We start from the raw sequence: 124,894 nt of genomic DNA on the forward strand, positions 1-124,894 counted from the left end.
CTAGATGGTATCTTTGTCCAGAGGTTGCCTCACATATTTACCCTTAATTAATAATAAAAAATAATAATAACTTGGCTTTGAAGAACAGGGCAGATGATCTTTCTTCAGCTGTTTTGCTGGGTACATTCTATGAAGGGAAGGGAATTGTGGGTGGAATGGGAAAAGTAAGATGTGAAGGGGGTCCACTTAATGAGATAGCTCCTTTAACTTTTTCCGCTCTTTCTCAACTTGTTTTGAATCATGGAGCCCCTAAAAAAACCTTCTATCTCTTCCCTTTCTCCCCTCCTCTTAATCCCCAACTCAGTCCTCAAATCTGACATTTTCGCTGGCTTGTGCAGATCTGAAGTTCCCAAAGAGCAGGGATGCCTAACTGGGGAAGCTCTGAGAGCCATCATTAGTGACCATCTGGTCCTGGATCTCAAATAATAGTAATCCTGCATGCATTGGCTCAATCTGCACAGCTTTCTCCTTTTCCCCATCTCACTGCCCCCTTTATTTACCTACCACAGATTGGGCTCCAAATCTGGGAACTTTCTCTTTGTAACTGTTCATGGGTTGTAAATTTGATCTTCTTGGCTGCTTGTCTATTTGCTTTATTGTTGGTGTGTGTGTGTGTGTGTGTGTGTGTGTGTGTGTGTGTGTGTGTTGGTGAATATGTTTACAGGGAAGTTCCTGGGGCTGCCCCCTGGTGCTTGTGAATGTATACCCAGGAACAAGTGAGGGTACCAATTCTTGGATATAGCTTATGTATATTGAGCTTTAAATATCTGTTCACATTTGTATATTTGAGTATTTGGACATATTTGTATCAACTTTTATGTTAGCCAAGAAGAACAGCCTGCCAAGGGAAGCAAATGTTTCCTACTTAAGGATTTCTATGATGATATAATTCCCCAAGTGAATGAAAGAGGAGGCAATGCTATACACGGATTATAAATTCACACCATACCCTTTCTGGATTATTTAAGAAGACAGGCAGGGTGTCACGGGCCCTAACTATTTGTGTATATCTTTCTCTACATAAAAGTATTAAAAAGTATCCTTTATAACTCCATTGGTATATAGTATATTCATTTTTTTTCGTCTGATTTTATGACACATGAAAACATGTTGAGAGTCCTTAACAGGATGGTGGCTCCCTGGTCCTGTGCCTGATGTACCCAGTGGGTGTCCACATGGCGCTGGGACACAGCTGAGGGGGAGGCTGTGGTGAAGGGGCCCAAGGCTTGTCCCAGCAAAGCTCCACAGCTACAGCATTCCATTTCCAACTATTGCGAGCTTAAGAATTTCTCATATAAAATCTATGGCTGACATTTCTTATTTACCAGCAGGAATAAGATATTGTATTGTAAGAAGCATGGTTCATGTAGTCATTCGGACTCAGAAGTGAATTCCAACTCTGCGCTTCATATGCTTTTGCCACTAACAAGGTCCACAATCCAGTGTCTGCAATTTCCACATCGAAAAAAGAGCTCTAAAAATCACAAAATGTCCCCCTCACCCCCTCAGAATTCTTTTGGTAAAATACTTGGTGTGACCCAATGAGGCTAGTTATACTGTTCATTTATCCCAGTTAATGTGATCAATAAAGTTAGGACTTCTCCATGCACTGTGTCTTTTTTTTTCTAATATAATATGATATTACTTAAAGTTTCAAAAAGAGGCAATGAGCCCAGACTAGAATACACCCCCACCAACTCTAGCAGTGCAGGGCCCTATGTGTCCTTGAGATGACCCTGCAGAGTGAGTGAAGGCAAGCATGCCGGAACTCTGAACCGTAATCCTGCAGCTAAGCCAAAGCAATATTCCATGTGGGCTGTCCTGAGTTTCCCATCCAGGTCCCAGCAGAGCTGATGAGAACTGGCTAAGCAGCTTTTCCCAATAAGCAAACTTGGGCCATCGCAGAGTAAAATAAATCTCCCAGCTCGGCTATCGAGGGGAGAAGATGGAATCCTGCTGCTGACAATGGGGCTCATTGGGACAGCCAGGCAAAAGGCAAGCAAGAGAGCCAGCCAAGTGTCCTTTGTTTGGGGTAACAAAATGCTTGCATTACATGGGATAGCATATATATACACGTGTGTGTGTGTGTGTGTGTGTGTGTGTCTAGTTGAAGACCCCTCAGTGCCAATGCCTACCCTGCCATTTACAATGCTTGAATAGACGGAGGTATTAGTGTTCATATTGGAACTAAACAGGCCCAGGAGAGAGAGAGAGAGAGAGAGAGAGAGAGAGAGAGAGAGAGAGAGAGAGAGAGAGAGAGAACAAGAGATCCTAGCTTTAAGGAGAGAGCCCAGGACCTGAAAGATCTCCCCCTGGAATTTCCCTCCATGGTGAGTGATGTGCTTTATCTCTTTCTTCCTGATAATAGGAAGCTGAAACTCAGCCAAAAGTAGAGCCTCTCCAGGTCTCTGAGTTTTGGAATCCCGACCAGCATGTGACACGGGAAGGGGCTGATGGGTTTAAATGTGGAGAAAACAACTGCCACACTGTCATCTGCGAGGCCCGAGAAGGGCTGGTCTCCCTCGGGGAGCTGGCAGAGGGCATCGCTGAGGCTGGCATACACGCACACGCACTAGCAGTCCTTGCAGGCAGTGGCTGTAAGCCAGGAGGTTCTGCAGACCTCATCCAATGGAAAGAGAAACAAGTGGGGCTTTAAAGGGCAGGTGAATCTATTGCTAAATTTCGTTTTCCTTCATCCCACCTGGAAAATCATTGATGTTCATGGGAATGTCTTTGAGTGCCAGGAAGAGTAGGTAATACTGCCATCGAAGCCCTAGAATTTCTTTGCTCAGTAGCTGGGACCATGTGAAGAGGTTCCCTTCAGGATGTTTGAGCATGAACAGTTTACACAGTTCAAGAGAAAACTGAGCCCCTCTTACTTAGCCCCCTCATTTCTATGAGCTCTAACCATCCTTGGTCTCACTTAGATTATAAGAGAACTTAAAAATCCAAGAAGAGCTTGAAAGAGACTTTTTAAAGGCCATTATTTTGTCCTTAGGTTCTGAGAAGGAGCAAGGGGATGGGAAGAGGACCCGCCATTGAGAGTAAATTGGAAGAGAAATGCTAGTCATGACTGTTTGCTTCTCCAAGGCTATAGCTTATGCCTTTTTAGTTATGTATTGAGCTATAATTCACATACTGTAAAATTCACCATTTTCAAGTGTACAATTCAGTGGGTTTTAGTACATTCACATTTAGTACTCACCGTCACCACCATCTAATTCCAGAGCATTTCACTCTGCCCCTAAAGAAAACCTGCAGCAATTGGCAGTCATGTTGGGTTGTTTGTACGTAGGCCTGCCTCCGGTATTCCACATTACTCACTCACTCACTTATTCATTCATTCATTCATTCATTCAACAGACACTGATTAAGCACGGACCAAGCTCCAGGCATGGGACAATTTAGCCCTGCCCTTTGCAGCAGAGGTAGGTACCCAGCCACAAAATGTTGAACATTACCTTAGGGAGCACAGTGTCTTTTAGGGTCACAGTAAAGTCTACAGGTGTGGGCCTGTGGCAGTGAGGGCGGTCATTTATTAGTGGCTGGTGAGGGCTGTGAGGGAGGACTTGTGATTGACAGCAAGTATACAGAGGGGTTACACGTGTGCAGGAAGCTTTGCTGAGGTTTCCTTTTAATGGTCTACCTCCTTGAAGGAGTGAACCAAACCTGCACATTCCCAGACACCTAGGCCTCTGGCCGCTCATCTGCATTTCCTGCTCAGTCTCTGTCTGGCTGCAAAGCTTCTCTCCATCTTCGACAATTTCCATTTTCTTTCACTTAGTTCTCTTTTGCATGCCTTTTCCCAATTATTTCCCCATATAAATCCCTTTTACTTTTATCGTGTTTTTTTTTCACTTTCCTTCCTTTTTACAAGTCTTTCCCCTCACATCCACAGTGGGTTAGAGGTAAGAATGTCTCCTCTCCACACACACTCACATTCAGAGGAAGTGCAAGCGTGGTGGTCTCCCCTTTCCTGCCATGCCATCCTATCTAATAAAAGAGAAACATGGTAATTAGCCATACCTCCACTACCCTTCCCATTGGCTAATTAGGGCAATATGCAAATTAACTGCCAGCCAAGATGGCGGCCGGCAGCCAGGAAGCTTGAAGCGAACAGGAGGCTTGCTTGCTTCAGTGACGGAGGAAGCCAACGTTCCCCGCCTGCCGCTGCTGGCCTCTGAGCTTGCAGTTTGAAACATTGTTACAAATATAGAATCTAAACAAACTCCAGAAACCTGCTTTCAGCCAGCTGGGATCTCAGAGCTGGAGTTGAAACAGTGTTTTGATTATAGAACCCAAACAAACCAGATACCTGCTTTCAGCAGCTGAGGCCTCAGAGCTGGAGCCAAGCCTCAGAGCTAAAGCTAGCCCAGAATAAAAAAAAAAAAAGAAGAAATAAAAGGAGCAGTTGGGAGCTTCAGTCATCCACCAGCCTGAAAACAGCCCTCAGCCCCTCACTCAGACTGGCCAGGCACCCCAGTGGGGATCCCCACCCTGAAGGGGGTGTGACCAGCTTCAAACAGCCATCAACCCTTCACCCAGGCTGGCCAGGCACCCAAGCGGGACCCCCACCCTGATCCAGGACACCCTTCAGGGCAAACCAGCCAGCCCCCACCCATGCACCAGGCCTCTATCCCATATAGTAAAAGGGTAATATGCCTCCCAGCACCGGGATCAGCAGAGCAGCGAGGTCTCCTGGCACTGGGATCAGCGTGACAGGGGGGAGCTCCCCAACGCCCTGATCACCCTGCGGCTCTGTGTGTGACAGGGTGCGGCGCCCCAACCCCCTGATCGGCCCTGCTCTGTGTGTGACAGGGTATGGCACCCCAACCTCCCCCCCCCCACGGGCCCTGCTCTGTGTGTGACAGGGTAGAGCCATAACGTCCCCATTGGCCCTGACCTGAGTGTGACAGGGTGCGGCGTCCCAACCCCCTTATCTGCCCTACTCTGTGAGTTGACAGGGGGGAGCTCCTCAACCCCCTGATGGGCCCTGCTCTGTGAGTGACGGGGGCAGCACCCAAACCCCCTGATTGGCCCTGCTCTGTGCATGACAGGGGGTAGTGCCACAACCTCCCCATTGGCCCTGCCTTGAGTGTGACAGGGGGCGGTGCCCCAACCCCCCAATCGGCCCTACCCTGAGCGTGACTGAGGGTGGCATTGCAACCTCCCGATCCACCCTCACCCTGCTCTGTTCATGACAGGGGGCGGCGCCCCAACTCCCCAATTGGCTCTGCTCTGAGCCTGACCAGGGGCTGCACCTAGGGATTGGGCCTGCCCTCTGCCACCCGGGAGCAGGTCTAAGCCAGCAGGTCGTTATCTCCCGAGGGGTCCCAGACTGCGAGAGGGCATAGGCCGGGCTGAGAGTGCCCGAGTGCACAAATTTTTGTGCACCAGGCCTCTAGTCCTATATAATAAAGAGGTAATATGCAAATTGACCACCACGCCCTTGCACAAGATGGCCGCCACAGATGGCCAGCAGGGGAGGGCAGTTAGGGGCAACCAGGCCAGCATGGGAGGGCAGTTGGGAACAACTGGACCAGCAGGAAAGGGCAGTTGGGGGCAATTGGGCCAGCAGGGGAGGACAGTTGGGGATGACCAGGCCTGCAGGGTAGGGAGGGCAATTGTGGGGGGGGGACCAGGCCTGCAGAGGATGGCAGTTAGGGGCCACCAGGTTGGCAGGGGAGGGCAGTTAGAAATGACCGGGCTGGCAGGGGAGGGCAGTTGGGAGGGACCAAGCCTGCAGGGGAGGGCAGTTAGGGGCTACCAGGCTGGCAGGGGAAGGCAGTTAGGGGTGACCTGTGGGATTGGGCCTAAACCGGCAGTCGGACATCCCCCGAGGGGTCTCATATTGGAGAGGGTGCCGGCTGGGCTGAGGGACACCCCCACCCCCCACCCCCCGTGCATAAATTTGTGCACCGGGCCTCTAGTCATTTACAATTACACCAATGTAAAACAATATTACAATAAGCTCTTACTGTGAACCAGGACTGTACTAAACTCGTATTTACTCCTTTGTCTTACCTACTCCTCACAACAATCCAATAAGGTCTGTGCTGCTAGGGTCTCTATCTAGTTTACGAATTGGAACCCCAGCCTTTGAGTTTGTTATCATATTTGTTTAGCATCATAAGCGAGGAAATGGTAGAAAGTCACCCAAAGCCTGCTCTGTTTGAGGAGCCGAAGGTGTGATTTCGTAATTCCCCTGCTTACTTTCTGGGTTTCTATGTGTCCTGCGACCCACCTCCCACCGGAGGCAGCTCCCTCTGGCTTCCTGAAGGGAGCCTGCAGTGCAGTTAGCTTCTTTTCAGCATTAGAGCCGGAGGATGCCTGGCAGGGGCTCAGCCCCAGCTCCATGGGGCATTGTAACTGCTGGTACCAGGGCAATAAAATCTTAACGGTCTCCAGAAAAGACGCTGTAAATTCTTCTGAGTCCCACTTTGGGTGTAAAGGTTCACGCCTCCCCCCTCCTCTTTCTTCTCCACCCCCACTCCCGGGAACTCCCCCGGGTTCCATGAAAGGGGCCATGCATTAAAACAAGGCGCAGAAACCCCAGCAGCCTCCAGCTGCAGCCAGGGTTGTGTTTTGTATAAGAAACCTCCTTTAAAAAAAAAAACCACCCAAAAACTTAGGAATCAACTTTGTTTTGTATCATAGACACGTAGCTTATGCTTTGGGAAGCAGCATAGAGAGGAAAAAAAGAAGCGCAGAGGAAAAGGCTCACAGAGGACAACAGAAGACAAATGAAGAATAGCCCAAGCATGGAAGAATGATCCGAAGAACGTTTTGTGGAAACGACACCCAAGGGGCTCTGGGATTTTTTCCTCCCTGGATTATTTTAATATTTGTACCTGGACCCTGACACAGCAGCTGTGGTCTTTCTGAAGAGTTCATTGGGCTGTTTGGGACTGAGCTGGGAAATAGGTAACAGCAGAGGCCTGAGGGGGAATGAAAGCTCATTTCTTCCTCAGGGAGCAAGAGAACAGATCTCTGGAGCAGCTGGGGGCTGAGGCAGGTAGAGCAACAAAGGGTCCCTTTCAGAGTCTCTTTCTGCCCCGGCCTAACACCTGACTGGCTCCCATCTAGAGAAAGTGTGGACGTGGGACAGCGACCCAGGGAAGTGACCACTGGGACAGGCAGCGTGGTGCAGCCTAAACCCAGCATCACACCAGCAAAGTTGCTTTGACTCATGTCCCCCCCGAGGAGTAGCAGTCCGAGGGCTGAGGGCTGAGCTCAGACCCCGATTCTATATGCTTGATGTCAAGGGCCGTGAAAGCCAGGGGCCTGGGCTTGCTAAGCACAGCAAAGGGGTTTTATGTGAATCGTGTGATAAAACCCAAAATGTATTTGTCCAAATCCTGCTTCTCTTGCAGGCTCTAAACCCCTGTGCGTTTCACAGGAAATTAAATCTGTGCTTGCCAGATTCCTTTACCCTGACTTCATTGAAGGGAAGCTAGGTTCGAGTTGGCTAATGTACTGCTAGGATTTGTTTCTGTAATGAACTTCTGATGCTTTTGTGATCAAGACTGAAGTACAGCAGCAGGGCCAGCAGCCGCGAGGCCTAACCTTCCCCGGCCAGGTGAAGAGTGTGTGTGCGTGTGTGCACACGCGCGTGCATGCACACACAGGGGCACATGTATGCACACACACAGGGATGTATGTGCCGGTAAAGGAGAGGTATTGGGGGTGGACAATTTGCATTACAACTGTGTGCTGAACCCCTCGTCTCAAATCGGAGCCAAATGTTTAAAGACACTTTGGGGGTTGACTTGTTCTTCTAATTTCAGATGTCATTTTGGGAGGAATGTGCCTTTCTTTAAAAATTTCAGGCTTCAGGCTTCTTTCCCAAGTCAGACAAGACTTCCTCTCCAAAAAGTCTGAGGCCTTAATGGAGATTACATGTGTGTTTTCTGCTCTACTTAGCAAAGAGAAGTTTTTCTATATTCTCCTGTCTTTCCTCGAGGAGAAGAAATGCATCTTAGGCATTTCTGTCTCTCCAAGTCTATAGCAGAGTGCCTGGCATCCAGTAGGTGCTCAGCTATTGTGTGTGGAAGGGACGTTGAAATCTTTAAGGAGCACTTTAGCCACCCCTTGTGCCTCCTCTCAGTATCTTCTCTCCAAAGCCCCAGGCTTCTCTGTTTTCTTTTTCCTAAGACTTTTGTAAAATTACCTTTATGCAGATGGCTTCCAAAGTCCTAGCCCCTCCAGCCTACCTCCCTCCATCTCCACCTTCTGGCTCCTTGGGGGCCTTTTAGTGGGAGGAAAGTGGGAGGGAGAAGATTCCCTGCTCGTATTTCAAACAGCATGGCTAGAACTGCTCTTCTGTGACCCTTTCCTGCCACGGCTTCCCTCTTTGCACACGTCTAGAGCAGGAGCCTCAGGCTTCTCTGCTGCTCTTGTCTGGTGACGGAGTGGGGCAGTGCCGTCTGCTCAAGTCCCAGGGGGAAATGGGGCTGGGGGCACCCCTGGGCATTGGGACCTGGGGAGGGGCTGGGCATGGAGGAGAGAAGGCATCTGAGGTGGTAAGGTTTGAGATGCTGTCTGGGGGGGGTCGGGGGGGGGTGCTTTGCAAATAATGCTGCTGTACACGGCGTTTTGGTTACTGGTGAGAGTCCCATGGTTTGGTTGGACACTCCAGGCCCCTAAATGCCTTTCCTCCCAATCCCACACTCACAACAGCATGAGACATATTTGTCTCGGTTCCTGTATAGAGAGCTGAGTCCAACCTCTTTCTTGACCACAAACTGCTTGACCCTAAGAAGCTTCTTGCTTGCCAAGCCTCCAGCCTCCGGCCACTAACTTCCCCCAGCGGTTCTCTAAGCACTTCAGCCCAGTTCAGAATCACCAGGAGGCTTGTCAAAACATAGGATGCTGAGTCCCACCCCCAGAGTTTCTGTGCTGTAGTTCTGGGGTGAGGCCTGAGATTTTGCATTTGTTACAAGCTCTCAGGTGATCTGATGCTGGGCATGGGGGTGAAGGGGCGGGTATGGAGAGGGGAGTGCAAATCAGACCAACAGGCCCACTGGCTCATTCTTCAGATCACTCACCCATGGTCTCTCTCCAAGTGCATAAGGGCTGCCATTGATTGAACTTGATTTCTGCTTAGCTTTTTAGGTGCTTTATCTCATTCAACCCTCACAACAGCCCTGTGAAGTCGCTCCTGTTAAAATTCCCGATTTTGAAGAGGAAGAAACTGAGGCACAGAGAGGGTACCAGCTCAGCCGATGGAAGTGGGAGGCTGTTTCAGAGCTGGGCGGTGCTGACTCTGCCGCCTGTGCATTTAATCACCCTGCCGCGCTGCCCTAAGGGCCCAAGAATTTCCCCCCACGTGGATGTCTTCTACCTTAGAAGCAGGGGGCTTTGCAAACAAGGTGCCCTTTCATTCTAAAACCCCCGCCTCAATTTCTCTTTGCTGCTGGCTAAGTGCAGCAGGAGAAAACACACATTTAATCTCCATTAAGGCCTTCAGACTTTTTGGAGAGGAAGTCTAGTCTGACTTGGGAAAGCAGCCTGAAGTACTGACATTTTTAAAGAAAGGCAGTTTTATTGCCTCCAATAGCATATGGCAATGCAAATGCGTGACTAACAGAGCATTTCCAAGAATTCCTCTTGGCCTTTTAAAATAAATAAATATGGCTCATTTGCATAAAACAACTGTATTCAAGAGCAGGGCCTGATTACTCGAGCTCTGGTTAAAAATACATTTCGATGTTGGGGCTGATTTTTTAGAGGCTTGATATGGATTAATAACCCAGGTTTTCAAACATGCAGCCTTTCAGACCATCCCATCAAAAAGTTGCTTTCCATTTGCTTCTAGATTCAGGTCTCAGTGTTTCAAGAGAGCTCTTTGGCAAACCCCACAAACATGTAACTGTTATGTGAAGGCAAAATATGACGCACACTGGGCAGGGCTAGGATTCGACTGTAAATAAAAATAGCTCAAACATATTGGTGCTTCGCCTCAGCAAGGGTTCTGACACTTACTGGGGGCTTGTGGAAGTTACAGACTTCCAGAGACCCTACTATATGGTGTGTCAGGAGGGAGTCTGGGAATCTGCAACATAGCTAATCTCGCATTTTATTTAGTTCTTTTCTTTTTTTTTAACCCATTTCCACGTGCCCTCCCTCTCCCCCCGCCCCCTCGCCTTTGCGATTCACCCTTGGAGAAGCACTGCCAGGTTGTGGGAGGCAATGCGGACCTGGGAGGTTCTCAGACACTCCTGTGGTTCCAACCTGCTCATTAGACTTGCTGGCAGCTCTCTTAAACACACCAACTCGTGGGCTCCACGCAAGACCAATTAAGGCAGAAATTTTAGGACTGGATATTGACATGAACAAACAAGCAAACAAAACAAAACACTCCCTGGGTGATTCTAACATGGGGGTGAGGGGTGAGGGGGTGCGGGACAGTATTGAAAACCACAGAGATACTCTGATTTGGAGCAACACTGTTAAGGGTGCATTTGGCTGAGGGTAAAACGGAAAAGTGGGGGACAGGATATGCTCCGTGGGTGGAGGGGTGTGTATCTTTTCCAGATTAGAATAAACTCCTGTAATGAAAGACCCTAACTTAGGAAACAGGTGCTGCCCAGGTAGAAAACCTCAGCGGGTCCCTCCTGTGCCTCCATTCATTCTACCCGCACCCTGTGGTGCAGGGCCCCTGCCCAGGGCCGCCTCAAGGCCGGCCTCAGGTGCCTTGGGCAGGGCCTGCTGCTCTTTGGCCAGGCCCTGCCCGCACTTGGCCCTCAGGCCTGGGCTGCTCTCAGGCTGCTCAAGTCTGGCAGCCACACAAACCCCTGCAGCCGCTGGTTTCTGAATATATCCCTTCAGCTTCAGCCCAGGGGCTCTGGCTTTTCTGTTTGTTTTCTTTTTTCTTTCTTATTTAAGAAGCTCAAGAGAACTTAAAAGCAGACCCTTGAAGGCTAAGCATTTCTAATCACATAAGGTGTCTCCGCAGGGCCCGGGCTGAAGAGGGCTGTGTGGGGGCTTTCATCTTTCTGTGTATCCCCTTCCTTCTTCAAACAATCTTTCCGGGCTCTTATCCACCCAGCTTCTTTGCTGGATGCCCACCCCCATCAAGTCCATGTTGGGGGCCCAGAGGGAGAGGGAGCAGAGGGGGTTGGCCCAGGGCCTGAGGGGGAAGGGAGGAAGCAGTGGGCTCCCATGCTGGGCCGGAGGAGACTGTGTGAGAAAGCCCCTCTCCATCTGCAGCCCTGCCCGGTGGGAGTCAATTAATTCTGAATAACCTAAACCGACAGAGGTATTTGCATTCACAACCTGACTGATGACCGTATAAAATTGATTTATGAATTAAAGTGCTTCCCCTCCCTTTATCCTGATTCAGGCTGTAATTGATTATACGTGCTGCAGCGAAATTAAATAAAAGAAAATTAAAAAGAAAAGAAAAAGGAAAGTGAAAAAAAGAGAGGCCCTTGCTTGGCGGTCCAGCATTCTCAGGGCTCCCCAGGATTAGCCTTTCTATTCATCACTTATCATTTTTTATTTAAAAAGTTACTTCCCCCCTTTGTCTTCATCCCTCCTGCCACCCCTCCCCCTCTGCTATCGCCAGTATACTCCTTCCGACCTCCCCCCATTTGCTGATTCTTTGGGATGTAAGGGGCCAGTTACCCTTGTGTTCCCTGGACAGGGTGGAAGAGAAGCAAAGAGGGGCTTCTTCTAGGTGGCACTGACTGTACCCACAAACATTTTGAAGAGCTAAGGTGTCTTTTCTCATTGCCCCCCACTCCACATGCACACAATCAAAAGTTCCTCAAAGGAAGTTTTCTCATAAATATGTTCTCAGTAAGGAAAACATTAATGACAAACTTTTTAAAAAAAAATCCTCACCGGAGGAGATTGATTTTAGAGAGGAAGGGAGAGAGAGAGAGAGAGAGAGAAAGAGAAACATCAGTTGGTTGGCTCCTTTACACACTGACTGGGGACCAAACCCACAACCTAGGTATGTGCCCTGACCAGGAATGAAACCTGCAACCTTTCTGGTATACCAGACAACACTTCAACCAGCTGAGCCACCTGGCCAGGGCAATGATAAACTTTTTAATGGCTCATTCCTCTCAGCAGAAATTCACCAAAGAATAAAGTTTTTAGAAAAAAAGGGAATACATCTCTAATTGTGAAATTCCAAGCTCTTACAAAGAGGACAATTGCAATTTGCAATAATACAGAATAATACTGTAAACATAAGTGACTCCGGTCATATAGTGATGGCTCCTAGAGGTGGTACCTGTGAGAATATGGCTACACGTTTTTGTGTTTGTTTTTAAATCAAGTTACTGTGCCGGTTAAGTGACTAAATCTTTTTCTTAGGGGAGCTGAATTCAAGTAATCTACACAACATGAGAACGGGCTTTGGAAACAGTTAAATCAAGACTCTGACATTATTAGTTAAGTGTCCTTGTGCAAGTCACTTAAGCTTTCTTGCTTTCCTTGATTCCTATCCTATATAATAAAAGGCTAATATGCAAATCGACCGAATGGCAGAATGACCAGGTGCTATGATGTGCACTGACCATCAGGGGCAGACACTCAATGCAGGAGCTGCCCCTTGGTGGTCAGTGTGCTCCCACAGCAGTGTTAAGGATGTCTGACTGACGGCTTAGGCCCACTGCCCATGGGGAGCGGGGCCTAAGCCATCAGTCGGATATCCCCCAAGGGCTCCCGGACTGTGAGAGGGTGCAGCCCAGGCTGAGGAGCCCTCCTCCACCACCCCCCCGCCCCAGTGCATGAATTTCGTGCACCAGGCCTCTAGTTTTAGAAATAACTGCCTAAACTGAGCCATGTATGCAAATCCCCATGTATGGCAGACACTGTGCAAACACTCATGCCTACTTCCTTGCTTAGGCTGCTTATGAGACAAGGCAGCACTGACTCAAGAGTTTTCTGATAGTAAGATAATCTGTAGCTTTCTCCCAATGCAAACCCAGTGTTACTATTTGAACAGCAAACAGAGAACTGGTTTTCATCACCAACCAGGTCTTGAGAGCAGGCTACCTTCTTTACCTCTGTATCCTCGGAGATCCTAGCTTACACAACACATTGTAATTAAACCATGGCACTCAATTCACCCTCACTGCTTCTTTACCTCCCCGTTTCCCCACAGGACTGCCAAGACTCCATCCCACTTCCTGCTATGTCTTTTCCTGCCTCAATTGCTGTCTCAAAAAACCCACCTCCCACTGTCCTGCTTTTATTGTTCTGACGGGTACAGTAGCGACTCCCTTCTAACACATTAATGTGCAGTTTTAGGGGTGATCCCATATTAAGTGCTATTGGCCACATCTCACAGACAATTAAACAAAGTGGGGAGAGGTGGCCTGGGCCCAGCAGGAAGGAGCCACTCTGCTGACACCCAGGATGATGCTCGCATTCCCCAACGGAGGAGCTCTCCCGGGTGTGCAGTCTGAACTCCCAAAGAGTCACCACAAAACAAACACCACCCCACCCCCCACCCCAACACACATACACCCCACTCCGAAAGCTGAACTCTCTTCAGGGAATTTCAAGAGGTTAGTTATCTGAGGAAGACATTTCTAATACACAACCTGGAAAGGAAGCTTTTAAGGAGTTTGGAACCTTCCTTCTCACCACCTCATGAGCCAAAGTGCCGCCACCTTGAGGTGGGGCCGGTGTCAGAGCTTCTGAATATATGATCCCATCAATCCCTTTGGAAATGCAATGAGGAGGGGGAAATGCTCACACTGATTTAGCCTTTTTTTGCCTGGAAGGATGGGCGACCAAAAAGCCTGAGAGCAGGTGGTGGGAGTCAGCTGGTGAGTACAGAAGCACCAAGGTGTAGGGGAGAGGAAGTGGCTGAGGGGAGCCTGTGGTGACAGGCCAACACGGCAACTCTGCTAGCAGAAGCCCCACACCCACAGGGGGAAAACCCCAGATACATTTTAAATGTTTATAGAAGTCAAGACGGTGATAGTCAATTAACATAGAGAAGGAACTAATGGAAGAAATCTAAAGTGGACAGTGCTAATTCATAAGAACCTCTCTTTTTTTGTTGTTTTATTACTGAAATAAAGAACTCAATGGCTGTTTCCTTGAGGCTGATGCAGAGTTTAAACACACAGGTGGATCAGTGGTGAGAGAGGGGTGTTAAGAATGGTAGCTAGCTAGCTGGGGATTGGCTTTGGAAGACGAAAGCAGCCTGTCTGTGGCATGTGGCTGAAAGTGGCATCTCCAAGTGACTTCTAGGAGAGCAATCCCATTCCAAGGCCGGAGGATGGAGCCCCTCACTGAAACTGCGTCTCCTTCATAATGGAGATAACTTAGAGCCCATCTTGCCCTCGCCTAGGACCAGCCAGCAAGCAATTTGGAGACAACTGTGAGTTTAACCTCTGCCATGGTAAGCGTGGAGGAAGACCCAAAACAGTTGTGAGGCATCAGTCACCAGAGCCTTGGAGCCAGCTAGTCAACAAGCCAGACGGGGAAGTGTGGGGACAGAGAATTCTAGGCTTGCTTCTGCTGCTCAACTTCAAAATGAGAAAAACCTGCACACCAATGTTTATAGCAGCTTTATTCAAACCGACTAAAACTTGGAAGCAACCAAGGTGTCAGTCAGTAGGTGAATGGATAAATTGTGGTGCATCCAGACAATAGATAATTATTCAGTGATAAATATAAATGAGCTATCAAGCCACAAAAAGACAATGGATGAACTGTAAATGAAGTGAAAGAAGGCACTATGAAGACACTACATTCTGCACAATTCCAACTACATGACATTCAGGAAAAGGCAAAACTATTGATAGAGTGAAAATAACAGTGATTGCCCCATGTGGAGGGGAGGAGGGATGGAAGAAGGGATGAATAGGTGGAGCACAGGGATTTTTCAGAAGAAACTATTCTCTTTGAGGCTGTCATTGTAGATGACTTTCATTATTCATTTGTCAAAAACACAGGATAGATAACAGAAAGAGTGGATCTCGATATACATTATGGACTTTCATTAATAAGTACTAGTATGTATAAATACTAAATGCCCAGTGCACGACATTCATGCACTGGGGAGGAGGGGTGTCCCTCAGCCCAGCCTGCACCCTCTCCAATCTGGGACCTCTCGGGGGATGTCCCTGCATGATCGGGCCTAAACCAGCAGTTGGACATCCCTCTCACAATATGGGACTGCTGGCTCCTAACCACTAGCCTGCCTGCCTGCCTGATTGTCCCTAACCACTTCTGCCTGCCAACCTGATCACACTCTAACCACTCCCCTGCCAGCCTGATTGACACCTAACTGCTCCCCTGCCAGCCTGATGGACCCCAACTGCCCTCCCATTCAGGCCTGGTCACCCCCAACTGCCCTCCCCTATAGGCCTGGTCCCCCCCAACTGCCCTTCCCTGCCAGCCTGGCAGCCCCTAACTGCCCTCCCCTGCTGGCCTGTTCACCCACAACTGCCCTCCCCTGCTGGCCTGATCACCCACAACTGCCCTCCCCTGCTGGCCTGATCACCCACAACTGCCCTCCCCTGCTGGCCTGATCACCCACAACTGCCCTCCCCTGCCGGCCATCTTGTGGTGGCCATTTTGTGATGATGTGGGGCGGCCATCTTGTGATGACATGAGGGCGCAAGGGCCACCTAGGCTTGTTTTAGTATAGATTGGCTCATTGGTTGTAAGAAATGCATCATACCAATACAAAATGCTAATGATAGGAAAAACTGTGGAGGAAGGAGGAGAGGAAATTGGGGAGTTTATGGGAACTCTGTGCCTTCCATTCATGTTTTGTCATTTTTTACTTTTAGCTGCTTGTTAGGAAGAACCTACATAAATGCCTATTTATTTTATCAATCTTAATGGCAGGCAGAAATGACTTCTGAAGATGATAACAACTTGCTGATAAACAGAAATAAATACAGCCTGAAATAGTAATACTGTGGGGCCGGAGTGGCTCATTGCAAGGGGGCCAAAGCAAGCTCACAACTGTCCCCTGGGTGTGACTCTACTTTCACTAGCAGAATCTGACCCTCCTTAAACAGTGACTTCCTCCGAGCTTTCAAAGACAAAGAGAATGAAAGGTCAAAAACTCATGCTTATGGTAAAGAGAGAAATCTGCAGAGCATGGGCGGAGAGTTGTTGAAACCACAAAAATGAGATCCTGGAGTCTGTTTCATCATAATAGCTCAATCAAACATTACTGGCCAGTCCCTCAACCGCATCAATGCTTTCCTTTGAACATTTTCACTTCTGCTGTTGCATGGGTTTGTGTTCAATTCCCAGAGCAGATGTTTCTCCTGGATTCTTCTCTACAGAAATTACAGAGACTGCCTCTTCTCTGGTTGAGAGAAAACCCAGTCTTACTGCTGGTCTGTAACTTCAGCATCTTCCGAAATCCTAGGCCATCCTCCTCTTACAGTCCCACCTCTATACAGGGGCTCACACTAGACTCCAGCTCTCATCCCTGCTGCCATCTGGGCGCCTGCCCTCACCTAAGATTGTCTTTCTACATCCAGACTCTGGTTTAGTCCAGACCAGGTTTTCTCCTATTTTTGCTGTAACACCTTGTCTATTTGGCCCAGTATCCCAATCATTTTAGTGCTCTTGTATGCAGCCACCATAATTCAAGGAAATATGCCATTTATGTATTATAACACCCCCTAATTTTGCTCAACAAATGTGTCTGACCTACAAAATAAGACTGCAGAATTTGCAAAGAAAAAGAATAACTCTTTCCCTTGCAACCTTGTTCTGAAGCTAAGATGTGTGTCAGTTACAAGAAGAGAAGAGTTCCAAGCCAAGATAATAAACAAGGGCTTGGCGGTGAGGTACTGTCTATATATGTAGGTGCCAAGAGAATTCAAAGAAGGCAATAGATATCTGTGGGAAAGGCTTGTCAGTAAAAACTTTTGGGAAAAACTAATGTGTAAGATCTAACTAAAAGATTGTTTGGTGTAATGTATGCACTTTCCTTGATTTAGCAAAGTGATGAAAAATAATCCTGGCTTGAATCTTCAGGAAAAGATAGGATCAAATAGGAAAACCAACCCCCAAAAAAAACAACACAAGGAAAAATTAAAGAAAGTAATAGCAAAAAAAAAAAAAAATCATCAACCATCTATTTTTTTAGTTGAGTTATTCAGTGTACTTTCTCCACTTTATCTGATCATGAAGCTTAAACCAGTTGATTTCAGAACATCTCCTATGTTATCTTTTCCTTTTCCTTTTATCTTGCCTTCAGATCTGGTGCTGTTGGAATAGGAAATTAATAGGATAAAAGATAAAAATGGGATGACCTGAAGGGAAATTGCTAAACAAATATGAGAGTCTCAAAATGAAAAATTGTAAGTAGTGTAGAGTTCAGGGCAGACTTGAAGAAGTTAGGGGGAGGAAGAGAGAAGAAGGACCATATAAGGTTAAAAGATACGTCACCCGCAGCTATGCAAATGTACAGACCATCACTGAACTGGATGCTTGGCCAATGATCTCTGAGAAACAACCATATACTCAGAGCACTGTTTATGTCATTAATAGTCTCTCTTTGGAAAGGAGGACAATACTTCATAGAATATTGTGATGATCGGATAATTGATGCATAGAAAACATTTAGAATACTGCCTGGCATATGGTAAGTAATTATTCATATGTGACAAATACACACAAAAAGTAAAAAAAGCAAACAAAGACCCAGTCACTCTTCATAGTCGGTTATTATATATTTTTAAGTAACCACATATTTGTTCTTTCCAAAATAAATGATATCTAGGATGGAAATGAGACAGGTTAAATGAATGTTAGTCTGGGTTTAATAGTAAACCTATGTTTCTGTTCATATGAGGAAATAAACCTTACTAATTACATTAAAATGACCTTTGCATAATATTAAGACATCCAAAACAGGCAAGTGTTCAGCCTATTTAAAAATACTATAGCTTTTTCTGATTAAAGAATAGGTTAACGGGATAAGCCAACATCACTAAGAAGAGGGGTTTGTTCCATTACAAGGACCGTCTTCCAACCTTGGAATCAATGTTCCAAACCTTCTGGAAGAGTTGGTTGACCAGTTCCTTGGGTTCTTTGGTGGCCCCCACTCGTCCTTGAGCCACGCCAAGGCCTCTCTGCTCAATTTGGATGGATGTCTGCACCATATAATGGACCCTGCTGGTCTAGCCACATGCAGGTAGACACAGGGAGAAACAAGACTTCCTTGATGCGCTCCTCCAAGGCTGTGCATTCGGGGGAGGAAAGAGCAGCGGTGGGAAAACTCTGCCATCCTGACAACTTGGAGAGAAACGTGCCCGGGACTGACTCTTTAAAGTCTGCTCATTTAGTTCTGTGAAACTGAAAAGTAGGGACACACATCTACCTCTTAGCTGCCTGAATGATGCCTCTTCTTATCCCTGCCGGCTCTCAGCATCTGTCACGCTGACAGACTGTGTTCTGAGGATAGCCCTCTAGTCCTCCGTTTCCCGTGGTCACCTTAGAGAGGGAGACCCTTATCATATCTAACTCTGAATCTTCTTATAAAAAGGCACGTTTTACTTCTCCAAAATGACTTTTTCTCAAAGTCCAGGAACTTTGTTTATCTGATTTCCTAAGATATTTCCCCGGAGTCTGGAGGCAAATCCTCTGTAAAATGGGGCTGGAAACAGAGCAGCAAACCAGAGAGTAGGGTCAACTTGCTGCAGGAAGAAAACACATCTCCACAGAAGGTCAAGAGGATTTGAGGTGAAATGCGCTGTTTGGGAAAAGGAGTCTGCTAAGAAAAATGTGCTAAAAACAGATTCCTACGATCAAAAAGCCAAAATTAATTTTGAAAGCTGTTTTGTGTGTGGAAAGCTGAATGCTTATGCAAATAATATATTTGAAATGAAGAACAAACGCAGAAAGGCAAGGCCAATAATACAAGACAAGAAAAAATAAAAGTCAAAACCATATGTCTGTAGGTATGTGATAAGTGAATCCGGTTTTAAAAAACAACTTGGAATTTTTAAAAGTCATTTCAATGGTTACAACTTCATGTGATAGTCACAGAGAGCTAACTTCTTTATTTTTGTTTTGAATGCCTTTACTATTAAAGACTACATTCTAGAAAGGTAAGAATGTTTAGAATATAAAGATCCTTGGAAGCTCATTTACCAGGGGTCTGTGGTGAATCATTTTTGAAGGTGTGATGATGGTGTATCTTTTCCAATTTTCTATTTGGCTTAAACAGTTCTAGCACATAAACATCATCATTAATGGAAGGGGGGGGGGATAAATGACCCCTATTAAAAAGAACATGAGACTGCTCAATAAGTAAGATTTTATCATAACATTTAAAATTTCATTTCAATTCTGAGGATGAACGTGATTAAAAAGTTGGCCACTTTTGATTCTGAAGTGGGCCTTTGTAGCTGTTTTTTGAACTCCCGGAATAAAGAGGGTTGATTTGTGATGGAATCTCTGGAGCCTGCGGTCATATATTACAATATGTTGTAAATCCAGAGAGTACAATATAGATTTCACAGGGGGCCCCGGGGTTAATTGAAATTCCATCTGCTTCTTCTCTGCAGCAAACTTAGTATCCTGGGGTATTAGCTCAGGATAAGATATGGGATTTACAATTTTTTATTTTTATTTTTAGGCTAAAGTAGAAGTTTGCCTAAATCTGCTCCTTCCTACTTTCTACCTCCTACCTTCAATTTGAAAAAAGTTGACAAGACAGCCTTTATTTTCCCCGAGAGCCCCCCTTCTTTCCAGGGCATGCCGGGCAATGCCACGTATTCTCAGGCTCCCAATGGCCCCCATTACTGTCAATTAGTTACGGAATGCTACAGGGATTCATGCCTGACAGCTCGGTAAAGGCAGGAGAAATGGGCTCAGTAGGGAGTGAGGGGCCTGATTCTTTTTTGTGCACAAGAAATACCTTTCTCAGCAAGGCTCTTAATGGCTGTCCCCTCTTTCTTTCCCTCTGCCCAAGCGCTATGCCCCCATGATCCCAAAACACATCACATACACATGTTCACACACTGAGGTGTTTGTGTGAATATTGCACAGGACTGTGAGAACTCTCAGAGCTGGGGGCTCTGACATGTCTTTAGAACCTCTGAAAATTACAGAGCTTTTCCAATGTATATCTTTGCTATAATCTGAGTCCTAACTCCCCCTCTTCAGAAGGTTTCTTGTTCCCAGGTGACTCGTGGCCTCTGTGTTTTCCTTCTGCAGCTCTCCCTCCAAGGAACAAATGCACCCTCTTGGGCCACCGGCCCGGGAGGAGCCCGCTGCACTGTACTGGCTGTGGCCGAGGCAGTGGATTATGGTTCCCATCCCCTACCACTCCCGTGTCCTCCTGCCTTCTTCTCTACCCTTCGCCTTGCTCTACTCTACTTTCCCACAGCTCGCCATCTTCCTTCTTCTGTCCCTGCCTAGATCATTCCACTTACTCTGGAGACCTGAGGCCAGGGATTTTGTTTTACTAATTTTTGTTCTTTCTCTCCCCTTCCTCCCTACCCCAAATATTTCTCATAACAGGACAAAGAGGCTTTGTTTGGTTCACCAACATGTCAGCATTTCATAGACCAACAGCTGCCACAAGTAGGAGCTCACTAATATTTGCTGAGAATGGATGCACGGGTAAAGAAACATTGAAGGTCACTGGTGGTTTTTAGGGGTAAGTTCTCGAGAAGCCAGCATCACACCAAAATGGTTTGCCTGTTCCTGGTCTTTGCTCTTTTATATGAGTACCAGTGTCTCTGTCTCTCTGTCTCTCTGTCTCTCTCTCTCTCTCTCTCTCTCTCTCTCTCTCTCTCTCATTCAAAATGAAGATATACTTAGGAAAAGCCTAATAGAAAATAGCAGATGCTCATAGCTATACCAAACACAATGCTTAAAACGATTACATTTCTCCTGATTGCGTTTGAGAAAGATGACACAGTCAAGACAAAGGAAGATGGTGCTCTAAAGGAAAACAGCCTTTGGAGCAATTCCAGTTCCCTGCAGCCTGGGTCACAGGGTTCTGGAAGCCTGGGCCACAGAGTTCCTGGCCGTCCCTCCCCTGGAGCCTGGGTTACAGAGCTCTGGTCCTGGAGCCTGGCCTTGGGACATGTTGAGAGGAGTCACAACGGCAGTAGCAGGAAGACACTCCAGCCTGTCAACTCCAGCAATCTGTAGACAGGCAGAGAGAGAAGGTCCAGAAAGAGGGCAATGTGACCACAACAAGTGAGGGCTACAGGATGGATGTAAACCTCAGAGCAATTTCCAAGTAAGTCTTCAGGCATCTCTTTCAGAGATCTTACACTTGGGCATTATTGGGCAGACACTGCCCAGAGCAGGGCTCAGGTCTACAAAGGCAGGTACCTTATATTGTCAACCCATCACCACTCATATTGCTTTAAGATTGCTGCAGATTCAACAAGCTTCACATTCAAGCCACTTGAGGTGAATTTGCATTGATGTCTGCTCACCAAATCTGCTTTATTTCAGTGCTTTATAAACTTTAATGTGAGAGTGAATTAACTGGCAAGATCATGAAAATGAGAAGGAAATGACTGTGAGGTGTGTCCTGAGATTTTACATTTCTAACAAGCTGCCAGGTGGTGCCCTGTTGCTGGTCCACTGACATTGAGACACAAGATAGTACTTCACAACAAGAAATGGAGAGCTTTGTAAAGATGGACTGATGCTAACCTGAACTAAAGAAGCAAAGTCTCAGGAATAAAGATTTTGTTTTCTCAGACAAGGAAAAAATGTGTATTTGTATCTATGATTCTCATATCTTTCCCTGATGGTAAATGAGTGTAGAAGGTGCTCAGAAATAGTAAATTAACTCATGATTGAGATATACTAAAGCTGTCTGCCCAGTGTAAACTTCAACTAGCACTTGAATCAGAATGTTTTGTGTGTTTTTTTTTGTTTTTTTTTTTGCTTTAAACAGTGGAGTTACTTCATCATGAAGAAAGAAATTAGCCATCTACACTAATAAAAGAGAAACATGCAAATTGGTGTCACTCCACTATGCCCACCAGCCAATCAGAGCAACTATGCAAATTAACCCAACAAAGATGGCAGTTAATTTGCATACACAGGCGTGGAGCAAAGACTGAAGGCTCCTGCTGGAGTGAAGGCTGAAGACGGAAGACTGAAGAGGCTTGGCTTCTCCGCTGCAGCCTGGGTCCCAGGTGCCGGCAGCCAGGGGAAGGAAGGCCTATTGCACGAATCTCTTTGTGCAACAGGCCTCCAGTTGTATGATAAATGAGGTTACTTGACATACAACTAGCTGTCTACCTTGCTTCTTTCCTACCTGCTAAAGAAAAAGCAAAATAAAAGAGAAGGTAAGGTATATATAGCTCCATTGATAGCCAATAAATAAGGTTTTGTTTGGAAAGAACTACAACAAAATATCCATACCTGAACATAGGTAATCTTACCCAAGGTGTCTGCTCTCATAAGCCATAGGCTTGGGACTCAATTTTAACTTATATTTAAATGCATAGAAAAGTCCAAATCTAAACATTAAGCAAAAACATACATAAAAATTAAACAATAATTTAAAATATATACTGTAATTTTACATATGAGATTTACAATATTTTATGTTTAGGCTAAAGTAGAAGTTTGCCACAGGTTTATGGAAGTTAAAGGGAATTTATGAAAAGAAGAGATTAATTTAGCTTGAGATGGTTGAGGAATGGTTTTCTAAAAGATAGGACTTACATTGGAATTTGAAGGAAGGTTAGAAGAGGTGAGAGCAAGAAGGATGAGTGCATCAGAAAGGACAAGACAATTGTGTGTTGATCCAAGAGAACAAAGTGTTTGGGATCTTATGAGCAGAACAGTTTGCTGGAGTGATTTATTTCTTTAAGGAAAATATGGTAGAGGGAGAAATAGAGGGGACAAAAAAATTGGGATCTAATTAAAAAAGGCCTTAAATGTTAGACTTTATTCTGTAAATTAGTAATCATAATAATCCTATCTAATAAAAGAAAAAAAGGGTAATTAACCATACCTCCGCTATGCTTCCCATTGGCTAATCAGCAAGATATGCAAATTAACTGCCAACAAAGATGGCGGCAGCCATGCAGCTGAAGCAAGCAGGTTTGCTTGGCCCAGTGATGGAGGAAGCCAAAGTTCCCTGCCTGCTGTGGTCGGCTCTAAGCTCCGAAAGCAACAAAGTTTCAATTATAGAAGCCAAACAAACCCCAGATACCTACTTTCAGCCAGCTGCGGCCTCAGAGCTAGGAGTGCCAGTGAAGGCAACAGAGTTTCAATTATAGAAGGTAAATAAATCCCAGAATTAAAAAAAAAAAAAGGAAAAAAAAGAGAGGCTGGGAGCTTCAGTCTCAGGCCAGCCTGAAAATGGCCCTCAGCCCCTCACCCAGACTGGCCAGGCACCCCAGTGGGGATCCCCACCCTAAAGAGGGTGTGGCCAGCCTAAAAACAGCCATCAGCCCCTCACCCAGGCTGGCCAGGCACCCCAGTGGGGATCCCCAGCCTGAAGGGGGTGTGGCCAGCTGCAAACAGCCATCAGCCCCTCACCCAGGCTGGCCGGCACCCCAGTGGGGACCCCCACCCTGAAGGGGGTGTGACCAGCTGCAAAAAGCCATCAGCCCCTCACCCAGGCTGGCCAGGCCCCCAAGCGGGACCCTGACCCTGATCCGGGACATCCTTCAGGGCAAACCAGCCGGCCCCCACCAGTGCACCAGGCCTCTATCCTATATAGTAAAAGGGTAATATGCAAACTGACCCTAACAGCAGAAAGACTGGGAATGACTGGTCACTATGACACACACTGACCACCAGGGGGCAGACACTCAATGCAGGAGCTGCCACTTGGTGGTCAATGCACTCCCACAGGGGGGAGCTCTGCTCAGCCACAAGCCAGGCTAATGGCTGCCAGTACAGCGGTGGTGGTGGGAGCATCTCCTGCCTCCTCAGCAGTGCTAAGGATGTCCGACTGCAGCTTAGGTCTGCTCCCCGCCGGCAAGTGGACATCTCCCAAGGGCTGCCGGGCTGCCGGGCTGCCAGAGGGATGTCTGATTGCCAGCTTAGGCCCAATCCCCCAGGGAGCAGGCCTAAGCCAGCAGGTGGTCATCCCCCGAGGGGTCCCAGACTGCGAGAGGGCACAGGCCGGGCTGAGGGACCCCCCACCCCCTGAGTACACAAGTTTTTGTGCACTGAGCCTCTAGTTAATAATAATGGGGGACCATTAAATGTTTTTAATAGAAGAGTACATTTAACAATAGTATTTGAATAGATTATTTTCAATCATCCAAAAGGATGATTTTAAAACATCCATTCTGAAATAAGAGCCAGAATTAGGATGTTGGCCAAGAAACTGAATATATGGAATAGAGAATTGAGCTAAAGCAGTGGTTCTCAACCTGTGGGTCGCAACCCCTTTGGCGGTCAAACGACCCTTTCACAGGGGTCGCCTAAGGCCATCCTGCATATCAGATATTTACATTATGATTCATAACAGTAGCAACATTACAGTTATGAAGTAGCAATGAAAATAATTTTATGGTTGGGTCACAACATGAGGAAATGTATTTAAAGGGCCAGAAAGTTGAGAACCACTGAGCTAAAGGAACCAGAGACTTCAATGACTGATGGGGTATTATAGTTAACTAGAGGCCCAGTCCACAGATTCGTGCACCAGGGGGGTCCCTCAGCGTAGCCTGTGGGAATCGGGCAGAAACTAGCAGTCCAACAATGCCTGCTGCTCCTGCTCATTCCAGCCCCGTTGTGCCTGCCACTGCCACAGCCCAGGAGGCTTGCTGCCACTCTGCTGCAGTCTCTGGGCTGCGGGGGCCAGCTGTGAGCCCTGTATCTGGTGTCTGGCACCCGTTGGACAGGAGAGTGGCGCTCCCACTGTGGGAGTGCACTGACCACCAGGGGGAAGTCCTGTGTTGAGAGTCTTCCCCCTGGTGATCAGTGTGTATCATAGCGACTGGTCAACCGGTTGTTTGGTTGTTTGGTCCTTTGGTCGCTTAGGCTTTTACATATATATAGATAATGGGCAGTGATTTTGAGGTTTGAAGTTAGTAGAATAGGTAATAAATAGTTTGGGGCAGGGGAATAAATCAATTTGAGATATTTTCAGTTTTAAGTAACAGTAGGACAAGTGGAAAATCCAATAAACAATTGGGAGTGGGACAGTATGATCCTGCTGAGAGATGGTCATAGCTGAAGCCTTGAGGGTGAAGACATCTCCAAGGAAGAACATGCAGAGACTGAATCCTGAGAAATGCTCATATGTGTACTCTGGATGGAGAAATAGCAATAGGAGAAGAAACAGTGGCACACAGAGTAGTAAAGAAGTGAGAGGAAGAGGAAGTGTCAGGACAGACGCAGTGGCCAGAGCATGAAACCCTGCAGAGAAACTAAGAGATTAGATTAAGAGAAGGCTCCAAGGCCACGGTGCCTTTCCCAGAGGAACAATACAGAGGGGAAGGGCGGAAAGGGGTTGAGAAGAGATTAAGGAGTGAGCAAGTCATAGCAAAGTTAGAATTTATGGTGGACTTCCCCTTAGATAAAATAAAAATGAGATGAAAACTGGAGGGAAAAGTATGAACAAGTGTGTTTGTTGATTTATTAAAGCAATGACATAGATTTATTTGTTTATTGGTTAAGGGGGAGAGATAAGGGGGAGAGAAAAATTGATGGTATCTAAAAATTGCAGAAAGATAGAAATTTGAGGTAGTAAAATCTCGAAGAATATAGGCCCTCTGATAAAGAGATGATGAGTCTTTTTTTTTAAAATTAAATCTTTATTGTTCAGATTATTACATTTGTTCCTCTTTTTTCCCCCCCCATAACTCCCCTCCTCCCAGTTCCCGACCCACCCTCTGCCCTCACTCCCCACTCACTGTCCTCATCCATAGGTGCACAATTTTTGTCCAGTCTCTTCCCGCATCTCCCACACCCCTTTCCCCCCCAAGAATAGTCAGTCCATTCCCTTTCTATGTCCCTCATTCTATTATAATCACCAGTTCATTCTGTTCATCAGATTATTTATTCACTTGATTCTTAGATTCACTTGTTGATAGATGCATATTTGTTGTTCATAATTTGTATCTTTACCTTTTTCTTCCTCTTCCTCTTCTTAAAGGATACCTTTCAGCATTTCATATAATCCTGCTTTGGTGGTGATGAACTCCTTTAGCTTTTCCTTATCTGTGAAGCTCTTTATCTGACCTTCAATTCTGAACGATAGCTTTGCTGGATAAAGTAATCTTGGTTGTAGGTTCTTGGTATTCATCACTTTGAATATTTCTTGCCACTCCCTTCTGGCCTGCAAAGTTTCTGTTGAGAAATCAGCTGACAGTCATATGGGTACTCCCTTGTAGGTAACTGAGTTTCTTTCTCTTGCTGTTTTTAAGATTCTCTCTTTGTCTTTTGCTCTTGGCATTTTAATGATGATGTGTCTTGGTGTGGTCCTCTTTGGGTTCCTTTTGTTTGGGGTTCTCCGCGCTTCTTGGACCTGTAAGTCCATTTCTTTCACCAGGTGGGGGAAGTTTTCTGTCATTATTTCTTCAAATAGGTTTTCAATATCTTGCTCTCTCTCATCTTCTGGCACCCCTATAATTCTGATGTTGGTACACTTGAAGCTGTCCCAGAGGCTCCTTACACTATCTTCGTATTTTCGGATTCTTTTTTCATTTTGCTTTTCTGGTTGGGTGTTTTTTGCTTCCTCGCATTTCAAATCTTTGCCTTGATTCTTGCGCTCCTCTGGTCTGCTGTTGGGAGTCTGTATAGTATTCATTATTTCAGTCCGTGTATGCTTAATTTCTAGTTGGTTCTTTATCATAACATCGAGAGTCTCATTAGATTTCTTGAGGATCTCACTACATTTATCAGCGGCTTCTAGACAGTTCTTAAGAGACCTTAAAAGTGTGGTTCTGAACTCAATATCCTCCATTGACAGTTTTGTCCTGTTTCTTTGTCTCCGCATTTTGTTATGCTTCCTTGGTGCACCCCCTAGTGGTCTTTGTTCGAAGTCTTATAGTTAAATCTTGATTGTTGTAGCTAATTCCAGGGAGGGTTTGACCTCCAGGCCAAGTGGCTATGAGAATCAGCTGTGTCAGCAGTGAGAGAACTTCTGTCCTCTAGGGAGGTGCTAATCTGGCGTTTGCCTGAGGCTATCTGGCAAATGCCTCTGTACAGGGCTTGGGCGGGGCGGGTCGCACAGGATCAACAGGGTGGGCCGGAGAGAGCAGTTATGGCGGCTCTCAGTCCTGTCCCCAGGGGCTCTGCCTCTCTGAGTCCCAGCAACGGCTGCAAACCTCGGAGAGAAAGCTGCACTCGCTCTGACCGAAGCCAGGCAGTCCCGCTTCTCCCGTTTGAGTCTGGGTCCCTAAAGACTCGCCTGTATCTGGAGCTCAGAGTCTGCGACTCCCTCCCTATTGAAAACGCCAACCACGCCCTCCGCCGCCAGCCGGCTCCACGCACTCCGCACCTCAGAATTTGACTTCAGCACTGCGCCTCCTCTGAGTGTCCGTATGCGTTTCTCTTTCCTCCTAGTTGTAGGACTTCCACTCAGCCAGCGTTCCTGTGGTTCTGGGTGATGTCCCTTCCGTTTTTTGGTTTCACTTTTGAAGTAGTTGTTCAAAGCAGCAAACTCCGGCGTTAACCTATGCCGCCATCTTGGTTCTTCCTCGGAAATTCTCGATGAGTCTTATAAATGGCAAATGAAACCTCCAAACAACCTTGCCTCTACATATCTGGAGGAAGAGGGATGCAGAGATGGATTATTCAGGCTCCTGCAGGTCCCATCACCTCAATAAACTAGTATGTGAGATTGTTTTCAAACCCTGGGTCAGGAGGTAAAGTGAAAGAATGGAGAAAGTTTGAACTGACCAATTGTGTTAGGAAATTGACCAAGGTGAATCAAAGCATTGCTAAACAACAGCTGTAATGAGCATGATTTGCCAAGTAAGCACAAACACACACTTCAAAACCAGACAGTGGGCATGACTTGAGAAATTGGAAGCAACACAACAGAATGGGGGAAACAAAGCACCAGAATGCAAGGTGTTGAAGGCAGTGCAGAAGCGGCTGGCCATCAAGTCCACGTGGTGTTGATAGGCCTCAATTGGCATGATCCAGACACTATAGCAAGAGGATGGTGATTAAGCATGATGAACAAGAGCAACCAAGAAACTATTTAAAAGCCACTGGTTGGAAATCACGCAAAGGAAAGGACCTTACAGAGCACCATACCCTCAAGGAGCTATAGGACACTTGGAGAGGAGACAAGCACATGCACCCTGGGAGCACATCCACACAGTGCCATAGAGATAGGCCTTTGAAAACCACGAAGAAGAGTTGGTGGGAGCAGAGCCAGCTGAGAAGCATCTAGGGTGGCAAAATGAGAGTCATTCCCTTGCCTAACTTCATCACATCCTTCAAATATTCACAGCCATGCCACAGAGCTGCACCTTTAAGAAAGCTATACTCATCTTCTTTCTATGTCCAGTATAGGGTACTTTGCTTAGCAGAGCATGATGTATTAAAAGGAAGAAATGAGACTTGTGAGGTAAAGAGAAGTCTGAAGTCCATTTCAAAAAAAAAATTATTTACTTATTTATTTTCCCCCCGTGTTATTGAGATGTAATTGACATGAGTCGACATAAGAAATACTCAAACCTACAGGAAATTTTTATAAGCTTATTTGAGCCAAGTTGACCACAATTGCTGGGAAGCAAAATCTCAACAGATTGAGAAAATGCTCCGGAAAATTGCAATTTACCACTTATTTTATATATTAGAATCAAAGGGGACGAAGTAAGGGGGCTAAATGCAATCCACTGGTGGTAGATTAAGGAGGCAGGAGAAAGCAAAGCAGGGAAACCTTTGGGATTGGATAAAAAGTAAAACAGATACACACTTCTTTTACACTGGTGGGTACAGGACAGTTAACAGTGAACATTTCAGCACATAGAGATGGTATGTGGGAGAACAAGATAACAATGAGGCATTCTGTGGTCTCTGCTCTGGTGGGAGATTGTACCGTGAGGGGTCTGGAAAATAGGGGATTACTCTGAAATTCCAAAGATATGTTATCTTAGATGCAAAAAGTCAATAGACAAGCTCAGTTAAAGATTGACCTTTGTCAAGGAAAATACTGGCCTAGGACATGACTACCAGCCATGAGTCTCTTGTAGTCAGGAAGTTTTAATTTCAAACCATCGTATGTGGTTACTTTTTGTCTCTGAGTTTATAAACCTGCCATGCAGGCCTCTCCTGAGCTTGTCAAGTTTAGTATGTGGCCCCTTTTTCATCTACACATGTAACACTGTATTAGTTTAAGGTGCACAACATAATGATTTGATATATGTATATGTTGCAAAATGATTAGCACAATAAGATTAGTTAACATCCATCACCTCACATAGTTGTAATTTTTTCCTTGTAATGAGAACTTTTAAGATCTACTCTCCTAGCAACTTTAAAATATACCCTACAGCACTGTTGACTGTAGTCACATGGAATGGTCGATGAGGAGGCAGCTGCCGGGAGCACATGAACCCTGGGAGCACATCCACACAGTGCAGTAGAGATAGGCCTTTGAAAACCACGAAGAAGAGTTGGTGGGAGCAGAGCCAGCTGAGAAGAAACAGCTCAGCCACTGACTGCCTGAGCAGCCTTTAGGAGCATTCCTAGGGGCTGCTTCTCCAGGGCCCCCTCACTCCTATGCCCACTCCTGGGTCTCCCTGACTTCAGAGAATGCTGTTCAGGTCATTCAAAACTGAGGAGAAATTCTGGCTCTGCTACTTGCCAGCTGTGTGACCTTGGGCAAGTTGCTTAAGACAACTGAGTCTCATTTCCCTCTCCAATGGGGTAATAATTCTTGTAAGAAAAATGCATGGCACTAAGCAATGGCTTGATGTTATATTCATTTTCAATTACTGTCTCATTTCTTGGTCATGAAAATGATAATTTCCTCCTTCCCATTTCTTTCATTCCGCCATATTGAATAGCAGAGAGCCTTCCCCTGGTCAGATGGATTTGGCTCAAATCATCATTTGCCTGCACTGGACTGTTATTGCCTAATGCCTGCCTTGTCACACACACACACACACACACACACACACACACACACACACACACACAATCCCCATTAAGCACTACTGAATCTGAATCTTGGAGAGGTGAGGCCTGGAATCTATGTTTTTAAAAGCTTCCATCCCTCATTAAGAACATTGTACCTATTCAGACTCATGTCTCCTATGAGAATACATAACAATATTGTTTGAAAATAGAGGAATTATTTTCTATCAGGCTATCTTCAGAGAATGCAGCTACCTCGGTGACAGCATAGGAACACATCTGAAAGGAATTTGTCCAGTTGGGGACTGGACATTGCACAGGAGCCCACCATCAAAAACAATATTCTTGTTTGTTTTTTGCGATACAGTAAAACAGTCTAGAGTCAGGCTTGGATTTGCTCCAATTATTTTTCTTTTGGGGGTTGAAAATAATCAAGGATCTCCCTCCACTTTACCTGTCACCTGTGATTCATGTCTTTCTAAAGAGTGAAGAATGGAGGCCTGCACTGAGGAGGAGAGGAGGGGTGCCTAACAGAGGAAGGAGGATTAGAGGCTGAGAGGGTGCTGGGAGAAGAGAGGCAGGGAGCAGGGGCGGGGACTGACTGTGAGCTGAATGCTCCATATGTTCAGTTCCGGCACGGTGGCATAAAATTCAGCAAATCGGCTCTGAGGAAATAATTTTGAGACATTTCTAATGTCTTACTTAGTGTCCTGCACCTTTAGTGTGTGTGTGTGTGTGTGTGTGTGTGTGTGTGTGTGTGTGTGTGGTGGGGGTGGGGTGGTTGTACACTCAGAGTTGAAAATAAAAAAGCTCTCTCTATTGACTCCTGAATGGCTGAGATAAAGAGAACCACATGGGACTCATTGTCAGAAGTGAGAGCTCAGAAGCTGGCCTCCTTTTCCCCCTTTATTGTGCTATTCTCTTCCTTCCCCCACCCCTCCAAGCCTCCAAACGTCCTCCCAGCCCCCACCCAACCCCATCTTTCCACCCCCTCCCCCACTACCCCAATAGTCCAAAGACCCTCTTTTCAAGCTCCTACTGCCTAGGCCTCCTCAGTTGGGCCCAAGACCTCCATTCAGAGTCACTGGTTTGGGTAAAATCCCTTATTCACCTCCTACACACACCCCTGCCCATCAGCTGAGCCTCAGTTCAGACCTCACAAAGCAGAACAAAACCAGCCCATAGAATTGATGGTTGCTGCTGGAGCAGCTCCCTCCTCCTTCCCCCAGGGGTTCCAGCCCAGGCAGCTTCTATTCTCCTTGGATCCCTCCCGCCCTGCCCCCAACTCCTGCTGGATCTCTGTAGCTAGCAACTGCACCCTGTTATTATTGTGCCCCCTATTATATTTATTCCCTTTCGGAGCTGATTTTTGTTGGAGGCAACCAACGCATTTTTTGACATTTTAGCGCTTCTGTCCGCTGCGGGGTGATGAAGGTAGTGGTTGCAGGGGCAACCCATGCTTCCAAGGTGCAGCAAGCAGCACAGAAACGAGGAAGGAGAGAACAAACCCCAAACAAGGGGACTGGAGAGGAGAGAGAAGACATTGTAACTTGTTAGTGACCCAATGCCAAAGAGGCAAGGGGAGGGCGACGCTAATGAGTGTGATGACAGTTGTATTTAGGAGAGCGGTATTTCCCCGCGGGGCTGCAAGGTGGCTAACTTTGTTACATTACAGCACTCAGCTAAACTTCCACTTTCACAAGTTTCCTAAATTTTTGGGAAATCAGAGAGAATGAGAAAGTGTGAAATCCTGGGAGACTCAAAAAGGGGTAACAACAAAAGGAGAGAGGAAAACAGGGAGAAAGAAATGAACACATTTTTGATGTTCTTCATGTAACACAATTGAAAGCACCCAATAGACTTGGCAAAGGTCTCTGTGCCTTTTTAAAATGTAAAGCTTAGGAAATGTGAGGTGAGTCCTAGAAACTGTAGTGATCAGTCAACTTACCAGATTCCTGCACATCCATTTCCATTAGGAATTTTGTGGTCATGAGTTAGAAGTGATGTCTGAAAGCATAGTTCCAATTAATGATGGTAGAGAGTGCTCAAATATCAATGCAGAGGAACCTGAGGGAATCACAGATAATTAATCTTCACTTGACCCCTCCTCCCCAGAGAGCAGCATTTTTATTCCAACTGTACGTATGAGGAAAGGAAGACAGACAGCATGGTGATCCGCTCAAAGCCCAAGGTAGAATGAGGGACCCAGAACATCTGGTGGCTGGACCCTGGGAAGCTCCTGGGAAAACCGCAGCCTTCTTCTTTCACTATCTGGTTTCTAGGGAAGAATGCATGTGATGAGGAAATCTGAACACAAAATTCCAACATATCCCTTTAGGAGGAGAGCCAGTCCAGCGCACACAAAGGGGACAGATTAGCTTGTGGGATTAGTCATCTCCAGACTTGGTTTTCTTTCCTTATAAGACAAAAAAAGGAATCTGTGAAAAGGCTACGTAGGGGGAGATGTTCCACGTCTTCTCTGACAGGGCTCTTCCACGTTTCTAAATAATGTGTTGTGTTCTTGGAAACACCCTTTCAAACTGCATAAAGCATTTACAGTTGTAGGTGGCACGCATTATACCCTCAGCTTTCAGATGGAGAAACAGGTTGAGAGAAATTGAATCTCTAATGCAAGGTTACTCAGAGCCCCTGTGGTAGGAGGAGGCCTAGAATGCAGCATTCCTAGGCTGAAATCCACCCACCTTCCTGTTATCCAATGTTATCCAACATGTCCTCCAACAGTATTTCCAAAGCTTATTCTTATTTTTATAGCCAAGCTTTCCCATCTCCCTCTTGTGCAAATGTAAAAAGGTGCCCATTGCACCTTTCATGGTCTCTCCTGAGAGAGCAATCTAACATTTCTCACAGGTTTTACTTCAGAATAAACCCTTCAACCTTTACTTTATTCTCCCATCTTACAATTTCTCCTCACACTAGGCTTGACTCACGTCTATCCGCAGGCAGAAGCAGGATACCTGCCCCAATGTCCCTTTCTCAGGATTACAGGTACCCCTACTGGTATTAGCACAAAAAATACTGCTCCATGATATTTGTATAGTGCTTCGTAGTATGTAAAAAGGTTTCATACGGCCTTTCAGTTGGATTTCACTACAGCCCCGAGGGTTTTACAGGTAAAGAAACGGAGTCAGGCTTAAAGAGGTTATGTGTCCAAAGTCACAAAGCTATGAAGGTGTGTGTGTGTGTGTGTGTGTGTGTGTGTGTGTGTGTGTGTGTTTGGGGGCAGGGAAGTGGGGAGTTGTGGGGAGAATATGAGAACCAGGTCTTCTAGGATTCAGGTGCAGAAAGTTTTAAGCTAGTGCTGGAGAGAGTGACTGGAGAATGAATTTTCTCTGTTAGACTAATGAAGTTAACATTGACAATACAATCTCTGGAAATAATTCAGCCTCAAGAAAATCTGTAGGTATTTCTCAAGTCTTACTAAGGAACCTAGGACCACTACTTAAAAGTCACAAAGACTGCAAAATATGGGGTATACTGTAATCTATTTTCATGCATGGACTTGAGATCTGGGTGACCTCGAAATGTTCTGCCACTTTGTGGGCATAATTTATTCAGCTAACATGTATAGTGTAGGGGTCGGAAACATCACCCGTTGTTAGAAAAGAGTGTGTCTTCAGTAGGTAAATGTTAGGTGAAGTGTTCTGAACTATTAACCAGGTCAGGTGGCCAATAGCATTGTTCACATCATCTATCACATCATCTATGTCTTTACTAATTTTTTGTCTAGGTCAGTGATGGCGAACCTTTTGAGCTCGGCGTGTCAGCATTTTGAAAAACCCTAACTTAACTCTGGTGCCGTGTCACGTATAGAAATTTTTTTATATTTGCAACCATAGTAAAACAAAGACTTATATTTTTGACATTTATTTTATATATATAAATGCCATTTAACAAAGAAAAATCAAACAAAACAATGAGTTCGTGTGTCACCTCTGACACGCATGTCATAGGTTCGCCATCACTGATCTAGGTCTATCAATGGCTGAGGAAAGGGTATTAAAACCTCCCCCGTGACTTTAGATCTCTCTTTAATTCTGTCCATTTTTGTTTTGTGTATTTTGAAGCTCTGTTATAAGGTCCATACTCACTTATTATTTTATGTCTTCCTCGTGAATAGACTCATTTATCATTATGAAATGTCCTTCTTTACCTGGAAATACTCTGTCTTTAAGTCTACTTTACCTGATATTAATATAGCCATTCCACAATTCTTATGCTTACTGCTTGATGGGTTATCTTTTTACCCAGTTACTTTCAACTTACATTATCCACTCAGAATCAAATGCAATGAAACTCCTGTTTACTTAAGAGCCTTTTGTGGATTTTAATAGTTTGAATAAAATATTAAAAGTATGACCATCTCTGGATGAATCAATAAGAAGAAATTTCTGAACTAAAAAGTTAAAATCAGGTGCAGATGGCCTAGTTGACAGAAGTGGCCAGTTCCCTTGACCCATGTTAAAACCTCATCATCTGAACTCTCCATTTCTTTCCCTCCCTCTTCTCATTCACACTTCCTCCTACTCTTCTCACACTTCTGGTGGCCAACTTTTTCTCTTTCTCTCCTGAAATTAAATATTAGCCATGATCTTCTCACCTTCACTCATGATCATTAAGTTTTCTTCAGTTGAACATCCCTGTCTCTCCTCTCCAACCAAAAGGCTCAAGCAGGAACTCCCATTGAGTTCTTTCTTCTCTTGGGACTTTCTCCTCAATGCTCCTTTGGTTTCCCTTTAAACCCCTTGGTTTGGTAACCTTTCTTGTATGCCTCTTGAAATAGCTCACATTTTTCATGCTTCTTTTTTCCTTGTCAAATCCCTCCATAAAACTACTTCTTTTTCTTCTTCTCCTAGTTTTTTCCTTCTTTCCAGCCACATCAACTCAACTAGATGTCTCACTGTTTATTCAGTTTTTTGTTTATGTCTAAATCAGACAGTCAACGCCTTGAGGCTGGGGATTCATTCTTAGAGTTCCATGCTTTGCAAAATGCCATCTGCACTTACCACACTCTATAAATAATAAATAATCAGACCAAAGAATCAGTAAACTAGTGCCAGATCACTGATTAGCATAAGTACTCAACACATTGAGAGAGTTGCTGCTGCTGCTGCTGTTGCTGACACAAAACCTTTTTCTCCAAGGAAAACAGCAATGAAAAAAAAAAAAAAACTTGGAAAAAATACTTGGTCACAATTCAATTTGGACGAGGTAGAGGACAAACTAACTGTGAGGGGAAGGCTCCCAGGGCTCTTCTCACCCTCTCTCTCCTTAACTGAATTCCCATGTGGACCGAGAGCTCTTTAGGTTCCTAGCCCTTGGCACAGTGCCTGACATTGAGTAGCCATGGAATAGACATAATCTTGAATTGTTGATCTGAATCTAAAGAATTAGGAGAACATTTAGTTCATTCCAGTGCCTAGCTATGGATTTCTTCTTGAGACAGAGCCTCACTCTTAACTAATTTTTAGACATATCCAATTGCTATAGGACCTGGATTAATATGTTTAACCATATTTGATATTCAGAACATAGAGAATTATGAGTGTGTGGGGGGCAATGGGGGATAGAGACACATATATAGTACTTTAATCAATAAAGAAACTAAAAAAAAAAGAAGGCAGATGGGGTACACCCCCCACACACACACACACACACTTAGAGTCATGAACCACATAATGATGTTTCGGTCAAGGACCAACTGTATATACAATGGTGGTCTCGTAAGATTATAGTGGAACTCAGTGACAACATAGCCATGGTAATATCATAGTGCAACACATTACTCATATGTTTGTGGCACTGCCAGTTGTATAAAAGTATAGCATATACTATTACAGTACAGTAGTAGTCCATACCAAATAGGTTTGTGTAAGTGCACGCTGTGATGTTTGCCCAACAACGAAATCACCTAATTACACATTTCTCAGAATGCACCTCTGTCATTGTGGCACATGATTGTGTGTGTAATTTTCATTATATATATATATATATATATATATATATATATATATATATATATATCTCAAATGAAAAAAACATACAACATATATGAAAATGAATAGTTCAATGAAAAGATTTGATCATTCAAGAGATATATCCTCAGCTACATAGAAAACACATTACAGAGGACTTGTACTGAGGGTCCCGGGGGGTGGGGGCTGAATTTTGTTTACTGACATTATATACTCCAGCTCTATGCCTAGGCATTTGCCTTCTAGCTTGCTCTAGAAGCACAGATGCTATATATTCTCATATGAGGAATGGAGTTGGAGTTCTCCAACCACTAAGTTGTAATGTTTAGGTGCTCTGGACATTGCTCTCCTTAACACTCACAACTAACGAGGCTGGGAACAGACATTCAGCACACATTTCCTAAGCTCCTTCTATAAAGCAGATTCTTCGTGAGTAAGATGTGGCCCCGGCCCTTTAGGAAGACTACAGCAGGGCCCTCAAGTCCTGCATAACTTGGAAGGTTCTTATAACGTAGCATTGCTTTGGGTAAAGTAGCTTTATCTTGGGAGATGAGATTGAGGCTGGCATAGTTAAAATACACTGTGCCCCTGGGTTTGCATTAAAGTAACATATTCCACATTGATCAAGGGCAGCATAAAAGTCAGCTGCTTACAGAACCTAAACTGAGGAACCAGAATAAAGATTGCTCTCTCCAGAATTCATTTGACCACACTAGGTGCCTCTAAAGTATCCCTAGCATTTCAGCTCATGGTCTGTGTATAGACGTGTGTGCTAGAGAGCGAGAAAGAATTTGAGTTGTGTGGAACCAGCAGTGTGAGAAGAAAAAGGCCCTGGTTTGTGTGTTTGCTGACTTCTGTGGTGTGAGTACTTCCACCATGGCTGATTTGAAGCTACCAGTGACTTAACAACCTGCTCAGACAGTTTCTGAATATTTTAAAAGTGACTGTCATCACCAGTGTAAGCTGACTCCAACATTCAGCTGCCTGGAACCTTCCTTTACCTTCCTTTGTTTCTTTCTCACTTACTATTTCTCTCTTCTCATAACTCCTCAGCCAGAAAGAGTAGGCTTTCTTTTCATCCCAATGGATCACGTTCTTATTCTATTATAGAAAGGTAGACTTGTTGGCTAGAGGCATCTTATAATTTATGATCCAAAACAGAACTTTTCTGAGAGTAAAAGGGAGAGCTCTCAATTATTCATCAGGACAACAGGAATAAATCAGGACTTTCCAAAGGACTGAAACGTATGATTACCACATGCATGACCTAGTCTTCATATCAGAAATTGTATTTTCTATAAAATATGGGATACACTCTATGACCTGAGTTTTCCATGCTTGCTTCTCAAAGAAATTTAGGAAATCTTTCTCATCCACGCCTGGTTCTTAACCCTGTTTTCTTGTTAAATAGGCCTCCAATATGGATGACTACAAGGAAACATCTAGTTATTTAATATTTTCTTACCTTTCTCTATTAATAAATATCCTTACAGGCCATTGAAAGGAGAGGTCTGTCTTTGAAGTCAGACTGGGATACACATTCAGGTCTGGAGTGTCAGTGTCAGTGGATTGGGGGACAGGCGGTACTGGACTTTAATGGGGTTACCAGCTCTTCCTGGTTCACCTGAAACTATCCTGATTTTAAACCTAGAATTCTGCATCCCAGGAACTCTCATGGTTCTGGGAAAACTGAGATGGTTGGTCAGCTTACAACCCAGCTGAACTGTTCAGAAGATCACACATCATGTAATAGTGCATTTCATCTGGATGGAGCTGCTGCCCTCAGGGCAGGGTGAGTGAATGTTAGAGGACAAATACCAAGCAATGTTTTCAGTTTTGCTTTGCTCTGTGACCCCTCTGTTCTACTTTATTCCCAACTATGCAGAGCCACCACCTGTTCAGTAGACACATCTAGATGACGAGTTGGTCTTGTAAGTCGTCTCAGTAATGCAATTAATTATAGGCACAACATAAGAATTGTGAAGATTAATCTGATATAATCCTTCTTCCCCCACATGAGCCCCCAACAAGATTCCTTAAAGAAAACCTCTGTAATCCCCTCACCAAGGGAAGCCTGCATCGCCAAAGGTGGACTTGATTTTCCTGGGACATCGCTTGGAATGTTCACTGCAATCAGGGGCAGAGGTTCAAGCAAGCTGTGCACTCCATCCACCTCCCAGCGACCAGCACGAAACTGTTCTCTCACAAAGGCTTTATTTACACTGGCTTAATAAGAAGCTCGTTCCTTAAAACATAGTGTGAGTTTAAGGCCAATGACAGGGGGTGGATGGCAAGTGCAGAACCAAACCTTCTACTCCCTGGGACGGTTCAGCTGGTGTCATCGCAGCACAGGTTTCTCTCTGCAGCCTGAGAGGTGCAACCCTGACAGGTAGGAAACGGCCCTAGAGGGGCCTGCTTGGTCTCAGGGACTCATTCCAACTCTGCCACCTCTGCCACAGCTGCCCCATTATACCAGGCAGAATAAATGACTCTTGCAGAGGCAGGCTTGAAATGACATCAACCTTTTTCCATCTGGAAAAAAATTGAAATCACCATCGTTTTGGTAGTTTTGTAGGGAGCAAAGGTTGTGACTTAAGAAGTTATGACTTGGAACTCAATTTAGGACAAAAGATGCCTTTTTCCATTTGCACCAGATGGTACATACACAGCACCTTCATTATTAGCTCTTCAACCACACACCTCTTTTTTAGGTTGGCAGGCCCTTTGGATTCTTCTTAAAACAATACATATTCAATGTGCTGGGTGGGATTAATGAGCTTCAGTTCTTCCTTTAATTCCACCCTGCCTCTCCCTGCTCATGAGTGAGTCATATTGGACACAGCAGTAGGCAGAACCAGGATTGGGAGCCACCACAGTACCTGGTACATAGCAGGGATAATGAATAAGACCTGGTGTTCTGGCCCTGGCCGTGTTGTTAACTAGCTGTGCGACCTCCGTGTCAGTTTACCTCTTTGGCTCTGTTTCCACAACTCCAAGAAGCCCCTGCATCTCTAAGAACCAATGCATTGTACGCTTCAGCAGCTTTTCCACCTTCTCCTGATTTCCTTGTGTTCCTCTCTGTCTCTCCCAGTGAGTAGGCTGATTGGATAGGCTGATGGGACGGCCCTGGCTGGGGATGAGGCGAGGATGGTGATTAAGATTGGCTAGGGGATGTGAGGGCGACCTGGCTGCGACAGCTGTCACCGCATTGATCGCCAGCGTTGATTCCGCTGATCTGGCTGGCTGGGCGGGTGTCCCCCTCCTCCCTCACCAATCCATGTGCGTCCCTCCCGAAGCTGCATGCTTGGTTGCTTGGTCGCTTGGTCGGCCGAAGAGGACGACCTTCCCCCCAGAGGAGAGGACCGGTCTTCGGTCAAGGGTATACGAGTAGCTGCGCTCCCCTGCTAGAACCTCCAAACAAGCTCTCAAGATTGGCTAGGAAAAACCACAGGTGTTTCCTTCCTCCCCTTTACTCAAGTCCTATTTTCAACAGGAGCCTCCCCAAGACACTAGATGACTTTGCCTTCTTCTGGAAACTGACTTCACAGGAGCCTCCCAGTCCTATTTCATCTCAGATTCTTCCTAACTCCCAGTCTATCATCTCCAACTTTGGGAGATGGTAGCTGACAGTGATGTCCTGGTAAATTGGGTCTCCAAAAACAAAGTCCGAATTGGTATCATTCATCTGTTTTCAGGGCAATTATGACTTTTGTGGCTGATTTCAATCTAACAGTGGTTTAACAACCTGCTTGAGAATTTCCTGAATAATTAACACTCTGTTCTCATGGGCTGGTATGAAGCAATGCCAGCACACCACTGGCCTATATAGACTATAAGTGGGAATCATACCTATTTCTTTCATTGGTCATGGTATCAACATAGCACAGTGCACACAGTAGGACCAAACGTGAAACCCTTGATGGACTGAGCCTCTTCATGTCTTGATCAGTACAATCTTCCTTACCTTCTACTATAGGCTGAAGAGTTGTATCCTTCTAAAATTCATACATTGAAGCCTAATCCCCAGTGTGATAGTATTTGCTGGTGGGGCATTAGGAAGGTGATTAGGTCTAAAGGTGATGTCCTCGTGATTAGGATTAGTGCCCTTTTAAAAGAGACCCCAGGAAGCTTTCTCACCCCTATCTTCCCTGTGAGGACACAGTGAGAAGATAGCCATCTGTGAACCAGAAAGGGGGCCCTGGCCAGACACCAAATCTGCTGGCACTTTGATCTTGGTCTCCAGTTCCTCCAGAGCTGTGAGAAATAAATTTATATTGCTTATAAGCCACCTAGTTTATGGTATTCTGTTATAGCAGCCTGAACAGACTAACACAGTCTTCATAATCTTTCTTGTGGAAAATAATAGCAATAATTTACCAACCTGGTCTTGGCCCCTGGCCCTAATTCATTCTATTTATTGTGATTTTTTTTTTAGGATAAAAATTAGTCCAGTTTTGTTGTTGTTGTTCCTTTCTTCTCCTGGTACTTTGATTGTTAATGCATACATATATACCCATGAAAAAAATGGATGCTTTCCCAGTTTGTATCTTAGAAAAGGAAAGGTTCTCCTAGAGCTAAATTTAAGCAGCCTGAACTCCATCTCACACTGGAGTCTTCTTGAGGTCCATGGCAGGTTGTGATTTATTCAAGGATTCCTTCTTGAAATCCCATCTCTGGAACTGACCATTAAGTCAAAAGAAAATTTTAGAAACCAACCTATAATCAGCAAATCAGATATTGATTGCAGAAAGCTTTAATAATTTAAGGACCCTCCACTGTTGGACTCTTGTTTTAGTTCATTTTGTTTAACTTTTGCTCTAACTTTGTTGTGCAAGCTCTCATTGAAGAGCTATGCCAGTTGTGGCTCTTGGACAAAGTGTTCCTTTTTTCCTGCAGAGATGTTTCATCGGGAGCCAGCCTTGACTTTTCTTTCAGCCATAATGTAAGCATGAAAATACTATGAAAATGAACAACAAAAATAAGGTTTTATGGCTTTCTCCAGCAATGTAGAAAGCCAGGAAAGGCAAGAACAGAATTCAATCATTCATCTTCCTTTCCTATTAACTTGATTTCAATTTCTCTTCCAGAAAAAATATTTGACAAATTTCTTCATTAGTGTGGAGTTGGAGAAAGTGCAATAATTTTGGCTCAGGTAGGTTCACACTGCTTTACCCTGGCAGTTCTGGCCCATGGAGCTTAATGTTGGGTTTATGATTCATACCGGGTTATATAGCAAAGACTTAATGAAGAAGGCAATAAGGTTGCTCAGTGGGGGTCCAAGATTGCAACAGCCAAAAGCAGACATCATAGGTCAAGGCAGAGGTGTGCTGGCAAAGTTGGGCAAGGACAAAACTGTATCCACTAATTATACTCATTCCCAGAAATACAATCCACTCTCCAAAGTGGAAAAATACAAGAAGGCCACTACAAATAGAGTGAGGTGTCAACAAATTAAAAGCAGTCATGATATTCACAGACTTCTGGGGTTAAAGTGTTAGGTGGTTATTACCAATCAGATTAGGGAGCAGTGGTGCATTCACACATTCCAAAGAGGACACAGCAGATAATTCTGAGAAGACATAGTCAGGGCCAGCCTGAATTATGTGATTTATCTTGGCTTCCCCTACTTCTGTTACTCTACCATTTATCTTGCTTCTCAAGTCTTATGACTCCCCACCCTTTCCAGGAGCTTTCTAACTCCACTCATTCATTGAGGCACTGGATTCTCATTAAAAATGCTTCCAGGAGAATGTTATATGGTGGATTTGATAATTTGGGACTCAGATTTAGATGTAAATACTGCCTTCCTATTGCTTTCTAGTCCAATAACATGCAAACTTGCCTGCATATTTAGAACTTGGGAAGCCTTTTAAAATATCAGTCCAGCCCGGTAGAGTGGCTCAGTTGGTTGAGCATCAGCCTGTGCACTGAAAGGTTGCTGGTTCCATTCAGGGCACATACCAGGGTTGTGGTTTGGATCTCTGGTTGGGGGACATATGGAAAGCAGCAGATGAATGTCTCTCTCTCTCTCTCTCTCTCTCTCTCTCTCTCTCTCTCTCTCTCTCTTCTCTGGTGCAGATTAAGAAATAAAATAGCCCAGCTAGTGTGGCTCAGTGGTTGAGCATTGACCTATGAAACAAGAGGACATGGTTTGATTCCTGCTCAGGGTACATGCCCAAGTTGTGGGCTCAATCCCCCTTAGGAGGCATGCAGGAGGCAGCTGGTCAATGATTCTCTCTCATCATTGATGTTTTTTTATCTCTCCCTCCCTTTCCCTTCATCTCTGAAATCAATTAAAAAATATTTTTAAAACTAAAATACAAAATAAAATTTTAATCCATTTTCCTCCCTCTTCACTATCCTCCAAAGAATCAGGGCAGTGGGAGGAAGGGGTGTTTGGATGGTGGGAGGCAGCCTGATGGCTGAGGAATAAAGTGAGGAAGATGCGGAGGCGATAGATGAAGGAGGCAGGTTTGGGATGGATTAGGGTTAGGATCCACATTTCTCACCCTCTGAGACAAGATTTTCAAACATAAAAATAGGGAAGCCAGAAAGATCCTGATGTGTTGGATTGAAATTAGAAGTATTGGTATGAACTTATAAATTTTAAATACATGTACATAGATACAGAGGTAGTTATAGATATATGTAGCAATAAACACAACAAGTGTGCAGATCTTGGCTTTTAAATAACTCCTCCATTAAAAGGAGCCAAGTCTTCTTAGAGGAATGGCTAGTTGTAGGGCTAGGTCAAGGAAAGAACAAGATGACCCCGAATCTTGTTGTAACAGAAAATAAATACTCAAAGAATGATAGGGACATGTCAATGGAGCACATAAGTCAGTTCAAAGGAGCTCTTACTGGCCAAGTTCAGGAAAACTTAAGAATCAAAATATTAATAAGAAAATTGGATGGAAACTCAATGAATATAAGAATCCATGAGTTCACACTGATATAAATAAATGTATAAATAAACAAATGAAGGAGAAGAGGATGACAACTCTTACAAGAGGATGACACCTGAGTGTGGAGGTTTGATGAAGGATAGTACATTGGTTTAATATTAGAATATCTCCCCACAAAATACTAATCAAATACAAGAGGGAAATGGTGACCTCATAGTGGACACCACCAATAGTGAACAGGTTAGTATAATATGGCCTCCTAATATGATGCATTGGGAAGAGCACAGCATCATTTCTCCAAATGTTCTGCCAAGAATGCAAGGAAACATGTTGCATCCAAGTCAAGTGTCTTCCTGATGAATGAGAGTCTGTGTTCTTTAAGGCGGGCAAGAACACAGAGTCAGGGAAAGAGGGGGAACTGCTTCAGAAAGAAGGAGAACAAGAAGGCAATGGGTGTTCCTGGAGAAGAATGAGGAAAAGAACATTGTTGGGCCAGTTGGAGAAATTTGAATGTCAGTGGGTTGGTGCTGTGTTGAGGTTGACTTTCAGACTGGGAAGGTGGTGTCATAGTACCACAGAATAGTGTTCTTGTTTTGTGGAAGTAGACATGTAGTATTTAGTTGTCATGGGTCAGGATGTCAAAAAAACAATGCTCTCTCTCTCTCTCTCAAATTAATTCATTTCTACAAATTAATCGATATATACAAACTAGAGGCCCGTTGCAGGAAGATTCCTGCAAGAATAGGGTTTCCTATGGCTGGAGTGAAGCAGAGAAGGGAGTGAAACCCGCTAAGGTGGGCTTCACTCCCGTCTCCGCCGTCCAGCTTGTTTCGCCCCCGCCTCCCTCCGCCGCCCAGCCCAGCTTGTTTTGTTCCCGCCTCCCTCCACCCCCTGGCCCGGCTTGTTTCACCCCGGCCTCCCTCCACCGCCCGGCTTGTTTTGCTCCCACCTCCGCCACCCGGCTTGTTTTGGGCCACCTGGCTTGCCATATTTGTTGGCGGTTAATTTGCATATCATGCTGATTAGCCAATGGGAGGCGTAGCAAAGGTACGGTCAATTACCATGTTTGGCTATTATTAGATAGGATATGTGTGCATATATGTGTGCATGTATGTGTGCCAGAGTTACTAGAATTAGGCTAAGTATATAGGGCCCTAGGAGAGTGATCCAAGAAATAAAATAGTAACTTCTAATATTATCCCCATCTTTACTCATCATTATTTGGATTAAACACACACAGACATCATGGACCCATTCTGCTCCCTCAGCGTCCCCTAAATACCCCTCTTTGGTTGTCATGTAAAATGTAAGTCTATGACCCTACACTATTGTTCATTTATACTGATATATATCTTTTGTTGTTGTTTTGTTTTTTTAAAAAAATATTTTATTGATTTTTGAAGAGAGGGAGAGGAATAGAGAGTTAGAAACATCGATGAGAGAGAAACATTGATCAGCTGCCTCATGCACACCTCCCACTGGGGATGTGCCCGCAACCAAGGTACATGCCCTTGACCAGAATCAAACCTGAGACCCTTGAGTCCACAGGCTGATGCTCTGTCCACTGAGCCAAACCGGTCAGGGCCTGATATATATCTTAAAGATCCTTCAAAGCCACAAGTAGCATTCATCCACCCAGCAAGTGTTTAATGAGCACCTACTAGGAGCGAGGCCCTACTCAGGTTCTTGGGACCCATCAGTTAACGAGGGGTAAGATCCCCTGCCCAGTGGTGCTCTACGTCAGGGTGATGATTTACGTGCATCATCCGTGACATTCACCACCTAGTTGTGACCACGTCACAGCAGTGTTGATATATAGTTTTTGTTCTGACTCAAAAAAAGGAAACTGTTCATATTGTGCCTGCAGGCAGAACCTTTCCACAACACCAGGAACCTGGAGAGGCTCTTTAATGACAACCAAGTTTCCTTCATGATCCGCATGTGCTGTAATTCTTCTCCTTTGGGCTCTGGGGGACACATGTGGCCTTCAAAACAGTCAAACCCGTCTGACTGAACAGAGCCACATACTCTGGGGTATCTGGTCTGGAAGTCATAATGCTATGTCTTCATTATTGCAGCTGCTAAGTATGAGGGCACGGAGGAGGTGCACACAAACCCTTACAAATACTTGGTTACTTCTGTCGTTACCTGAGTGTGACTCTGACAGGCCCTGCTAATGGGGCTTAACATGCTGTCGATTTAGGAGAGGCGGGACTTCGACACCTTGGCAGTGCCGAGATGCTCCCTCTTCTCTGGGTCAGCTTAGGTAGGACCCCCAGCCTTGGCCTTGCGCCTCGCCTAACCCCTGGCTGCCCTGTCATGACCCCAGCCTGACTCTGGCTGAGCCGGCCACTCCCATGTAAGAAATGCATGTTAAGGTGGTTGGGGCAGGGAAGAGGGGTGTTAGGTGAGAGACTGAGCTACAGGTTTCTCTTACCACAGTGTAGACATTGTGGTTTTGTTGGAATCACATTCAGGTTTATGGGCATTGGTTTTTATGAAAAACCCAGGGCCATTTGCCCAGGAGTGAAATGAGTTGACCCAGCTCAGCCACAAATGATACTTTGGCTAGAGATAAGCTCCTGTAGGGAAGGGGGAACCCCTCCCTCCTCTAACTGTGTTTTTGTTTATTTATTTTTTTAATTGATTCTTAGAGAGAGAGGAAGGGAGAGGAAGAAGGAGAGAGACACATCATTGTGAGACATTGATCAGCTGCCTCCTGCACACCTCCTACTGGGGATCGAGCCTGGAACCTGGGCATGTGCCCCGACTGGGAATCAAACTGGTGAGCTTCTGAGGCACAAGATGACGCCCAACCAACGGAGCCACATGGCCAGGGCTCCCTTTTCTAACTCTAAAGATGGTGTGATAAGGGAGGAAGAACACTGGAAACCTGGGTTCTGCTGCTGCTCTGCCAATTAGCTGTGTGACCGAAGCTCTGTGTCTGTTTCCTCATCTCTAAATGGGTGGGGTGGGGCAGCTGACCTCTCAAAGTCCTCCAACATTCCCCAATTCCATGCAGGCCTGTCTACATAATTTGTGGGGTTGGGTAGGAATGAAAATGCAGGGCCCCTTGTTAAAAATTCTTAAGAATTTCAAGACAGCCACAGCCGAACATTGAACCAAACATAGGGTCCTTCTAAGCACAAGCCCTACGCACCTTCCCAGGGAGTGTGCCCATGAAGCCGGCCTCAACTCCATGCATGTCCCATCACCACCCTTTGCTCATTACACCCAGTGGGGAATCTGTTAATGCAGCGGGGAGACATGGGCTTGCAGTCAGAAAGCCTTGCCCTTTAATCTTAGTCCTGTGCCCTGGTGTGTGATCTTGGGTCACTCGCTTACTGCTCCTTGCCTCAGTTTCCTTGTGTGTGGGAAGCAGGGACAGTCACACCCACCTGGCTGAGCCCCACAGCGTTACATTAAACCAGGCTCTTTCTGAAAGCGGTTTCATGGAGCCGTTGCTTTTTAAGGCAATGTTGTGTGCTGCTGGAGAGATGGACTCAAAACAGACTTTCTTTCTGCCAAAAAATGTCACGAGTGGTTTTTTACGGCAACGGCATCTGCGGTGCTCTGCTCTCTGGACCACACACTCTACGATTTAGGAAGTCATTCCGTTCCCAACTGTAATTTATCTCTTGGGCCTGTTACTTTTTTCACTCCGTTCCCCATCCTCCCACCCTTCCCCCTGCTATTCAGGACTGCATATGGGTTTTGAGAAAAACCATTTGCGTTTCACATTTATTTCATGGCTATCATTGGTCTTGTTTATTTTTAGTTCACATGGATCCACATGGGCAGCTTCCCCTGCTCTGGTGCAGCCAGAGATGACCTGGGTCTCTCTCGGCTCTAGTAAATATGCTGGTGGAGGTCAGTCCTTCCTATACAAGGTGGGGCAAAGGTAGATGCACAGTTGTTCATGTAATACAGTAATTAATAGATAATAATACAAATAACGTCTTTCGTGTACTCACAACTGTACACCTATTTTTGTCCCACCCTGTATTCCTTCCTTCCTTCACTCATCATTTTTTGAGCACTTACTATGTGCCGGCCATGTTGCAGGCACTGGGAATATAGAGATGAATCATGACCTTTGAGAAGTTCAAGATTAAGTGGGAGAGACAAATGAGTGGACTTAAAAAGCTTAAAATACAACATGGTAAATATTTTTATAAGGACTGTAGGGTGTGGGTGTGGGAAAAGTGACTCCTGTGAGTTCAGTTTCCACCTGGGTGAGCCAGAGAAGGGAACATTTGAGCTGGGTCTTGAAGAGTGAGTAGGAGTTTTCATGAAAAGACAGGGCCATCTGAAGGGAATTCTGGCACCTCACTGCTGCTGGGTCAGCCTTCATATTGTTTCTTGTCACTTCCCCGAAACGTGTGTCTCGGGACCATCCTCATGTTTTGCCAGCTTCACACACTGGATAGGCGGCAGCACACCATCTACCCCTTGTTCTGGTAGATGAGAACATCTGCGGGTGAGGTCCTTTCACTCTCCTCTGTGCCTGGGTTAGGTGATTCTTCACTCCTCCCCCTTTCCTTTCTTCTCTCTCAGAGGAGCAGGTCCTTTCTCCTTCCAAAGCCATCCCACCTCCTCTAAGACTAGCTTATATAGTTTTGTCTCTCATAGCTTCAAAATCTCCCACTTTCCAGTTCCGTTCCCTCTGTCAACAAACAAGATCCAGTCTCTTCCAGCCTAAAACCAACAAAACTTCTGGGAGCCCTGCGATGCCCTGGAGCTGTGGGTGCTGACCACCTTCCCAGGTACTGGCACAGGTGCTGAGGAAATGGGCTTCCAGGCATGACATGTTCAATTCTCCTTCACTCCTAACATTCCAGCAGTCAACCTCCTCTTTCCTTCCAACACATTAAATCTTATCTCTCAAAAGTCAACAGACCTGCAAACGAAGGAATCCACAGGCCCATCTCCAGCCCTCATTCTCACCCACTTCCGCATCATTAAAATCCTTGGAATGTCATTCTCTCTTGGCATTGTGCTTCCCACCCCTTCCCTCATTCCCTGGTTGCCTCCTTGCCTTCCCACCAGCCCTTCTTCTCTTCCCTTGTCCCAGATCCCACCCCTCAGTATCTACACTGCCCCCTGGCATCAGTTATATAACCAACTCCCATACCCATGATTGGGTTCTTCTGCTTCTCTAAGCCTCATTCATGAACGTCCAATGGTCTCTGTGATATATATATATATATATATACATATATATATATATATATACACACACATATATATATATTTAAATTTAATTTTGTTTTATTTCTTAAAGTATTACAAAGAGTATTACACATGTCTCCTTCCCCCCGCCCCTTGACATTCCCCCGGCCTCCTTTACCCCCCAGTGTCTTGTGTCCATTGATTATTCTTATATGCATGCATATAAGTCCTTCAGTTGATCTCTTACTCCCCCAACCCTCCCCAAGCTTCCCACTGTAGTTTGACAGTCTGTTCAATGCTGTCTGCCTTTGTATCTATTTTTGTTCATCAGTTTATAATGGTCTTTATTATCCATAAATGAGTGAGATCATGTGGTATTTTTCTTGGCTTCCCAGGGGCCGTCTCAGCCTCACAGGGGCTGTCGCAGCCTCACAGGGGCCGTTTCAACCTCACAGGGGCCGTTCCAGCCCCACAGGGGCCATCCCAGCCTCACCAGGGCCATCTCAACCTCACAGGGGCCATCTCAACCTCACAGGGGTCATCTCAACCTCACTGGGGCTGTCTAAACCTCACCAGGGCTGTTTCAACCTCACCGGGGCAGTTGCAGCCTCACAGGGGCCGTCTCAACCTCACAGGGGTTGTCTCAACCTCACCGGGGCCGTCTCAGCCTCACCGGGGCCGTCTCAGCCTCACGGGGGCTGTCCCAGCCTCACGGGGGCTGTCCCAGCCTCACGGGGGCTGTTTCAACCTCACTGTGGCCGTTTCAACCTCACCAGAGTCTTTTAAACCTCACCAGGGCTGTTTCAACCTCACTGGGGCTGTCACAGCCTCACTGGGGCTGTCGCAGCCTCACAGGGGCTGTTCCAGCCTCACAGGGGCTGTCTCAGCCTCACAGGGGCTGTCCCAGCCTCGCAGGGGCCGTCCCAACCTCACAGGGGCCATCTCAACCTCACTGTGACTGTCTCAACCTCACCGGGGCCGTCTCAACCTCACCGGGGCCATCTCAGCCTCACGGGGGCCGGCTCAGCCTCACGGGGGCCAGCTAAGCCTCACAGGGGCTGTCTCAGCAACACGAAGTTTGGCATTCTGTCTTTTGTTGGGCGGCTCCTTGCTGGACAAAATCTCCAGGCGTTCTTGCTGGCTGAATTTCTGGTATGCTTGCTTGGATTTTGTTTTCTACTAAGTGCACAGACTGCTTGTCTGCCGTCTCCCGGCATCCCATGTGAGACTGGATCTGGTGGACCTGTTTGTGCATTTGCTGGTACAGCTGTTCCATGTTGCCAGCCCAGCCAGGTCCGGTTTTGGCTTCCTCTGAACCTGATTCTGCTTCTTGGGTGTGTCCCTTATGGGTGGGAGGAGTTGAAATCTGCAGTTTGTTGGGTTAAGCTGCAAAAGCGCATGTGGTTCCTTTTGTGCCACTGGCACAGCTTGGGTTGTGATGTAAATTGAGTAGGGTGGGGTCTCAGGGAAGGCCGTCCCATCCCTTCCTGTAGGGGTCTGGGACCTCAGGATGCCACCTCAAACAAGCTCAGTGGATTTGAGAGTTTGTAACCCCTTCTGATTGAAAAACAACAACCGCTTCTTGAGTGTGTCCCTTATGGATGCGAGGAGTTGAAATCTGCAGTTTGTTGGGTTATGCTGTAAAAGCACTGGTGGTTCCTTTTGTGCCTCTGGCACAGCTTGGGCGGGGATGTAAATTGAATAGGGCGGGGTCTCAGGGAGTCACCAGGGCGGAGCAAACAGCAATGGCATCTCCGGCCTCTCCGGGACCTCCGCGTCCCTGAGTGCCAGCGGCGAGCAGCTCCGCGAGAAAGTCACTCTTGCTTTCCGACCCACTGCAAAGCCATCCCGCCTCTCCCCGTAGGGGTCTGGGACCTCAGAATCCCGCCCCAAACAAGCTCATTGGATTCGAGAGTTTTTAACCCCTTTCGATGGAAAAAAAACTGCGCATCCAGTTGCAGCCCGCCTGGCATGTGATTCTGTACCTCTGTTCTTGGAGCCTCTGCATATCCTACTCAGTCTCAATGCTCTTCTTTCTTTCCTTCCAGTTGTAGAATTTCCACTGGGCTAGCTTTCCCATGGTTCTGAATGATAGCTGTTTTGTCTTATAGTTGGTATTTTCAATGTTGTTCTGGGAGGCAGCATGCACAGGTCTGTGACTGATTTATATCTTATGTGGGATCATCTGTGATATTTTTATTGGTGTGGTTTGCTGACACCTCAGCTGCTGAGCTCATTACCTTCTTCCCCACATCTTGATGGTTTGGTGGGTGATACTGTCACCATCCCAGTTCCCAGAATCAGGATCTGAATGACATTATTTATTCCTACTCCTCTCTGTCCCTCAGCCCATTTCCAGTCAGGTACCAATTTCTGTATGATGTCATTTTGAAATGATTCCTGCTATCTTTGCTGTTATCAGAGCAACGGTTTCACCTTGCTGTTGAGCTATTGTGGTTGTCTGATAATGCGCCTCCATTCTTTTCCAACCTGGATAGGTTAATCTTTCTAAAGCTTCACTCTGATGGTGTCACAACCCTCTTCCATCCCGTATATAAATTCCCATTTGTCTCTGGATATTAACTAACTGTTTTTAAATCAACCTCTTATTTTTCTATTCAATTCAACAAATTCTTGTTTGATGTCTAGTATGTGCCAGCCACTTGATGAGGAGTTGCTGAAGTAAAAAGAGGAATGTTTGCCTTTAAGGAGTGAAGTCCAAGTTGAAGACAAGACCATTGGGATAAGACGGATTATGAGGAGATCTAGAATGCAGAAAAAAAGCAATAACACTCACAGAAGGAAGAAATCACATCAAGTGTGTGTTGCATGTGTGTGCACATGTGTGCATGTGTGTGTGTGTGTGTGTGTGTCTAGGGTTGTGAGTATTAGAGGTGGTGTTTGTGAAAGATTTTGACAGGAAGAAATGAAAATTGAATTTTCCAAGTGAAGACAACAATTTCAGCAACAGTGTAAAGATGGGAAAATCCTATGCACATTTGGGAAATAGTGAGTAAGCCAGGTTTGCTAAAGCATAGAAGTCTAGTGGGGCCTAGTCTAGTTTACGCTACTTGCTAAGCACGAAAATCCACATCTTCCTTTAGGAGATAGATATTAATTGATATAACCTAGCGCTTTGGCCTATCCTTCAATAAAAACATTTATTTGAGTGCTGTGTATATTTGTTGGGACACACACACACACACACACACGAGACCATGCTGAGCTGGTGAATGTGGATACACAGACCTCGCTCTTGAGGAACTCAGTCTATTGGGAGTAGGGAATAGCTGCAACTTTGTGTGGTGAACACTATTAGTACAAGTGAAGATGTGTGCGGTGCCTCTGGCAGCCGGGGGAGGGAAAGGAAATCAAGTTGGCAGGGATTGTAAGGAGAACTACATAGATAGGTAGCATTGGATTTAGGCTTTTAAGAACAAGTATGAGTCTGCCAATGAACAGGGGGAAAGTAGGGCGTTTTAGGTAAAGAAATAGGGAGAAAGGTGTGTGTGTGTGTGTGTGTGTGTGTGTGTGTAAATGTGTTCATAGGAAGGCAACTTGTCTCTTGGGCTGGAGCACTGCTTCTCAATTGGAGGTTATACTCTGGTGGTTCTTATTGGGGGTGATTTTGTCCCCCAAGGGACATTTGATAATGTCTCTAGACATTTCTTTATTGTCATGACCTGGGGAGCTCAACTAGTGGGTAGAAGCCAGGTGTGCTGCTAAATATTCTACACAGGACAGCCTCTTACAACAAAGAACTATTCCATTCAAAATGTCAATAGTGCTGAGGTTTAAAAACCCTGGGGTAGGTTATGGCAGTTCTGGAAAGAAGTGGCAGGAGATGAGGTTGGAAAGATTGATCAGCGTTAATTTGTGAAAGGTCTTAAAGGATATGTAATATAATGCATCATTCTAGAAAGGTATGAGTTTTATTTTTATCCATTTAATTGGTTTTCATTTAATAATAGAAATGGTACTCATTTATATTATAGTTTAATATAAAGTGATAATGCTCACAAATGATAAAAAAGCATTTTTTTTTTTTTACAAAATTCTATAACTAAAGCTTTGAGGTTATTTGAACAAAGATTTTCTTATGGAAAGGTATCCATTTGTATCTCCTCCCTGGTTACTACCTAGATTCCTCTGTCCCTGCCATTCTTCCCATTCCCCCTCCCCCCGTCACCCCTCTCCCCCTTCCACCTCTACCCAAGGCACTCAGCATTAGTCCCTGTGCCTGCCCGCTAAGCTGACCCAGGAAGTGCAAGGGCTGAGCTCTGGGTAGAGATGGACTGGTCCGTCTGAGACTGGAACCAGGAACTGGTCACTTGTCCAGAACTACAGCTAGGTACGGGTTCTCAGGGAAGGCTGGCTCTGGTCTAGGACGAACGTTGCATGTTTGTGAACAGAAGGCAGGGTTCATTTTTATTAGGCTACATTCATGTTGGAAAAGCTGAATTCATGTTATCGTCACCTACACTCCTGCATGATGAATCTCTGCCCCATCCCCAGAACTGGGTGTTAGATCCATGATGCTTAGGAGGTAGATAATTGCTTGGAAGTTACTTACAAACACAGGACCTCCTAAGTCTACTTTCAACCTTCCAAACGAAGGTATCTGCCCAGAAATCATTTCCAACACACAGGGAATGAAGAAGGTTATACAGCAGACCCTTCATTCTGACCAATGAAGACTATTACCAGACTACGAGTGGTTTTCAAAACCTGGAGTTCAGGGAACACTTCCAAATACTGGAACTTTTGATAGCACACCTAAAGGGATTAGTAGAATTCATCACCATACTGTGATGGTATTCATACATTCATTGAAGTTAAAAGAATATAACCTATGGGTCCAAAGAGAAAGGTCATAATTTAAGTTGGACAATTTTCCCAGCCTCTTACTGAGAAACGTATATGCTGAAGATTAGGATTGCTAGATAAAATACAGGATGCCTGGTTAATTTCTAATTTCAGAAAAATATTGAATTCTTTAGATAGAAGTATGTCCTATGCTAAATTCATTTATATGAAATTCAAATTTAACTGAGCACCTGTATTTTTTAATATATTATATTTCTAAATTTATTTCAGAGAAGAAGAGAGAGGGAGAGAGAGATAGAAACATCAATGATGAGAAAGAATCATTGATTGGTTGCCTCCTGCATGTCCCACACTGGGGATTGAGCCTGCAACCTGGGCATGTGCCTCAATGGGAATCGAACAGTGACCTCCTGGTTCATAGGTCTATGCTCAACTACTGAGCCACGCTGGCTGGGTGAGCACCTGTATTTTTCTTTGCTAAATCTGGCAGGCCTACCCCGAGAGAGTGCGAGGTGGGAATCTTCCATTTACTCAGTCAGTATCTTTCCCCCTGCTCATCTGGGGTGAGCAGCTTGCCTCTCTGGACATGACTGTTGTTAAGGACGCACCCAACATGGCCCTCGGCCCAAGACAACTACTTCAGCTAGTGCTCAGCTGAAGAAATCGTGATCTGCTTTAGTGCTGGAGGGGGGAAGAGATGGTCTGAAGTGGACTTGCTAATAGATATTGGTCTCTGATGTGGTACATTTTTAAAGTATTTTCTCCATTTGATACATATTCAACTGAACCTCTGAACTGTCCTAGGCACTTAGGATAGAATGAGGAACAAAATAGTTTCTTGTTAGGACAAGGAACTAAACACTCCTTTTCTCACGGTGCCTCGGTGCTTATGGGGGCAGCTTATGAATGCTAATGGGATTGACTTGAGTTAGATGTGACTCCATGTGTTGGCTTTGCTGCACTTGAGTACCTCGTAGCTATTTGAGTACATCTGCTTATTGCCCTGATCGTGTTTTCTTATACACTCCTGAGGCAAAATTATTGCTATGCCAGCATCTGCCTTAGTAGATTTTACGAGAACAGACAGCAATAAATACTGGTGTGAAAAAGAAAGCTTTTAGGAGCCCGATTCTCGGGAGAACGTTTTGCTTTTTTGGCATGTGCCCATGTATGTTTTTGTGAGTGGATCTGGGGGCACAGATGATGGGTCTCTTGAAAATGTTGGATGTACAGAGACCACCTCCTTTCTGAGTGAACCCTAATTTTTTTTTAAAAGATATATTTTTTTTTCTTGACCAGTTTAGTTGCAAAATCAAACACTTAAAAGATTCTAGTAAAAACTTTTGGGCAGAAAAGATGGCCGCTGCTCGGGGCTTGGTTCAGCAGCAGACACTGAAATGTGGCTTGGCTCCATCCCTTGGCATAGTACTATGGTGTTATGTTCCACTAGAGGCCTTGGTACCTTTCAGAAACTCGCCAAATCAGGCACAGACTTGCTGGCAGCCGCAGTAGAGGGATCTTACTGATCCATGCCCAGCTCTCAGGAGGTAACTGGCAAGAGAAAAGAAAGCAAAACAAGCAACCAAATCCCTATACACCTTATAAATTTGACTTGGAAATTTTGCCTCAAGGCTGTCAAAGAGTAGAAATAACTCTTCAATTTTCTCCAAGGCCAGTTTTCTACATTTGGTCTTCAATGTAGAAAAAATACTGTACATCCGATTATCTGAGTATCAACTTTATTTTATTTTATTTTTTAAAGTCTAGCCATTCCCAGGGTCGGGTGACTCTGCTCCCTGAAGATAAACTCGGGTTATGCCACTCCTGGCCCAAATTAGGCCTTCTTAGGTCCTGTGACATGCTTCCACTTCAGGGCCAAGCCTGAAATCATGTGCATCCACTGTGCCTGTGAGACATCTGTTTATCTGAATCTCCTCTTCCTGGGATAAGTAGATTGTCTCCATTCTGTCTGAGGCTGTGGAGCTGGGAATCCACCAGCGGGTTGGAATGTAGATTAGGTCCCTCTGGCTGGTTTGTAACTAAAGCCAGAAAAGAGCAATTTAGGGAGTAATATGGGTATAGCCTTTTACCGCCCTCTGGTGGAAAAGGCGGGCATTGAACAAGCCATAATGAAGACTGTATTTCCTGAGCAAATGCTGTTAAGGTGTAGGTACAGGGAATAATTACACGTAGGGTTATTCAGTTACACTAAAATGTGAATCTAAATGTTATAATAGAAAGATGTTAAATTAATAAAGTTTGAAAGATTTCCAACTGTATGAGAATCGGATTTCTCAGGCACAGGGAGCTTTAATTCCACCCCCTTGGGTTGCTGGGAACTCGTGTCTCATTTCTCTCTCTAAACTCTTCCTTTTCTTTAACCATAATTTTATGTAGCTAAAGATAATTATAATATTCTTTCAAGGGGTTATCTCTAAATATTTCTAAAAAGTGAAAATCAGCCAGAAATTTTTAATTTTAATATCCTTCAGATCTTAAACTGGGATTTATACCTCCACATTCAGATCAAAATCCAAACCAAAATTCACTTCAGGGATTAAAATAATACATGTTAGTCTTATATCTTTTTCTTAAGCCCTAAAAATGTTAAAAGTCTCAAAAAGTATTGTCATGCCAAAGAATGCATTTTTAATTAAAATCTATGACAGAATACTTTTTAGAATCAAGGAAATTTTTGGAGATTGTGCATGGATTACTCCCACATTATGCGTATAAGTTTGACTGACCTTTCAACTGTGTCCCAGTGACTTCCAGAGCTATCATGTTTTTTGAATTAAGAAATTCTTAATGCCAGCCTAGTACCTGGTTCTTATCAGGCTTTTTCATTCATGAATTAATTCATTTAGCATTTACTCAAGAAACACTAACTGAGCATCTGGGTGCCAGCAAGAGGAAGGAGGGCACTCCCTGCATGGTGGTGCGTGCAGACGGAGCACCACTGCTTCCGGAACAGGCAGACTGGCCAGTATCGCAAAAGAGCTAGAGATGAAGTGAGATGGGAGTTCAGAGACGGAAGAGGTTAGTTTCAGCTTTGGGGGGTGGGGGGGGGGGGAATGAGAGGCATCTGAAATGAGAATTAGATGACGAATTCTCATTTGGACATCACAATTATTCTACATTGCAGAAATCTAGAAATTTCTTCTAAAGGGATAATTTTTTTCTTAGGAAAATAAGTTGTAGACAGATAGTAAATGTCATAGAAATGACTTTCACCCATTCAGGAGACTTGTGAAAGTGAGAATAAGTGTTCAAATACTGTCAAGTTTTGATTGACATCTGCCTTCATGTGTGGAAAGATTTCTGCTCTTCTCCTTGAAACCCTCTTCTCTCTCCTGACCAAAAGCAATAAACAACAGAGGAGGAATAACCAGGTTATTCCTTCTCTCTGTCCCTAACTTTTCCTTCAGTCCAATGCTACTCATTTGATAAATAGCTATTGTGCCCTTATTATATGCCAGATACTCTGCTAGATATTGGAACACATGTGATAACAAACACATGTGATCCTTTTTCTGAAAAAGCTTTTATTGAATGGAGATAGCCAATTAAATAATAGAATAAAAACTCTTAATCCTATATAATAAAAGCATAACATGCAAATTGACCAAATGGCGGAATGACCAGTTGGCAGAGGGCAGGGCCAGTGAGCAGGCAGCACCAGGCCAGCCAAGGCACGTGCCAGCAGGCAGAGGGAGGGAATGGTGATGGGGGAGAGGGGGTGGCAACCAGCGGTGGCAGAGGGGTGATGGGGGGGGGTGGCACTGTCCCCTGATCACCTGCCCAATCGCCTCCCACAGAGGGAGGCCAGACTGCGGCTTAGGCCCACTCCCTCCTGACTGTGAGAGGACGCAGGTCGTGCTGAGGGACCCCCCCAACCCAGTGCACAAATTTTCGTGCACCAGGCCTCTAGTAAGATGTAAGTAATTATTTTAGAAGCTCTCTGATTCCCTATGCCTTGAGCTAGGTGTTAAAGACCTGAGCTTGTCACTTTTGGGAAGCTCTCCAGTGCACTCAGAAGCATCACTGCTACTTCTGGTAGCATAGTGGTAATCTGGTCTCATTAGGGCTTCAAGAAGCCTTTCATCACAGTCAGCCTCAGGTGAAGCATGATGTCACAGCATAGCATGGCTTCTCACATCCCATTTCCCATTAGAAAGGAGATCACTACTGTGTTCAAAGCTAAAGACAGGGCCAATCCCACCTCAGAATCCCATTTTGAGGGACCGTTTCCTAGGACTACTTCTCGCTCCAAGTATCATATCAGTCAGAGCTAAACACAATCATATTAAGTATCTCACCAGAGGAAAGTTAATATAAGGAATTGGTTAAACATATAGATGCTTAAGAACCGAAAAGCACACATGCAACACTGAAGGTAACACAGAGATAACTGCTGGGAGCAGTTCCATACAACCCCTGGTGCTGGGGAAACAAGGGACAGAGTTTGGGGTTATGAGAATTTAGACTTTTGGAGGAAGGGATCTGCAGAATTGGGACCCAGATCTTTGAGGGCGGAACACCATCCAGTTGCTGCTAGTACCTCTGAGGGATCAATTGGGTCTGCGAGTGTGTCAAAGAGTTAGAGACTAGACGCAGGGGTGGGCAAACTTTTTGACTCGAGGGCCACAATGGGTTTTTTGTTTTTTTTTTTTAATATATATTTTATTGATTTTTTACAGAGAGGAAGGGAGAGGGAGAGGGATAGAGAGTCAGAAACATCGATGAGAGAGAAACATCGATCAGCTGCCTCCTGCACACCCCCCACTGGGGATGTGCCCGCAACCAAGTTACATGCCCTTGACCGGAATCGAACCTGGGACCCTTCAGTCCGCAGGCCGACGCTCTGTCCACTGAGCCAAACCGGTCAGGGCCACAATGGGTTCTTAAACTGGACCGGAGGGCCGGAACAAAAGCACGGATGGAGTGTTTGTGTGAACTAATACATGTTAACACTGCTGCTGGTGAAGGAGCGGAGGGGAGAGCAAGAGAACCCTCCGCTCTTTCGGCTCCGCGGGCCGGATAGAACAGCCGAACAGGCCGGATTCGGCCTGCGGGCCGTAGTTTGCCCACGGCTGGACTAGAGCCAGCTGCCATGACCTGAGCTGAAGAGCTGTGGCATGGCAACACTGTCCTAATAAGGGAGCAAATGAGAAGGAACAAGTCCCCTCTCTCCTCTCCTGCCTTCGAACCTCCCTCTGGTGGTACATGTTGGTATAACTACCAGCTAGTGAAGACCATGTGGTATTACAGCCTGCCAGCCACAAAATCACCCAGTATAGAAGGGTGGGATTGAAGCTCAGAAGCCATAGCTGGATGGGCCAGAGGTATTTGTCTCTGAATATATTGGTACACACACACACACACACACACACACACACACACACTCCTAAGACTTTGGTACACACTATTTGGCCAAATATTTTTTTCTCATTACTGTAGCAATATATATTTATTTATTTCCTTTAAATAGAACATACAAATAAGCTCACAGAAGAAAAAAGATTCATCCTACTGCTGGAAAGATAATCGTTGTTAACATTTTCACTTAGATCCTTCGAGATTTTTTTCCTCAATGTACAGATATGTATTTTTTCATTATCCATACAGTTTTCTAAACTGCTTTAAAAAACGTTTTACTATATCACCAAAAATTGCTCACATCAATATATATTTACTTATTTACAACGTGTTCAAAACTGATCTTAGAATGTGTCTTATGAGCCTCCTCCGGGGGTCTGGGTAGGGGGCCTTAATGGGAGGGCCCTGTGTTCTACGATATACTCCTATCCACTGCAATTCTGCCTTTACTAGTTTTTTCACGGATTTGATTTCTATGTAAGATTTTGTGAGGAAAAAGGATTCTACTGCCAAAATATCAGAAAACAACGGATTCACTGTGTGAATATATCATTTTCCACTTTGATGGTAACAACAAAGGATCACTTTGTATCTAAAATTGTGTCTAAAGTCTAGTCCAGGGGTGGGCAAACTTTTTGACTCGAGGGCCACAATGCGTTCTTAAACTGGACCGGAGGGCCGGAACAAAAGCATGGATGGAGTGTTTGTGCGAACTAATATAAATTCAAAGTAAACATCATTACATAAAAGGGTACGGTCTTTGTTTTTTTTTTAGTTTTATTCATTTCAAACGGGCCAAATCCGGCCCGTTTGCCCACGGCTGGCTAGTAACATGGTGCAACATACTTTTCACTCTGTCTATTTGACAGTAGCTCAAAATTATTGTAACATATATTTCTTGAATTACTGATGAGATAGACAAGGTTTTGTATATTAATAGCCATTTGTGTCTGTGGCAATCTTTCTTTGCAGACCAGAACATTTTAAAGGGTGGCCCTAAAAACCTTACTTTCTCTTTAATGTATATAGATAGCCCTTGCCTCTTCCACATCCCCAGTTCAAGAAAGCTCTGATTTCAAATATCCACTGCTCAACAGGAAGCCCACCTCCCTGCTCTCCACTCTTGGTACTGATCACAAATCCTCCTTCACTGACAACACAGAGACTCCCTCACCTACCCCAACATATCCACATCTAAAGCTATCTTTATTTTTCTTCCTCACTCAGAGAAGAAAGGCTTTTCAAAATTTAAGTCAACCCCTCTACCTAAGCACTTGGTCCCCTCCCTGCTTATCTCCTCTGGGACCTGAATGGTGCCTGGCAAACAGCTGATGCTCCGTTTGTTGAAGAAATAATGGGTCTTGCTCCACCTATTCCGCCCCTTTATCTCTTTAGTATGTCCATCCCTGCTCACTCTCTTGGCTCTTTTCCCTTAGCCTATATGTGATCAAATAATTTCCTGTCTGTGATGGCTAGGCTCTAGTACCCAGTTATTCGGTTAAATTGGCATCTAGGTGTTACAGTAAAGGTATTCTGCAGATGTGCGTATCAGCTACAATCAGTTGACTTTACGTAAAGCAGATTATCAGGGTAACTTGGGTGAGCCTGATCTATTCAATTTGAAAAGTCTGAAAGAAAGAACCGAGGTTTCCCTGAAGTCAAGGAGGAGGAGGAAAAAATCCCACCTGTGAACAGCAGCTTCAGCTCCTGCCTGAGTTTCCAGCCTGCCCTTCCTCATGGGCTGCCCTATAGATTTCAGACTTGCCTATCCAGCCCCGACAATCATGTAAGCCAGTTTCTTTCAATAAGTCCCTTAAAACTGATATACATTATATATATATATCGAGAGAGAGGGAGAGAGAGACCAGTTCCTACTGGATCTGTTTGGTGGAACCCTGACTGATACACTATCCTTAAAATTAGAATAAAACAATACCCTGATTGATCCTGCATCTCACTGTTACCATATAAACTGTCTTCCCTTCTCACCTAAGCTTTTGCAATCACACTCTGAGCTATAGCCTCATTTATTCATCTGGTGAATTGGACATGTTCTTGTGAAAATCCCATGGGCAATCTCAAACTCAGTATATCAAAAGTTATCTCATTATCACTGCCTAAATCCACTCGTTTGAATGTTATCTCTCAAACTTAAGATAAAAATCTGGAAGTCAAACTAGATACCTAAATATCTAAATATCAGACATCTAAATAAGTCACACTGTCCATCTTCAGTGCCAATGTTTGCATTCAGGCCCTCATGATGTCTTGCCTCAGCTTTTGTAATAGACTACCTCACCTCCAGCCCCATCTTCTCTAAATCTGTTCTCCAGCGCACTCTTCCTCTGATGCAAGGTGATTGAAATTGCCCTGCCTCAGACTCGGTGACTCCTTTATCACCTACAGCAAGGGTTCCTCAACCCTGACCACCATCACAAGGTGCTTTAAAAAACACAGATTAGAATCCTACTCAGACCTAATGAATTCCAACTTTCAAAGTGGAAGCTGAATTGTAAAAGCTATCCAAGTAATTCTGATCAGCCAGGTTCTGGAGCCACCAGTCTTCAGGGTAAAATCCAAAATCTGCCCATGATCTGACACCCCACTCCCAACTTCACCCCTCAGCACACATCATGATCCAGCAATACTGATAAGAGTCTTCCAACCCATGTTGATGAACCCCTGTCTGCCAGGAATGTCCTTCTTCCCTTATCTGCCTGGGAAAACCCTATTCATCCTTCAAAAACTTTATTCAAACATCATCAAGCCTCTTATTCAACCAGTGACTATTGACAAACTTGTGAAATTGTATACATTAAATATGTATGGTTCTTTGTATATCAATTATACTTCCATAAAGCTGCTAAAATTTACTGAGGTCCTACTACATGCCAAGCTCTGAACAAAGCATCGAGACATAAAGATCAGTAAGCTGTATTGATAGTACTGCCTTCAGCAAACTCTCATGCTATTGGAGGAGACATACAAATATTCATATTAATACAATAACGTGAGGTAAATTTTGTGAGTGTCTGTGGTAGCTGAATAATGCCCTTCCCCAAATAATGTCCACATCCTAATCCCCAGAATCTCTGTTACTTAAAAAAAATTTTTTTAATTGATTTTTAGAGGGAGGGGAAGAGAGAGGGAGAGAGCAGAATCTATGAATATATTACTTTACATTGCAAAGCAGATTTTATAGATATTAAATTTAAGATTCGGAGATGGGAGATTATCCCATTATTTTGGTGGCTCAATGTAATCACTGGGGTCCTTTTAAGAGGGAGGTAGGCCTAGCCTCCACAGCGTGAGAGAGAGAATGGAGGGAGACTAGCAGATGTTATGCTACTGAGTTTGAAAATGGGGCATGGAGACATGAACCAAGACATGCAGGTGGTCTCTAGAAGTTGGACAAAGCAAGGAAGTGAATGCTCCACTAGAGCCCCCAGAGGGAACCAGCCCTGCCTGCTGATTTTAGTCCCCTGAGATTAATTTTGGACTTCCGACCTTCAGACATGTAATGATTGTATTAGTGTTTTAAGTGGCTAGTTTGTAGTAATTTGTTACAGCACCCACAGGAAGCTAATACAGAGGCCAACTGTAGTAGCACATAAAGGGGATATGGAGTGGGGAAGGAATGTTCTGGAAGAATTACTTGGAGGTGATGACACCGGAGCTGAGGAAGGGAGACTGCAGAAGTTAGTGTGTGCAAGGCACACAGGGAGCATGGGAAGTGTGTCAACAAGGCAATGCTACGTATATTAAACGTTAGAAGTAATACCAACAATATTAACTCTGATAGTTCATTTGTATGCCAGGCACTGCTCTAAGGCATTTATAACTCTGTGAAGTAGAGACTATTATTATCCTCACTTTCCTAGGGGGACACTAAGGTCTGGGGAGTTAAGTAATTTTCCTGACATCACAGAGCCAGCAAACCGGCAGAGCTTTAATTAGAGCCTTGGCAGTGTGTCTCCAAAACCCACGAACTGCCTCTCTAATACTCGACTGTGGGAGCCTTAACGACGTAAGTAAGGCGGCATCAGTGTGGTGGAAGATAAATGAACTATTAGAAAGATAATAACGAGGTGGGAACCAGCAGGGCTTGGAATATTGTCTAGTCTTACACGGAGGATGAAACTGATAGTCAGCCCACGTTCAAGCTCCTTTGATGTGATTCCGGTTTTGCTATCGCTCCAGATAGAGGAGCCTTGACTATCTCAAAGTAAATCACTCCAGTGTTACAACCTCTACTTTGCATAATCCTCTTTATCTCCTTGCTGCCTTTTCCCCTAATGTCTGAGGCGGAGTGCATACGCCAACTCAACTCTGGGCCTCAGTTTCCACATCTGTAAAATGCCTTCAAGTAGTAGTTCCAACCTTGGTTGTGCCTTAAAATCCCCTGTGGGTAAGCTTAAACCAAAGGCAGATTCCTCGCCCCATCTCCGAGATTCTGACTAATTCCGGGCCTGGGCTTTCCCCCAAACTCTCCCAGGTGATGCTGATGAGCGTCCAGGTTTCTACCTGGGTCCTTTCCAGCTCAGGGTTTGGGCCACGATTCCGCGAAGGCCCCGCCCCTCCCTCGCCCCGCCCCAGGCCCCGCCCTCTTCGTCCCCGATTGGTCTCAGCTCCCCGCCGAGATGGCTTTGCGGGTCCCGCCCCGCCCCCTCCACTCGCAGCCCCGCCCCCGCCCCTCGCAGTCCCGCCCCCGCCACTCGCAGCCCCGCCTCTCGCAGCCCCGCTCCCGCCTCGCAAGATGGCTGCAGTGCTGCGCCGCCCGGAGCCTTGGAACCGCGTGACCATCCCAAAAGCGGGGAGCCGCAGCGCAGTGACGGTACAGGACCCCGGCGGGGCCCTGGGTGAGTGAGGCCCCGAGTGGAGACCAGTCCGCAGGCAGCGGGCCGGCGGCCACGTGCGCGGGGGCGGGACTTCCTGAGCCAGCCGGGCGCCCGGAAGCGGCGCGGGGCCGGCCGGGGCAAGCCTGGGCTCCGAGTTTCCCAAGGAGGCTGGGGGGCCTGGGGCTGCACTGCGCCTGCCTGAGCCCACGCGCTGTGCCGAGGGGGCGGAGGGGGCGGAGAGGGCGGAGAGGGCGGACGCGCTTGGGAACCCCGTTTACCTCCCGTCAGTTTCCGGCTTTCGCTGGGAGCAGCGGGGGGAGCCCCGTAGGCACTCGGCTTACCCCGCGCTCTTTCCGGGCCTCTGCTTACTCATTTGTAAAATGGGGTTAGTCCTTCCTCCCTACCCATCACCGGTTGCTGGGATCATCTAATGATGCTGTTCTTTTATTTTGTAATATCCAACAAGTTACGGTGTATAATTAACAGCAGTTAATCTAGATTTCCCGAGGCAGTTTCAATTTCAAATGTTCCGCTCTATTATCACCCTGATTAACTATAGTCGTCATTATACACCCAGAAACTAGTACAGTGCCTGGCACACAGTAAGCATCAAGCAACGCATGCAAAAATGAATAACTGCATAATACTGTTCGATTAGGTTTAAAATTATGGTCACTGACTATATTTAGAATAGTATATAAACAAGCTTTTTTTTTTTACTACACATAAGTTTAAAATTTATCTGTCAAACAGCAGTATTTATACTAGTAGTTAAAAACAAACTTGGAAAAAGTACATGGCAGAATATATAATAGGCGATTAGTTTTAAAATGTCTTTTGTGTGTAAAAAAATGGGGGATTCAGAGAAGTATACAACATGTGCCCCACCTTCAAGGTACTAAAGGTTAAAGGTGTAAGTGTGCACCAAATGACTGCAAAGTACTCCTGTGAAAGATTATTAAAATCCTGGTAAAATGTGATGCAGATATACACACTTGTTTAACAGACATTCTCTTGATTTTTAGACCATATAATCTGTCACTGTTTTCCAACTGACATACTTAATCATTAATTACATCCTTAGAGTTAAGGCTGATTATGTATTTGTTTTTGGTTCCTTTAAAACAGCGATTTTCAATCAGTAGGCCACAAGAATTTTTTGTTGTTGTTAATTCTCACCGAGGATATATTTCCATTGATTTTTAGGGAGAGTGTAAGAGAGGGAAAGACAGAGAAACAGAGAAACACATTGATTGGTTGCCTCCTGCATGAGCCCTGACCAGGGCTGGGCAGGAGCCTGTAACCAAGGTACGTGCCCTTGACCGGTCCGCAGGGCAACACTCTGTCCACTGAGCCAAACTGGCTAGGGCCACAAAATTTTTTTAAACATGTAATACTTGACTATTTATGGACACTTACCTCTTTTCCCCTTAGATTGTCAAATAAAAAAAAATGACAACAGGCAACCCAACAATAGCTGTCTGGTGTGAATGAATCAAAATCATACCTATTTATTTGGTCAGTTCAGCAAAAAGTATATTTTTTGGTGTGCCACAGTAATTAGTTTATATGTGCCATGAGATGAAAAAGATTGAAAAAAATGCTGCTTTAAAACTGATAAGGAGCCCTGGCCAGGTAGCTCAGTTGGTTAGAGCATCATCCCAATACCCGAAGGTTGCAGTCAGGGCACATACAAGAATCAACCAATGAATGTATGAATGAGTGGAACAACAAATCAATGTTCTCTCTCCCTCTCCCCCCTGCCTTTCTCTTTAAAATCAATAATTAAAATATCTTAAAAAAATAAGGAAAGATGCTTCCTTCAGTGATTTTTATATAATACACTTAATGCAGAAATACATATTTAAGTCTTATTAAAATTCTCTGCTTTAGACCTTTGTATTGAAGCTGTACTTAAAGGATGCTGGCTTGTTACACTGTCACTGAAGAGCCAGACCTTAGATGCAGAAACAGATGTGCTATGTGCAGTCCTTTACAGCAATCACAACAGAATGGGCCGCCACAAGCCCCATTTGGCCCTCAAACAGGTAAGGAGGAAGCCTTGTGTTCGAGACTCAACATGTTTGCTTGATGAAGATGGAGCTCACACTGCTACTTAATATTTTGTTATTTACAGAAACTGAGTCTGAACTTACAGATTCATGCTCTCTGGTTAAGTTTCTATTCCCATTACTTAGGATAAAAAAGATGACGAGTTCTTCATCAAAGAACTGGGATCGCCCTCACCGGTTTGGCTCAGTGGATAGAGCGCCGGCCTGCAAACTGAAAGGTCCCAGGTTCGATTCCGGTCAAGGGCATGTACCTTGGTTGCGGGCACATCCCCAGTAGGAGATGTGCAGGAGGCAGCTGATCAATGTTTCTCTCTCATCGATGCTTCTAGCTCTCTATCTCTCTCCCTTCCTCTCTGTAAAAAGTCAATAAAATATATTAAAAAAAAAAAAAAGAACTGGGATCATGGCCTTTCCCTGAGTTTTCATGTCTGGGCAGCTTTATCTCCTTCTGAGTCTTTAATTCCAAAGCCAAGTGTATCTCAGATTGAACAGATTTCTCCTCTTGGAGTCCGAGTTGTGAATAATTCCTCAGTCAGAAAAAGGTGGTGCTCCATGTTCTCTGCTGCTTCCTTTTATGTAGCTGTGCCATCTAATCAAAACTGCCTCTGCTTCCGGCCCCTTTTAGTTCTGGCTGCATCTTTTTTTAGCCTTGTCAACTTTTAGTTGTCTTACTATCCTACTAATCTTTTCTCCACCCTGATACATTCTATAAAGCAAAGTAGATAGATCACCTACAACACAGCTTTGATTTTTAATGGTCCTCCATTGTCTCCTGAATAAAGACCAGACCTCATCGGCTGGCTTACAGGATCCTCCATGGTCTGTCCTATTCAGTTTTTCTAGCTCAGGCTTCTCTCTTGCCTTCATCTGTTTTACATCCCAGGCAACCTGAATTCTTCACGAGTCCTCACCGTGTTTGTTCCCTCACCCGAGCCTTTGCTTACCTGCTCCTGTATGTTTGGAAGGCCAAGTCCCCTCCATCTCAGCCTGTTAAAAGCCTTCTCATCCTCTAAGTTCCATTTCAAGTCTTCTCGCAGTAATCACTTCTTCCCAAGGGGTAACATGAGTGTTTATTATGGAGTTGCATCTTTCTGATTAGTGAAGTTGGACTCCTCCTCTTTTTGTGAGTCTTGGCTATTTGGGCTTCTCTTACGGCATTTAGCGTGCTCTGTGTTGCAGTATAGGCATTTGTGTACATGTTTTATGTCCCTACCATCCCTTAGAGTAGGGAGCATGTCTCATCATGCTGCTACAATTAGTATTACTCTTACTACTACTGCCTTATATATCTGCTTCACATAACAGTTTACAAAGAACTTTCATCTACTTTAAGATTTCTTTTTTTCTACCTTCAAAAGCTAGATACTGGAATTACCTTCACCCTAATGATCACCAAAGGAGAATAGAAAATAATCTTGATTCCTCTTCTGTGTGACAGTACTTTGAGTATATAAAGACTGTCTGCCCTGGCCAGTTTGGCTCAGTGGATAGAGCGTCAGCCTGCAGATTGAGGGGTCCCAGGTTTGATTCCGGTCAAGGGCACATGCCTCAGTTGAAGGCTCGATCCCTGTGCCTAGTACGGTGCATGCAGGAGGCAACCAGTTGATGTGTTTCTCTCATTGTTGATGCTTCTCTCTCTCCTCCCTTCCTCTCTGAAATCAATTTTAAAAATATATAGAATGTATATATACGTGTGTGTATAAATATATATATGTATGTATGTAAATATAACTGTTCTTATGTTTCTCCATGTTTTCTCTTCCTTGCTAACTTCTCAAGCCCCCTCCCCGCCTTTGTTTGAACCATAGCTCACTTACTGCTTCCCCAGATGCTTTATTATCTCGGTTTGCCAGTACTTCTCTCAAAGGATGGTGTCCATAATTAAAAAATGAAAAAGAGCTGACCCCAGAGAATTTAGGGATTGTTGCTGCCATTGTTCTGAAAACCATCCTGTTAAGAGAGAGTCCATAACTTTTTTTTTTAAATATATTTTATTGATTTTTTACAGAGAGGAAGGGAGAGAGAGATAGAGAGTTAGAAACATCGATGAGAGAGAAACATCGATCAGCTGCCTCCTGCACATCTCCCACTGGGGATATGCCCGCAACCCAGGTACATGCCCTTGGCCGGAATCGAACCTGGGACCTTTCAGTCCGCAGGCCGACGCTCTATCCACTGAGCCAAACCGGTTTCGGCAACTTTTTTTTTTTTTTAATTGATTTTTTACAGAGAGGAAGGGAGAGGGATAGAGAGTTAGAAACATCGATGAGAGAGAAACATCGATCAGCTGCCTCCTGCACACTGCCTACTGGGGATTTGTCCGCAACCAAGGTACATGCCCTTGACCGGAATCGAACCTGGGACCCCCCTAGTCCGCAGGCTGACGCTCTATCCACTGAGCCAAACCGGTTAGGGCGAGAGTCCATAACTTTGATTGGATTTTTAGGAGCATATACGTAGCTCTAGCGAGATACTATCTTTGCCAGTATCAGTGGCCATCCAGATCTTGACATCCTTCAGTCTGGATGCAGTCCCATGCATGCCCTTTGTGTGGTATTTCCTGAGGACCACAGAATTCTTGACACATTTTGTATGATGGATGGCTACTATTTTTCCTTTTTTTGATGAAAAATGCTATTGAATGCCTACTCGATGCTCAATACTGAGTACAGTGGTGGGTAAAATAGACAAAATATATTGTTCTCATGGAACTTATAGTTGAAAGGAGAAAGGCAATCAATCAAATGTCAGATGGTGATAAGTGCTATAAAGAAAAAAAGTGCTGAGGGGATTGCAATTTTAAATAAGGCATATCTTTTAATTTCAATATTTAATATATATATATATATATATATATATATATATATATACACACACACACTAACTTACTAGATTTTTAGCAAATAGAAATTGGTTAGTGTTTATTTCCCAGCATGCCTTGCACACAGTAGGTATTCAATATACATTTGTAAAATGAATAGACTGATCACTTTCCTCATTTCTGTGGCACTCACAGGCTACTGAAATTTAGTAGTTAATTACTATTTTGTCTTAATAGTTTTACTATTAGAAATCATGTTGCTACAGAAAAATTATAATCTTGAGAATAATCTTATACTTACTTTGGTCTACTTTATAGCATCATTCATAATAAATTCTTAGTTATAATCTGACTTGAGAAATTTGTTTCGCTGGATAAATTTTAGATTTTTAGCCAGAAGCAATTACTTTGAGTTACAGATTTCTTTACCCTTAAAAAAAAGGGGGGGCCGGGGGAATTCTGTGGTATTCAGTATATTTCCATACTTTGAAATTTTGGTTTTCTTTGCTTTGCTGGTCCCATCAGTGGCCTTGTCTGTATTATATGCATATGAATTTGAGCTGCTCTTCCCCTTTCAGGTTGAACAGTGTTTAAAACGTTTGAAAAACATGAATTTGGAGAGTTCAATTCAAGATCTGTCTGAGTTGTTTTCTTCCAAGTAAGTGGTCCAATTGCCTTGTGGTGAGAACTCTGTCTTGCTGTGATCTCCCTTTGGATTTTTTTCTGCTTGGTGTTGGAATATAACCAATTATACCTCAGTTATACAAATGTTTTAATTAGGGGTGCTGGTATTTGTGGTAATCTCCTTTTGTTGGCTTGTGGGAGGGACTGATGTCACTTGAAATCTGGGACATAAGATTATATTGAAACATCAGTGTCCATGAAATTCAGTGAGTCCTATTTGAGCATAACTAGCTCAAATTGAGCTTAAAGCAACCCTGTACTTGATTGAATAATTTCTATTTCCAATCTAGTTCTTTCATAAATGTAACTTACAAAATCCAAATTATTTTGGTTCTCTTTTCCAACTTTGTATATAAAAGTACTTTATATTTAATAATGAACGTAATATACTTTTCTATTTTTGTCAAGTGAAAATCAGCCTGTAGCTACCAAAGCATGTGTCATCCCCAGCCAACCAGTGGTGGAATTTGTGTTGATGAAGATTTTGGGAGCCTGCAAATTGTTACTTCGCTTGTTAGATTGTTGCTGCAAGACATTTCTGTATCCTTGAAGCAACTGAAATACCTATTTCTCAGTTGGAATTATTTGGATAAATTTAGTAGTATTTCCATTTGAAAGCTAGGGGGTCTGTAGGAGTTATAACCTATGGAATTCTTATAAATTTGCTTCTTGGCCTCCTTTCCCCAGGAATTGCCTCATACAGCCATTGCCAGAGACTGCCTCTCTCTCTCATATGTATTATCCTAAGGACGCTGACAGAAATTCTTATCTTAGAAACTAAACCTTAGAAACTCAGTTTAACAGTGAGAGCTCTAGCAGAGTGCACACTACTATATTTTTAAGTTTCCATGAGTTAAATGGAACATGTTTTAAGGCTTTAATTCATCAAAAAAAATTCTATTTCCAATCTAGTTCCTTCATAAATGTAACTTACAAAATCCAAATTACTTTGATTCTGTTTTCCAACTTTAATTTGAATCTCCAGCTTGACTGTGAAACACCTAGGTTTGCAAGAATTCATTATTTTAAACCTTGTGATGGTTGGGCTGGTGAGCAGGTTATGGTATGTATGTACACATCTTTGTAATCATTCGTTTTCTTTTTCATCTCTTTAACTCAGCCTAGGTTTCTCACTGGTTTTCATATTTTCCCAGGGGATGCTGAATTTGTGGGAGTTCTGTTTCATTTGATCAGAGTTTATGTGGGTGGATTTGGAAGCTAAGTGTTTTATGTCAAAAGATTAGGCTTTAAATCTGAAGGCAAGAGACCACCTCAACACTAAACAATTAAGCAAATGAAATCCTAGGATTAGCAACTAGAATAATAAAAAAAAAATCATTGCTGTGATCATACAGCAACTGGCCCATTTAAAGTGAAGGTCTTTCTGGGCAGGCTGTTTCACTCAATTCTTTTTGCCTCTAGGTTTATTATTTTTAATGGCATGACCTTCCTTATGAGCTCCGGATTCTTTTTCTCCATCTGAAACACCACTGCTTTTTGAAATACAGTTAGTTGATATAAGAATACTGGTAGTAGCTGCAAGGTAAAGAGACCTTCTCTTGCATCTCTGTATATTACTAGGGGCCCGGTGCACAAAATTTGTGCACTCGGGAAGGGGGGTCCCTCAGCCCGGCCTGCGCCCTCTCCCAGTCTGGGTGCCCTCGGGGGTATGTCCAACTGATGGCTTAGCAGGGAGCAGGCCTAGCTGGCAGTCGGACATCCTTAGCGCTGCTGCAGAGGTGGGAGAGACTCTGTGAGCCTGGCTTCTGGCTGAGTGGTGCATCCCCTTGTGGGAGTGCACTGACCACCAGGGGGCAGCTTCTGTGTTGAGTGTCTGCCCCCTGGTAGTCAGTGCACGTCATAGCGACTGGTTGTTCTGCCGTTAGGTTGATTTGCATATTAGCCTTTTATTATATAGGATGAAGCTTGATGGATAATTGGACTCGGAATCTGCCCCATATTTGTAAAGAAACCAGATTTGGCCTGCTGTAGACAATTGGGATTGTTATCTCTAATTTAAATTAAAACTAAAAAAACACAAAAATTGTCTTTGGAGATTAATAAAAAACTTGCTTTGCTGTCTCAACAAGGATATCTTAAATACTATTTTCAGTCATTCTGTTTTTCAACTTATTCTTAGAGGTAATAATGTTAAAATTACTAATCATATTATTTTCTATGTCAAACAATCATTCTTGTCTATAATGAAAATAACAAGTTTTTGTGATTACAACAATAAAACATGCTTATTTCAAGAAATTTTAAAATGTAGGAAAAAATGTAAAGAACCTGAAATTTACCTAAAATCTCACCACCTAGATAAAACCAAACTTAGGATTTTGGTGCATATCCTTTGAGACAGCTTTCTGTCTAGTACTTCATTTAGTTTTTTTTTTTTTTTAATACATTTTATTGATTTTTTACAGAGAGGACAGGAGAGGGATAGTTAGAAACATCGATGAGAGAGAAACATTGATCAGCTGCCTCCTGCACACCCCCTACTGGGGATGTGCCTGCAACCAAGGTACATGCTCTTGACTGGAATCGAACCTGGGACCCTTGAGTCCGCAGGCCGATGCTCTATCCACTGAGCCAAACCGGTTAGGGCTTCATTTAGTTTTAAATAACATTTTGTTTTGTGTGTGTGTGTTTTCTTTTTGTTTTTTTTTTGTTTTTTTTTATATTTTATTGATTTTTTACAGAGAGGAAGGGAGAGAGATAGAGAGTTAGAAACATGGATGAGAGAGAAACATCGATCAGCTGCCTCCTGCACATCTCCTACTGGGGATATGCCCGCAACCCAGGTACATGCCCTTGACCGGAATCGAACCTGGGACCCCTCAGTACGCAGGCCGACGCTCTATCCACTGAGCCAAACCGGTTTCGGCATGTGTGTGTTTTAAATAATTGATTTTTAAAATAAATTTTTATTGATTTCAGAAAGGAAGGGAGTGGGAGAGAGAGATAGAAACATCAATGATGAGAGAGAATCATTGATTGGCTGCCCCCTGCACATCCTCTACTGGGGATCAGGCCCACAACCCAGACATGTGCCCTGACTGGAATCAAACCTGGTACCCTTCAGTCTGCAGGCCGACTCTCTGTCCACTGAGCCAAACCAGCTAGGGCTTAAGTAACACTTGGGTTTTTCTATTAAGGCTAGACTAATCTGGCTATTTGCAAATATGTGCGATAGTGTTTTTTATCTTTAGTGGTAGGTTGATAGGCATTTATTTTCAGCTTTGAATTGTGGTAATTATGTAATGCAAATTGTAATTACTGGTTAATTCATGATCTCCTATTTCTTTCTCTAGGGTTCTCTATAAAGGTATTTTAAAAAGGCTGATTTCTTTATATGAGTCATTGTTTGGATTGCTTCAGGAGGTCTCAAGGATTCAACCTTTGCCTTACTTCAAAGATTTTACCTTTCCTTCTGATATTGTTGAATTTTTGGGACAGCCCTATTTAGAGGTCTTTAAGAAAAAAATGCCTACAGCTTTTGCAGCTAAGGGAGTAACTAAATTGCTAAATAAACTGTTCTCAACAAAAGAGCAATCACTGAGGTGCAGTGAAGAAACTTCACATAGGATTTCCAAAAAAGCTAATCAAATGAAGATCAATATACAGAATAATGTGGATCTTGGACAGCCAGTAAAGAATAAGAAAATCTTCAAAGGTAATATGCTTTGATATAGCACATACTTAAAAAAAAGTTGAAGTTACAATACATTCATGGGTTGTGTAGAAGATATCCCATTCCTTTTAATTTTAACACACACTGATTATCTTCAAAGAGGTATGGTAATACCTGTGTTTTCTAAGTTTGAACTTTTAAATTGTTTATTTCTGTCGTTTCATAGTTCTTTGCTTGTTTCCTCTACTTCTTTTGTAGTAGTTTGGTAAGAAATATTGTCATGCACTTAAGAATTTGTTGATTTGAAAATAGTATGCCTAAGTTTTTGTATTTGATCTTTCCATCTCCACAGCAAAGTCATCAGAATTTGATGTGAGGGCGTTCTGCAAACAGCTGAAACACAGAGCTATTCAGGTTTGGCTTAATTTATTATAGCTTGATTTCTGCTAATGTATACAGTAGATGCCACTTACCAAGGACAGAGATTAAATCTGTTTTTTATCCCTAGCTCTAAGCTTAGTACCATCTTAGTTCTCAGTCTGCTTATGAATGGAGGCACTCCAAGGGATTTTAGTGCATCGAGTTAATTCAGTTAATAAAGTGCCTTCAGAAACATTTTATTGAGTTTTGCTAGAACTTTAAAGTGACCCTAGGATCCATCGTAGGTGTGGATTATACTGTAGCTTAAGAGAATGGGCCTTGCAGTCAGAAATGGTTTGAGTCCTTTAGTTTGTACTAGCTGAGTGACCTTATGTAATTTTCTTGACTTGTTCATATCTCTGTTTTCTAATAGTATGTACTTCATGGGGTTATGCCATTTTAATGCAAGGAAAGTGTTCAGCATAGAGTCAGGAGTATGGTAGATACTTAATTGGTTCAGTGTCATTATTCTCCTCCTCATCATGAGGCTTCCATTTCTTCCTGTCCAGGTTCAAACTTTAACACGACTCCTCTTCTTAGTCAGTGTCCGTACATTCTTTTTGTTCTGGATCTAACTATGTTTGTCAGTGTCACCCTCTTTCATCTGATGACTACTTGACTTCTGTTACCCTTTGTCTTCTCAAAATTGTTTTTTTCTCGTTTGCTTCATGGATTATTTCTTACATTCTATTTAAGAATTCTGTCATTTCTAATGTTAGAGTGCTTTCTTGAACATTTATAAGGCTTTCAGTTTGCAGTTACATTATGTCCAATTCATGAGTTCCAGAGGGAGGAATAATAATAATAATAATAATAATAATGGCTAATACATACTTATATTGCATTTGCTCTTTGTCAGGTATTGTCCAAAATATTTTAACTCATACAATCCTCACAGAAGTCCTGTGAGATAGGTGCTATTATTAGTTTCCATAGTTCAGGTGAGAAAACTGAGATACATAGAGATCAAGAAATTTGCTCAGGCCACGTGGCAAATATGGGCAGAGCTGGGATTTGAATGCAGGCAGTTTGGTTTCATAATCTGTTCTTTAGCCTTTACACCAGCCTCCAAAATAGTAACAACTGTGGTTCTCTGTGATCCTGAAACTTCTGTAGTCCATCCACCTATTGCTAGGTTTTGAAGTTGGTTGGTCGGCATCCCTCTTATTCATGACTATCACTACCACATTTTTTAGCAATTAGCACTAATATGCTTAGTTTGCTTTCAGATAAGACTTATTTAACAAATCACCAACACAAAGCATTGGTAGGTTTCTCCTTTTCTATTTTCTACTGGTTTTTATATTCTTGAGGATAAGAAATTTGGAAGAAGGTAAGCTTTGATTGAAAGATGGAAGCAGACCTAATATGTTGCATAATTTCATAAATAGTATAAGTCAGCTGTGGGCAAACTATGGCCCGTGGGCCGGATCCAGCCCGTTTGAAATGAATAAAACTAAAAAAAAAAAAAAGACCGTACCCTTTTATGTAATGATGTTTACTTTGAATTTATATTAGTTCACACAAACACTCCATCCATGCTTTTGTTCCGGCCCTCCGGTCCAATTTAAGAACCCATTGTGGCCCTCGAGTCAAAAAGTTTGCCCACCCCTGGTATAAGTTGATAAAATTCAAACTTGACTTGATACAGAAAGGTGGATTGAAGAGACAAAGGTGCAACATCAAAAGATGGTTGAATTGAAATTGAAAATGGTACTTAGTTAAGCATTTTAACATATGTTCAGCAATCATCCCTGTCTTCATGTGTCTTCAGTAACATTTATAACCCGTCACTGAGGAGGGTGACTCAGGGTACATAAGGAAGTGAAGAACAAGTTGTGACAGTCCAGTAGTACAGAGGAAAGGGGCTCTTCAGTGATTTTTTCCCCCCCATCAGATAGGCTTTGACCAATATTTAATCATGTGGAGTTTTATTCTTATGTGTGGGTGAAAGATATATGTGTTAGAATATTTATATTGTTTCCTGTGTGCAACTGAATTCAGCTTGGATGGGATCTATTGTAGCTCAGAGGGGGACACATTTTGTGTTAGGGAAAGTGAATAAAAAATTAAGTTTTTTTAGGACAAAAGGAAGGTACAGTGAACTAACAAAGGTTTCTCTTTTTTTAAAAAGACTGATTTTCAGCCTGGCCAGCATGGCTGTTGGTTTAGCATCACCCTATGAACTAGGAGGTTTGATTCCCAGTCAGGGCACATCTCTGGGTTGCAGCTCAATTCCCGTGTCAGGCATGCAGAAGGCAGCCAATGGTTCTCTCTCATCATATTTCTATCTCTCTCCCTCCCTTCCTCTCTGAAATTAATAAAAATATATTTAAAAAGACGGATTTTCAAATTTTGATAGTCTGAGTCAGCTTGTCTCTTTTGTCATATGTTTACAATTCAGTAACAAATCACCTTTCCATATTTCAGAAGGCCAGCTTTGAGTTTAAATGTCCTCAATCCCAACTAAAGGCAACAAAACATTCTTCTCAGGAAGTGACAGGAACTCCCTGTGCCACAACTTTTGTGCAAAGATTCCAAGAGGCTGAGACTTTCATACAACTTTCTGAAGAAATCCAAATGGCGATTCTGTGGTGCAGGAGCAAAAAACTCAAGGCTCAGGCTTCCTTTCTGGGCAATAAACTTCTTAAAAGTAACCGCCTTAAACATGTGGAAGCTCAAGGTTATAGGTAGGTATATTACAAAAATTATGTTCCTTTTTTTTGTTGTCATTTAGGGCATAAGTATATATATTCAAGTCAGCTTTCTTTAAAATGGCATGTCCAGTAGCCCAAGGGGGGCTAAAAGTGGAATATACTTAATCTGTAATTTTATTTGCTGCTTTTGTTGGGCAAAGTTCTATCACTGGGAGGAGTAAACTTGGTTAATTGAATTTATTCATTTATACTTTTCACCGTTCCATCCATTCATTCAGAAGCATTAGGAATGTCTGGGGATACAACTGTATGTGAAACAGACTTAATCCTCACAGATGCTAGCTTTAGTAGAAATGATGGCCAGTCTTCCCACAGCTTCAGAGCAGCAGGATGAGTGAGTGAGAGCAGACGCAGAAGGTGCCTGCCTTCCACAAGGGCACACCCCACACCCTGAGGTCAGGGTCAGGTAATGTTCGTTTACAGGAGCTAGACTCTCCGTGTACTGATTTCTTACTTTCATAGAACTGCCCAAGGATAGCATCTTTGATTGTGAGCCAGTAAGTATTGCTTGAAATAATACATGAAATTAGACACTTTTTAGGGCTTTATTTATTTTTTTAAATATATATTTTATTGATTTTTTACAGAGAGGAAGGGAGAGAGATAGAGAGTTAGAAACATCGATGAGAGAGAAACATCGATCAGCTACCTCCTGCACATCTCCTATTGGGGATGTGCCCGCAACCCAGGTACATGCCCTTGACCGGAATCGAACCTGGGACCTTTCAGTCCGCAGGCCGAGGCTCTATCCACTGAGCCAAACCAGTTTCGGCAAGGGCTTTATTTTTATTGAAAAAAAATAATAGATGCTCATGGTAACAATATCAGCCACAAATGGCTATAAAGATCCTTATTCCCCCTTCACAGAGACAGTCCTTCTGACCAGGTTTTAATGTATCCTTCAAGCAATATTCTGTGCACCCACTATAATTTCTTATCTATAGTTAGACATATATCTATTCAGGACTTTATAATGGTTCCCATTTTGTCTAAAATTTGTTAAATTTTTAAATTTATGGAAAAAATATTCCCATTTTAGTAAAAAATTTGATACAGTAAGGGTTTTGTAACGAGTTTTGATTAAAGGATATGGGAGAAATTAAGTGTTCCTCAGGAATAAATTTCTGGAAGGGTTTTCACATTGGGATCCCCACAAGGCCTGTCCATCTAAAAGGGATCTCCTCAGGGTGGAAACAGCCATAAATGGAGAGAATTGTCCTGCTCAAGACTGGATTTAATGTCAGAGGTAAATGAGGAGCGATGATAATCATTAAAAGTTCATGAAAAGGATAACCAACTGGTGTTTATTTGGTTAAACCATTATTTTGTATTTCACAAATATATAGTGCTGTTTTGCTGTTTAAAAATGTAGAATATTTTAAATCTCCTTTGTGTCCACAGTAATTGTGGGGTAGGCAGTATTATCCCTATTGTATAGGTGAGGAAATGAAGGGTTTTGCTCAGGGTGTTGGAGATCTGCAAGTCAATTCAAATCCTCTGATTCTTCTGTTTTCATCCTTTCTATTTCTATTTTTTAAAAATATATTTTTATTGATTTCAGAGAGGAGAGGGAGAGAGAGATAGAAATATTAATGATGAGAGAGAATTATTGATTGCCTACCTCCTGCACACCCCCTACTGGGGATTGAGCTCACAACTCAGGCATGTGCCCTGACCAGGAATCGAACTCTGACCTGGTTCATGGGTCGATGCTCAACCACTGAGCAACACCGGCTGGGCTCTATTTCTGTTTCAACTGGGAAGTATATCTAGCCTCTCCCCACTTAAAAATCTCTGCTTCTATTAAGACAAGAAAAGTAGTTTGGAGACAGAGATCATGAATTACTAACATAATGGGCTCCCACAAAGTTCTATATGTTTAAAAAGGAAGAGGGGAGGATGGTTGGGCAGGAAGTACAGACCCATGCTAATCTTTTTGAAATCTGACTACGGCAAACAGTGAGGCAGTTAGCAAGGTACCAATGCACCTTGTGGCAGTGCATCCTATTCAGAAGCAAAACACCTAAATCAGCTATTTGAGTTCTGAGCTCCCAAACTTGAAGATGATAGAGATGAATCACAAATTGGGTAGCTCAAGGCTGTTAGTTCTGTGTGCCAGAAGCCCTGTCTTCTCATTCTTTATATAAACTCCTCCACTTTTATTCCTTTTTTCTTGTTAAATTCCTGCTACAACAGGAAGTTGTTTATCCAGAAATGGATGAATGCACCCTCACAGACTTTTTTCTATTTAAGATAATCCTTTCCCCAGTTCCACTTACGTATTTTCAGTGTATTTTATGTATTAATTACATTATGAACAGATTAGCAATTATCAGGAAAAAGCTCTGGCACTAAGTATGGAGGTATCTCACCACTAAGCTACCTTGCTAGGCAGTTGTAGGAGTTACTTTACTTTGGGACTATAATGGGGACACATTTGCCTACACCTTGAATGAGGGAAGTTGTGCTCTGAAAACACAGATTTGAGTTGAAGCTCCTATTTCCTTATTTTTCATCATGATTCTGGGGTTGTACACAAGAATGGGACTTAGATAAATTGTGTATTTTTCTGTTGCAAGTTGGTGAAAAGGAGACAAATTAAAAGTTTTTGAGAGTGTTTTCTCTGCCACTTAACAATCTCAAATTTTTCCTTTCTCTGTCCTTTAAAGTTTGCCCAAGAAACTAGAGTGCATAAAAACATCGATTTGCAACTGCCTTCTTCGTGGCTCAGATAGCAAAACTTCAAAGCATCATCCGAGACTAAGAAGATCACAGAATAAGATTTTACTGAGACAGAGAAAACCACAGAGAAAGTTGCAGCCGGCGCTTTTAAAGGAAACTCAGCAATCCCCTCAAGGGACTCAGAGTTCTACAGATATCAGTAAACGGAGACTCTCACACTGTGCAGTTCATAAAACTAATGTCTACGCTAACAGTAAGCAACTCTTGAGTAGCAGAGCTTCAAATCCTGTCATACAAACTAAGGAGAAACAAAATCATGAAAATCTTACAGGAAGCAATGAAAATGAAAGGGATTCATGGACAATGATGCAAATAAATAAACACAATACATCAGGAAACATTGAGACAGATGACATTGATGATATTTTTGCTTTAATGGGAGTTTAGATACTCATCTGTGAGACTTTTAAGTGATTAGCAAGCTAGTCCAGTATTCTGCTGTTTTAAGTGGAACTCCTGAAATCTGGAAAGATCTGAAAGCACCACTTGGACTCAAGAGATTTACTGCAACATTGATTAGCAGTTCATTTCAGTTCAGTAAACATTTATAGCTTTGTGTCATTTCATTGGCAGATGTTAGACTATTAAATAGTCCAATTTGCCAGGTGTTAGGATGAAAAATCTATATCCTGCCCTTGGAAAGCAGCTATCCTGACTGAATCTGGTAGATCCCTGAAAAATAGTAATTTTATAACTTACCTGGGAATAAAGACCCAAATACTTAGGTTTGCAAAAACCTACTCTGAGCCTTACAAAAAATGGGGAGTGGAGGTGGGGAGTAGCAAGGAAGCACCTGAAAGACCACTTTGGCCTTACTGGCTCCATTACAGATAAGTCCACTTCTGAACATCAAGGTTTGTAGCTTCTATGGTAGTGCTGTCCTGTTGATACATTAAAATTGATCATTAAAGGAACTCAAAAGTTTTGTCAACAATTGTATTACTAGGGCCAGGCGCAACCATTATTTCACTTTATTTGTTCACCTTTTCTCATAGAAGAGGATATTAAAATGCTTTTGGAATTTTCAAGTTTGTGGAATTATTTTGTTTTGTTTTATTTATGGGGTGTGTGTGTGTCTGATTCTGGAAAGGATATACTGTAACGTGACCCAGGGTTATACATGAAATACAACAGGATAAAACCAAGTAAAAGTAGGTGAGAAAGGTAAATGAGAAGATAGAATTAGGAGACACAAAATAGACCCGGATATGAGGCTAACCATGTATTTATAATTTGGGACTGTTGCTGTCATCCGACATTTGTATGTTGCTTGTTCAATTGTTCCAAGAGGGTAAATCTTACGTATTTTCAAGCAATGGTGTGAAGTTTGAGGTAATTTTTCAAATGTTAAGGCTTATTAGAAAGGTTAATAAGCTTCTCTTTGTTAAGTAGGTTGTTGCTTTAAGTTTTATGTTATACAGACATAAAAATCAAAGTGCTTTCGTATATACCGCATCCTTTTCCTCAGCCATCCTGTCATTTTCTTCTCTTTCCTTTCCCTTCTTTATCTGGCCTTGCTCGTTCTCTTTGTGCTTCTGCCCGTTTCCCCTTATCTGTACTAATGGTTTTCAAACTTTAGGCTGTTTGAGAATCACCTAGTGGGTGGTTTAAAAGCGCTGATTCCTAGTCCTTTCTGAAGAGATAAACAGCCACAAAATAAAGCCAGAAATTTGCAATTTTAACAAGGAGCCCGAAATGCAGTCAGATGAATATTGGTTTAGCTTCCTTTCCCAAAAGTTGAACACCCTGATTTAATGCACAGTTCTTAATCAATCTTGAGTGACTTTTCAGTTTCTATTTCTCCTAGCTTCCTACCAAGTGGTAGTAGCTACTAATGGCCTTAAAACATGGACAATAGCAGGATCTCATTCATGACAAGTCTAGAAATAGCCATCAGTTTCTAAGATTCGAAGACTTATGGGCCAGTCTTGCTTCTGCTTTTTTTTGCTCATGACCACTGAGCTCATGACCAGTTTCCTTGGGCTTAGGTTTCTTCATCTGAAGTAGCATTATTGTTCAAGAATCATTTACAGTTGATTATTCCTCATTGGAAAAACCAGAGTCAGTGAGTTGTCTAAGAAGGTAAAACTATAAAGACCTGAATAGACTATGAACCTAGCACTCTTTTCCATATTACTAATGTTCCTTGGAGTAAGTTTCATTATCTCCTTTTCTTATCTTGTGCCCCTTATAATTCTGAGAAAAATAGTAAAAGGCTTCATATGATAAAAGGGTCAAGTCTACAAAATGATAATTTATATATATTTAGAAGGAATGTAGTATTCTATATTAGTTAATTTTCCAAACAACTTAAATTCAAAAATGTTTAACGTTTTTAAAAGTAAAATCTAAAAACCATAACTTACCTAGTAAATTACGTTAGAAACTACTGTAGTGCCATAGTGAATACCAATTTAACCACTTCTGGTGGCATTAGAACAGTCAAGTCGTTTATAAAGATGGTGAGACTTCAAATCCTCTTGACCTTCTTCAGCTGCTGCCATGATAATCTGGAGTAGGACTAGACAACTGTACCTTGCCTCCTGCTCCAGGAACCTCTCACTTCCTGCCTCTTGGCTTCTGACAAGCTGCAGAAACTGCTTGGCCCTTGGTGTATAACTCGGAAGAGGTGTGGGTCACCCTCCCTCCTTCAAAAACAATTCAGAGGCATCCTATCTAATAAAAGAGAAACATGGTAATTGACATACAATCGCTACCCTTCCCATTGGCTAATCAGGGAGACATGCAAATTAACTGCCAGCCAAGATGGCGGCTGGCAGCCAGGCAGCTTGAAACTAACATGAGGCTTGCTTGCTTCAGTGACAGAGGACTCCAACGTTCCACGCCTGCCTTGCCGACCTCTGAACTTGCAGTTTGAAACATAGTTACAAATATAGAAGCTAAACAAAACCCCAGAAACCTGCTTTCAGCCCGCCGGGATCTCAGAGCTGGAGTTGATACAGTGTTTCGATAATAGAACCCAAACAAACCAGATACCTGCTTTCAGCAGCAGAGGCCTCAGAGCTGGAGCCAGAGCTAAAGCTGGCCCAGAATAAAAAGAAAAAAAGGAGCAGTTGAGAGCTTCAGTCACCCGCCAGCCTGAAAACAGCCCTCAGCCCCTCACCCAGACTGGCCAGGCACCCCAGTGGGGACCCCCACCCTGATCCAGGACACCCTTCAGGGCAAACCAGCCGGCACCCACCTGTGCACCAGGCCTCTACCCTATATAGTAAAAGGGTAATATGCCTCCCAGCACCGGGATCAGCGGAGCTGCGAGGCCTCCCGGCACTGGGATCAGCGTGACAGGGCAGCACCCAAACCCCCTGATCACCCTGCAGCTCTGTGTGTGACAGGGGGCGGGGCCACAACCTCCCTATCCGCCCTGCACTGTTTGTGACAGGGGAAGGCGCCCCAACCCCCTGATCAGCCCTGTTCTCTGTGCCTGATAGGGGGGAGCTCCCCAACCCCGATTGCCCTGCGGCTCTGTGTGTGACAGGGTGCGGCGCCCCAACCCCCCCCCCACCCCCCCCTCCACGGGCCCTGCTCTGTGTGTGACAGGGTAGAGACATAACCTCCCCAGCGGCCCTGCCCTGAGTGTGAGAGTGGCGGCGCCCCAGCCCTCTGATCGGCCCTGCTCTGTGGGTGATAGAGGGCGGCGCCCCAACCCCCTGATGGGCCCTGCTCTGTGCGTGACAGGGGGCAGCGCCCCAACCCCCTGATGGGCCCTGCTCTGTGCATGACAGAGGTAAGTGCCCCAACCCCAATTGGCCCTGCTCTGTGCATGACAGGGTGTGGCGCCCCAACTCCCCAATCGGCCCTGCTCTGAGCCCGACCAGGGGCTGCACCTAGGGATTGGGCCTGCCCTCTGCCACCTGGGAGCAGGCCTAAGCCAGCAGGTCGTTATCTCCCGAGGGGTCCCAGACTGCGAGAGGGCACAGGACAGGCTGAGGGACCCCCCTTTCCCCCCCGAGTGCACAAATTTTTGTGCACCGGGCCTCTAGTCTACACTAATAAAAGACAAAGATGCTAACTGACTGTACCTTTGCTACACCCGCCAGCCAATCAGAGCGACTAAATGCAAATTAACCCAACCAAGATGGCGGTTAATTTACATATACCAGCTGGGAGCGAAGACTGAAGACAACGTGGAAGCGAAGCGCTACAGAAGGGAGCAAAGTAGAGGCAGTGGAGACAGGAACAGAGCCAAGGTGGCAGAGGCAGGAGGTGGGAGGGAAACCAGCAGGGTGGCGGAGCGGGAGGGAAAACAAACAGCCGGGCGGCGGAGCGAGAGCGAAGCCCGCCTCAGCAGGTTTTGCTCCCTTCTCTGCTTCACTCCAGCTTCAGGAAGCCCTATTCTTGCAGGAATCTTCCTGCAACAGGCCTCTAGTGTTTCATAAGGCTCCTCAGAAAGTCAAGATCAAGCACTAGTGCTTATGTGGTATCCAACTCAATCCATCCTTGATTAGCTTTCCTTCCTTCTGTTTCATTTCTCCATTACCCCTGTTCCCTGGGATCCCTTCCTAAATAAACTGCATGCAAATCTGGGGCTATGCTTTGAGGAGAACCAAAGCTAAGACAAGCAGTAAAGTAACACGCAGATAGAAAGATGGTTTTATTGTCACCATATAATTTACTTTGCAAATGCCTATATACAAAGTCCCGCTCTCCCTCCCCTTTTTAAAAAATCTCTGCTGGTTAGGAAAGACCAGAGCTATCAACTATAAAACTGAAAATACATTCAGAATTGAATTTTCTAAAAAAGCCACAAAATTGTTTTACAGCCTTAATTTTTATCCCATGCTATTGCTATAACCTCCTAATATTCACCCTCACTTTGAAAAGCTAAGCCACTTACATGAATAGGTGAGTAGCATCTTAATAAAAATCTTTTCCATTAACTTTAGTTTAAAGTAAGGCTTTATCTTTCCATTCTGAATCTTAATATGTTTCTAAAAAGTCCTATTGACTTTGTTCTCACTCTCTGCAAATCAGTTTTCTCAGTTAAATGTGTGTTTTTTTGTCTTTCACTAGAGAAAGTGTTACTTCCTCCATGAGAAGATATTATCTGTGATGAATAGAACTGTATATTTTGCTGTATTGGGTTGGTTTCCCTTTACAAACATGCAGAATATGCAGATGTCATTTTCCCATATAATAAATGACACTTTAATCTTCATAGCTTGTGAGGTTCAAGTTATAAATGAAGCTCAGAGAAATGAAGTAATTAGCTCAAGGTCCAATGTGTAAAAAATAACAGAACTAGAACTTGAATTCTAGTCTTCTGATTCTGAATCCCATGTTCACCTGAAGGTGACTGATCCCAGCCTCAGTTTATTGGTTGTTTCTACATTGGACCCACTGAAATTTTATCAATAGTTTTTTGTTTTTTTAAATATTCAAATAAGGACTCAGAAAAAGATAAATTATAGGAATACATAGGATCATTTATCTTTACCCTACCTATCATAGCTTAATAGAAAAATTCCTTTTTTACCTATTCTATTTTAATATTTAAAAAATATATATCCTATATAATAAAAGGCTAATATGCAAATCGACCGAATACCAGAACAACTGGTCGCCATGACATGCACTGACCACCAAGGGGGCAGACACTCAATGCAGGAGCTGCCTTCTGGTGGTCAGTGCATTCCCACGGGGGGAGCGCCACTCAGCCAGAAGCTGGGCTCATGGCTGGTGAGCGCAGCGGTGGTAGCGGGAGCCTCTCCAGCCTCTGCGGCAGCGCTAAGGATGTCTGACTGCCGGCTGAGGCCTGCTCCCTGTGGGACATCCCCCGAGGGTTCTCGGACTGCAAGAGGGAGCATGCCAGGCTGAGGAATCCCCCCGCCCCCGAGTGAACAAATTTTGTGCACTGGGCCTCTGGTGTGTGTATGTGTGTGTGTGTATTACATCCTAATATGTCATATATATATATATATATATATACACACACACATATATAACCCTAATATGCAAATAGACCGAATGGTGGAACAACTGGTCACTATGATGTGCGCTGGCCACCAGGGGGTGTGCATGGAACAGGGCAGGCATTGGCCATGGCAGGATGGTGAAGCAGGTGAGCAGGGGTGCCAGACCAAAGTGGGACACCGGTTGCTGTCATTGGGGCGAGCCTCTGGTGGTTACTGAAAATTCTTTGCTCCCGCGCACCACGGTCCTGCCCAGCGCTCACACCTGCTGCTGGTGCCGGCCCCAATCACTCCACACTGTCAGCGGGTGCGAGTGGGGCCAGCGCCGTCAGTGCGTGGTAGTGGTGGTGGCAGGAGCAGGGCTGCCAACAGACAGGGGACCGGGGCCATGGCGGGAGGGGCCGAGCTGAGGCGCAGAGGATGGGCCGAGACTTGCCCCTGTGCCTACCGCAGCCTCTCAGCCCACAGTTCCTTTCAAGGTTCACGAATTTGTGCAGTGGGCCCCTAGTATATACATAATAGACATTTTTAAAAAGATGAACCCAATAAATAACATGGCAAACCTTTCTCTACACAGTAGTAAATAGATTTTCATCTTATGGACTTCTATATGTTGCTCTTGTTTGTCAGTTTGTTAAAATAGGAAAAACTGCTAGTATCTGTTCTAATGAACTGCATAATTCAATCATCTATAAACCCTTCTTCCCCCAGGCACAAATTCATTCTTGCTTTGAGAAGATGTAGGTTTTAAAGCTGAAATGAACCTCTGCAAATTGCAGATATGCAACATTTAAAACAATGTTGAAATGCTTGTGTTTAACTCCAGTTGGCATAAAAAACGTTGTCTTCAGCAAAGTTAGATGCCATTAATTAGTCTTAAGATTTCCTGTTATAGTTGCTATAAAGCATCTCAACAGATGGATTCCAGAATAGGTCATAGCACTGTGAAAAGAAAAGAAAAACCATTTTCTTCCTTACTTCAGAAGTAGTAACAGATCTGAATTCATCTAACTTAAAAAAAACTGTTTACAAACTGAGTTTCATGTATGAAAGAGAACATCTTAAATTGGCCTTTCCTCTTCCTGAGTCTCTAAATCTAGTGCGCCATACTATCTGCTCTATTACCTTCATGATTCTAAAAATTTCACCATTATCTACTATTTTGTTTTTTATTTGTCAAACTAAAAGTTGTTTCTGTTTTTCTATATGGAGAACAATTGACATATAACATTATATTAGTTTCAGATGTATAACATAAAGATTTAATATTTGTATATACTACAAAATGATCACAGTAAGTCTAGTTAACATCCGTCACTATACATAATTACAAAATTTATTTTCTTGTGATGAGGACTTTTAAGATCTGCTCTCAGTAACTTTGAAATATGCAATACAGTATTATTTATAGTCACCATGCTGTATATTACATCCAGGATTTATTTTACAACTGGAAGCTTGTACCTTTTGACCCCCTTCATTCATTTCTCCCACCAGCCATTCCCCTCCTCTGGCAACCACTAATCTCTTCACTTTATCTAGGAGCTTGATTTTTTTTTAAATTCCACATATAAAGGACATCATATGGTGTTTGTCTCGCTATTTCACTTAGCATGCCTTCAAGGTCCATCCATGTTGTCACAAACGGGCAAGATTTCATTCTTTTTTATGGCCAAAAAGTATCCCACTGTGTATTTAACCACTTCATCTTTATTCATCCTCTGACTGACACTTAGGTTGCTCCCAAATCCTGGCTATTGAAAAAATGTTGCAGTGAACATGGGGGTACATATATCTTTTTGAATGTTTTCATGTTCACTGGATAAATATCCAGAAGTGGAATTGCTAGAACAAATGGTGGTTCTATTTTTAAGTTTTTGAGGAACCTCCACACTATTTTTCATAATGGCAGTAAAAATTTACAATCCCACTAACAGTGCACAAGAGTTCCTTTTTCCACATCCTTGCCAACACTTACTTCAAGTCTATTTGATAACAGTCATTTTACCAGGCAGGAGTTGATATCTCACTGTGGTTTTGATTTGCATTTCCCTGAAGAATAGTGATGTTCAGCATCTTTTCATGTATTTGTTAGCCGTCTGTATGTCTTCTTCGGAAAAATGTCTCTTCAGATCCTCTGCCCATTTTTAAATTGTATTATCATCTTTTTTGCTATTGAGTTGTATGAGTTCTTTGTGCATTTTGGCATATTAATCCCTTATCAGATATATGATTTATAAATATTTTCTCCCAGTTAGGTAGCCTTTTCATTTTGTTGATGATCTCCTTTGCTTTGTAGCTTTTTAGTTTGATGTAGTCCTATAGTTTATTTTTTTTTAAATATATTTTACTGATTTTTTACAGAGAGGAAGGGAGAAGAAGAGGGATAGAGAGTTAGAAACATCGATGAGAGAGAAACATCGATTCAGCTGCTTCCTGCACACTCCCTACTGGGGATGTGCCCGCAACCAAGGTACATGCCCTTAACCGGAATCAAACCTGGGACCCTTCAATCTGCAGGCCGATGCTCTATCCACTGAGCCAAACCGGTCAGGGCCTATAGTTTATTTTTGTTTTTGGAATCAGATCCAACAAATTATCACCAAGACCAATGTCAAGGAACTTACTGCCTATGTTTTCTCCTAAGAGTTTACGGTTTTAGGTATTACATTCAAGTCTTTAATCTATTTTGAGTTAATTTTTGTGTATAGTATATAGTAGTTTAATTTCATTCTTTTGCATGTGGTTGTTCAGTTTTTCCAACACCATTTGTTGAAGAGATTGTCATTTCCCCGTTGTATATTCCTGGTTCTTTTGTTGTAAATTAACTGACCATTATGCATGGGCTTATTTCTAGACTCCCTATTCTGTTCTGTTGATCTTTGTGTCTGTTTTTATGCCAATACCATACTGTTTTAATTACTACAGCTTTATAATATAGTATGAAGTCAGGGAGCATAATGCCTCTAGCTTTGTTTTTCTTCCTCAAGATTGCTTTGGCTATTGAGGGTCTTTTGTGATTCTGTACAAATTTTAGAGCTGTTTGTTCTATTTCACTGAAAAATGCCACTGGAATATCTACCATTTTGCTTTTTATTTCCCAGACTAAACTGTTTGATATTTTATTCTTTTTATGACAAGATGTAATCACCTTGATAATTTAGACCTTTTCTCATGATTTTTAAACAACTATCATAACCATTATTGTATCTGTTATTTACCTGTCTTAGTATATCCATCCATATCCATTCATCTATGTGTCAGCATTAAAGTGACTAGTTGGTTCCTCAGGATATATGGACTTTTATGGAATACATTATGACTTTTATGGATATAGGTATGGCGTATACTTGTATATAAAATAGGTAAATTCTTTTCTCTTGCATTGCTAATTCCCTTCTTGATAAAGTACAGCATTTTGGACTTTTTGACCAAACCTGCCTGGTTCAGAATAGTCCATAATGATTCTTGGATTATAATTGGAGTTATACATATATAGTTTAAAGGGGAAATACAAGTTAGATAGTCCACACACTAACTATGACACCTTGAAATCGTTTGCAACATTTGTCAACTCATGATTTTCTTTGTCATTACAATCAGTTCTTATTTGCTTGGAATTTAACTACATAGAAAACCACAGAAGTGATCATACTGTGCCTATTTACATAGTTCTTCTATACCATTTATAACAATAGACTGATCCCAGTATCAATCTTTAGGAGCCTTTCACCATTTATACTTCTCCACTCAGCCGGGGCAGAGTTCAGACATGAAGGTTAGCTTTTGACTTTAGGCTTAAAGGCCAAACCTCTCTGGATTACATGTCTACTCACATTTCCACCTTTCTCCTAACTTATTTTATAATAATTATTCTGTGATGAGGCCAATATCCATCTGGAGAGATGAACTGGGATTTGGTCATGCTAGTAAAAGCAAGGATTATATTTAACTCTACTTTCTAAATTGGGTTTAGAAAACCATAGAGTACAGCCTGCCAATTTCCTTTATGTGGTCACCGTGGTATAGTGAACACTGACGTTCTTGAAAGTCAGCGGGCTCCCGTGTCTCAATTCTTGGACTTTAAGTGCTGTGTGGCTTCTATAGTGTCTTGGTCACCTATGGTGAGTAGTTCAGGGGCAGCAGTCATTCCAGGGTTATGCAGCAGTGAATGCTGGCATATCTAAAGAAGAGAACTTCTGCCCTGGCTGGTATGGCTCAGTTGGTTGGAATGTCATCCCGTACACCAAGAGGTGGCAGGTTTGATTCCCGGTCAGGGCACATTACGAGGTGTGGGTTCAATCCCAGGTTGGTGCCCATGTGGGAGCCAACTGATCCATGTTTCTGTCTCACATCAATGTTTCTCTCTCCTTCCCTTCCTCTCTCTAAAATCAAATTTTTTAAAAGTTAAAAAAAAAAGAAAGAAAAACAGAAGGGAATTCCCCTAAAAAGTACTAGGGAATCTGATATTCTGGGCTGTTGGCCTGACCCTACCATTTGCTGACTGACCTTTGACAAGGAAGGAAACTAACATCTATTATATTTTGTGTACTAGGTTACAATGCATTTTATTTGATACTTTAAACCACATTTTTACTAGTGAGAAAAGACTCAAAATGAAATAAATTGCTTTAAAATCTATAGCACAGAAATAGAGGAACCATGCAAAACTATGGCCTCACTCTAAGGCTTATGCTCTTTCTATTACAGTCAATACCTCTTTGAACTCAGTTCACTTCTCCGACTTGTAACTGTGAAATAGGAATGTTTACTCTGAGGATCAATTAAGTGTTTGAATGATCTAGTGTTATAACCTCCCCCACAACCATCAGTTTTCAGATAGTGCTAACTGTTCTTAAGTAGAGCCACAATCTTACTTAGTCTGGTGGCATAGAGCTCATAGCAGTGTGGGACTACTGCTTGATCATTCCCTTGTTTTAAACACTATAATTCTGTTAATGTAGCTCAAAAAAACTGTCAGTTTTTCCCTAGCCCCATTATGTTAATTCAAACTCAGCTTCCGATCAACTGAATTTTTTTTTAAAAAAATGCTATTAGGCATAATTTGCTCATCTTATGTTTATGTTGCCTTTTTAGCTGAAGAATCACTTCCTTACTATTAAACTAGAGGCCCGATGCACTAAATTTGTGCAAGAGTAGGCCTTCTTCCCCCGCCCCCCACCCAGCTGCCTGCACTCACTGGCTTTCCTCTGGCACCCAGGACCCAGGCTTCCCTCTGGCTACCAGCAAGCACCCTGGACCCGGGCTTCCCTTTGGCCGCTGGCAGGCACCCTGGACCCAGGCTTACCTTGCAGCCCCGGCTTCATCTTTATTATTATAGATAGTTTAAAAAAAACAGCTATTTTTCTATGATAATGCTCAGGGCTCTAAGAAGAATTAGGATTTCATTCCTGCCCCTAGGAGTTTCATTGTATATATGGAACATAGACAAATGAACTGGACAAATACTCAAAATTAAGTAAAGGGAGAAGAGTATTTTGTCGAAATGAATGAAGAAGGATTTTGACAGGCATGTTCATAATTACAAACAATTTAAATGTGATTTGCACTGGTAGGCAGTAGAATGACCACTTAAAGGACAGTTCCACATATAACTGTTACTTGGTTTCATTCTTTTCTTAAAGTAACTCCCAGTGTCTTTCACAAAGAAGTTAAGAGTATGATTTTCTTACTCAGAGGGGAGGGGACTGTGTCTCTACAACAGGACAGGTTAGTTACCTTGCCCACGGTATACACTGGAAGTACAAACTCATGTTTGATCGCTAAACCACATCTAATATCTCAAAACTGCCAGCTCAGGAAATAACCACTCCTTCTGCTACCAATACTTAATTCTAACTTATATGAAGCGTTTCTTCTTTACATATGGTCCTTTTAAAGGAATATTTTTATCCCTCATAGCCTAAGTGAGTTTTCTACCCTTTATATAAGTTGTTTTTCTTTGGAACTAAGAAAGGGATGGTAGTATCTTTATTGTAATGGTTGTTTAGCTGATTCTAAAAAGGAAAAAGTTTTGCTCAAGCTAGTTTTACTCAGTGGATACAGCATCAGCCCATGGACTGAAGGGTCCCAGGTTCAATTCCAGTCAAGAACACATGCCCGTGTTGCAGGCTCAGTCCCCTGTAGGGGGTGTGCAGGAGGCAGCCAATCAATGATTCCTTTCCATCACTGATGTTTCTATTTCTCCCTTCCTCTCTGAAATCAATAAAAATATATTAAAAATAATAATTAAAAAAAAAAAGAAGTAAAAAGTTTTTACTTCTGCTGTGGTATAGGGTTGAGCTAGGCTGAGGAAGAAAGAGAATGAAAATGCCTTACCAGGAAGATACAGCAAAATTTGCAGAAGGAAGAAATAAAGGGAAGGAAAAAATAAAAGCACTGATGGGCTGTACAATAAATCTTAGCTAAGTGCATAGTCTTCCAAACTTTCCTAATTTTAGTCAAAAGGCTGAGAAATGACAAGAAACATTGATTTAATACTAAAAGTTGATAGTATATAAAGCTATAAAAACAATGGAACTCTTACCTTACAGGAAACAACTGAGGAAAACATCCTTGTGTTTTAGTGTCAACAAATTTCTGGATCTCGAGCACCTGCTTTAAAAGATGTCCCTTAGAAGGTTTGTCAATTTTTGTTAACACCATCTGCAAAAAAACAAATGACTAAATGAGTTAATGTATGCAATTTATAAAGCATATACTATGTGCTTGCTGTTTAATTAATGGTGCTTTAACTACACAGGACTATACTACCTTTAATTGAAAATCAGTGAAAAGGACCCTGAAGCCATATTTGCAACTACCATAAACCAAATGTTTCACATCATCACTCTGTATCTGTGATCAAAGATATATGTTAGTATTATTGGGTTGGGTTGATTCATATAAAAATTGGCAATTTATAATCATTTTTGACATACAAAATGGTTCCATCTCACATGTAACCTAAAGAAAAAATTAGAAATCCAGCTATTTGTAGGTTGTATCCACTATTCCAAGTTTTATATAATTACATTCCAAGTAAGCCTAGAACTTACTAGGCTTACTAGTAAATAATAACATTGAATAATTTACTTATTCAAAGACAATTACATACTAGAGGTAAGGCCAAGGCATGGCTGATTATAAAATCAATTAAAAAGTAAAACCTTGATCTATCAGATTTCCTTGGGGAGTTTCTATAAAATTAAATTTCCTGACTCATCATTCATACTTTTCAATTATAAAAATGTAAATTGGCAGAGGGAGCGAGAAGCAAAAAGTGTGTGGTTTCTAATGACCTGTGAAACTTGCCAAATGGGAGTCTTTCCTTATAAAGGCAAATGCTGATATTTAAAAGGAAACATAATTCCTCTAGTACAAACTCTTTTTCAAAAAGGAAAGTTATATTTCTTTAAAGTTAAAACTGAAGAAAATGTATGATTTCATAAACTGATACCTATGATACCAAATCAGGAATATTATCACTTAAAAAAACCAAGTTTGGCATTACTTAGGCATTTTTACTTTGTAGATTAAGTTTATCAACCCTACGGCTCCTCAAAACTGTAGGTTATCACTAATGTTTCAAAGGCTTTGCAAACCTGAAGAATTCCGTAACTATAACAATACAAAAAAGTTGCTGACTACTAATGGTTTGACTTGCATTACACTCCAGTATTACATTTTAGTAGTTGTCTCACTTTTCTTTAAGACCAAATTTTAGCCAATGGGTTCTTCACTTTTCCTTAGGAACTTTAAGAAATCCTGTGTTCTTTAAGAATACAGTATAAAAATCCTACTGTGTGTGCTGGAGCCTGCTATTTCCTTGTAATGGTTCTTAAATTCCAAATTAGTTTAACAAATTTTCAGTTGCAGTTTTATTTACATACTGTTAAGTACTATCTGCCAAGCTGCTGTTAAAAGAGCTGCTAACATTTTGGACAAATATTCACATTGCCATTAAAATACAAAACAAAAACAACATCATAAAGAAAAGCACCTAGGAGCACTAAATAAACAGCTTTAAAAAACTACTTTGACTATACTTTTGAAAACTTAAACAGCTGAGAAAAGGAAAAGAGAATAAAAGTAGTACAGGATTTATTTTATTAAAGGCTAACAATGGTAAAGATTATACAAAAGGCACTCCTTTATCTCTTGAAGAGGTAAAACTTACTTATTCATTAAAAAGACACACGCACGCACACACACACACACACACACACACACACACACAACCAGTATGTATTTTTAATTGTAACCAAGATTCAAAAGAAATACTTACTACATAAGGTAATGCAAACTCTTCACACATTTCTATGGCAATATTGTCTGCTTTCTGAATTCCGACAACACTATCCACTAACAAAAATGTTCTCAGCAAACTGTAAGAATGCAGAAATAAAGATTAATGGCAATATAAAATTCATTCCTTCCTCCCTCCCCGCCCCTCAAGCTATAGTAATAAATTTTCCTTTGATTGATTTTCAATCCAAATTTAAAAACTTTTTTAGGCAAAAGGAATTTTCAGTTCACCAGGTCCATCCTACAGTCCAATAGTTAACTAAATATTAATTTATTTCAGTAGCATGTATTGCACATGACTCTATACTTGGAATTGGATACAAAGGTGAGTAAGCCCCTTCCTCTAAAAAACTGAACTCTAGTGAAAGAAAGAGACATGTATAAATACCTTGTATAAATATCTCATATTAATTTCTATGTAAAACCACAAGAAAGATACTTAACACTTCTTTATACTTCAAAAGTTTAACATAAATTTTCCTATATATGTACAAAGCTTGAAATACTTGCCCACCTAGGAAGACCATAAAAGGTAACATTTGCACAGGATGTGATGTCAGGAGTACTTTAAGGACAATTAGAATTTACAAAATCTGTTTATATTTAGTAAATACCACATTAACCAACAATTTTCATTTTCAAAATTAGCCATCTAAGAGCTTGGTATAAAAACATTAGTAAACTCTGCTGAAGTACCCTTTGTAGTCTCAATTTAGAAAAACACTTGAACTTCAGATTAAGCTAACCTACAGGAAAAAAACAAAGCATGCAGTAAATACCTTGGTTGTAAATGTTGTGTTGCAGAATATTATGAGAATAAAATGGACTTTCTAAAAGTCATTTGATAAAACTGAAGTGGTCATCACGTGTAGAATGCTCTATTACCAAAAATATGCTTTTGGTTTAAATGTATAACTATTATAAAGCATTTTCCCCCTTACTTCTTTCGTTCTTTTAGATAGGTCTCTACCATATAAACAAAATCTTCAGGTGCTCGATAGCCATAACCTGGCATGTCCACCAATGTAAAATATTTTCCAACTTTGAAAAAATCCATTTTCTTTGTGTGCCCCTGATAAAATAGAAAAAAGTGAAAACTTTCTTCAACTATGTTCAGTATATATTTTATACCTCAAAATATTTTCTATTCAATCATATTTATTAACATGTATAAATATTCTGTATATAATCCCAGCTATGCTGATAAACAGGAAAAGAAGGTAAAGCTCTGGCTGGTGTGGTTAGAGCATCAGCCTACCCACTGGAAGGTCACAGGTTCAATTCCAAGGTCAAGGGTGCATACTTTTGTTGTAGGTCTGATCCCTGTGCAACCAATCGATGTTTCTCTCTCTCTCTTACTCCCCCTTCCCTTCCACACTCTCTAGGATTGATGAAAAAAATATCCTCACTTCTTGGGTAAGGATTAAAAAAAATAAAACTAAAAAGATAGAAGTGGCTGGAGATATGCTTAGATACTACTTCCCTCCAATTCATAATTTTAAGATAATATATATGACTTAAGAAGAACTTTAGATTCCATATTAGAAATATGTAGGCAAAATATTTTGGAGTCTTTCCTATTTCATTAGTTCTCAGTAAAAAAGTTAACCTGGTGTGAGTGTACTAGTCAATATTCTCTGATGAGTAATATATCTCAAATAAATGAATTTGGCACAGGTTAAATTAAATATTGTTAGTCATACAACCATAAAACCTAGATGTAAAACTTGATAGTTTATTATGCCTACACTAGAGGCCCGGTACACGAAATTCGTGCACTCAGAGGGGGGGGTCTCTCAGCCCAGCCTACACCCTCTCGCAGTCTGGGAGCCCTCGGAGTATGTTCAACTGACGGCTTAGGCCCGCTCCATCAGTCGGACATCCTTAGCACTGCCGCGGAGGTGGGAGGGGCTCCTGCCACTGCAGCTGAGCTCGCCAGCTGTGAGCCAAGCTTCTGGCTGAGCGGCGCTCACCCTGTGGGAGCGCAATGACCACCAGGGTGCAGCTCCTGCAATTGAGTGTCTGCCCCCTGGTGGTCAGTGCACGTCATAGCGACCTGTCATTCTGCTGTTTGGTCAATTTGCATGTTAGCCTTTTAATATATAGGATGGTCTTTGATTACCTCCCACCCACCCACCCACCATCAGGGCCAGGGAGGGACTGCGGGAGGGCTCCAGGGCATGTCTGGCCCGTCTCGCTTGGTCCCGATTGGCCGGACCCCAGCAGCAAGCTAACCTACTGGTTGGAGCATCTGCCCCCTGGTGGTCAGTGCACGTCATAGTGAGTGGTTGAGCGGCCTTAGCATATCATTAGCATATTACACTCTGATTGGTTGAATGGCTGACCAGCCGGCTGGACACTTAGCATATTAGGCTTTTATTATATAGGATTACCGCTTCCTTAAAATCAACATGTTTTGCATGTTTCATTGGATGGGTTTAAGTGCTTTCATTAAACCATTTTTTAAAAAGCATGTACAACACTATTAAACATCTGTGAAACTAATATTTATGTCATGATAAGTGGATTATTCAAGATTTTATCTCTATGGACATTTATTAATCAGAAAAGGAAAGATTAAGATAAATAAGCAGTCAACTGTTTGGAACTTAGAACAAATATTTTCAGAAGAAAGGTGTTATAAATGGTGCTTAAGTTCCCAGTCACTATGTATCAGTAAGAAAATGATTTTAGAATTATAGATGAGGAATGTCAAAAATACATTTCTTGCATTGTCCTCTCATGGCAGGAACCCTGCCTATAAGAGAGAGTTTAGCTGTGTTATCTGGTGAGGCAGGGCAGAAAAATTAACGAATGACAACAATCATCAGTGACAGAGCCAGGGAATCAGCTTTATGAAGAAATTAGAAGCAAGAGAGGACTAGTGAAGTCTCTTGGAAGAGTTCCAATGCAAAGAAAGAGGGCAGTGAGCACGGGGTTGGTGGGAATGTTTTGCCATGGATAGACAGTAAGTTGAGAGGAACTGGGGGAAGTACTGAAGTGCTTAGATATTGGTAGTCTGCATCATGGAGAAGGAAATAGAGGAAATTAGAAAATGACAGAAAGCATGCAGGACATGCAGACTGGCTGGGATAATAAGCACATAATTTGGCCCGGTGTAGACTGGGGTTTGCCTGATTGGTGTATATGTGTGAGTTAGCAAAGTATAAAAGATTACAGGGAGAAAAAAAACATAAAAAAAACATACAACTGTTTCCTCTGAAATCAATGTAGAACTAAGATGATCATTCTTGAAAGCAAATCTCTCTATATATACTAGTAAAAGCCTAAACAACCGTTTGACCGGTCGCTATGTGCACTGACCAGCAGGAGCGCTGCTCAGCTGACCAACGGGTGACAGACACCAGGCGCATGGCTGGCAAGCACAGCTGTGGTGGCACAAGCCTCTCCCATGGACACTCCCCCTGCACACCCCTCCCCCATCTGGACCGGGACTACGGTCGGGACCAGCATTGGGACTGACTGGGCGCTAGCCCGTGGATGCTTTTCAGTCATGGGCACACCAGTATCATCCTAGAATGGGCATGCAGGGACTGCAGTAGAGTGGCAGTGAGCCCACTGAGTGGTGGCGGCAGGTGCAGCGGGTGTGGGATGAGCGGGAGCGGTGCGGCACCTGGCCCAGGCTTGGGCTCTTCCCCGGCTGCCTGCCCCTTCACACACTACTACATCCCTCGGGGGATGTTGGACTGCTGGCTTTGGCCGGATTCCTGCAGGCCACACCAAGGACCTCACCAGTGCACGAATCCGTGCACTGGGCCTCTAGTATAGAATAACAAAAGAACAACTCTTTGGAAAAGATTTTGACCAAGGAAGATTTCCTCAAGATACTGGCAAGACTACTAAAATAAATCCAGACACATTTCCTTTCCTTCAAAGAAATACAAAGGCATTGATGTAATCTCTTACTTTACTACTTGTTTGAAAGAAATTACTTTTCTAGAAACTTGGCTATTATCATTTCTTGTATTCCCCCAACACTTTATTAATCTTCGTCAATTGAGAGGTAGTTCCAACAGATTTGAAATTTCAACATACCGGGGTTTTGGAGACTCTGACTTCAACCTCTGGAGCCAATGAAAACAAAGCCTTTATTAGAGAGGATTTTCCAACATTGCTTCTGCCTATAAAACACACCTTATACACAAAAAGAGAAGGGAAGCTGGGTGAAAAAGGTGAAGGAATTAAGCAAAAGAAAAAACCCGAAACAACAAACTCATAGACACAGACAATAGTATGGTGATTACCAGAGGGAAAGGGGTATGGGGGGAGTTGGAAGAGGGTAAAGGAGGGATAAACGGTGATGGAATGAGACTGGACTTTGGGTAGTGAACAGATAATACAAAATACAGATGATATTTATATATCTCTCTATATAAAAGCCTAAGCGACCGTTACAACCAAATGACGGGTCGACCAGTTGCTATGATGCGCACTCAGACGCTCAACGCAGGAGTTACCCCCTGGTGGTCAGTGTGCTCCCAACAGCCAACCTCCCATGGCTGGCCAACCTTCCCTGGTCCCTCCCTGTGGCTGGCTAACCTCTCGTGGTCCCTCCCCCTGGCAGGCAGGTCCCGATTGGGACTTCGGGACTGGGTGAGATGGCCCCAATTGGCCCTGATCACCAGCCAGGCTTAGGGACCCCGGCTGTGCACAAGTTCATGCACTGGGCCTCTAATATTATAGAATTGTACACCTGAAACCTATATAATTTTATTAACCAACTGGAGGCCTGGTGCATGAAAATTCATGCACTCAGGTGGAGTCCCTCAGCCTGACCTGCGCCTTCTTGCAGAGCAGGAGCACTCGGGGGATGCCCGACTGATTGGCTCTGTGGGAGGCGACCTGCGGGCCAATCAGGGGACAGCGCTGGCTGGCGAGCAGATGACCCCGTCCCCCATCGCCCTGCTGCCACAAGTGGCCTCCCTCTGCGGGAGGCGACTGGCAGGGCAATTGGGGGACGGCACCAGCTGGTCAGTGGCCAGCCCGCCCCCTGATCACCCCTCTGCCACCACCTGTCACTGCTGCCCCCCCATTGCCGTCCCCTCCCTCTGCTCACTGGCACCTCCTTGGCTGGCCTGGCACTGTCCACTCGCTGGTCCCACCCCCCGCCAACCAGTCATTCTGCTGTTCGGTCAATTTGCATATTAGGCTTTTATAATATAGGATGTCACCCCAATAAATTAAAAAAAAATTTTTTAAAGAAGAAAATTTTTTAAAGAAGAAAGAGAAAACTCAATTTTTAAACTGAGTACTAGCTTAATATATAAATTTATTATGATGTATTAGCTGCAAAAGCCTGTCAAGCTATTCACTCCTGCCTCGGCATAATACAGATGATAAAATGAGGCAGAAAGAGGTTAAATAACTGGCCCAAAATTATACAGTTAGAAAGTAAGAGTTGCAATTTGAACTCAGACATTTATATCCAGAACCTGTGCTTTTAATTACGCTATGCTACTCAAGAATATTTGCAACATTTATTAAGCATCCTACATTTACAAAGTTTTTTGAAAACAGAACCACATTTCCCCACAAACTTTCAGAGTACAATGCAATTAAGAGGTTATTCCTTTCTCTTGAAATCTCTTCTTCCAATTAAGCTTTTCTCCTTTAGTGCTCTATACTATAGTCAGCTCCGGGCACACATAAAGTAATTACTAAAATTCTGCAACACACCAAAAAATACATATTACTTTTTGCTAATCAGACCAAAAAAAAAAAAGTTTAATTTTGATTCATTCACTCCAGATAGCTATTGTGTTGGCTGTTGTCATTTTTTAATTTGAGAATCTAAGGGAAAAGAGGTCAGTGCCCCTGACTAGTCAGGTATTATATGTTTTAAAAATTCTTGTAGCTCACTGGTTGAAAATCACTGCTCTATAGTGTAGAAAGGAACAAAATATTCCTGATAGTAACCATTAATATACATGGCTCTGCTTTCTAACATGGTATTGAAGAGGGTACAATGCCAATCAGTGGTTCTAAATGAGGGCGTGTTTTGGAAATTTGTGAGAGTTTTTGATTATCAATATGATCAGATGGCATTTAGTAGACAGGGGTCAGGGATGCTATATATTGTGCAAAACTGTGGTCAGTCCTTCAAAATGAATTGATCTGAATCCTGCTTAAATTTCAAATGCTCTGCCAGATCAAATCCAAAGATAATCTACAGATAATAAAATTGAATTTTAATAAAACTGAATTTAAAAAAAACAAATACTCAAAAAGTCCAATAATTTAAAAGCAATGTTATCTCAAAATTATTAAATGATATATATGCTCTTAAATTATAGTAGTTCTAAATATATTCGAAGAACATTTTCAATGCAGTGGTACAGTTACTACAAATACAGCGGATCCCTGAATAACATCCTTTCCTTCATGGTCGTTTTGTTATAAAGTTGATGAGAGAGAAAAAATCAATTCACGGGCAGGGTCACTGACTGTGTGGAGTTTGCATGCTCTCCCCATGTTTGTGTGGGATTCCTCCGGGTACTCCCACGTCCGTAAGATGTGCACATTAGGCGATCCTGCGAGTGAGTCTACAGTGTACCACTCTGAGTGAGTGTGGGTGTGTGTGAGCGAGCCCGGCATGGCTTCCTGTCCAGGGCTGGTTCCTGCCTGGCATCCTGAGCTGCCAGCAGAAGCTCTGGCAGTTACCCTGAACTGGAATAAATAGGTTGGAAAATAATTACCTTACTTGTTTTTAGTACTCATTCTTAAATGTATGTATAGTTCACTTTTATTTCAATGTTTAATATTATAAATGTTTTGGGTCTTTATTTAGATGTTAGGTAATGTTTTGGGGACCAGAAATATGCCATAGGAACTTAGCACTCGTTTGTATCAATTAGCCTTTGGTAAAACTGATTTCGTTATAGTTATGTTGCTTAAAGTCTGTTTCCAAGACACTGTCACAATCACGGAATGTCACTAAAGTTGTTTTAAAAAATCTGCATTATTGCCGCCAGCTGGCGTGGCTCAGTGGTTGAACATTGACCTATGAACCAGAAGGTCACCGTTCGAGTCCCAGTCGGGCCTGTGTGTCCCCAGTTACAGGCTCAATCCCCAGTGTGGAGAGTGCAGGAGGCAGCTTTAGTGACATTCAGTGATTTTTCTCTCATCATTGATGTTTCTATCTCTCTCTCCCTTCCTCTCTGAAATCAGTAAAAAATAGTATTTTTTTAAGTTGACATTATTACTATCTATGTATCATTTTTTTTACACATGATAGGAAATTTAGATTGGGTGAAAATTAGATATTGACAATGATCACAACATTTCATATTCTTTTCATTTTCTTCACTTTGTTTTCCTAACTTCAATGTGTGGCCCTAGCTAGTTTGGCTCAGTGGATAGAGTGTTGGTCTCGGGACTGAAGGGTCCTGGGTTCGATTCTGGTCAAGGGCGCATGACCAGGTTGTGGGCTTGATCCCCAGAAGGGGGCGTGCAGGGGGTGGCCAATCAATGATTCTCTGTCATCATTGATGTTTCTATCTCTCTCTCCCTCTCCTTTCCTCTCTGAAATCAAAATTTAAAAAAAAGTATTAAAAAAACTAGTGGCCTGGTACACGGATTCGTGCACATTGAAAGGAAATTAATTAGAAGAAATATTTTAATATCGCTATTCGCCATTTCTCTGTAATAGGTGTCAACCAAATTCACGATTGACAATAACAGATAGAAGCATATGCATGCAACTGGCACCAGTGAGAGCTTTATATGTATCACACATATGCGAGTCAACATTTATTTTTATATTTATTTATTTATTTATTTATTTAAACGTTTATTTTTTATTTTTCTAGATATGTTTTATTGATTTTTTTTGCAGAGAGGAAGGGAGAGGGATAGAGAGTTAGAAACATCAATGAGAGAGAAACATCGATCAGCTGCCTCCTGCACATCTCCTACTGGGGATGTGCCCGCAACCATGGTACATGCCCTTGACCGGAATCGAACCTGGGACCCTTCAGTCCGCAGGCCGACGCTCTATCCACTGAGCCAAACCAGTTAGGGCAAGTTTAACGTTTATTTTTAAATTGCCAGTGTGTGTCATATGTACCGGCTGGCCGGTAAGATGGATGTATGGTTGGTCACTTAGCCTTTTATATATACAGAATATATACAGATAATAGTAAATAACTTCAATTTGCGGATGAAAAAGGGCCACATGCTAAGCTGATTAGCTCAGAGAAGGCCTGCCTGGCCGCCTTGCAAACCTAGGGACCTAAGTCACAAAGGATGGTCTGAAATTAAACTTTAAGTTGACAGCAGTTTTTGGTGGATAGTCATGTCCTAACCCGGTGTCATCCCTGACAAAATTAACTCTGACCTTAACTGAGCCTATGTCTTTCTGCATCTAAGACAGTGGTTCTCAACCTGTGGGTCCCGACCCCTTTGGCGGTCGAACGACCCTTTCACAGGGGTCGCCTAAGACCATCCTGCATATCAGATATGTACATTACGATTCATAACAGTAGCAACATGACAGTTATGAAGTAGCAACGAGAATAATTTTATGGTTGGGTCACAACATGAGGAACTGTATTTAAAGGGCCAGAAGGTTGAGAACCACTGACTAAGAAAACATACCTCTGGAACGTCAGGGTAACTTGTAACTTGCCTTTTTTCCTGCCTCCTCAGGGCACAACCAGTGTGCCTGGGAGGAGACCACAAATTCCTTGGCTGTTATTATGTGTTAACTGTTGACGGTCAGCTATCCTGTGCCCACCCGAGTAAAAGCAGCACGTGTCTCTCACTTCACTTTCCTCCCGTCCCAGGTGTCTCCGCTCTGCCTTCTCCCACCGCCCCCATCTATCACCGGTGGACTCAGGTAGCCCACTGAGGGCTCCTCCTTAGACTGCAATGTATAAAACAAGGTGAAAAACCGCCTTTCTCAGGAGCGTCACCTCAACACATTGCTATTCTGCCTCCCGGCAACTGTCCACAGTTTGGCTTAAACTCTCAGAAACTCTTCACAGGCTTGAATGTTTCTTACGTTAACAAATTAAATAGGAAAACATTACAAGGATAATTTTTTGAACACTTAAATTTTGTCTTTGAAACCTGTTAAAGTCTCCTATACTCGTTACCGAAGTAATTAAAACGAGGCTTGCTTATTTAGTTAAAGCAGTTGTATGCGTCCACAAAGTTAGAAAGCCTCTCCCGCTCGGTGACCACAAAACCCCTTCCCCAGCCTCCAGCCCGGGCGGGCAGCGCGCTCACCTCCGGGCGGGGGAGGTCGGGGGCGTGGTCCAGGCGCACCGCCGAGCTGACGTACTCGATGCGGTGCCGCGGGGTGGCCTTGAAGAAGCTCTCCGCCCTCGCGATGGCCTCCAGGCTCGGGTCAAAGATCCTCAGTTGCAGAAGGTCGGGCTTGGCGTCAGGGAGGAGATGCCGCTGGAGTTCCTGTAACGGGAACACGAGCTTCGTCAGTTCCATTTTGGGCAGCTGCAGAACCTCCGTGAAGGCGTGGGACTTGCTGTAAGCTCGGCTCAAGCGCCCCAGCGCGGCGGGCATCTCAATGAGCCTGCCCACGCCGGGCAGTAGCCCGGGCGCCGCCATGTTTCTCTCCCAGAAGCCCCCGCAGCAGGACCTCCTGCCTAGCGTGTGGGCTGCGCGTGCGTGACCCCGTCCCTCTACGCCTGCTGGGAATTGTAGTCTCCTGTGGCCTCTCCTTCCGGTCCTGAGGTCTGCCTGGAGTGAGCTGGAGGCAGGCCGTGTGTGGGAGGGGAGCAATACCCCAGGCGCAGTCCACACCTTGATGACGTGCCTTGGACTTGTTTGCCGCTGTGGGAAGACTGTTGACTGATTTCCAGTAGTCAAAAGACACATCTGGCTGTGTGCCCTTAAGACTCAAGGGAAGAAGAGAACGTGTGAAGTTGTGGTAGATTTCAGGCCCGTTTACTCTTCACAGTTTCGGGTTGTCTCACAGATCTTTGACGACGTACACATCGCTAGGAAAAACAGTTTTGCACACAAAAGGGCTGATGACAAAGTGGTTGAAACGGCATCTGGTTTTCAGGGAAGAGACGGTTTATATTTCCGCCCTCTCTTTAGCTGCAGGAAGTGTTACTACATTTTCGAGATGTCTTACAGAATAAAAGCAAAAACAGTTTTGCACAGGTGTCACAGAGTTGTTTCATGGAAGTTACATAGGGACAGCTAATTTTAAAAGTTTATTCTCAAAGCAATTCAAACTCATCAGCGCGGGAATGGGAGATACATGCATCACGATGAAATGAATACCTAAAAAGTATTCCTGCTTAAAAAAACTATACAAGTCTTCAGAAACATCAGCACCAAACAGCAGAGCAATCTTAATGCAAGCCTCTGGAGCGATTCTCTAGGGCAGTGGTCGGCAAACTCATTAGTCAGCAGAGCCAAATATCAACAGTACGACGATTGAAATTTCTTTTGAGAGTCAAGTTTTTTAAACTTAAACTATATATTAGGTACATTGTTATTAACTTAATTGAGGTACTCCTATGGCTTAGGAAGAGCCACACTCAAGGGGCCAAAGAGCCGCATGTGGCTCGCGAGCCGCAGTTTGCCGACCACGGCTCTAGGTTGTTAAGGGACTAATCAGGGCAATTCTTGAGTGAATGTCATACAAAAATTAGTGAACAAGACCAATGACTTCTACAGTAGTCTGACCTGCTGCTGGCCGCCTTATTTTTAATCTTTGCATTAGGCTTTTAGGCTTCCTTCCTTCCCCTTGCATCCCCATGATAAAACACTATATTGTAAACACCCAGATATTTTGGATACATTTATTATTGTGTGTGTATGTGTATTTAACTCAAAATACTGTTCCAAATCCTCCTGCCTTTCAACAGTATATTTAGAAGTCTTTCTATATCAGCATATCCTGACCTACATGATTGTTTTTAATGGAGGCATATCATTTTATTTATTTCCCCATAGTCCGATTGATCACTAATTAGATTTTGTTATTAAACACAGTTTTTCAGTGAACACTCATAAATAAATTACCTTTGCACAATTGTGAGTGTGGAATAAATTTCTTGAAGAGGATTTGAGGGTATTGGATATGTGCACTTATACTTTAACAATTCTATTGAAAAATATCCTCTGAAGGAATTGTTCCAAATTACTCCCTAATAATAAATGACCGGTGTGGCTCAGTTGGTTGGACATCATCCCATGCACCAAAAAGTTGCCAGTTCAATTCCTGGCATATAGCTGGGTTTCGGTCTCAATCCAAAGTTTGAGGAGTCAAATAATACATTGGAAATAAATATAACAAGGAAAACCACGTAATTTATTTAATCATCCCCTTTTCCTCCTTCACTCTATTTTTTCAAGTATCTATGTAAATAGGCATTGGGAGTCAGGATGTTGCCTTCTGGGTGTTAGGGCTGAGACTCGGAATAGGATTTAAGTCCTAGTGGGGGAAGGGAGTGTGGATTGGACATCCAAGCAGCTATTCAGTCATGCAGATTGTGCAAACATAATGAGGATGTGAGATGGGGTTTGACTTAAGAAGGGCATTTGAGCACTCCTCCCAAAGCACTGCAGAAAACCCACCCTTGGTCTAGTGCAGTGGTCGGCAAACTGTGGCTCGCGAGCCACATGCGGCTCTTTGGCCCTTTGAGTGTGGCTCTTCCACAAAATACCACGTGCGGGCGCGCATGTACAGTGCGATAGAAACTTTGTGGCCCATGCGCAGAAGTCAATATTTTGTGGAAGAGCCACACTCAAGGGGTCAAAGAGCCGCATGTGGCTCGCGAGCTGCAGTTTGCCGACCACTGGTCTAGTGCCTCAGCAGGGAGGTCAGGATGTACTTTGATAAACTGGTAACCAGGGGAGGTCAATACATTCAATATATAACTTGAGAAGTTACTTTACACACATTCTTCAGAATCAGAATCAACTTCTAATGCTGAAATCTGTCTGACCTAAATGCCATAGTTACACTCTGTCATGTTCATCTAATGAGAATGGAAGGAACAAAGGTAGAACAGTGGTGGGGTCTTACCATTAGGACATGATCATTTCAGTTCCTTCAGTAATGTCTGCCTCCATAATGAATGGTCACTGGGTCAAGAGTGATCTCAATATACATCCAGGTCCTATAAGTATCAAGTTTATGGAATCCATGTACGACATGAAAGCAAATGTAGACCTGGATAGGTAAGCAGAATCGGGGACATCAGAGAGTCAGCAAGCATAGCATGCACAGATTAACTCTCATCCTATTCTAGAAATGCTCTGACAGAAACAAGATTCTGGGAAAAGTTACTTCTAGATGCAGAGAAGTAATGGATTAGATCTCAGTAATTTACACAAGACCCTCTCCTATCATAAATTTCTGCTTCTTTTAACAACATTTATTAACATTTACTGAGTACGGGCTATGCCAGAATTAATCTAGGTGCCAGGAATAAAATATAAGAAAATCATGGTCACAATCTAATTGGACCTCAAACTCTTGTATTGGGAAGAAAATATTGGGAGAAAGAAAGGAGGGAGAGGCATTTTATGAATGAGAGTAACATGGGAAAACTTTCCACATATAACTTAAATTGCTTTAATCTTAATAACTACTGTCAGGATGAATGCTTTAAATTTAAAATATATTTAATTCTATTTTTTTCTTTTAAAAGATTTATGTTAGATATCACCTAACATGTTGACACAAATTTATGGAACACACATGCAACAAGATATATTACTTGCCCATGTAATTTCTAGTTAGGCTATAAATTGTTATTCTGAAAATTTATTATTTTACCATCGTTCAAGAAACAACAGATATATGTTCTTTTTTAATTTTTATTTATTGACTTTTAAATTTATTTTTAATCCTCACCTGAGGATAGGTTTTTATTGATTTAGAGAGAGAGAAGAGGGAGAGAGAGAGAGAGAGAGAGAGAGAGAGAGAGAGAGAGAGAAATGTCTATTGGTTGCCTCCCATATGCCGCCCCTCCACTATCAGGGATCAAATCCACAACCTGGATATGTGCCCTGACCAGGATTCGAACCGTCAACCCTTAGGTGCATAGGACAATGCTCAACCAACTGATCTACACTTGCCAAGGCTATTTATTGATTTTTGAGAGAGAGAACCATCTATTTGTTGTTCCACTTATTCATTCATTTGGTTGATTGCTGTATGTGCCCTGCTAGGGGATCAAACCCACAATGTTGGTGTATTGGGACAATGCTCTAACCAACTGAACTCTCCAGCCAGGGCCAGAAATATATTTTCTGTGATCCTCTTCTTTGAGAGCTTATTAAGTAATTTAGTTTTACTGTATATTATATTAATGAACCTTTAGAAAATATTTCTAGCCCTGCCAGATGGCTCACTTGGTTGGAGTGTCGTCTCATACACCAAAAGATTGCAAGTTTGATTCCCCGTCAGAGCACATAACTAGGTTTTGAGTTAAATTCCTGGTTGTGGTGCGTAGGGGAGGCAACCAACTGATGTTTCTCTCTCTTCCTTCCTTTCTCTCTAAAATAAATAAAAAAATATCCTCAGGTGAGGATTAAAAAAAGAAAAAGAAAAATCGTTAACTTCAGAGAGGGTTTTTTAAGCTTTCTTTTAAGGTTGAGCCTGATGTACTAACAGATTTCTCTAAAGAGATCTGGAGATTAAATATCAGACAGTGCTCATGTGTAGGAGGTGAGTTCTTAGAATGATTTGGGTTTGGAGGAGGAGGAGTGTAGTGCTTCACTTCCCTGAAGGTTATTTTTCTCACTAGAGAGAAAAACAATTGTTTTATGTAGCCATGTTTTATCATTTGTAATTGTGTATTTGATCTTTCTGCCATATTAATCTATTAAAATATGTTAGAACACTTTTCAACTTGTATTTTTAGTCAGTTTTTTTTTTTTGTAGGAAAAAGGCATGGACTTTGCTATTCTCACTGATAACATTTTTTAACATTTTAATTATTATTACCCTTAGGCAAGGTTATTATTTTTTTTGTTAATCCTCACCTGAGGATATTTTTCCATTGATTTTTTAGAAAGAGTGGAAGGGAGGGGGAGAGATGGAGATAGGGAAACATTGATGTGAGAGGGACACATCTATTGGTTGCCTCCCACATGCGCCTGCAACTGAGGTACATGCCCTTGACCAGAATCGAACCCACTGCCCTTCAGTCTGCAGGCCAACGCTCTATCCACTGGGTTAAACTGGCTAGGGTTAGGCCAAGTTATTTTAATGGACAAGTTTACTTTGTAGTATGCCTGTAATATATATCTTTATTAGAGGCCCAGTGCACGATTTTGTGCATGGTTGGGGTCTCTCAGCCTGGTGGGTGACTGGGGCTGATTGGAGCCACAGGAAGTGGGCAGGCTGTGGAAGGTTGGTTGTGGGAGTGCACTGACCACCCAGGGGCAGCTCCTGCATTGAGTATTTGCCCCCTGGTGGTCAGTATGGGGCATAGTGACTGGTCGACCAGTTGTTTGGTCGTTTGGTTGCTTAGGCTTTTATATATACTGAGTGGACAGATTATTATGACCACCCCATCAGTACTTCATTAACACTTCCAAAAATACTGAATATTGAAAACTTCCTAAGCAAGTACTCTCAAGGTTTTTATTATTATTATTATTATTATTTGCATAACTAATTCACTTCATTGTACTGATGGGGTGGTCATAATAATCTGGCTGGTCATAATAATCTGGCCACTCAGTGTATATAGATTGCCTTATTGGCAGTGAATGGTGTGCTTTCTGGGCATACTGAGTAGATGAGATGGCATTCCAGAGGCAGAGGTGTTGAGACTGTTTAATTTGCTCACAGGCAGATTGTGTCAGGGGTTCCCAAGACAACTCCCCAAATTTGGTAATTCATTAGAAGAACTCACAGGTCTCGGCATGTGATCATACTCATGGCCATTTATCACAGTGAAAGGATATGTACAAAGCAAAATTGGTAAAGGGAAAGGCATTCAAAGTGAAGTCTGGAGAAAACCAGCCCCAACCTTTGATGAGTCTTCTCCCAGTGGAGGTGCACAGGATGCACTTAATTCTACCAGCAACGAGCTATAACAGGTGAGAAATGTCTTCCAGGAACTTTGGCCTGAGCCTAGGACTCTAGAGTTTTGACTGTGAGCTGGCCATGTAAGCACATAGTGACTGTGTGATGGGCTCTAGTCACTGAAATTCCAGACTCTCAGAAGGAGAGCAGGTGTTCAGCATAAACCACATTGCTTGTGCAAATGGAATAGATATGGTGAGCTGCTGTTGTCATTTAGGGCAAGTTTTCTAATCAAAGTCTCAGATGCCAGCCAGTGGTCACTCTTATAAGCAAGCTTTTCTAAGTATAGCAGTTGCAGGCCTGCTAGGTTAACTCTTTTCTGCATGTAAGTAAGATAATTTTTAAATGAAAAGGTTCTCATCTGTATTTATTATGAGATTGTATACTTATAGGAAAGTTATATTCCAGGCTCTGCTCTAATTACAAATGATTTCTGTGGAGATTTTTGAGAAAAGTGGAATAAACCTGCTTTAGTCATGTTAATGGAAAATGGCAAAACTAGAATTCTTTATAAATTAAAATTTTGGCGACTAATAAAACTATTTAGTTTCCCGGTGTACAATTTTATGACACGTCATCTGTATATTGCATTATGTGTTTACCACCCAAACTCAAATCTCCTTCTGTCACCCTATATTTGAACCCTTTACCCTATGTTATCCCTTTATACCATATCCCTCTAGTAACCACCATATTGTTGTCTGTGTCTATGAATTTCAGTTTTACATCCTACCTATGAGTGAAATCATACGATTCTTAGCTTTTTCTGACTTATTTAGTTTGGCATAATATTCTCAAGGTCCACCCTGTTGTCCCAAAAGGCAGTAGTTCATCTTCTTATGGCTGAGTAGTATTCCATTGCGTATATGTACCACATCTTCTTTATCCAGCCCTCTATCACAGGACATGTCGTTTTATGTTCAAGAAGGTTATAATCAAAGCTGCTGCATCAGCTCCCTGTAATGAAGTGCAGGGTCTCTAGAGGGCAATTCAATGAATGTTAGTGATTGAATGGGTAGGAACAGCAGACCCTCAGTTGACTAGGTGAGCCCTGGCATGTTTAGCTCGAGTTGAGTGGAGCTAAGTACTGGAATATTCCCACCAACCTCTTTACTCATCCTTCTCCATAGTCTGGACAACAAATTAGAAAATATATTTTTTGTGGTTACTTTTAGAAAGGAGTAATGCCTGGGGTAGAGCACTCAGCAGTTTACCTGATAGGCAGGATCTCATGGGTGCAGGGCATAGAAGGAGTGGTTGAGCCTGGAATGTAATGCCAGATGGTCTTCAGGCTGTGATGTACCCCTCTACTTCCTCAACCACTGTAAGCTAGGGCCTACATTTACACTCTTCTCCCTGCTATCCGTTATTTGCCAAGGTAGCTAACTGATTTTACCATGATAATAGGAGCTCACAAGCGCACATTATAAATACAGAAGCAATTAAAAAAAAGATAAAAACAAAAAAATCATGAGTAATGAGAATGAATGGATGTAGTGGACAAAGGATTTAAAATAAAAACAGTAAATATCCTCAGAAACACAAGCGAGAATATGGGAAATATGAAACAAGAAACTTCAAAGAAGATTTGGAGATATTAAATATCAATATAATATTGTTGAACTAAATATTGCAATGAACAGATTTAATAATTGAATAGCAGAATAAATATATGTTGCCAAAGAGCAAAATAGTGGGCTGGATAATCAGGTCAGGAATATTCTAGAAAAGCATTAGGCAAAGGTAATAAGATAAAAAAAAAAGTTAAGAGCTATGGGGGATAGAAGAGGGAATGTTAATATCATATTATTGGAATAACCAAAACAGATAAAGGAAAGTTAGATTTCAAAAAATAATTATTGAAAATTTCCAGAATGAAGGATGTGAGACCTTAGTTTGGAAGGAATCATACAACAGAATAGATGAGAGAAACTATACCTAGACATATTAAATTAACATTTTAGAACACTAAGTTCAAAAAACAAATGCTAAAACTTTCCAGAGGGTAAATGTAAGTCAACTACCAAGCAACAAAAGTCAGACTAAATTTTCTGAGTAATAGCACTGGATGAATGAAAGGAATAAAGTAGCATTTTTAAAGCGTTGAAGAAAATAACATTACGCTTAGTATATTTTACTGTTGACTAAATAAGCCATGGCATACAAAAGCATATTCTAACAATCTAGAACTAAAACTCTAGACCACTGCTAGTCGAAGTGCTAGTCCAAGAATAGTTTATCTGTCTGGATGAGATAAAGAGCTTGTGCAAGAATATAAATCAATACACTGCTTCTTTTATTGAGAAAACCTTGCTAAGAAAAAAGAGTCAGCTGGACTAAACAGTGCTTACTGATTCAGTAGATTCACACTAGGACAAGCTCTCAACTCTCTCTCTCTCTCTCTCTCTCTCTCTCTCTCTCTCTCTCTCACCAGTTTGTACACCACATTTTGAGTAGCACTGCTCCAGATGATATCATTATGGGGTGGGTGTGGGGTGGAGGTGCACAAGACCATAGGGACATGGCAGTGAATGTAGGTATTTGTCTCAGTTTTGTGGTGGAGAGAAGACTTGGATATAATAAATTTTAAAACTTTATGGTGAAAAATAAGCATCAATGTGAATCTTATTAAACAGGGCTATCCACCATAGGAATAAAAATAGTATGTATATCTTTTAAAATAGAATAAGAAAATGGAATTCTTGGATAGCCAGGTTGATGGAGACCCAATATGGTGCCCACCGGCCAGCTCTGTGCGGGGAGAGCTCAGAAAAGGAACAGCAGCCTCTGCCAGCACTTCTGTCCCGGAGAAAGCTGCCCCTCCAGCTCTCACCCTGATGACAGACAGTGCCATTCCTCCCTGTGTGTCTGTGGTGCCTGCCGTTCGAGCTGCTGTGCCAGTGCTGTAGCTCAGAGAGAGTCAGCCCAAGTCATGGGAACATTTGCTCCAATACTCAGGACCGGTGAGAGTCCCGCTTTGAGACTGACGCCTCCCTCGGGGGAGGTAAAGGACCCATCGTTCAGATTGAGCAGTAAGAGGACCAAGACTAGGATTTCCCTAGAGTGAGGGGACAGGAGACCCTTTACTAGGTATGCTTACCAGCATCTAAGAAGTACCTGTGAGTCCCACCAGAATCAAAGGACAGAGCAGGCCGGCCACGGCCCAGATGGAATCCAGTAAAATGTGGGCAAGAGCAACAGGATCCTGGGACAGGTGTGGACCTGGCTGCAGGGCAGGGAGCTTCGTGCCCAGATCCAACACAGGCCCTGGGACCACCCCAGCTTTATTAAGGACACTTCTCACAAACAATCATGGTATTTCAGGCAGGACATGGACAGACAATCATTAACAGTACTCAGCTTTCAAACTTCTTTCTTCAATAAACTACCAAAATCAGAAAACCACCATCAAATGCAATGAAGTCTTCATCTGATGCTCTGAAGAGGGACAGTTTAGCAGTGGTTCTCAACCTTCCTAATGCCCCGACCCTTTAATACAGTTCCTTATGTTGTGGTGACACCCAATTTCATTGTTACAAATTGAACATAATTAAAGCATAGCGATTAACCACAAAACAATATGTAATTATATATGTGTTTTCCGATGGTCTTAGGCGACCCCTGTGAAAGGGTTGTTCGACCCCCAAAGGGGTCGCGACCCACAGGTTGAGAACTGCTGGTTTAGAGTGAGGGCGGGCATTTCACATTAAGCATCCTGACTTTCAGGAAATGAGGTGAGGATGGCAGAATTATCAATCTGTAGATCACACTCTAAAAAGAAACGGCTGCTCTTTTGAGGGGTGCCATTGCCATGGTGACATTGGGAAGTCCAGATTGCACATCATACTAGTAACCAATTTTTTTTGTGGGGGTTGGGGTTGTCAGTCTCAACAGGTCTCTGGGCTTAAAGGAGTCAAGTCTATTCTTAAAGTGGAGAGGGAGAAAAGGATATAGTTTTTTCCACACCACAAAGTGTTTGTGCCAAGGTGGCTGCCATGTGTCAACATCATCAAGAGATCCCTCCTCCCAGGAACCAAGAGGAAGTCTCTCAAAACTGGAAGGGAAAGGTGTTTTTCCCCATGTCAATTCAGCTTTGGAGACATTCTATTAGTAATAAAACAACAGTAAAGTGTTCTGTATGCTAACAACATAGCTTACAAAAAGTAAAACAAAATTCTGCATTTTTATAAAACTTGATAAAAATGTATTTCAAACTGTACAGTCCCCAGAAATACACAGTTATCACAAATGCCCACACTTCACTTGGCATCTGCAGTTTTCTGTGCCCAGCCTGTTTGAGCATCTCCGTTTTCTGCAGGGTTATTCCCATCCTTGCCGGCATCAGCTTTCCCTTTTCCCCTTTGGGTACCTTCTCTCCTTCTTTGCAGGGGCCTTTTTAGGCTTGGGCTCTGGCTTCGGAGGAGCAGGTTTAGCAGGTAACCTGGCAGATTTTCTCTATGGTTCCCCCTTCATCTTGGCTTTATCTTCTTTCTCCAGGGCAGGATGAGGAAGGTCACCATGGCGGGCCACAGGTACTGGATGCAGGGATGCAGAGACGCAAGGGCTGTGGTCATCCTGGGGTTGTTCTTGCCTCTTGTTCACTCTGCTCCGGGTGATTGATATTTTAATGGGTCTCAATAGACTGCAAAACATTGTTTTCTAAAATTACATTTCATAATTACCTTGTTATTCTGCAGAAAACTGTGCAGAGATAAATACATTAAAATAACTTCAATGGAAATTTAAAATTTAAAAAAAACTATTTCCATTGCAGTAAAAGAAAGATGTAGGTGGCATGTATATTTCAGCAAAAGGAGGGGCGTGTGGTTATTCAATTTGTCAGTCTTAAGTGATTTCTTTTTACTCTTAAATAATTTCTTCCTCCTGAAGATAAAAAAAAATGTACATTTACTGTCTGTGCTAATGACTAAGTCTATTGTCATGGATTTTGTGAGCAATTATGTTTAAAACATACCTGTTTAGACTTTGTGGTCAATATGGTGAGCATGAATGCCAAAATTATTTTTGAATTAGGTTCTGCATTTTGTTTAAAATATTAATTACACTTACGACAAGCCAAAGTAGCCTTGTGGAAGGTGCTGTTGCTATCTATAAAATAACTGGCAACAGGCTTTTTTTCTTTTTAATTTGGCTTTTACTGGAAGGAAGTATAAAAATGGCAGAATTTATAAACTAGGTTTATAAGGTTTTCTTTTGTAAATGGAAATAAAAGAAACATGGTCACTACTGAATTTACTGTACTATTCTAAACTTAAGATTCATTTCTTAATGCTTGGAATTTTGATGTCTCAAAACCAAACCAATGGAAGTGTTGTATTTGCGTTAGAAAAGCTAAAAATACTTAATCTGCACTTTTCGGTATAAGTCTTACTCTGTCTAAATTCATAAACAGAGCAGCCCCGAACCACATTTTATTTATACAATCCTGTTGAAGAATATAATGTGTTTTTATTTTTTTTAAAAGTCTGTATCTTTCATCTCTGTCGAAGCTGTGTAAACCTTTTAGAGTGCAATTTTCAAAAATTTTGTTTTTCCAAACAAAATCCTCCCAAACAAAACACCATTTTCAGTGGTGGTGAATAATGTTATTGTGTAGTCATGTATTCCCTATATCTAAATACTTATTGATGACACACACACACACACACACACACACACCCTAGAACTCATGTTCAAATGAAGTCTGTTCTTGATTAAAAAAAAGGAATGGCCTTGAACTTTTCAAGAGGAACAGCAAATAGGAGAAGATAATGGAGAGCCAAGATAATGAGCCAAGATGGGCCATTTATAAGGAAAATCCACTGGAAACAGCTTGGGTGAGGCAGAAAGTTGGGGGAGGGGGTGGGAGACATAGGGCTTCAGGGAAATACCAAGGCTAACAGTGTGAGCTAGATTATTGGGTCTCAGATGTGGCACCCATGTGCTGGCTTTGTGGTGGGAATGCTTATCAAAGCAGCAATGGCTTCTGCCAGCACTTCTGTCTGGAATAAAGCTGCCCCCCAGCTCTTGCCCTGATGCTGGACAATTCAGTTCCTCCCCATATGCCTCTGGTGGCTTTCAAACTGCTATGCCAGCGCTGGAGCTCAGAGGGAGGGAGTGAAAGTAAGTCCTTAAGTGGACCCTTAAGAGGATCTGCCTGGGGCTCCAGACACCCTCTGTCTACCTCAGTTTCAAACCCTGCTGGTTTTTGCAGCAAGAAATTACGAGGACTTCTCTTCCTGGCACTGAAACCCTGGGCTAGAGGACCTGGTGTGGGGCTGGGAGTCCTCGCTCCTCCGGGGGACCACTGTAGCTGAGATATTCCTTCCAATTTTTATCTGCCACATGTAGGTGTGGGACCAGTCTGTTTTCCTACCAGTCTCTATGTGTCCTCTTCTTTATATCCTTAGTTATACGACTTCCATTCAGCCAGGTTACAGGCAGTTCTGAATGATGGTTGTCCTGTAGTTTAGTTGTAATTTTGATGTGGTTGTGGAAGGAGGTGAGTACCGCGTTTACCTACACTGTCATCTTGACCAGAAGTCCCTGAATACTTGTAATGATGGTAATAGACACGGATAAGTAAACAAACTTATAAAGTATGATAAATAAATAACTGGAAATAAGGATAAAATAAGGCCTACTACCACAGCAATACAGTAAGTGTAAATAGTTTAAACTAACAACTGACAGGTTTCTTATATTGGTAAAAAACAAAACCAAATGAAACAAGGAAGGGGCAAAGTTAAAATCCAGCAGATAATTCTATATGCTGTCTTTGAGACAAAGTTTAAAATAAAAATATATAACTCTTTAACTTCTTCTTGCAAACTGTTTATTGCAAGCAAGAGGCAGCTGAGGGAATAAATATCCAGAATTTAAGGAAATTTCATATATTACTTAAAAGTATAATTAACCCAAATAGAAAGAGAAAAGGCTAGGCAAAGTATATGAATGGCCAATTTACTGAGGAAGAAATGGAATTTTGTAGAAAAATGAAAAGGACTTATGGCATAATTATATAATGACTAATGAATCCAAACCAGATGCACCATCAAGAGAACACCCACAATTATGTAATAGTAATTACATTTGGCCACCTTTAATATTTTGCCAACATTTGGTCTTATACAATCCTACATTTACATCAAAAATCTTTTTTTTGTTTTGAAGTTATATTTGTTAATGTAGGAGGATAGAAGATATCTTACTTCGTTATCTTGTTAACTTAAAATATTTAGATATATTCCATCTACACTCTCACCTTGGCCACGCAAATATTAGAGGACAGCCTGATAAAGGTGGAAGAATAATAAAAGAATATCACAGCTGGCCTTTGTACATATTTGGAAGACACTACACGTGCAGCAATGGTTAAATGGTGCATTAATTTCTGTTGCTGTTGTAACAAAGTAACACAAACTTAGTGGCTTCAGAACAGCACAAGTTTACTGTCTTATAGTTCTGGAGGTCAGAAGTCCAAAATAGCTTTAACTGGACTAAAAAATCAAGGTGTTGGCAAAGCTGTGCTCCTTCTGGAAGCTCTAGCAGGGGTGGGCAAACTTTTTGACTCGAGGGCCACAATGGGTTCTTAAACTGGACCGGAGGGCCGGAACAAAAGCATGGATGGAGTGTTTGTGTGAACTAATATAAATTCAAAGTAAACATCATTACATAAAAGGCTACGGTCTTTTTTTTCAATAGTTTTATTCATTTCAAACGGCTGCTCTAGAGGATTAGTGTCTTCCTGGCCTTTTCCAGTGCCCGGAGGCAGCCTGTAGCCCTTAGTTCATGGCCCCTTCCTTTATCTTCAGAGCCGGAGGTGAAGCATCTGTCAGCTCTCTCTCTGACTCTGACTCTCTTCCCTCCCTCTTTCCTTTATGAGGACTCTTGTGATTATATTGGGCCCACTCAGATGATTCAAAATAATCTCCCCATTTCAAGCTCACTGACGTAGTCCTATTTGCAGTCCCTTTTGCCATGTAAAGTAACATTGTCACATGTTCTAAGGGTTAGGATATGGACATCTTTGGTGGGGGACATTATTCTGTCGATCACAAATGAAGTGTGGGAATGGAAAGGCAGGTAGAAAGCAGAGCACTTAGGAAAAGGTTTTCACCTTTAAAAAATATCATTTTTTGCTACTGTTTAAACTGTTTTTGCCAGGGAGATAGTACTTTTATAACAGCTATTTACAAATATATTTTGATCCCTCAGTCATTTTTAAATTTATTTATTTTTTTGGAAGGCAAATTTTACATTATGCATCTCTTTGCCTTGTAGAAGTATTATTCTGATAGCCTTTTAAAATCATTTGTTTAAATAATCCCATTTAATAGAGATAAAAATTGGTATGTGTAGAGCATAATTGTGTTACCTAATATTTGTACTTGAATAAAGGGAAATCTTTTGGAAGTATAACAGTGGAATAAAAGACTGAAAATAAGGCAAAACAAAATAAAACAAAAAAATAAAGCAAACAAACAAAACTTGGGAAGTATTTCATCATGTCTCTTCCAAAAAGCTAGATCCAATCTGGGCCTTGAGTCTTATTAATATTGATATTCCAGGGGTCAAGGAGTTAAGTTGTTATTAGCTTCCAAATGGACCTAAGACAAATATTGAGTTAAATATCTGATGAAATATTCCTAGGAGAACTTAACTCTATTGGCCAGTAGTAATAGTTTATTTTTCCCTCTTTTCCTGATCCTCTTGTATCAGCAAACCAACTTTTAGCAGTCATAAAGCACATCACTTTAAACAGAAATTATCTAATACATGTCCAATAGACAAAGATAAAAGCAGCCTACTTGCACATACCTGCCCACATCCCTGCTCCTAAAAGTATCTCCCAAGAAATTCTAATGGTCGGGATGTCCTCCCTTTGGGTGGAGGTGCCCTTATAGTGAGTTACTTTTGTTTGTTTGAGGATTTCTTTCTTATTTATTTATTTATTTATTTATTTATTTATTTATTTATTTAATCTTTATTTTTGAAAGTATTACATATGTTCCTTTTTCCCCCCACTGACCTCTCCCCCCCAGCCCCGCCCCCCACCTCTGGCTTTCACCACCCTATTGTCTGTGTCTATGGGTTATGCTAGTGATCCCACTTCTAGGAACATATACCAAGAAATCAGAGACACTCATCAGAAAGGATATATGCACCCCTATGTTCATAGCAGTGCAATTTACAATAGCTGAGATTTGGAAACAGCCTAAGTGCCCATTAAAAGATGAGTGGATTAAGGAACGGTGGCATATCTATACAATGGAAATACTACCTGGCTGTAAAAAAGAAGTAACTCTTACCATTTGCAACAGTATGGGTGGACCTGGAGAGCATTATGCTAAGCGAGATAAGACAGTCAGAGAAAGATAAGTATCACTTGATCTCATTCATTTGTGGAATCTAATGAACAATATAAACTGATGAACAAAAACAGACCAGAGACACAGAAGCATTGAACAAATTGATAGTGCTTTACGGTTGAAGATAGAGGCACGGCTGCTCATATTCCCACTGCCGTTGGTTCTGGGGTTCTCCTGCTGAAGAACTGGGGTTTACCGATCAACTTGTGGTGCAAGCTCATTCCTGGTTCATTCTCCCCACTGTTGCTGCATTGCCAGCAGGAACTCAGTCATAACTGTTTTTTCCTTCTGTAGGAAAAATTTGTTAGAAGCAGGGCACCACTTCTTATAGGTTTGATTGCTTTATCATGTTCAGCCAAGTAAAATATAGAAACACTAAATCAAGAAAAAGAGATCTTATCTACTTCCTTTTCTCGATATGGAGCATTGATCATGTAAACATTTTCAAAAGTCTTATAACCCTTTTTCTTTTCCAAAGGTGAAATAATCATAACAATATTCTTTAAAAAATTCCCCTAGACATACTTTCAAATTATATGAAACCACTCCAAAATCATTAGTAGCATATTAAAAAAATAAGCAGAATTAAAGCATGTAAGAAAGAAAGATCACTAATAGGAAAATAGTTACAAAAACATACTTTAGATAAATATTAATGCAGCATGAACTACCTTAAGGAAAAATATATTAATGTAAGACTTCTAACTTTTAAAGTTCCTAAATTTAATGTATAGAATATGTGAGCTTTTATGTGGCATTAACATAATCATTGTTATAAGTGACCAAAATAAACAAGGATTTCAATAGAACAGATGGAAGAAAGTTGTTACAAAAGGGAGCAGCTACCAAATGCAAGGGTTCTTCAGCTTCTAGTATCTGTTTATCCTTTAGCTGCTGCCCACAAATTAAGTGACATAGTGATTTATTTTAAAACCATGCTTTGAAATAATAACTTTAATTTTTTTCCTAACTCAGTACAGTGGAGATTACTGAAATGATCAGGTTTAGAAAGTATTTTAAAGGAGAAACCAAAAAGATTTGTTGATGGATTGTGAGTGAAAAGGAAAAGTGAAGAATCAAAGGATGGAACTTCTATATCAGATAGACATTTAGAACAACTCTCCCAGACAAGTAGAAAAGCTAAAATAAATAAATAAACAGACAAACAAATAAATAAATCTATATAATAAAAGCCTAAGTGACCTTTAAGGCAGAACAACCAGAACAACCGGTCGTTATGATGTGCATTGACCACCAGGGGACACATGCTTAACACAGGAGCTGCCCCCTGGTGGTCAGTGCGCTCCCACAGGGGGAGCTCTGCTTAGCCAGAAGCCGGGCTCACGGCTGATGAGAGCAGCGAGCCAAGCGGTAAGGAACAGCGAGCAGGCAGGTGGTAAGAAGCGAGGGGTCCCAGACTGGGAGAGGGTTGTCTGCTTGCAGGCTTAGGCCCACTCCCTGCAGGGGTCCGAAGGGTGCTGGACTGCAAGAAGGTGCAGGCCGGGCTGAGGGGATACCCCCCACCCCCCAGTGCATAACTTTCGTGCACCAGACCTCTAGTAAATAAATAAAATATGGTGGAAGGTATTAGGAAATTCTCAAAATAATGAAGAATTACCTGGTCTCAAATTATTTCTATTATTTGGAAAAACAAAACACAATGCCTAGGACAGGAGAAAACCAGACTTCATAAGCCACTTTAAATATTGGAATCAGAAACTATTTATTTATTTATTTATTTATTTATTTATTTATTCTTTATTGTTGAAAGTATTACATGTCTCCCGTTGGAATTAGAGACCTTAAAGTATTCTCTTTATGTTAAAGAAGACAAAAGCCACGTAACTAAGAAACAAACTTTGGAGTGAGATTTCTTGGGCTTGAATCCTGTCTCTACCACATATTAGCTATATCATTGGACAATTTATTTAACTTCTCTAGCTTCAGTTTCTTCAAGTTTAAAGGGAAATATTTTGATGGAACAATAGAAATTATAAAAATGACATCAGATTTGAAAAAAGAATCAAATAGATATTCTAAAACAAACTCAAGATATACAGTAACCAAAAATAGGTGGCAGAACTGAAATTTAAACCCAGGAAATTCAACTTTAGGGGCCATAGCCTTAACAGCTACTTCCAAAACTAGGAAAAAATTATGACATTCTTAAACTTCCAAATTTAACTAGAGTTCAACCAACTTAAACTACTGTCTAGTTATTTATTAAAAACATACATCATCTTATAAAAGATACCATGGTCAAATACATAATTTGGGAACAAAATTTTGAAGCAACTGATATAATAAAATGTCCACTGAATATTGAATGAAATTGCAGACAGATAATTTCTATGACTGACATAATTTTTATGTTTCATATTCTTTTACTAGAAAGTTGCACAAAAACCATTTTATTAATTTAATACTGTCTGAAACACTTAAGGTGATTCCATTTGGCTATTTCTTTTTAAAATTTCCTTCTTGACTTTAGTAATTAGGGCATTTTGGAGATCAGATGATACCGGTCTTTTTTCAGAATACGTTGCCTGAATGTTAGTTTCTAGCCAAGGTACATGACTTGGCTTTTTATTCTTTTCAATTCATTTCTGTAATTTTTTGGACTTCCCCTTTCCAGTTGTCACTCAGAGATGAAAACAATATAACTGCCTCTAAAGTTTTTTTTTCTGTCTCTGTCTGTGTGTGTGTGTGTGTGTGTGTGTGTGTGTGAGAGAGAGAGAGAGAGAGAATTGCCATTTATTACTGAAGTTGCCAAATCACCACCAAAGACTCATGGGTTTGAGGGGTGTCTATAAGTAATGAAGAGGCACAAACATAAGTTTGGAGGGAGAGGAAATGGAGAAATGGATGGTGGGACTCCCAGTTGCTCTTTCCTTCTTCTTCTTCTTTTTTTTTTTATCCTCACCCAAGGTCATGTTTATAGAGAGGAAGAGAGAGAGAGAGAGAGAGAGAGAGAGAGAGAGAGAGAGAGAGATCTCAACCAACGGAGCCACTCTGACCAGGCTGTCCTTCCGCTTTCTAATGCCACAGGAAGAAGGTTCTTTTCTGGCCAGCACACTTCCCCCTCTCCATGTCCAGTTTCTCTGTGGGGGTAAGGTGGGGTAGGAGGATGTTGGAAGAGGATGTAGTGTGGGTAGTGTGGGTGGGCCCCAGGAGGGGGATGGGTGCTGGAGTGGAAGCAAGGGTTCCCAGGTTCTCATGCATCTTAATGCAGAGGTCCTCCAAAGTAAAATTTTCAACAAGATTTCTACTTATTAATTTGGTTTTGGGAATGAAAGATAATTGGTTGACTGGGATACCACTGTACTCAAGACCAGAATTAGAGTGGCCCATTTTCCAGTGTTTATCCACATTGTGAGGTACCACCTGACTCCCTTCAAGAAGGACGTTGTTCCAGGGTGGATCGTATTGCCGGCAGTTCAGAAAGACTTCTATGGATTGCCTCACCCAAGATCATGCCCCTTTCCTGAGCTATATGTAATAAGTGATAGATTCAGGAGTATTAAGATATGGCCATTTCAGCTCAACAGAGGACATCTCTAAAGGGTAGTTCAAACTCCAGATCTCCCCAGGGGTTAGCCGAGCCTGTTATGGGCCTACCTTATAGTTTGACTTCTCTCGCTGCCCACTCTAGTTTATGTTTCTTTAGTTCTATAAGAAATGATTTAAGATTACTCCTTAATAACCACCCTTCACACTAAACTCCATTTCAGGGTTTGCTTCACAGGGTACACAACTTATAACAATCTTCTTCAAATTTATCTGAATCAAGGCATTGAATCTATCTTCCATTCTTTAATCTATCCATCTATCCACCCACCCATCTATCTCTTTACTATTTTTATTAAACCATCCTGGCATTTCAGAAGACTCATTCTTCTTCTTATTCAGTAATATTTCTTCAAGTTATAATATCCACACTACTGGTATTTATCAGGTAGCCAGTTGTTTAACTAGTTTCCAAAAGATATAAATAAATGTGCAAAGTTTAGCATGTTAGCATACTTTGTGATCAAATTCTCAAAGTGCAGCTGTAAACATTAGCTTTGGATTCACCAAATTATCTGCAGGGGGCAGCAGAGAATGCTCTTAAGGCAAATACAATTAGAGAAATGCAGTTTCTTTTTCTTCTTCTTTCTGTCTCTTCAAAACAAACAATGAAGTTGTAAGAGTGCTCAACTAGAAGAAAAAGTGAGTGAATAGATGAACAGATTTAGGAGGGGTGAAGAGTGTGGAACATGCATTGGAGAAAAGACAGTTAAAAAAATACTTGGTAAAGTAATTAGCCACGTAACTAAGAAACAAACTTTGGAGTTAGATTTCTTGGGCTTGAATCCTGTCTCCACCACTTATTGGCTATATGATTGGACAATTTATTTAACCTCTCTAGCTTCAGTTTCTTCAGGTTTAAAAATTTTAAAATATATTTTTATTGATTTCAGAGAGGAAGGGAGAAAGAAAGATGGAAACATTAATGATGAGAGAGAATCGTTAATCGACTGCCTCCTGCACACCCTCCTCCTGGGGATTGAGCCCACAACCCAGGCTTGCGCCCTGACCGGGAGTCGAACTGTGACCTGCTTCTTCAGAGGTCGATGCTCAACCGGTGAGGCACACTGGTCAGGTAGTTTCTTCAATTTTAAAATGGTGACAACAGTTATGTTTATTTCATAGATTTGTTGAGACGATTAAATGAGGCCATATTTATAAAGTGCTTAGAACAGGGCCTGGGTGTTAAGCGAAGGGATTGATGATTTAATAGCGATATGACCACTGAGGTCTAAAATTGATATTAGGTAAAATATAAACTGTGGTTAATAATTTCTTTTCTCCGGTTTTGCTTTTAATTTGTTATGCACACATTTTTATTTTTAAGCATCTATTTCTAATTTGTTCTTTTTATACAATCTGTGAATTAGTACTGAAAAATATGATTAACCTTCATCTGATATATATTTTGTCTAACTTTCAAAGGAGAATTATGGAGGTGATTTGGCATCAACTGTATATTGAAAGTGGAAAATTTCAAGGTAAATATCAAAGATACAGTAGAATACAAAAATAGATATATACATTTTGGTGAGGCTTGTTTAGGTTACTCGTTAGTACAATTAGTGATTGTGTAGGAGATCCAGGATTTCAGATATGTCTTTGGAGCGTGGGTCTATGAAGATTGTAGAGAAGTGAATTGGAGAACAGGAAACTAGGACCTGGCCAGGAGAGCGGCCGTTTTATGCAGTCATTAAATTATATGCCTCTGGGCAAATCATTAGTTTCATATCTCTAATCGTTGTGCTACGAGGGCAGGGAGGAAAGCAAACTAGAGTGGAGTGTTGTAAAGTGTGAGCTCCTTGAAATTCTTCACATTGTTAGGCATTGTTCTTTCACTTCTTTGAAAATGTTACATTAGTACTTGGGCAGCATAAGGACAGGGTAGATTGAGGGACTTGGGACAAGTTTGCAGTAGTGTGTGTGAATATGCATGTGTGTGCATGCTATGAGAGGCTAAGTCAGGCCACACACCTAAGAGAGTTCACAGAAAGTAAAAATGACAAGGCAAGTAAGTATTGCCCCATATTTTTGCAAAGGCATACACCCAGAAAATTTAGCTAAGGTATCAGAGGCAGGCAAGTATTTGGGTTCTAGGCAGTCAAGACTCAAATTCAGGAGTTAAAAGAACAGGCAATGGAGAACAAGAAGTCAGGAATAAAAGGCTATTAGTGTCTGAGCAGTAAGGATTCAAGATCCATGTAAAGCTTCTACATAAAGGGGAGGTATGCCAAAGGCAAGATAGCAATGTCTTCTTCTTCTTCTTCTTCTTCTTCTTCTTCTTCTTCTTCTTCTTCTTCTTCTTCTTCTTCTTTTACAGTTTTTAAATATTTTATTTTTTGTTTTATTGTTTAAAGTATTACAAATAGTAGTACATATGTCTCATTTTTTTCCCCCATTGACTTCTCCCCGGATCCCCTACCCCCGCCCTCCCTCCCGGCCCCCCGGCACATGCCCTCAGCCCCCACCTCCCATTGTCTTGTGTCCATTGGTTATGCTTATATGCATACACACAAGTCCTTCGGTTGATCTCTTTTGTGGAATATAAAGAACATTATAAACTGATGAACAAAAATAGATACAGAGGCAAAGAATCATCGAACAGACTGTCAAACTACAGCGGGAAGGCAGGGGAGCGTGGCGGGGGGGACAGTTTATAGATCAACCGAAGGACTTGTATGCATGCATATAAGCAATGTCTTCTAACTGGTTTAAGGTTGCGGCTAAGTCTGAATCTGACATTGGAGACAAAGATATACATCTGACTGAGAAAAATTTACTTCAAAAGCTTTAAACCAACTTGTGAGTAAGTCAAATGTGCAAATTTGGGGGCATTATGTTTTAAAGCAGCTCTAAATTACTAAAGCTGACCAAGCCCTTTTGTTTTGGCCACCACAACATTAACCAGCAATAACATTGTTTCTTTAGTCTTTTCTGTGCCCTCACTCATAATTGGTAGTGTTAAAGAGGAGTTAGAAGATTGGTGGAGCAAAATTTTTCGATTTCTGGTTTGAGCTGCATCTTTCTTTTGATCTTGTCTTGCTCTTCTGCTCTTCATTTTGGGTTCCGGTGCCCAAGGGGCACATCTAAGGAGAACCTGGGCCCTTTAGAGTTTTCATAGATGTGCATTAACTAGAAAAGCACTTTTTTCTCTTATTATATTGACTCTCATGGTATATCTTTGGTGGATGGTTATGCTAACCAACACTTGGTCCCTTTATTGTTCTTCCAAACACCTGCTGTCCTTAAGAGGTAAAGGTGGGGGTTGAGAATTAGGGTGAAGGGGATAAAGGGTTGGGGGAGGAAGTCTCATCCTGCCAAATCTACTTCTAGAATTCTATAGTTTTTGACACCATTCATTTGATTCTTAAACTGCTGATGGTAGATTGTGGTCTGACCTGAGATAAGTGCATGGGAGAATGTCTATGAAAGTTGTTGCCTGAAATTTCAAACCAGAGGAGCTGAGTGGGAAAAACACAAGGCTGGCAAATGAGCAACGTGAGTTTTACTTCTAGCTGTGTCACCAGGTCATTCTGAGACATTAAGCAGGCCACATAGCCCTTCTGTGCTTTGGTTTTGGCTGACATTGCACAAGCATAAAAATAAATGGTCACCAAGAAATTCTGGTGGCTTAAGAAAACACTCATGTAAGGATAATATAAATGGAAAAAAAAAAACAGGCTACTGATTTGATTAAGAAACTTGCCCAGTATCATCTGACTAATAATTGCCCAGCAGAGACTCAATGTTAGGTCTATCTGATATCAAAACTCATGGTAGTAACTACTATGAACTTTAACACCAGTGTGATGGAAACCAGAATGCTATATTTGAACTGACATTTCATCACTGATTTTCTGACAGATGGTACAATTTTAGACATCAGGAAGTTGTTTTTGCTATAGTCCACATTGTCACATAGCCCATATCTTTAAGTATTCCATGCCCTCAAGCACCTGGTCTCACTGTGTATTATTGGTTCACTGAAAGGAAAGCTGGAGAAGAGGAAGGGGGAGAATATATATAGTTTACTGTTTGGCAAGAGGAAAGATGAAACTGCTAACTTACAGGAAAAATATTGCATGTTGTTTAGTCTTTTTCCTGTTTGCAATGTTTTCTTCCCCTTCCTGGAGAGTTTTGCCTTGGAGTAGGAAATTCTTGGCACATAGAGAATTTCTTTCTTCCAAACAATCCAAATGCACATGAACTAGCACTTTAAGGCAGAGGTTTTTTGTTGTTGGTTTTGTTTTTTTGTAATTCTCAATTACAGCTCTGTGACAACTAAAGATGAGTGCTTATTTGTAATTTGGTTCAAATGACCAGTCTAGTTCTTCAAAAGTGAACATGAATGGAAATAAGTATGAAATTGTGATAGAGTAATGTCCCCCTCCCCAATCTGTTACCTAAATTCTGAAACTTGTAAGTAGGTTAATTTATATGTGAAAAGGGAAGTTGCAGATATGCTTAAATTAAGGATT

At 42.5% G+C, this 124,894-nt stretch overlaps 2 protein-coding genes across 4 annotated transcripts; one reads left to right on the forward strand and one right to left on the reverse strand.

Annotated features, from left to right (window-relative positions):
- Window positions 1-63,024: 63,024 nt before the first annotated feature.
- On the forward strand, window positions 63,025-79,578 carry RMP64 (ribonuclease MRP subunit p64; the record flags this gene model as incomplete). 3 transcript variants are annotated; one of them, XM_081085726.1, is made up of 9 exons in its annotated part: window positions 63,025-63,129; window positions 65,002-65,156; window positions 68,580-68,659; window positions 69,094-69,225; window positions 69,671-69,748; window positions 72,000-72,361; window positions 72,672-72,733; window positions 75,170-75,429; window positions 78,126-79,578. In XM_081085726.1, 9 exons carry the CDS (start codon window positions 63,027-63,029, stop codon window positions 78,583-78,585), a joined length of 1,692 nt encoding a protein of 563 aa, XP_080941852.1. In that variant the 3' UTR covers window positions 78,586-79,578. The 3 variants fall into 3 exon arrangements, with proteins under 3 accessions (XP_080941852.1, XP_080941853.1, XP_080941854.1); XM_081085727.1 differs by lacking the exons at window positions 69,094-69,225; window positions 69,671-69,748 and having other exon boundaries at window positions 63,026-63,129; XM_081085728.1 differs by lacking the exons at window positions 63,025-63,129; window positions 65,002-65,156; window positions 68,580-68,659 and having other exon boundaries at window positions 69,121-69,225; window positions 69,671-69,756; window positions 72,249-72,361.
- Window positions 79,579-84,847: 5,269 nt separating this feature from the next.
- On the reverse strand, window positions 84,848-102,035 carry GTPBP8 (GTP binding protein 8; the record flags this gene model as incomplete). The annotated part of the gene is given in 7 exon segments (XM_081085986.1): window positions 84,848-84,994; window positions 84,998-85,070; window positions 90,676-90,794; window positions 92,416-92,515; window positions 93,377-93,507; window positions 96,492-96,590; window positions 101,685-102,035. Coding segments are annotated over 7 exon segments (1,008 nt in total). The 5' UTR covers window positions 102,024-102,035.
- Window positions 102,036-124,894: the final 22,859 nt, after the last annotated feature.

Source organism: Myotis nattereri, assembly GCF_964212035.1.
Source record: "Myotis nattereri genome assembly, chromosome: 3".
NCBI classification, from domain to species: Eukaryota; Metazoa; Chordata; class Mammalia; order Chiroptera; family Vespertilionidae; genus Myotis; species Myotis nattereri.